This window comes from Vulpes lagopus, chromosome 2 (assembly GCF_018345385.1).
Source record: "Vulpes lagopus strain Blue_001 chromosome 2, ASM1834538v1, whole genome shotgun sequence".
In the NCBI taxonomy this organism is placed as follows: Eukaryota; Metazoa; Chordata; class Mammalia; order Carnivora; family Canidae; genus Vulpes; species Vulpes lagopus.
Window position 1 is genome coordinate 143,804,582 of NC_054825.1, and position 144,179 is coordinate 143,948,760.

The window sequence follows — 144,179 nt, forward strand, 5'->3', positions numbered from 1 at the left end:
TCCACTTTTGGTAATGTGTACTACCCTGTTGACTAAAGAAGTAAATCTTCTATCCCCATGAAGATTTCATTTGTAGATACAGTTTTTCAAAACTTTTTTTTCATGATCTCAGTCTTTCTTGTTAGAGGCTTTCCTCAAATCCTAGAAACATTTGGCTATTATTCTATCTGAAAATGAGACACTAAAATGCAAACTGAGAAATCTTTATACTGAGGTGGAACTTAGTAGCTGGTGACCTGGTCAGTGAGTACCCAATATTTTTCGAGAGAACCCTGAAAGCCAAGATCATCAGGTTTCTGTTTGGTGCTCTGAGTATTTACAAAGAAAAGTCCTCCAATGCTGTATCTGAAGATGTGTGCAGGTAAGGCAGGCATGGCCAGGGGGTCGCGGGGAAGAGCTTCAGCCACATTGCTCATGTTCCAGCAGCTGAGAGAGGTAAGGAACCTGGGGCTCTCATTGGCCCTTTTGTAGACTTTTGCTTCATCTTCTTACTTCCAGTCTGGTGCCTTGTGCCTTCTTTCAGCTGCATTCAGGACTGAGTCCTCTGAGGTTCAACTTTCCAAAAGAATAAACCTCTGGTTTTCTGCCTATGTAGAGTGGAGGAGGAAATTTGACTGCTTGTCTTAAAGACTTTAAACCAATTGTTCATTTGGGTTTCACCCTTCAACCTAACCACTCTTCAGCCTTCAAAAATACCTGGTGCCTCTATACCTAAGCCTGTCTGAGATACAGCCAAGGGAAACAGCCTGTTTCTTGTTGCTTATGCTGCGCTTTCCGGTCACTTTTCTTGAAACAGTCCCCAGGCGGGACTACTGGTTACTACTTATCCATGTAAAGCTTTCAAGATGTTGGCACCTATCATGAATTGCCACCTCCTTCTCCATGCTCTTGTCCTTGTGGGGTATGCCTTTGTCTTGTTTTTATTGTTCCTTTACTGTCATTAGAAAATATTTGAGAGGAACCTGGAAAAATGCATATATTCAATCTTCCATGTTTGATTGGAAGTGCTCTGAATGACCACTCTATAATGTACTTTATGATCTTATTCTGAATATACATCATCACCTCCCATTCCAAAATGTACATCATCACCTCTTAACTTAGAAAAACAGCCTTGAAGGGAGCCATGCCTCCTTGCTTTTTTCTATGTGCTGGAGTCAAATTAGTGACTCTACTGAAGCCAGAATACCCAAATAGAAATAGTTAGTGAATTATCACTGGCTTAGGAGAAAGATATTATACAGTCATCCTTCACAATTATTACAGACATTCTTTAAATGGTATGGATTATACATTAACAATGGAGATAAGACAATAGAGTTGAAGGCAAAATATATATATCTGTCAATGACAAAATAAATCCAAAGTCAAATCCCCTTATGAATAAAAGATAAACCTTTGAGAAACATCTTAGAGTACAGATACTATTGGATTAACCCTTTCCAATTTTATCTTAATTATCCAGAAAATTTTATAGCCAAGTTTGGACAAACCATACACACACGCGCACGCACACACACACAGAAAAAAAAGCAAAAAATACTCTTAATTCCTATAAGCCGAATAAGAAATCTTAAAAAGTGAAATCATTGCCCTAAAAATTCAAATTTTCAGGCAACTGCTATGTGTTACATGGTTTTAATGGTTAAAACAGTTGATAGTAAAGACTAAAGGTAAGCTTCCTTCAGACGTAGAAAGCCTCATCATTATAGTGACTTAGGGATAGCCAAATCTAGTTAATACGCCTTCTTGGTTCTATGGAACATGCTACAATCTGTGCCAAATGCAATTAAAGAATGGTTCAAATGGCAATCTGTAGAGCTTTGAAGATATCCGTGGGAAATAGGCTGCCTGGCTGTTCATTACTGTTGTAATAGATTAGAAGTGACATTGGTTTTAAAAAAAAAAAAAAAAAAAAGGCAACTCATCATTCTGGTCCAATTGACCAATTAGGGCATTCACACTTGTCATACTGCAGTTGCACAATTGTTGGCATTATTTTTCATCGTATGAGGGTTATGGGAAAGATACACGATATTTGATAGACTCTTGTAATATCTCTGCCTCAGACCAAATTTAAGTCTAAATATGTGTATTTATCACATAGGAAAAATGGACCAACCAATGGCCATAAGAAATAAGTGGGTTGATAACTTAAAAAGTGCACATTGAAAAACATAACCAGATGGCAAAAAAAATACAAGATTTTTACGAGCGGCCTCACTCCCCTGTGACATGAATGAGAAGACTTATAACTACAGGAATAGAAAAATTATAGTTACCTCACAGAAGTTTTTCCTTATCATTTCAGATATCCAAGGAAACTTTCTTCCATAATTCATCAAAAAAAGGCATTTATATTGACATAAATATCATAGTATCAGACTATACCTATTGGTTTGCATCACATATCTATTCCAAAATGCTCTTTAAAAATGGAACAGGAAGCATTTTTAATACTTATGTTCCTTATATTATTTACCATGGTTTTATTAGCACTTTAGATGAAGAACAATATAGTCGGGAATCATTTTGTCAGGAAACAGTTAGCTCTTCAAATATCTTTCTGGAATTTAAATCATCTTCCACTTTCCTTCTGTAACTTCAACACTGAAGTTAGAAAGAAGACTGTGTGTAGATGTGCCACAATTTGGACTTAATAAGACCTGGACCAACCTAAATTAAGTCACCCAAATTTGTGTTGTCAACTCTCTCTCTTTCTAAGTAGGAGCTCAAGTAGCTAAATGTGGGTGATGTGTTTAAAGAAATCCGAGTGACAATGGGCGCTAGGCAAGTCTATATTGGTAACATCTAGGCAGAATTATGGATTTCCATGAGGAAGAAAGGTCCCCTTAACTTTTGTTTTGGTTTTATTTCCTCTAGATTATCAGTTATGAATATTGACATGTTATAAATGAAAACAAAAGTTCTCAAAGGACCTCTACCACCACCACTATTTCTTTTTCAACATCCCTGCTATCCCTTCAAATCCTCCTCCCCCTGAATTCCAGGTAGTTAAGGTGGTAGAAATAAGTGCTTTAGACCTGAGGCTGAGACTGGATGGTTGGTGTCAACTGGATGTATTTGTTATGCAACAGCAAGTTAAGGCACAAGGCAATGGAGGGAAAACTAGACAACTTAATTGCTATGAATTACAGCAATTGTTAAGCCAATAATAGAGTAATTCCTAAAGCCTGGGACTCCTTGGGAGTTCTCTTTGTAACAACTCCACCAAAGGTGCTAACACAGCACCTACCTGAATCAGTGCTTTTCAAAGATGACTTGAGGTATAATTTATATCTATTAAAGGAAAAGAGAAATGCTAAAATAAAAATGGCTCATGGACTGGTTGAGGGTGGGGTGTGGTTTTACTTAACGGAAGCTGCTTATAAGTAGTTTGGTCACTTGTTGTAACTGGTTTATAACTCTATTTAGGGACTTAATGCCACTTAACTGTTCTGATACATTGATAGCTAATATCCTGACTCTAAGTATAAGGCTATCGGTCTATAGTACACATATTTAATTTTATTTACATTATTCCTGGCCAGTCAGTTACAACATATGGATGCAAAAAAAAAAAAAAAAAGTTTACTCTCTGACATTTAAATGTCAATTTTTTTATTTATTTGTACAGATATTGTGAAGGGCCATCTTGTGCTTTCCCTATACTAAGTGTGAGTGACCTGGGAGGAAACAAGGTCTGTTCTTCCCAATCTAAGGGAAAGAGATGGGCAAAACTTTGTTTACAGGGCAAGTTTGAATAAGTTCTACATAGAGGCACAAGTAAACATGTGGTTCACAAGGAAGGAGTTGAGAAAACTAGGAAAAATCAAGAAAAACTTTGGAGAAGATGAATTTTGGGCTAAGCTTTGAAGGAGTGGGTTTTCCTGGGAAAGCAAGCAGGAAAGGATACTCTGAGTCCTGAGAAAAATGTAGAAGCCAATGTACAGAGATGTGAGTGGCCTGGTTTGGTAAAGAGGGAGGATCATTGAGAAGTTTAACAGTAGAGGAGGCTAGAAATGTAATTTGAAGATAAATCACACAGGTGCTTGATCACCATGGTAAAACTTTTGTACAATAGAGGAGACCCACCCATTCTTCCCTAAGGCTTAAGAACTGTGGCTTTTAACCAAGGTCAATTTGCCCGAAAGGGACATTTTGCAATGACTGGAGACAATTGTGGTTGTTATAACTGGGGTCGGGGATGCTACTGGTTTTCAGTGGGTAGAGGCCATGGATGTTGCTAAAACCCTTCAAGGACAGGACAGCTCCCCACAACAAAGAGTTATTCAGCCTCAGATGCCAATAGTACCGAGGTTGAGAAACTCTGGTTGCAGAAGATATTTCTATAGTACTGGGGAGGATGGAAGAGGGAAACGTGGCTGAGAGCAGAGGCCTGTAAGAAAATTCTAGTCACAGTGTTGGAGCAAGATGACAAGACTACAGTAAAGCAGCAGCAGAGGGTTTGGTGCATTGCAAGTAATCATAAGTAGCCAACTTTAAGAAACTCAGATGCCAGTGACCAAGAGAAAACATTAGCTGTGTATCTCAGAGAGTCACTCACAGAATCAGCTGTGGTGGTTATTTAAAAATTGAGAAGCTGGAGACCAACCTCACCGACAGATGCAGAATCCATGAATAAGAGACCATCATGCACATTTTTCACTAACTCCTGGGTAATTTTCTGCAGGAGTTTCAAGTCAAATCCTTGATTCCTAAACTTGTTTTCTCATATGTCAAGGATGCTTATAATTATCTCTAGGATTGTCCTGATTTTTTTAATCACTCAAATTAGAAGACTATATGTGCCCCAGCCTGTGAAGTAGGGATGTAAATCAAGCACATTCAAGATGTTGCAAAAACAAAGGTTAGCTATGTCTTCTATAAACAGGAACTGTTTGGAACTATTTATATAAATACTACATTTAGATAAATACCATAAGACACACCTTTGCCACATTTCACATGCACACTTTGTCCCATGCTGGGGCCATGCTAGTCCTGCCCCTCACATGCCTGGTCAGCACATTCTCAGATGAATGGTTAATTCAGTTCTGCATGCTTTCACCAGGTCACTGCATCCCAGGGAGAAATTAGACATTTTTCTTGTAGGCTCCTGGGGTATCCTATACTTTTCTACCAAGAACATATGGCAACATATTACCAGAGTTCTCTCTGAGAGAGAGTCAGGATTTGAGGTGACATGTATTTTTTTCTTGCTGTATAACCATTTTCCCGGAAATCCCTCATTGAATCAGCACAGCTTTTATAAAATGGAAAGAATATACGGAAAGAGTCATAAAAAAGTAATTTGATGAGTTTGCATTTGGGCACTGTCCTTGCAAGAGATCACTGTAAACCACACCCTAAAACAGAAAGACACCCTAGGAAGCCCTTCATTGTCAACTGTGGCAAAGGTTAGAAACCAAAAAGGTATGAACTTCACTATAAATATCTGTCCCTATACTTCTTGAGCTCCCTAAAATATGTTTTCCAATACATCCAGAAAACAAATCCCCAAATGTTGAAAGTCAAGTTCCTTTATTTTTTAAAAGACTTTATTTATTTATTTATTCAAGAGAGAAAGAGTGAGCATAAGCAGAGGGAAGAGCAGAGGGAGAAGCAGACTATCCCACTAGGCAGGGAGCCAAATCAATCTGGGGCTGGATCCCAGGACCCTGAGATCATGACCTGAGCTGAAGGCAGGTGCTTCACCAACTGAGCCACCCAGGCACCACAGTCACATTCCTTTAGATGAGCCCATTCAAATGAAATGATGGGACACCTAAGACTCAAGGATGTCAGAGCTAACACTGTAATTCTAGATGCAAAATAACAGCTAGGATCCTGCCCCTGGTATAAACAGAGTGTATCGGCCTTTCTGTACTTGTCCTTCCAATGAGCATGTTTCCAGAAATGAAAATACTCTTATTTTAGAAGCCAGCCAACTCTGCCTTCCACATGGAGGAGTGTACTTGGAGTGTGACTGGAGTCTGGGGCCAAATAGTTGTCTTTAACCCTGGGTTTGCTAGTTGCTAGTGGTGTGACCTTGAGCAAGTCATATCCGCTCTCTGAATGTCCATGGGGCCCAGGTATATCACATGAGATGCTGCACTTGAGACCTGAATCTGTGACCTCTGAAGAAATAGGTTTTTTGGTGTCTTTTGGCTTATGTTATTTTATTGTTACCTTCTTAGCTGTACTAATAAGAATCACTCAAATCACTTCAAGAGAGCAGAGATTATTGTGAGCCTAGAAATTGACTGAAATTGGACTGGGAAAAAATCAGGAAGCAGGACTTTTCTCTCCATCTCCCTGTCTTCCATAGGCTACCTGGCTTCTCTCTCAGATGCAACATTTCTGCCTCTACCTACACAGGTCCTATAGAGCACTCTGATGATGTATGTGTTTCCCCCTCCAGTTTCTACTTATGCACAGGTGTTGTTGCCTCTTTGGAATTTTCTCTACCTCAAGATATCTCTGAGTTAGTTCTGCCATGGTTCCTTTCCACATTTCTAAGTTCAAATTTCCAAGAAAAGCAATATGACTGATCAGTTTCTCTTTGGGGGCTAATCCATAAGTCAAAGGTAGTAGCTCACCAATCAGTTTTTTGCTCTGGAGTCAGGCACCACCCCTGGGTCCACTGGTCTGTTCAGCTCTGGCCATTGGGGGTGGGCAAGGAGGCAGTATCATAATAGAAATACCCACATATGGACAGAAAGACACTGAGCTCTAGGAAGCACACTGGTTTAAGTACTTCAAGGTAACTCATGGTTTTAGCACTCTTATATATGTATCCTTTTGAAGTTTGTTACTGTTCTATCCTGGTCTGTGGTATAAGAAACATACATGTCTAGGGATGTTATCTTGGGAAATGGTCCATGGTTTATAAGGTGTACAGTCTACAGAGAAGTCACTACTCATTCACAGGAAACACCAGAATCAGGTTTCATTCTCCTTTGCTCTTGGTGCTGTTGTACCAATTGTTGTACCAACAATCACTGGGGATAGTTTCTGTGACCTGCAACCAGGCATCCTTGCTCAGTCACTCAGCAGAATCTTTAAGGGAGAACTTTATAATAATTCAATGTATACCTAAGCGGATCAATAGTATGAAGTGGGAAATGGAGAAGTGGGATTGAGTTTAAAATTAATTTGAAAGAAGGTGATATCTCCCAGAATACTCAGCATTGCTTGCCAAGTTTGAGGTTTGGGGCGTCATTCTGAGAAAGTAAACTACCTGAAAAGCCAATGAAGGGAAAAAAAAAATAGCATTAGTTCCCAAGTCTCCATACCTGTAGTCTTGCTGATGTTCTAATATGCAGGGATAGAAGAAGGGGGGAAAAAGAAAAGAAAAGAAAAAAACAAGTTTGACTTCAGAAACTCATTTCCAACTGCTTCAAACAGCTTTGGTATTTCCTGTTAAGAAATGTTATTTATGTCAGCTTCCCCAGTGTAGCATTTTTCGTTGTCTGGCTTGTGACCCTGTTAGAAATATGGTAGACCTAGCAGTCCAGAGGAATAAGAACTCTTTCTCTTCATGCGTGCCACCAAATCAACCAAAGTCAGGACTGGGTCATGTTAAGACACTAAGTTAATTTGTTTAGCCAGCTGATTCAGGCCAACTGCTTGGTGTGGCCAAGAATGTATCAGATAACAAATCATCATTTCACTCATTGATACAGTCTCTTTCCTCTATTGACTCAGTCTTTTGGCTAAAACAGCAACTTGATACCCCCTCTAACACTGACTTCCTGGAATTTGAAAACTTGGAGATAATTCTATTTGCAAGCCTGCTTTATTTTATTTAAAATAATTCCTTAATTTGAGGGACTAAACAAGGTGCCACAGCAGGCCAGATGCTGCCCCAGCTGCTAAGGAATCAGATGAGAGATATGCCCTCTGCCTTCGAGGTACTTCCAAACTGAACAGGGGGATGGATAAAAAATTTTAGGGAACAGTAGAAAAATTAGGATGAAGGTAGAAGACAGCCTGCTCTGGAGTGAATATTTGCAGTCATGGCTCACATTTCACGTGACAACATCTTTGCTCCTGAAGGGAAGGGATTTGCAGGTGCTAGGTTTGAAGGTCGCTTAAGAGAAACACACAAAACTCTAAAGGCTGTGCTCCAAAGGAAACTGCAGAAAAGCAGAAATGGCCCAAAGTACCATTGTGATGTCGCCTTTTATTAGCCCACTGAGGAGATGTAATTATTCTGCTAAGTCTTTGTTTTGCTATTTGAGAGCAACAAATTAAACCCCACTAATCTACCTTGCTGGATGGTACTTATCAAAACTAAGAGGCTTCAATTATCAACAGCTTAATAAAGTTACTAATCTGCATTAAATGAAATCCTTTGCAAAATCACATTGAAACAATGCTTAAGTCATAATCAGCCTGCCTGGTGTCTACAGCCTGCCGTGGCTGAGCCCCAGAATGCACTGTGTAATCAAATTCCATGTTACTTAAACTCAGAAAAATTCCTAATGTGTGTGTGTGTGCTTTTTTTTTTTAGTCACATCAATTTATAGAGTGCCTTTTTAATCCAAAGAAAATTGATATTTCGGTAGAAGTCAAACAAGAATGTCATTTAAAACTGCTTAAATTTAGTCACCTGTTATACAGAGAAAGCTTAAAAGAGTGTTATATTTTGCATACAGTGAGCTAGCCATGTAGTTGACGTCTTCACATGATACTCAGAGAATCCAGGGCTGTCATCATGTTATCAGTCCAGACTATAGTACCTTGGGAGTAATATGAGATGGGCAGTATGCTTTAGGTTTGCAAAGGGAGAAACTGAGGCAATGGAATGCTTTGTCCCCAGTCATAATCAGAGACACAAGTAGGCTATTATTACATCTCTCTTTCTCTTTGTCTCTCTCTTTCTCTCTCAGGTGACTGTCTTTTTTTCTAAGAAGTCAAGGTAGAAGAGGACTGTAAGAACAGAATCACTAACTGAGTGGTTTAGCATTCATGCAGATATTCACCAAATTACTTGTATTGATGTCTGGCACAAAAGCACAAGTTGATAGTAAGTAACAGTGTCTTAAGGAACTCATCAATTAGGTCTCAAATGTTAAATGATGAGCAGAGTAGGACAGATGCAGGTAGGATTTGTGCATCTAAGAACACAAAGAAAGGGAGCCGTAGAATTAAGCTGAACAAAGGGTTTCAAGATTTTGTCCTCAATCTTACAGACTAATCATTTAAAACTGTCCAGGGCACACAGAACACCACACATAGGTAAGTACCAACTAACATCCAGCCATTTGGGATTCTCTTGGTGTAATTTCATTTTTTTTAACATAGAAAATGCAGAACTTTCTATTTGGATAGAACAGACACTAGCAAGGACCCTCATTTAAAGGGGTCCTTATTACCTAAGAAATAGAAGTTCTAATCTTCTCTGTTACTTTGAATGACACTGACTAAAATTATTTTTCAGATCCTGTACCATCAACCTCTATTTTCTAAGACCTGAAATTTTTTGAGCAAAGGAGTGGTATAACATGATCTAAATTCAGTGGGAAAACATAATTGATGAGCAATTACACTACTTAAGAAACAGCTGAATTTAAATAATGACATCTATTGACACAAAGAAAAGACTTTTTGTACCTTCAAAATAACACATAGCAATCAAAAGCCTTCCTAAGATTTTTTTCCTTGGATTCCAAAATACTGATTTAGAGGTCCAGAGATTCAAGAGTGATAGTATGGACCCACTGGCCTTCAAATGTGCTAATAAGCTATCCTGTGGACCAAAGGAAGGGTGGAGATTTGATATATTTTAATATATTTCTCTCTTTCCAGTGCTTTCCAGCATGCTTTCTGTAACGTAGAATTGGGAAAAGCAGAACTTGGAATGTGTCTACTAAATTCTAACAACATAAAAAAAAAAAAATGTGCTCCTATGTGTGTGTCTTTGTGTGCACATGTGAACTCATGCACAACATGCATGGACATGTGACCCGGTGTAATCATTCAGCCAATTCAGTGACAATGCCTTAAGACTGACAGGTATATTTTGCCCAGTATTTTAAGGTTCAACAGATCCACTGGTGCAGAACGTGTTAGGAAGATAGAAGAGCAAGGTGTTCCATTAATGAATATCTTAAAGCATGCTCCATCCACAGTTGGTTGTTCTTTTTCTTGATAACTGTAAAATATTATCCATTATTTTAACAAATGTTTCTTGAGGGTCTAGTAGGTCCCAGTCACTGGGATTAGGAAAGAGAGTAACAAGGCAAGTAAATATGGCCCCTGCCCTAAATGAGCACAAGGATCTAGAATAACTGCCCACCACTAATAAGGATACACAGCATTAACAGACAGGGAAGGGACAATGTGCTTGGAAGCTCAGGTGAGGACATACTTTCCATTGTGGAAATGGGAAGAAGAGAAGAAAGGAAAATTAAAGCTAAATCTTAAGAAGTAGAAAACCTGAAAACAGATAGTTAAATTAAATTGAAACCACCTCCCTGAAATTATAGAAATACTAAAGGACAAAAGTCAACTAATTGAAAGAAATGTAATAAAAATCATTTAAATGCCTACTCTATGCTGAGAGTACCCCGTCTTCCAGACACAGCTCCAGTTCCTCTCTTGGCCAAAGTGGCCCTTCCTTTCCCTTTCTGAATATCCCTTCTCAGCCGGTCTCTGTATCTGTCACTCACACTATTCCAGGCATCAGCTTTATGCTTCCTAGCTGTGTGACATTGAACAAGAAGCCTGACCCCCTACTGCCTCATTGTCCTTATCTGCAAAATGAGCACAATAATATCTCTTCCTTCACAGGTTTGTTAGGTTCAAGTTAGTTAATATAAGGAAATAATTAGACCACTGTGTGTGTGTGTGTGTGTGTGTGTGTGTGTGTATGCATATTGTAAGGGCATAGAGCTACTACTGCTATGTTACTGTGGCTTTTCTTTTCTTTCTTTTCCCAAAGATTATTTATTTGAGAGAGACTTTGAGATAGTATGAGTGGGGGGAGAGGCAGAGCGAGAGAGAGAGAGAGAGAGAATCTCAAGCGGACTCCCCGCTGAGCGTGGAGCCAACATGGGGCTTAATTTCAGGATCCTTGAGATCATGACCTGAGCCAAAACCAAGAGTCAGATGTTTAACCAACTGAGCCACCTAGGCACCCCTATTTTAGTTTTTCATCCATCTATGGATTTCCCTTCAGAACAGTGCTTTTCCAGCTTCAATGTAAGGAATCACCTGGAGATCTTAATAAACCACAGGTGCACATTCGACAGGTCTGGGGTGAGGCCTAGGAATCTGCATTTATAACAAGCTCCCTGATACTGCCAATGCTGCTGGTTCATTGGCTACACACTGGGTCGGGCTGTACGATCCAGGAACTGGTGCTGGTCCACAACCTGTTTGTGAATGATGAAGTGCAGAAACTGAGAATTAACATTTAGAAATTTCTATAGCAATTTGCCATTGCCACAAAGTCCAAGTGAATCATTTTGTGGCATCTTACAAAACTCTCGGTTTGGAGTGGATTGAACTCTTTTTTTAAAAATAATGATCCTTCACCACAAATCACTTGAGAGGCATTGTTCTAGCAAACAGTATAAACTAAAAAGCAGATACAGAGTCTTTGTAAAGTTTTGTACTTCCTCTGCAACTAAAACAATTTTGCACTTGATTAGTGTTCAACAGATATTCTTGAATGCTGATGATAAATTAATTAAAAAAAATAAGGGAATGCAGTTCTGATTGCCCATTTTTAAATTCTCCATGTAATGGTTAAAGTCAGAGCTCCAGGTAGCATCAACTTTAATGAAGTATAATTAGCAAGTCCACAGCTAAGCTTTTGTTTACATTTTATTCTTAATGGTTATTTAAAGATTTCTGCATTAGAACTGTAAGCATAGAGAAATGCTTTCTCTACCTGGTTCTCTCTTGTGAAATATTGGATTTGTACATTTGTGAAGTGCATGTTCTTTCTCATAATAATTCACTTTCAAATAATTAACCCCAGGATTTGAAGTGGGACAAAATACACACAAACACACACACACACACACACACACACACACGTATATGTGTGCGTGTGTGTGTGTGTGTGTTCATATGTGTCCTATACTTCATTATTATTCTTTATTTACTGTGACCTCAGGTAGAGTTGATATTTAACAGTAATGCACACCTCAGTGTGACATGTGGTACTCAAAATAAAAAGACAAAGGAAAAAGAAATACCTATCTGAACAGAGGTAACAGTATTATTGTGTGTGTGTGTGTGCACGTGCGCAAGTCAACTAGTACTATAGTCTGATATATGCCTTTACCTGAAGTGACAGGTTTTTTTTTAAAGATTGTATTTATTTATTTTAGGGAGACAGCATGAGAGTGAGAAGCAGAGAGAGAGAATTTGAGGCAGACTCCTTGCTGAGTATGGAGCCCAATGCAGGGCTCAATCCCATGACCCTGAGATCATAATCTGAGCCAAAACAAAGTGTCAGACTCTTAACTGACTATACCCATGACATGACAGTTTTGATGAATGGTCACACACACACAGTATTTTAATACAAGGGATAGCATTCTGGAGTCAGGAATTACATATGAGAGTGTGTATGTGTTTTATGACTTTCCTTGCAGTTATGTCCTGAGCTAGAAACAGGGTATCATTCACCAGAAAGAAGTTAATTTTTTTTTTACTAAAAGTTGAAGAAAGGAACCTAAGATCTCTTGCAAATTTAGGATTTGAAGTTTAGGTTGGTAGGTACATCAGGATATTTGGTGTCTGCTCCATGATGTCCCAATGATTAATGACCTGGCTGTACTTCCAACATAGTTATCACACTTATTCCTCATGTGTCAATAGGAATCTTAGAATAGATCACATTATCAAATTACATAAATCTATAGAGAATTGCTACTTATGAAAATTTGCATTTGAAACATCGAATCATCCACAATCCCTTCCACCCAGGTCATGAATATTATCTGTTGATATTTCCTCAAAAAGTAGTATTCAAATTAAAGACTAACTTATATTATGACATTTTTACTCTCATTTATTTGGAGCATTTTTACTCTCATTTATTTGGAGCAGTCACAGGTCTGAAAGAAGGTTAGTGTGGCTGGAGGTAGTGAGCTGGGATGTGAGAACAATGCAAAGCTTGGGACCAGTTGAAGAATTTAGATTTTCTTTTAGTAGTGAGAAGTCACTGGATGATTGTGGGGCCAGGGAGATGAAATGGCACAAGCTAATTCATTGTCTTATTAATTTTATTATTTTTTTTTTTAGCAAGAGAGAGAAAGTACGTGAGGGACAAGGGGGGGGGGCGCAGAGGGAAAGAGAGAAAATCTTAAACAGGCTCCATGCCCAGCACAAAGCCTGATGCGGGGCTCGATATTAGGACTCTGAGATAATGACCTGAGCCAAAATTCAGTTGGATGCTTAGCTGACCGAGCCACCTAGGTGCCCCAACTAATTCATTATTTTAAGAGATAATCACTAAAACAATTCCATATGATGTCACAATGATGGAGTCATAATACTATGCATTTGGCAAAACCCAGAGAACTGTACAACACAAAGGGTGACCCTGACATAAACTGTGGATTCTGGTTAATGAAAATGTATCAATGTCAGTTCATAAATTGGAACAAATGTAGCAAACCAATAAAAGATGTAAATAAGAAGGAAACCATAGGGAAAGTAGAGGGAGGGAATATATGAAAACTCTCTGTACTTCTGTTCAATTTTTCTTCAAACCTAAAACTGCTGTAAGAAATAGTCTCTTAATTAAGAGGGGGAAAAAAGAGATTATTGCTGGATGGGCAGTGAATTGGGAGGATGAATTAGGAAGCCACCACAGTATATTTTTTGAAATAGCTTTATTGGCATAGCTTCTTTCAGAAGAAATTGCTATCAGAAACTGATTTTAGTATCAAACATTCAAAGATTAGAATTCTCTACATTGGAGTAAGATGAAGTGGTAAAAAAAAAAAATAGAGGAGAAAAAAACACTTTGCCATCCTGGGGAGCACAAAGGGGAGATTAAATCTATATTTCTCATTACCTAGTGTAATTTTTTATACCTGCTTCTGAATTTGTGTTCATTTCTGTGGGCATCAAATTTTAATCAATATATTGATACATTTATTGATATATTTAAATCAATATATCAATGTATTAGGAAAAAACTAATATATGTATCTGTGTCTTCCAGGACCTAAAATCTTCCATAGAGATTTTTTTAAAAATTTTAAAGATTTTTATTTATTTATTCATGAGAGACACAGAGAGAGAGAGGCAGACACAAAGACAGAAGGAGAAGCTGGAGCCCGATTCGGGACTCTATCCCAGGACCCCGGATCACAACCACTGTGAGCCAAATGCAGACGCTCAACCACTGAGCCACCCAGGCATCCCGAGATTTTATATTATACTAAGATAAGAATAAATTGAAAGGATAGAGCTTCAGTTGCTAGTAAGTGCATAAGGGAAGACATTGACAGTATTTTGAAACCAGGCCTAACAACCTTGAAGTATCTTAAAACTTTAGTCCAACATAACCAGAGGCTGAATTTATGTGGATGGCTTTATTTTCTACTTAACAACCCAGTAATTTGACAGAGAAAGATGGCTATCAAACAGAAATACATTTACACTGCTTTAACTTAATATCTAATAATTTTTCATTTCCAGAGAGTAATAGGAATAGCTTCACATTTACATTGCTGGACCTGTTTGCTTATAACTTGCTTCTAATGATAAAAATGGGATTGATTTGATCTCAATCTCTCCAGTTAAATAATTCTTGATTGCTAGGTTTAAAAAAAAAAAAGTACAAACCATGGGCTGTCTCTGCATATTCTGACCTGAATGATCACCAAGATTTGATTCATCATCTGGTGGTGGGTGAGGGCAAGAGAACACCAAGTTCTGGTCTTCAAAACTCTCTCAATTGCAGAACTAGAAATGTGAAATTATTAATTGTAATAATGTCTTAATAATACTTGGAGTCTTACTGAAACAGAATTAGAACTTCTCGGGTGTGCCAGATTACTAAACCAGGGGCATTCTTAAGAATGGTTGGCATCTACTGAGAATTCTTTCAGGGATTATTTGTTAATTCAAATCTCCTTATGTACTTTGTCTCGGTAGGCACAAAACTTTGTGCTCTGCTACATTTTTTTTTTTGTTATCAAAAGAATAATGTTTCCATGAATCTGTAAAAATTAAAATTAAAAAAAAAAACCTCATTTTCAAAATGTCTCTACACGTACTCTGTACACACTAATGAGGGCAGAGCTATTGGGTTCTGATTCCCTGAATCCTCAACTCTAAGAACTGGGGATGACCAAAGAGATCACCAAGATTAAGTCATTTGCCCAAGGTCACATGCATAGTTGTCAACAAGCCATGGGTAGGATGTGTATCTCAGGACTCCTGATCAGTCATGCTTACACCAGGCAGTGCCTTACAACAGCTTTGAGTGGATAAAGAAAATCAGGATTTCAGAAATAAAATCCCAGAGCCAGATTTAAGTCTGTCCTTAGTGAGGATAAAGAGTTTGACCCAAGAATTGAAATCACTCATTGATCAAGATAAATCAGGCTCTCAGATAAACCAGAACACTTTAAAGTAGTTAGGACTGATGATGAAGAAACTAAAAATAATTGAAAAATTTATACATGTACAAATATTTAGAAGTATATGTAAATATTATGTTATATTATAAATATGCTTTAATATAATGTTATAAAATATTTTCTAAATAAAATATGTAAAATTAAAACAAATATGAAAATATGAGTATGATATAAAAATAGTAACAGAATATAGAATATATTAGCTATTTATTATCAACATAAGAAAAGAAATATAGAGGGGCACCTGGGTGGCTCAGCAGTTGAGCATCTGCCTTGGCTCAGGTCATAATCCTGGAGTCCTGGGATCGAGTCCCACATCAGGTTCCCCGCTGGGAGCCTGCTTCTGCCTCTGCCTATGTCTGTGCCTCTCTCTCTGTGTCTCTCATGAATAAATAAATAAAGTCTTTTTTAAAAAAGAGTAAAATAGGAATATATATTTGTATATATTTTAAATGTTATATATCTATGTATTCATGTATATATGTATAGAGAGAGTAGATGAGGGAAGGAGAGAGAAAGAAACACTGATTCCCCTAGCAGTGAACCCTGATGGGGGAACTCTACTACAAGTGCAGCTAGGTAACCATCCTCACCCTCTTCTCAACATCTTCCTCCTTCTGGGGTGAGAGAGGTAAACAAAAGAACTTAGCCTCTGAATCTGTGATACAATTGGTCACATAAATTCCACATTACTTCATAACACAGAATGTTTCCATTTCCAGACCAGGCCTCTTTCGCTTCAGCTCCTGACAAAGTCAGAACAGTGCAGGAATGAGTAGTGAACTGTAAACAGAATTAGCATAGAGGTAGACGTCTCCTGGCCCCAGCTCCTCCTCATTTACTTGACAGAAAACAAAGTTGTATTCCCAATGGGGCCTGACTCCATGAGTATGGAAACCACCACTTGCTCCCATCCCATCACTGGTCATGCCCCCATACTATTACACAGATATTTCTAACAAGGGACTCATCATTTCAAACTTCCTGGCTTCTGTGGAGTGTGTCAAACTTCATTCTCATAGTTTTGTTGGTCATAATTTCCTCTTTCATTTTCTCCTTCTCTGGGTGAGGTTTATCTTATCCTTCCTTTTAGAGATGTACACCAGTTGTATAGAGTAGGTACCACTGTAGTTCTGTTTTTTTATCAATGAAAGCAGTAAAGCCTCTAAGAGTATGTTTCATAATCAGCTATTACATTGGAACAAATCATCCATCCGTGACTCTAAGTAGGATACTTTTGAAATAAAGACGTACATCCTCATCAGTGCTTTGATAGTCTGTTAGACTTGATGAAATGTGTATACTTTTATTAAGATTGGGATGATTAAAATGCTCTTATTCTACTATAAGGAAGACAAAGATCTTTCGGCACCCTTAAAATCAGTCACAGAGCATAAAGGAACGTAGGGTTCTCTGTATCCTAATGGAAAGAAGCACAAGGGCTTGGGACCTAGCAGGCTAAGCCTGATGGCTGATGGATAACTTTGGCATGATGTAATAACTTCTATAAGCCCCAGTTTTTTATTTGGGTAATGGAATTTTATAATACCTGCCTTACAGAGCTGCTGTGAATATTTATGAAATGCTATTTGTCGAAACCCTTCTGTGAACTGTAGAATTCTTTATATGATGTGTTATTGCCAAGCAGTGATTAGCTGCTTTATGATGAAGAAACAGTCTTCCAAAGAAACATGGAATATATTTTTAAATGGTTTATGAAAACTCCCTTCGAGATTAATATTCTTATATATATATATATATATATTAATATTACCTCTGCATAAAAAGTCTGAATGTGTTTATAATTTACATGGCATGACCTATTGATAAAAAATGAGTTTGATTTATAATTGTAAAGCATAACTTATTGAATCCTTTCCCAATCTGGTGATAAAATATAATTTGACTTTATGTTCTGGTGTATATGATTTAAGTGTAGAGGCTATAAAGTGAATTTTGGTACAAATAATTTCAGTCCCCAAAGAATTACTCCCCAAAGATGATTTATTACAAATGAGGAATTCAAGGACACCTGGGTGGCTCAGTCAGTTAAGCATCTGCCTTCGGCTCAGGTTGTGATCTCTAGGATACTGGGATCCAGCCGTGTGGGGTGCTCCCTGCCCAGCAGGGAGTTTGCTTCTTCCTCTCCCTCCCATACTTGTGCACTCGCATGCTCTCTAAATAAATACATAAATAAAAAGTAAATAAATCAATATTTTTTAAAAATGAAGACTTCATATTCCCATAGAAGCCAAGTTAACAAACAGAGGGAAGAAGGGACATGTTCTAGGTGATGCAGCACCATAACAGACCCAGCGTACTGAGTATTTATAGTGGAAACTGACAATGCCTGATTATAAATTTTGATATGAAAATGAATAATTATAACCCTGTATGACTTTTCCCCTAATTGAGGTGGAACAGTGGTTGTGATGATTCATTGTGTTTGGCAGTGGCCAGCCAAGCCTCTCAGAGAACACAGTATTTTGTAGAGTCTGGAAGAACGAAGAAGCATTTACTAAGTACAGAAGCTGGAACTTAGCAGTCTAGGCAAATGGGACAGCATCTTCAAAGGCTGAGAAGTCTGGAATAGTCTGGTCTGTTGGGGAACAATCAATAACTTAGTTTACTGAAGCATAATGTGTTCAAAGATTTGGAGGGAAATTGAAAGATTTGAATGAAGATACCTCCAGAGCCAGATCCTAAAGATTTTAAATACTGAGTGGACCTGATGGTGCTGGTGATGAGGAACCATGGAAGGAAACTGACCAAGGGATGGCCTGATCAGTTATTTTAGGAAGAATACGCTGGTGGCAGCATTCTCTGGAGGCCGCTGGCTTTCTGATGTTTCTCTGGCATTGTTTTTTACTTTATAGGTCAACTGCAACTCTGAATATTAGAGGCCACAATATATTTATTTTCAAGCAATAGAATAAGAACAAGGAACATTTAAGAGAGATTGGTCCTGTGTTTCCCAAACATCAGTCACTTCTCTGATACATCATTTTTCTCTTACCCTACAAATGATTTTTACTCAAATTTATTCAATATCTTTTCACAACTCCAAAAGGGAAAATGTATGTCCCAGAGCAATAGCATTTGTTAAATTGCAGGGTTACTGATTGTTTATATATTATGTTTTAACATAAACCCAACTATTAAAAGTGCCCATCAAGATACCACCCTAAAAATGCCCCTTGAGGAGGGACAGGTCCATCTGCTTCTGTCATCTTACAGCTGAGAAACTGATGTGCCAGTGAGTCAGATGATGTGCCTAAGTCCCTATGTATGCCCCTGATATCCCAAACACAGTTCTAGATGCCGGGGCAACAGAAGTCACAACATAAAATCACTGCCCTCAAGAACTCTAATTCTAGGAGGGGATGGAGACAAAAGACAACGACATAAGGACATGGCATACTGCCAGGTAATGTGAAGGGCTGTGAGAAATACAGAGAAAAGTAAGGGAATAGAGAAAGACACAGTGAGCCTTGAGATAGCTGGTCAAGGAAAGCTTCTCAGCAGTCCCTGATGTGTTCAGGGAACAAGATGTGGGATAGCTGAGGCTGGAGCTGTCCAGGTAGAAGGAACAGGATCCTGGCACCTGGGTGAGAACTTGCCCGACATGCTTGAGAAAGAGCCAGGAATTGCAAGGAATGGTGCCATTAAGGCCTGGTTCTTAGAACCACCACTCCCTCCCCTGCAGCCCATCATACAGACCGGCCCCTTTTCTTTTCTTTTTTTTAAATTCTTTTTTAATTTTTATTTTTGTATTTAAATTCAATTAATTAACATACAGTATATTATTAGTTGCGGAGGCAAAGGTCAGTGCTTCCTCAGTTGCGTAGCACACCCAGGGCCCATCTCCCCACTCCCCTCTCTACATACAGTTGCTGAGAAAAAAAAAACCCAAAAGGACTTTTTGGAAGACAACATGGAGTAGCTAATAATTGTGTGTGTGTGTGTTTAATTTTTTTATTGGAGTTCAATTTGCCAACATATAGCATAACACCCAGTGTTCATCCCACCAAGTGCCCCCCTCAGTGCCCATCACCCAGTCACCCCATCCCCCTGCCCACTTCCCCTTCCACTACTCCTTGTTCATTTCCCAGAGTTAGGTGTCTCTCATGTTTTGTCACCCTCCCTGATATTTTCACTCATTTTCTCTCCTTTCCCTTTATTCCCTTTCACTAATTTTTATATTCCCCAAACGAATGAGACCATATAATGTTTGTCCTTCTCCGATTGACTTATTTCACTCAGCATAATACCCTCCAGGTCCCCCCACAACGAAGCAAATGGTGGGTATTTGTCGTTTCTAATGGCTGAGTAATATTCCATTGTATGCATAGACCACAGCTTCTTTATCCATTCTCCCCCTTTTCTTATACCAATGACTGACTAGCACACACCAATCCCAGCCCACAGCCTGTCATGCTGGCTGGTTTGTATGTTGCCTATGGTGCTACAAGAACAGAGTTTCATGGTACAACAGGGATTATGTGGCCCACAAAGAACCTAAATTATTTGCCGTCTGGCCCTTTCGAGAAAATGTTTGCTGACTCCTACTCTCTGTCATGCTTTGTTGCTATTGTCGTCCAATGTGGACATCACAGGGGAAAAAATTGCTTTGGACATCTTTACAACAGTGAAATATGCATTTTTCCATTTTAAAACTTAGTTTCTACTTGTAAAAAAATCTGATTTCCGTTTTTAAAATTGAGTTAGGTACCAGTGGAAAGTTTTTGGTATATTCTATTTGAGTGTGATTTTTTTTTTTCTTTAATGATGAATTAGGAGAATAAGGTACTCCGCCACTACATAAAGAACAACCACAGTTAGCATTACCCTTGTGGTTTCCTCTTGTTAGTATTCAAATTATATTCTTTCTAAACTACATCTGAAACAGGCTGGAAATATACCCTGTCAGGAGTTGCACTGTTGGGTGATGCACAAGATTTTAAAAAGATCCATATGGACAGTGTGGCCCAGAGCTACAAGTCTCTTTGAAACTAATTACCTTCTCAAATCAAAGGGTCCTGAAGATCATCTGTGACCTCATGTGAAAGCATCACTGTCTGACTTTACCTGCAGCTTCCCTTTCTCGTAAACAAAAATGCTCGTGGTTCTGGTGATAATATTTTTGTCTTTGGTAAAAAGTTCGTGGAAGATGTCTCACATTCTTGTCCCTATCAAATATTTCTCTCTAAAAAGGAGAAGTAAGAAAAAAGGAAAAATATATATAAGTAAGACTAGAGAGAATAGAATTAAGAGAAATACAGGAGTGACATTTAAAGGGCTCAGTATGAATGTGAATGAACTCAAGATTTAAAATAAGTCAGATAAAGGGTTGAAGTAGTGTCTGATGAGGAAGAAGGTTGAAGAAAGCTGAATTTTTAAAGTATCTCCTACATCAGAGCGATCATCTGTAACCAATGTATTTAGTCTTATGGAGAGTCTACAGCCTACCAGCTCCATGTCTCTCTCCTGCTTACCTGCCTACCAACTGTCCCCTTCTTCTTCTCATTCCCCCTTTTTCCCCTTCTCTTTCTCCTACTTCTGTTTTTTCTCTTTCTTTTCTCTGTTCCCTTCCCCACTCATTCTTCAACCTCTAGAAGTCTCACCAGTACTTTACAGAAATTTTCTTTTCACATATTCCCCACAGAGCCCTCTCTCTTTTTTTTTAAGTAATCTCTACACCCAATGTGGGGCTCAAACTCATGACCCTGAAATCAAGGGTTGCATGCTTACTGACTGAGCCAGCCAGGCAGTCTCTTTTTTGACTGAATTCTTCTTAAGTCACTTCCTGAACTTCTCCTCCCAGTGACTTCCTGTTATCTGAAACTTAACAGATGAAAAAAAAAAAAATCTGGAAACTTTCTGACCACAAAGAAGATCATTTTAGGACTACAAATATATGGTTATAGGAGGAAAAAAAAACTTTAGAAAATATGGAAAAGCAAAAAAAAAAAAAAAAAAAGAAAATATAGAAAAGCAAAAGGAAGAAAATAAAAATTAGCCACAGTTTCTGCTTCAGAGTATTTCCTACCAATTATGTCTATATGCATTTAAAATTTCTAATTATTCTTCACTTATTATTTTATGCCCACTTTTCTCACATAAGAATATAAAGATATGTATATTTCTCTATGTAATTAGTCTTCTAAAAATTGATTATGATCATCATCAAATGGCATGAACCATAGTTTAATTAGCCTCCCATTGATGGACTTGTGTTTCCAGTTTTTCTGTATTATAAATAAAGCTGCAATGAACATCTTTGTGTGCTCACATCTCCAGTGATGCCCTGAGAATAGAATGTGTGGGAGGGTTCCAGCTGCATGGAAAGAGGGGATGCACATTTTCAAGGCTGTCACTACATACTATTCTGTAGCCAAATTCCTACAGACAAGTGAAGGGACTTCTCCATCATGGTTTTAATGCTAAAGCTCAGTCTGATGTTCCATTTACTTGTTGCTTACCATATCACTTCCTTGGTTGAAGGTCATTAAGTAATTTATTGATTCTTGTGTCTGGGGAAACTCAGTATGTCACAGACCAGAGTTGGAAGATCAATCTTGGAAACAGCAGAAAAACAATGAGAAGGGTAAGGATTCCATCCATGTTTGGCTTAAGTCATCCGGTTCATGCTATGACTCCCCATGTATGTTCACATAACACATACTAGGTATTTTCAGGAAAAACGAAGATCAGATTGGCACTGCCCTCAAAGATTGACAGCCCAGGCTAGCCCAGGCTGTTGACCATAAACACCTCTCTGCTCTGACATCTGCCTGTGTGGAGAGAGAAGTCCTTAGGAGATGCAATGCTTACGTATTTACTTTTTTTAATAAGTATTTTTGCCTTGTTGATATTGGAGCGCTTTTCTCTCCCAATGTGTTCACTTATTTAGGTAATAACTACTGTTATCTGAAAAATTCAGTCTCAGGTGATGTTTGTAAGCCCCTTTTGTGTGAGCCAGAAGTTCCAAGTTGGGCTACCGCAGGTAAAAAACAAACAAACAAACAAAAAACAAAAACCACCATCCTGCTGTCACTGCTTTCAATCTGTATCCATTTGCTGGAATGCTCACTGCTCATCTCTTTTTCAAGGTAAATGGAAAAGTAGAGGTTTCTAATCACACATTTGCAATTGCAAGGGAGGGGCCGAGGATGAGAAGCGCAATCAGGCAAATTTTATCATTTATTGACATTTTAGAAGTTGTGGAAAACCACTGGCAAAGCCCAACTTTATTCTCCTTGGGCTTATGTTCAGGGACCAAGCCATTCTTTTGAAACATGCAGAGTTTTTAGCAGTTCCTCTTTAAAGAAATGCTATCATTCCTTTCTTTGGGGAGGAAGGAACAATGCCCCTTGTGTGTTCGAACCACTCAGAGCGTTAATACACTGTTTCCTTAGAAGGGTTTGCTTTCCCGAGTTGAACTTTTCAGAACTCAGAACACCTTATCACACTTTCAGAAGCCTTCTCTCTGAAAATGGAAAAAGGAAAGGGGGGAGAGCCTGTCAGGACTTGTGCCAGTTAAATCCGATCTCTCCGGGGATTTGTTTTTCTTCTGGCGTCAGATTAGATGTTCAAATCAAGCAGTGTTTGAGGGCTGCAAGGGAATGTCCATGGGATTCTTAGTGAGGCTAATCCCAGAGCGGCACATTCCAAGGGACTAATCTACCCAAGTTCATTGCTTACTTGAAACGTCTCTTGGGGGAAGAGCTGGGCAAGTGGCTTTTTTTCCAGTGGGCGGTCATAAGAGCATTATTAACGGGATGACCAGCCCCAGACACAGCAAAATGAAAGCAACAGGAGCTGCTCGTGGGACTGCCTTTGCCACCACCCAGAGCCAGTGCTCAGGTAAAATGATTTCGGCTCATTTTCTTCTTGTTCAACCTCCCAATAGTGAATTGGGGGGACCTAGAGGAAGACCAAAGGAATACCCAGGTTGATGCCGAAGGAAAGCTACAGTCAAAAATGAACACTGGTATTCAGTCCCTTTGGGTCTGTGGTGTTTTGTTCTGATTAGGACAGAGTGTACGTTTGAAACAGGAGAGTATCAAAATAAGGGCATAGTGAAATTTCACTGGATTTGTTCTATAAAGTTAGGGAATTCTTTTTTTTTTCTTTCTCTCATCTTGTGTTTACTGGTCTGGGTTGTTGTCGTCCTGTTACATTACCCTCTTACAGGGTGATTGCAGTTGTAGTTTCCAAGATTTTCTGGAGACAGATTTAGTACATATTTGATGTATGTACTTGTAAACTATTCCTGCCTAGAGAAGTCCTTGATCTTGTAGCTGGTGGAGAGTTGGGAGTATGAAGTATCGGAGTAATGTGGGGAACTAATGTTTGTAGCAGAAGCTTTGTGAAAAAGAATTGAAACCTGACTAAATGAAATAACTTATTTTTTTCCCTTTGGAAAGCAATATTTACAGCTTCTGTTTGTTTCTATCATTTCTGTCCTTTATTGACTGTACATTTTACTTTCAAAATTAGTACTTTATTCTTTGAGGGTAATCATTATACTTAATTCAAAATGTGAATGTCCTCATTTTTGTTTTCAGTACGATGTCCTTTAATTATTAGCCTTTGAAACCACTTCCCTATTACACATCACACATGACTGATAATGCAGAAAGAAAGAAAATAGCCCATTACAAACTCAGTCATGGTGATGTGACCGTTCTACCTTTAGAAAAGAAAGTACAAAGCGATTTTCTGGGGTCTGATGGAAGCCATCTTTTCTAAGAGTACATGAGACTTTTGAAGCCTATTTAAAAAGAAAAGATTTTAGGGCAAACCTGTCTGTTGAAGTTTTGCATTAGAAGAGAATTAAAGGGTCAGTGAGAAACATGGCATGTCAAAACTATTTCATGCTTTCAAACAACAAGGATAGCCATTCTGAGCTAACTTACTTGGATATTGAAGCCAAGTATGAAGCTCATGCAGAGCAGTTCAAAGCCTTTGGACAAAAGCAAAGGGAATTAGTTTAAGGAACAAGTTAAACCATGATTATACATCAAATTTGCCCGCTCCCAAGAAAATAATTTTAAAAATCTATTATCTACCCACACTGAAGAGCTGAATAAAAGCACAGTACAGCAAAGCCCACAGTAGAGCATAATCAATTATGCACGATATTTTGTAGAATTCCTAATTCATGTGTTATACATGTAGTCTTTCTATTGTGTATTCTGCTTTTCTTTTTCAAAAAAAAAAGAGAGAATTCAATTCAATTATGGATGTTGGAAAGATTTTTATTATATTACATTTGTTCCCCACCCCCTTCCAATTTCCCATGCCTTGGCAAGGGAAATGGTTAATCTGCTAGTAATAAGAGATGGAAATTGATCTTGTTTCCTTTTGGTAACAGTGAAATAGGTTTTTCACCATTAAGAAGGTAACTAAGTTGCTAAACTGACACAAGTCAAGATATTTTATTTTAAAAAATTAGCAAGTTGGCAATCTCTATGTAGTAGTAATTCTCAGTAAAACTCCCAGTGCCTTCCAGGTTGAAACTGGGATCTGTGAGTGAGACAAATGATCAAGGTATCCTTGGGATATCTAATTCATCTGTCATGGTCCCCCGGGTTCTCAAGTTAGGAATCTGTTGGAACTGCATTTCTTTGTTAGAGCCATTATGATTCCCCTCTTCCTTTACTTCTTGCTCCTCTTACGATGTCTTCCTGATGTCACACCCCAGTCCTTTATCCTAAGGAGTGAGATAGAAGACATAGCAGAATATGTTTTACTTCACGTGTGGAGACAGAAGAGGGGAAAGAGGAGGGAAAGATGCGAGTATGAATTGGGTCTAAGGCATGCCTCTAGGAGTCCAACACTGTCCATAAACCAAGGCACTCCCAGGCATGCCCCGATGGCACTGCCCAGATTAAGGGCATTTACTATCAACAATATATAACTTGGAAAGGCAGTTTAGCAGAGTGGGTAAGGGTGTGAACTCTATAGTCAGAATGCATAAGGTCAAACTCTGGCTTTAACACGTACCTGCTGAATCTCTCAGCCTCAGTTTCCTCAATGGTAAAATGGGTGTAACAGAAGTCCTTTCCTCATAAGGTTCTTAGGAGGACCCATGGAGATAATACACATAGGGCACTTTCCAGGCACATGATGAGCCCTTCATAAATGTGAAATATCCTTGGAGCCTATCATCCCCAATGCAAAGAGAAATCAAACCAGGTCAGGTCAGTTATAGTAGATTCATAGTGCTCTTGTCTGAACCTGCATCTGAACTTTTAGTACCAGAACCAACCCAGCACTGGCCCCTTCCCTTGAAGTGAAACATGGTACCCAAATACTAATGATAACAACTTGATGTGTCAGCTATTATTACTGTGCCCATTTTATAGATGAGAAAAACTGAGGACCACAATAATAATGTGGCTTTGTCCATACCATGGAGTTCCACTCATGCCACTTTTTCTACTGGCAAACCTCATGCTCTATCCATGACACTGCCATTCCTTCTTTCTCTCTGGGAGAGTTGATGGGCACTCCCCCAAATTTGCAGATGCTTCCCCAAAAGAACCTTCTGAATTCTAGCCAAAGTAGGCCACAAAGAAGAAAGGAAAGGGCTTTCTCCCTTTTCTGCTCCCCGAGGTGTAGGGAACGTTGGTTTCAGATGTCCAGTGAGGAATATTTTTACCATCTTTCTGCCAAGAGATGTTATCAATGAAGGTATTCAGTGTCTAGGAAAAATCACAGCCTATGAATAGTTTAACTTACAGGCTTTTCACAAAGATAAAGCCTGGTTTATCTACGCTGCTCAGCTCATTTCTGTGGCAAAGATGCAGCCACTAACTTTTCCTATATATTTGAGAAGAAAAATCTTTGTGATTAGACACTGGGGCATTCTTCATGCCCAGCTGACAAACAGAACTCCAAATGTTAACTTTGTGGTTAGAGGGTGCAGAGGTCCACCTGGATCCAGGGATCTGAGGCAGGATATGTGCTCCTCTTCATGTGGACGATGCATAAACACTGAGAAATTATGTGACCCAGTTGTGATCATGACTGAAACGGGATGCAGCTCCTTTGTGCTCCTCAAGCTTCCCTGCCTTGCTACTCTTACAACGTTCTTTATCATATGAGATAACTCTGCCTTCAGTGCTGCATGTTTGCATAGGCTCCATCATGAGAGAGGAGGGAGATGGGAGACTAAGGGTTGAGAGCAAACCAGACCTTCACACAGTTTACATAGATATTTGAGTCCTTGATAGAATCAGAATCAATTATCGCCAACATATGGGGGTTTGTAACAGTTAACACTGGTCACTGAGGCCAACTAAACAGCTAAATTGCACTTTGGCCCTGTATATTTCAAGAGTACGAATTTAGTCCTGATACTGTGTTAGAGAAAAGATAATACCATATGGAAATAAATTGACAGGGTGCTTTAACAACTTCCGTATTAAATGCTTAGAGAAGGGATCTTCTGAGCAGCTTGCAGGATCTCATGGGAGACTCCTCTGCTATTTTAAAAGCTAGTAAAGAAAGAGGTAAAGGGCTACGGGATGGACACTATGCTTTGGAACAAAGATGGTACAGTTTGCTGGAGCTTCCTTTGTCCTTCTGGGAACCTAATCTTAATGGCCGGACTTCCTGGTGGACAATCCCAACAGTGCCTATTCTAAGAAGCTGTGTTTCCTATGCTTAAAGACATGTGGAATTTAAAAAAGAAAAGTGCTATCTTTCTTCCTTCCAAAGGCATCAATTACCTGTGAAGTTCTAAACTGTGATGAAGACATTTATCTTCCTATGCTTCCATTTCCTTTTCTCCTTCTGTGTTTAAGCACTGTTAATTAGGATTTTAGGAAAAGCATTATGATGGATGAGGGCTCTTGAGTTGTATAATTCTCTTACCATTTCTTTCCCTCTTTTTTTTTAAAGAGAGAGAGAGTAGGAGGAGGGGTAAAGGGATAGGGAGAGAGAGAATCTCAAGCAGGCTCCCCAAAGACCATGGAGCCCAAAACAGGGCTCAATCTCAGGACCCTGAGATCATGACCTGAGCCAAAATCAAGAGCTGGATGCTCAACTGACTGAGCCACCCAGGTGCTGCAATTTCTCTTTCTTTCTACAAGGAAAATCAAATGGAAGTGCTAGCCATGAGAACTTCGTATTTATTTACATATATTTCCTCCCACCACTGAATATTTGTTATGTACAGGGCTATAAGCATACTGTTCTGTGTTTTTCATTTCCTCCGTAAATAGTATTGTTTTTCTGACCTTTAAAAATCATTAAGAATTTGTGTATGGTTCCATCACTAACATTTTTTTTAAGGTCATTTTCTTTGACTCAATATTATAATGTTAACCTAATCAACAGGTTCTGGCAGCAATTGATTTTGTTATATGCCGTGTTTATGTGTGAAGTAACTGCAATTTCATTTCAGTTTATGAGATACTAGTCTATTACATGATTATGAAATTTTACTTTCTAGTCAAAAGTACTTGGAGGTTATGTTCACCTTTCTTCTTTTGTTTTGTTTTTTTTTTTTTCCAGGCTCAGAAATCCTGGATAGAAAGAGCATTTTATAAGAGAGAATGTGTTCACATCATACCCAGCACCAAAGACCCCCATAGGTAATCTTGCTGTTTCTATAATGAAGTGAGAACACAGAGTAGCATTTACAGGAACAAAATTACAATAGTAACACTATCCATTGCAAGGGATCCGAAGTCAAAGATCATTTTATTTTATCTTTGCTGGGCATGTCTGAAGCAATCTTAGATGTATACACCACATAATATGCTGTGCCTACAGTTAATTCTCCAAGAGCCTGTACAAAATAACAGATACGCCACTGGGAAGGAATTAATCACTGTCTATAAGTGGGTTATACGTATTTTTAGTATGGTTACTGATTTTTAAGCATTTCATCAAAATGCTTTTTTGTACCAATATTCTCTGCTATAATGAAAAAGAGATTTTTAAATAAAAGACTCCTAATAGATTACTAATTAGACTGACCTTCAGATTCCCATCCAAGCACATTTTTTAGTAACTACTTACCTTATCTTCAATATCCTAGTGACCTCTCTGATTTTGCCTTAAAGGTTAGCAGCATCTGAGATAGGAAGTTTTCAGGTTGCAGTAACATATGAAAGTCTGAAAATGCCTTTATGAAAAGGCAACATAATCAAGCAATTTAAAATACAGCTTATCGAGTCATATAGACTAGCTACATAACCTTGAACAAATTTCCTAACCTTCAAAAATGCAATTTTTTACTCATAAATTGAATGTGACACTGTTAGTATTTAATAACTGATAACTATGTTTTACTATTAATTACTATTACTATTAATAGTTATAATAGTGTCTCAAAGTATGAAGGATATGTATTGCTATTATTACTAATAGTTATAATAGTGGTAGCAGAAAAGTATGAAGGACATTTTCATGATGTGAGGAATGAATTCTGTTTTCAGATATCTTGTGACTAACATTTTCATCATTTCTTCAGGAACACTTAAGCTTTAGGTTTTTATTCTCAGAATTGGCTATTTGACAGTGAATGTCAATTGAGGAAAGACAAGTTAGGTTGTGACTCACATATGAGTGAGAGTCCTTATTTAAATGTGCATGTTAAAATTCTTCCCTCAAAGTTATGCCATGGCTTTCATGCAAGATTTGATAGAGGGGAGGAGTGAGAGGTAGAAAAATCTATAGGGCTTTTGTTCGCAGGTTCTGATCCTGAACCATATGGCAGGTCTGAAAGGGGTGGGTGGAGAAGGCTGGGAGGCATGGTATAGCTTATCCAGCTAAAGGAAAATGAAGAGCGGGGTGCTGTGTGTGTGGGTGGGGGGGGCGGGTAGGGAGGAGGAGGGGGGGGTGGGCAGAAAAGAAAATTTGTGTGTCAGGTAAATCTTGAGTTCACTATTTGCCTAGTATAGCCACATTGTGGGATTTTGCCTGAGGAATGACTGGCTCGCTATGGTCTGTAGATTTCTCTGGCAGCTTGCCTTAGTGGGTGATCCCATAATGGCAGATACAGGAATTCACTTTGACCTTTTCTACTGCAGGTGTTGCTGTGGGCGTCTAATAGGCCAGCATGTGGGCCTCACTCCCAGTATCTCCGTTCTTCAGAATGAGAAAAATGAAAGTCGCCTCTCCCGAAATGACATCCAGTCCGAGAAGTGGTCCATCAGCAAGCACACTCAACTCAGCCCGACGGATGCTTTTGGAACCATTGAATTCCAAGGAGGTGGCCATTCCAACAAAGCTATGGTAATCAGAAAACCATTTAGTTGCTTCCCAAATTCTTTCTCACAGCCTGCAAAGGAGAGGTGAAGAGCTGGAGATTTAGTCTTTGGGCTTTATCCCACCTTTGCCAGATCCAGGCTGGGCAACCGGCTCTGATGACCTGGCCCCTATGCCTCTCTGCTCTCCTTTATAGAATGGGGGAAAGAAAAACTTCCTCCCAGGATTTTTAAATAATTAGTATGATATCAGATGCAGTGACTATTGTTATTATTAATAATAACAAGTAACTTTCTATAGTGATCCTCTTCTATTATGTTACTCTCTGGGTCTCATCTTTATGGCATGTTTTTCTGTCTCCTTTGATTGAAAAAAAAATCTTTAGGTTTCTGTTTTGTTCTATTGGTAACTAGCACTTCTCTCAATTCAAGGTAGAAATGATCATCCCAGACTGTTTCCTTCCCTGTTCTAACAGAGATCTTGCCATCTAAAGTGAGTGCTTTTGCTCCAAGCAGCTGTGTTCAATAATGTTCTCAGTAGAAGAGCTCCATATGAAAAGGGTTTTGTTTGGAACAGTGGCTTTAGGAAATAATACAAATTTTACTTCTAAGAGTTGTTGCTTCTAAATTTCAGCTTTCATCATGAACCTCTCCCTACTTGGCTGACAGATTTTTTTTTCCAGGAGAAAAGTACACCATATGTTTTTGGAAATTCTAGAAATGCTATATTTCAACAAGCTTGCTTCTAACAGAGTTAGTGGAGAGTGGAGCAGTTGGAGATGGTTGCTCTAAGGCACAGCATGAAGTTCTTTGAGTGTGGAGAGGAAATTTTGCTTAGAGAAGCATACTGCAAAATGTAAGGGAAGTCACTTCATACTAGTCACAGGCTAAAAATGTGCAAAAAAGCCACCTCCCTCCCTCTCTTCTCTCTTCCCCTTTCCCTCTATTCCCCCACTCTTATAGGATTTTCTTCACTAAGAATGGCTGACTAAGGTAGTCTCATAGTTTTTTTTCCAAGAAAATCAATTCTGAGCTATGTTTTAGGGTACAAATAGTTTTGAGCAATGTATGGGAAAGAAGAGGAGGCTATGTGCAGCCCCCAGTAAGGCCTGGGGAAAAACATGGTGGGTGGGGGAGAATTAGTTTTGGCCTATACAGAACCAAGGGCAATGGAAATTTGGCAACATCCTCCTCCACCCAAGGGATATATTCACCTACACAAAGTCATTAAGGGTTCCCAACTCAGCACAATTTCCTTTCACAGTATGGGATCCAAACCATATACACTGGGGATCCCCCAGGAAATCATGCATTAATTAAAAGTCATGCAAGTTCACTATACGAAAAGTGCTGCCAAAAAAAAAAAAAAAAAGCAAATGTATGAAAATGGATCCACAGAGAGCCAAGAAGATGAGATGAGATGAGATGAGATGAAATGAGAATATGATAATGTTGCAAGTGAAGTGTACCCCCAAAAAAAGAGAATGTGCCACAGATGAGAAAGTGGCTTGGGATGCAGGAATGGTGCCACCAAGCTTTGTGCCCCATGTTGCATAGCTGATATATGATGTCTGTATACTATGACATTTAATGGCAGAGGACAAACTCAAAGAGGCACACCTGTCACTCTGTTCTGGAAGTGTGAATACATATGACATTGAACTTTGATAGCCTTCCCAAAGCCCCATGTACCTTGATGAAACTCCAAACTACCTGTTGACAGATCAGGTTAGGACAGGTCAGCTACATATTTGTAGATCCCAGTGTAAAATGAAAATCAAGGCCCCCTCCTGGAGCAGGGAAAGCAATCCCCCATTCCTACTGCTGTCGACCCCAACTCACAGTGGACAAATAATAGTCCAAGGAATTGCCATCTCTGTAGTGGGGCATGCACGGTATCCAGTGTGGGTGAGACTTTCCACCCTCTCACCTAAGAACCTCACCATGGCATTACCAGCCAAAAGCAGAGACAGCTACTTCCTTGCTCTGTCCTAAGATGCTACAGGGAATATACCCAGCTTTGCCCCTCCCCTCGCCTGCACTCAGATCCCAGTCAGGCATAGTGGGTAATGATAGAACAAAATCTCTATTGCTGCCTCAGGTGAGAATGGAGTGGGAAGGCTAGACTGACTGAGACACCAGACATGGGAGCAGGTGGCTGGGATCCCCTGTGCCAGGGAGGCAGCAGGAGGTGGGATGTGGGACCTTGGACCACCTGTGAGCTGAGGATCCAAGCCCTCTGCACATACTCTACCATCCCATCACACTTGACTTACAAAACAGATTCAAGGATAAAATTGTTGAGATTTTCAAGACAGCAAGTGTAGAGCATTAAACTGTAAACAGTGCCTTTCTGAGCAGTATGACCATGCTGGTTGTACGCCCGTGAAGCCGGCACTGAGATTAGGTCTTGCATGTCCTAGATGGTCTCGTTGCAAACACTATGAGGAAAAATCTTTCTTTCAGAGTCTAATCAGCCAAATGAGGACCAGTTTTCCTTCTTCTTCTTCTTCTTCTTCTTTTTGTACAACCAAATATTTAGCAAGTAAGCGTCCCTGCTATGCACACACAATGAATGTTTTGTCCACTTTGAATACTTGGCCTTGAATTGTTCTGGTTCTCGTGTCTAGACAAAGGGGTGGAGCTGACAACTGGTCAGATGTCTAGTTTTATCAGGCAGGATGGTGATTTTGTGCCAATCTGTGCCTTCTTTACTTTTTGCCCTCTCCAACAAACTGGCATGCAGTTTGGACAAAGGGAAAAATCATCAATTACTGTCTGTTAAAGAATGTCAGTCTTCAGATGGGGAAGGCATGGTTAAATATTCACCATGACTGAAACAGGTCAACTAACTTAATGTGCCTGATCCCAGGTTATTCTATTCAGCTAGGCTTAAAAAATACTGAATAATCTCGATCTATCTGTTTTATAGACAAGGCAACTGGAGCCCAGAGAAGTTAAATTCTTCTGTGAGAGTTATTGGATTATTTCATGACAAAGAGAATTCTTGAATTCAGGCTCCTCAGGACTCGCTGTCAGCTCTGTTTCTCCTCTGTCATGTATGCTTGGTATAGACTCTAGGAGATGATTTGGGGGGAAGCTAATTACTGTTACATTTCTCGCTCTCTTATAAGGGTTTTGAACACTTTGCAGAAGTATACAGTTACTATTATTTGATGAGGTTAATTAAACTCAAAAGCTCTGAGCAGGAGGAGGCCTTTGTAAAATTACATCCTAGGTTAATAGAACCATTTTCTGAGCCTTTCCCAGCACTTTGTGGTATTCTGTTCTCAATTTCCAGGCCCAACAACCCTGGGAAAGTTCAGCAGCAATAAATCCAACATCTCTCTCACTTTGCAAAGAATCATGACCCAGGAAGGAGACACTCGTAGCTGACAGTGAGTGAGGGATCCTCACTCCCTTCTCTTAACACCAAGCCATGTCCTACCAAACTGCATGCCCCAAATGCCATTCCTGGGCTATTGGAGGACCTGGCAATTCATTCAGGGGCCTTATAAAAGTCAGAACATCAGTACCAAGGAAGAAGATAGTAAGATACCAAGGCTCTGGGTTAGACATTGTCTTAGTAGAGCCAGTTCCAGGCAACTTTTTAAAACTGACATAGAGGACCATAGCAGGCTGGCCCCTCAGCACACATTGGGTCCTCTCTCAAAGGCTCTTCTTTATCTGGGGCTACAGCTGTAAGTTATCTAGAAAAAGTGACAGTGCTGGACTTGATTATACAGAGCCTTATTTGCTACTAATCATCTCTTCCAATTAATGCTGAGCTGACTAGTACACCAGGTAAGTATAACTTAATTAAGGACTTGGATTTAAACCTCTCAAGTCATTCACATGTAATTATCTTCAGGTTTTTCTTTGCTATTCACTGTTTATTAGATCAAGTTGAACCCCTTATTATAGTTTTTATATCATTTAGGTAATTGTTCCTTTGCCTCACTGTCACACTTAAAACCCTAACTATTGAGCCTTCCAGGATTAAAGCCTTATTCTCTGATCATTGCCAGTGGGTCAGGAGAATAGAGGTAGGGGAAGCTCCGGTGGGTGGGGAGGTCTGCTGGCAGCACCACAGCATCGACAGTCTCATACTCTTAAAATGCTTTGGGATTGAATTCGATTTTTTAAAAACTGTCTTTCTTTGAATTAGGCATATTTAATCTGGGAATCATCACCAACTGACACATGCCAAATTTGAAACTAAATGAATCCCCTTTCCCAAAACAAAATAGCTACTCACTAGACTGTGGCTAACGAAGCACCTTTACATAAGCATGGTAAGGTATTTGAGGGGTTTGGTAATTGTTCCATTTCCACTTTCTACCTTTTAATCTTTAGGCCACTGAATCAGCAGTACCCTTGAGAAGCCTTTCTGAAACTGAGAATAAAACTAGAGTTTATCACTTAAACTTCTGGTGCCAATCATAGACCTATAGGAAAGGAAGGAAAGAATCAACCCTCCTCAAAGAAATCCATCTTACCTTTAGGAAATTCCTATTGCTTTGCCTCTAGAAAATTTTATGCTAAACAATTCTGGCAGAAAAATGTAATGAGTCCCCCCTATGACCTATTTATATGCTCAGTGAAGTTTTATATTTCTAACTAAACCTTTAGGTTTGACTTATCAGCCAGCAGTTGTCACCTGAAAGTACCTGGTATCTAATGCTGAGGAATCACAAAAACAATATAGACTAAATTGCAATGGCATTTTCATTTCCAAAGTTTTGTGGGTCATCAAACTAGGAATGCAATAGCCAGTGACACCACACATTTGCTTTCCAAGTATTTTTCTTCTAGGGAACTTTCACGTGCATTAAGCCACCATAAGTATTAAACTCTCACTGCAAAACTAATGACTCCAGGAACTCAGAAAGCTGATATCAGCAAAATTGTGTTAGCAGTTTTATATGACGTGTCCTCCTTGGCCAAAGATTTAATTAAAAGTAGTCATTTAAAAATGTGGCTACAAAGAATTAAAAAAAATGAAATGATGCTTATCACATCTCTCAACAGAGAATAAAATGGGGCAAATTTCCCCCTCCAGCCACAGAAGAAAAGCACTAGAAAAAGTGTTCAAATAGAGTTAGCAATGGTATTTCCCTTATTCCAAACAAGCACTACGTTCAAACTGATAATTTCCCAGAATTAAAAATGGCTTTACAGTATTAGGAAGAGGATTCGTCATTTTACCGTTTCCAGGAGCTTAGCCAGATTTATCATTCTGCAGTTCTTTTACATTTTCATTTAAAATCTGGGCAGAGTTAGGGGGATAAAAATTTAGGGCTAAAGAGGTGACTCATTCATTATCAGAGCCAAATTGTTCCACCAGCTCTCAAATTCAGAATTCCAAAGGAAGATTGTTATTATATTATATTTTAATTAAACAGCCTCAGCCTATTCTAAGTAGTAATGACTATCCCCTCCCCCACACACACACATACACACACACACACGTGTGCACGCGCAGCCATGGCCCACCCTGGGTGTTATTATAAAGGCGGAACAACGCTGTCTGGTCTATGATGCATCTGTGACTTCCCAGTTTAGTACAGAGTGAGGCCATGGTCAAGTCAAGTCCTGTTTTGATAAGTGAATAGTAATATTACTAATGGCAAAGTAGTAAGAATGGCTTTAGAAAAAACTTCAGTGAAGTCATCTGCATCGGCAGAGCAAAAACTCAAGCTTCGGCTACTGAAGCCATGTGCCATTCAAATTAAATAACTTTCTAATTTCTAATTCTAGTTTTCTAATAGAGTTTCACAAAGCTTAATTTAGTGGTTTGTGTTTGGAACTCAAAAATCATGCTGTATGCATTGGCCTCCAAAGCACCTAAGAACAGATCAAATAATATATTTCGACTAGAGTGAACCCCTATTTTATATAGAGCATTCTTGAAGTGCTGTTCTGGGTGTTATTAGCTCTCCACACATTAGCTCTCCCCTGCCAGGCAAAGCCACTAATGATAGAAAGGAAAAGAAGAAGATTATTTAGGCTTGGGCAACTTATTGGAGCTCAGTTTATCTCTAGAAATTATAAATTGAGGAGCTAAAGTCATGTGGGTGAGGGATGGGTTAGGCAACCTGGAGCCAAGGTAGCATTTTCTCTCTTGACAGGTACTTGTATATAGATAAACACCTGCAGCAGTCACTCCCCAGATAACTCAGAGTTGAGAAACAAAGTGCTCCTTTAACATATCTGCTGAAGATTTAAAGGCAAGTTATTCGGATCCTGTTGTACACAGATGTCACTTATAAGGTGTTTGTAACCTTCATTAAATTTACATGTATTGGTTTTTCAGCCATAACAAGTGATTTTCCTCAATTTAATCTTCACAGGGTCATGTGAGGTGGTCAGGATCAGCCTCATTTCACAAGAGAAGGCACTGAAATTGGCCAAATGACTTAACAGCACCAGTGTCCGAGCTAGAGTGTGATGCTGCTGATGATTGAAAAATCTATAAATGGAAGCACATGTCACCACATCAGATTACTGCCCAAGTGACAAAATTTAGTATACCCATCAGGAAGATTTCTTGTTATTTGTAAGGTGATCCCTTAGCAATTAATGAGCTCACAAGTGGATGGTCAAAATTGCTTATCTTGACAACCAAAATAGCTCCTAATTTCAAATCACATTGACCATTTATTAATTGCCCTGGGGTCAGCCATTTATGACTTTAAAGCTGCTGATTCAGCACGTGAGTTAGCTGTTACAATGCAAGCACCTGGAGAGTTCCCTGACTAACCTGCTTTTTATGGATGTAAGAATCTAATTTAAAAATTGACATGTTCAGATAATTGTGTCATTTTATCCCATTGTTTTAATTAGCCTCTTATCTCCCAAATGGTTTACTGAGTTACTAAACCATAACAATGACAAAAACAACTGATTCACATAAATTCTTCTTTTAAAAAAAAATCTTGCCTTTTATTCTCCAAGTATTATTTTTGGAGATAATTTGGGTAGCTGAAAATGGCAGAGTTTTCCTATTCACTATCTCCTGGGTAATTCCTCCAGTATCTCCTCCATTTTTCTTTGTGATTTTCATGTAAAATATTGAGTGTTCTTTCTACCCTTTGGCCCAGTGAGAAACACAAGACAGCACTTAGAAAATTCTCTTTGGTCTGGGAAAGAGTTGTAATCCTTGCCTCTCATGCAGTCTCTGGGGAGCTAGTCAGAAATACAAAACCACAAACCCCACCCCAGACCTCCTGGATTGGAACCCACATTTTTGTCAAGGTTGCCAGGTGAGTTGTGTGCATTAAAGTCTGAGAAGCACAGCTCCACCAGAGAATTTCCCGTGCAGTAGTAGCTTTAGTAATGGACTAGATGAGTGGTTGATTATGAGACAGCTAGCTCTGAGGCCCCAGTCACTCACTTTCCCTGGGGTTTCCCTGTCCTTCTCTGTGAAGCAGAAGAATTGAACTAGATGATTTCTAGTTCCCATGATTGCTAAGATATTTCTAAGTTCTCTTTGATTTCTAAGATTGACTACTTCATAGCCAATATGGAAAGTTTTATCACAAATCACAATCAGGTCAAACATGGTCCCTGTCCTCAAAGATCTTTCAACATGGGCAGATAAAACTGACACATGCAAAAAACAACCAGGGAAAAACCCTTCCAATTGGGTTAGTTTGATTGTTATGTTGCATCGATATGAGCTTGCATTCTCAGTAAAAGCCTTTAAAAGATGAGAATCAGTTCTGTAGACGAGAAAGGGAGGAACTAGGTATTCTAGGACTTAGGGAACAGCATTAGCCAAATGCAGAGAGAAGTGGGAAACACTTCTAGGTGGAGTCAAGCCAAAGTGGAGAGGACCATGACAGGCAGATGGAGAGTTTACATATAATGAAACACTTTGAGATATAGTGTGATCCAAAAGGAATTGGAGAAACAACTGTATCTGTCAGTGTCTTGCTGAGGGCATGGGGTCGAGAAGCCTTTTGGAGACTCTTGCTATAATCCAAATGGACATCTTAGTAAAGAGAATTTATTCCTACAGTGGCAACTGAAGGAATAGAGGGAAAGACCTGGTTGAGAACACTCTTTTCAGAAATGGTTCTAGAAATGGTTCTCTAGAACTTTGAGACTGCTTGTAGGTGAAAGGAAAGGAGAAAGAGAGAGGGGCATTATCACTTTGTGGTGAAGAGGAAGGACTCTGGAGTCTGAAGACCTGGGCTATGGACCCCATCATTACCACTGTCATTTGAACTTGAGAACCTAAAAAAAAAAAAAAAGAAAAAAGAAAAAGAAAAAGAACTTGAGAACCTGATGGATCCTTTCTGTCTGCAAGCTGTGAAATGTGAATGATATCAACCTCCTCCTTACTGAGAGGAGTCATGAAATAATGTATGTGTTGGAGCATAGAATATACACAAAGGTCTTGGTTTGAGATTTGGGGTTTGTTTTGTTTTGTTTTGTTTCTCAATAGAGTTAAGGACCTGAGAGCAGAGAGAAATACATGAAGAGGGCCCACCAGTAATGTAACCTTATACAAATCAGACAACAAGTGCCTCTGTTTCCCTATCTATAAGACAGAAGTGGGGACAAGGTGATCCAAGGTCATTCACTCCCTACAGAGCACTTAGAGTAACAAGAGTTCTGTGATCACAAGCAATATCAGAAAGGGAGACAGAACATAGACTCCTAACTCTGGGAAACGAACTAGGGGTGGTGGAAGGGGAGGAGGGCGGGGGGTGGGGGTGAATGGGTGACAGGCACTGAGGGGGGCACTTGATGGGATGAGCACTGGGTGTTATTCTGTATGTTGGTAAATTGAACACCAATAAAAAATTAATTTATTTAAAAAAAAACAAGCAAGCTTTTCTTAACCAGGAAAAAGATTAGGCCACTTCAAAAGGAATTGTAACACATTCCGTAGATTTTTGAGGGGCACTTTCCTGGGGATCTTTTTTTTTCTTTTTTTGAAGGTATAAGAGGGTAAAGGAGAGAATAGTAACTTAAAAAGCAATTTTTTTCCATCTCCCACACTAAGCATTTTTTATTTGTATAGTTTGGAAGCCTTGGGAGTCCCAGGCCTAATTTATTTCACTAAATATCCCTTTCTGGAATTAGTCAAAATGACATAAATTCACTTCAGCAGAGCCGCCAAATTTTAACTACTCGAGTGGCATAGACACAGTGCGCAGGCACAGAGAACATTTTATTCTTTCGTCTTATAGTGTCTATTATCTAGATATTTTTCTTCAAGTCACTCAGTGAGCCAATAAATACAACGACAGAGAGATAATAACATAGCCTTTATTTAAGAAACACTGTGTTTGTTTCTACCACTGCAATAGCCACTCTTCAGCCCCAAGGCCCCTTGTGTGGCACAGGAACATACATCGTTACTGAAAATTTCTATTCGAAGATATCAGAAAGTTCTTGTCCTTTGCATGAAAGTTTGTGCACGAAATACGCCACATCTCATATTGTAAGCTCTAGTTCAATTCTATTGCTATAATGTACTTAACTAAAATTGCCAACCCTTACCCTTTCCATTCTGGAATTGATTGTTGCTACATAGATTAAATCGTTATAGAACCAGCTTATTAGATTCCAACACCTCTTTGGAATTCTGGTATATGCATGTAGAAAGCTTTAGCTCTTTTTGATATTCTTTGATGAAGCAGTTTAGTTTGTCAAGATGCTTTCAACTTTTTCTTCTTCTTTGCCTCACATTTCAGCTAAATATATTTAAAATGCATTTTAACAAAAGAATTGACATAATTACTGAGGTTTTTGTAACAAGGGGATCCCCTCGGTCCAAAATTATTGCAATCAATTGTCACCTCCTGCATAACCTTATTTATGTATACACCCAAAAGCATTTGTTTGCATGATTACATGCCCCTCTATTCTTTTTGTGGTTATGCTACTTCATCATTAATACTTAACAAATCCCTTAGTTAATCAGTACCTTTCTCTTCTCTCCCACACAACATACAGACTTGAGAATGCTTTAGTGCTGATGACTTCCACCCAATTAAATGCTGTATTGTCCAGTGCTTTAGTTCTATCTCTTCTCACCATAAATTAGATATTATCATTATTTTCTATTCTACAACCAGTGCTTTTCATAGATTTACCATGTATTTGCTAATATCTTTGTCTGCGATTCTTTCTTGTATCCAAAGATCATCCATTTGGGATCATGGACTTTCTCCTTGCTATATATATTTCAAAATTCCTTCAGTGAAGTCTGCTAGAGATAAATTCTCAGTTTTGGTAGTCTGAAAATATCTATAATTTGCTCTCATCTTTGAAAGATATTTTCACTGAATATAGAATTTTACAGTGCCAGATAATTCCTCTTGGCACATTGTAGACTCTGGCTTGCGGCATCCATTTTTGCTGTTGAGGAATAGACCTTCTGTCTTATAATGACTATTTCTTTATAGGCGATTTGTCTTATTTTCTAGCAGCTTTTGAAGGTTTTTTATTTCCCTTCCTTTGGTGTTGTCTGTGAGGTGTCTCTGAGTGCTGTTTGTTTTTATTTACCTTGCCTGGGATTCACTGACATTCCTGGATCTGAGAATCTGTATCTTTCAACATTTTTAAGAAACTCCCAGCCAGCATCTGTTCAAGTATTGCTTCTTCCCCATTATCTCTTTTACTTCCATCTAGAATTCAGATCATCTCCAAGGTTTTCAGTTTTGCTTCTGTTTTCAAGTCCTTTGTCCTCCTAGGATGCATCTGGTTGATTTCCCTGGATCTGTCATCAGCATGGCTAATCTGTAGCTTAATTTTTTTATTGTATTTTTCATTTAAGTTATTACAGTTTTATTTCTAGAAACTGCTTTTGATTCTTTTTCACATGTATTGGTCACTCCTTATAGTCTATTGTTCCTTACTGATATGTTCAATAATCTCATTTGTGTTTTTAACATATTAAATATAGCTATTTATGCATATTCTCTGAGTATTTCAATATCTTTGAGGATCTTATTCTCCTGTTATTTCTTTTGGTTCTTATTCATACTGCTGCATCTCCTGTATTAAAATCACATGTAAAAATACGTGATTTTATTTTTTACATGATTTTTATTTTTACTATGAGATGTTTATTTTCCCATGGAAACTATCTGAGCTCCGGATTGAGGACTCATTCCTCCACAGAGGATTTGCATTTGCTTCTGCTGATTACCTGGAGCCATTCCCCAGCCAGAACCATTTTAAATTAAATACTCTGATGTTTTTCAAGCCACATTGATAGTGTGAATATGGATCAAAGCCTTTGGGAGGGCCCCCTGTTTTATAAATAATCAGAGGAGAATTTTTTTCTGCATCCACTCACAACCAAGGTGGAAGCAGGTAGGCTTCTTTGTTCTCTTCTTCTGTACATCAGACTTACTCACTGTTTTCTTCCTTACACATGAGAGTGGAGCCCTTTGAAGTATCCCAGCTTACATGGGGTCCCCTTTACTGCATAAAGCTGGTAAAACACAGGTGCCAACATCTTCCCAGGTTTAGGAAAAACCCTCAAGTCCAAAGCCTGCTTTGGTCCTTCCTTATCTCCTGAGGTTCCAGCTTCTACTTTGTTTGGGAATCTGGATATTTGCTCTTTTCATGTCTGCTCTGCAATGCATTTCAAAAGGCTTTCAAATATATCTGCCCAGTATTTCAGTTGTTCCAGCTAAAGATGGAAGTCTTTATGTAATTAAACTGAGACCTAAATGAGTATGTATGTGGTTATATACATGTTTATCATTGTATGTATTTATAGCATTCCATTTATATGTACTTAGTATACTTATTTCCAAGTGCATCTGCTAATACCTTGAAATCTGATATACGCTTTAGTTTTTTAGATTATTCTGCAAGAATGATTGGCATGCCTTTTGTCATTTGTCTTCTTTAAAAAGATAAATACTTAGTATGCAGTTATTATAGATTAAATAAATATAGTCGACAGTTACCTCATTTTAAAATTCTTATTACAAAATAAATAAAATTCTTATTACATTAGGTAGAACTGCAGAATTTTCCAAAACCTGTCAAAGTGACAGGGTCACAGAAACAGATATATCTAAGTCCAGTTGGTATACTTGGGAAAAGTTGTAGTTGCACTGCGTTTGAGAACAGCAAACAATTTTAGAGTTTGTAATCCTTCACCATTTCGAGAAAACCTTTAAAAATGGTATGCCTTCATCAAGCAAAGAATCTTTTGGTAAAGAAAGTGATTTGCCTTTTTTTTTTTTTTATAAAATCAGATTTCACATGAAAGCGTTTTCTTCAAGCACTATACACATCATTACAATCAGTAAAGAGATAAGCCCCCACAGCCAGCCCTGCCCTGTCTCCCTAATCAGTCCCATCTTCTTCCAGTATGTGCGAGTATCCTTCGATACAAAACCTGATCTCCTTCTGCATCTGATGACCAAGGAATGGCAGCTGGAGCTTCCCAAGCTTCTCATCTCTGTGCACGGCGGACTGCAAAACTTTGAACTCCAGCCAAAACTCAAGCAAGTCTTTGGGAAGGGTCTCATCAAAGCAGCCATGACAACCGGAGCATGGATATTCACTGGAGGGGTTAACACAGGTAATTTAATAGAAAAAGATGACCTAAGGAAGGCCATGAGAATGTTGTAACTAAGACTATTTTCTCCTAAGGGTAAATATATTTCTGTTCACTCCACCTCATCTCTCACCCACCCCCGTGTGTCCATTATTTGCTGGATCTCCATCCTCTGATTCTTCCTCCCTCCATTACTGACACAATAACCATAGTTAGTTCTCACCAAGAATTACTTACACCTGAAAAGCAGTTTGGGCCTTTTAATATTGATGATACAGAATTTGTAAACGCAACGAATGGAATTTCACAGGGTATATTCAATACCTCAAATTGCCACAAGTATCCGAGAATTTTTTAAAGAATAACTTCTGCTCTAAATCAGAAGCCCTGTGTCTGATCTTTAAGTGATTTTTTAAGCTTGACACAAATAACTTTAATTTTTGTAAAATGCCCATTACATCTGGGACATAAATTGTGACAGCAAAGTCTGGAGGATTGTGTGTATACTATGTAAAATATTTTGTTAAATCAACTCTGCACTAAGAGAAGACATATCACACTCTAAATTCCAAACAATTATTTTTTCTCCTACCAAATGAGTTTCTTTAAATTGTGATACAGATAGACTATCAAATCAATTCTCACAGACCCACTTACAGTTAAGTGCTTGCATGCAGCACATTATTGAATGTGCAGCCGATAAGGGAATGGATGCCTGTAAATGGGTTTGACATATTTCCCCAGCCTGAGTCCAAAGTGCCAACTGGAAGTACTCGAGTAATAACTGCAGTAAGTTCATTTAAACTTGTTTCAAGGGTCTTTTTGAGAAAGATTGCAGTGCTGCGTTGAGGTTGGCTGTGATCACTTAGGATTCCGAATAATTTGATTTGAGGAGAGAAGAGGAGCTTCACCTAACATTGGCAGTTGATACTTGATCCTTCTGGTTTCCTTTATTTGGCAGGGAGAGTTGGTAAAGTGAGTGATAAATGCTGTTTATGAGATAAGCATGGAGGTTTGGAAACTTGGGCACATTTGACCCCTTTTTGAAACCACCCTTTACAGTAAATCAGGGGAGAACAATAGGTTAGAAAAGCAAATTCTCAGGTGTGGCCCTAGAACCATACTTTTAAGAATCAGGACAGGTACCCATTGAAATCTGAGGAATGTGGACAGCACTGAGTATGGGCAAGTCTATGAATATGGGCAAGACAGCACTGAATGAATATGGTCCTTTCACCCATGAAGCCCAAAGATTCCAGAATGCCTATGAGGAGAAAACTTAAGTAAACTAAGATAACTACTTGGCGTTTTCCACCAGTCTCAAGTAAACTGGATTTTCTAACTACATAACTGAATGGAAAACAGAAGCCCCCTCCCCACCCCCGCCGAAAAAAAAAAGAGAAAACAGAAGCCCATGAGATCCTAAATGTCTTATTAAAGATCCAGGCCTGTTTCTAATGTGCTTATGAATTATAATAAAGATGACTGCATATGTACATACACACACACATTCACAGACACACACACACACACACACACATATATATATATATATACACATACTTGTTTCAAGGCTCTAAGACTCTAGACATTTGGAGTTGTGGAAAAGTCCAAACATCACTCAGGGCCAACTACTTTTAAATCAGATGTTATCTCAATACTGTTTATTCATTCGTTTGCAGTTTGGGTAGTATTTGAGCAAGACCTGCACTCAGAATTCTCCTCAATACCTAGAATTTGTGACCCTTCAGTGTGCAAACTTTCCATAGGCGCATTTGAGCAGCGAGCTCTGCAGATTGCCCACGCTCATCATCGTTATGTGAAATCCTGACTCAGCCTGTAAAGTGACATGATCTTAGAATGACCTGCTCAGTCAGCTCTTTGCTGTTTATTTTGTAGTAATCAAATATCTACCGGGCAATTATCTTTCAGTGACTGTTCAGGCTTTAGGCTCCAGCTTCCATTCAGCTTAGCTGGCCTCATTCACGCGTGATTATTCAGTCTTCTGCTTTCCTGGCATAACCTGCACCTCATCTACAGACCCACTCAAAGGTTTCTAAAGGTTAAAAAGAAACTGTTAACCATCTTCCATTTCTGGGAACTCGGAATGTTATTTATTACTTTTTTTCTTTTATAAAATGTACCCAGTATCAAAGGAAGAAGTTACAGCATGAATACTGTAAACCAGAGAGTTCATCTCTGCCTCACCCCAGGCTAGCATTCAATCTAATACCCACAGTGAAGTTCTATTGGTGGCATCTCACATTAGGTAAGAGGTAATAGTAGAATTGTGGCTGATAGAGGGCATACCGTGAAGTTAAACGTCTTGTCCCTGATGAACCTAAAGGAGTTGTACATGTAAATGGGGGAAAGAAGTGAACACTGATATTCACAGCTTAACTCTTATTTATACTTGAGGTTTTTTTTACCAGTACTCTATCTTAGAAGATCCCTAGATAAAGCTACCAGTGAAATTGATATTCTTATTAGTGTTGTCAGTGTGTCTCCATATGGATTAGTGCTATTTACACTACTTTTTAAATCTTTTTTTTAAAGAAAGTCTTTCTGTTTGATCTTCTAAGTATTTCAGAATGGAATGATTCACACACATGTATCTTCTCCCAAGATTAAACTGCCTGGTGCATTTTGTGTGCTTAGCTCAGTGTTAGAGCTTATACTCTGTGCTAGCACCTGAAGCATGCAAAGATGAAGTGAGACCTTGACCTCTCAACCCACCACACAAGGAGATTTACCCTCCTGTGTGATTGTGAATCACAGAAGAATACATTATGTAACATATTGAGCTATTCAAGATATGCAAACTACAGTCTTGCTCAAAGGGAGAAAAAAAATCAAATCCAACTCAGCTTTCATATAGGAAATGGCACTAGGTATGAATTTTTCCTCGAGGAATGGGTGGAATTTTGATACGTGGACACAACTTGTCTTAATGTATTTTATATCTTCTATAAAAATGATTATTTGAGAGGGAGGTTAATACATTAGAAACCACATCTTCTTTAAATACAGTTTGTCTTTATTAAAGTATAATAGGTAGGTTCCCTATCATCTTGTCAACTGAATTTTTTTCACTTTTAACTCTGATGAGGAAGACCACAGTGATGGGGAAGGCTATTATAACAGAGGAGGAAAACAATTAGAATGATGAAGCTAAAAAGCTGTATTTATATATTTTAAACATAAATTCTCTATAGAATATGACAAGGTTTTCTTTACAAGTAGGGTTTCTACATTATGTGTCAATAAATAGGAAGATGAAATCAAGGTTAACAAAATCTGAGCTAAGTACTCTGTTTGAATGACCCTAGCTCATACACAAACCCTGGTGTAGATGTCATATAATATTCCACATGGTGTTTTTTATAGGACATATTCATGGTATTGGTTCTGCCATACTAATATTATTATGCTTATCATACAAGAAAAAAGTTCCCTGAGTTTAAAAAATCATGTTTGTTTTGTTTTTTTACAATACTGGACACTTTTTAATTTTTTTCTTAGGAAAAAAAGAATTTAAAGTCAAATGAGAAATGATTGCTAGAGTTCATATACAAGTCCCACAAATACATCTGACATTAGACCCACAAATTTATATTCTCTTCTGAACACATGTAGTTTGTGTAGAAATGTGTCAAAATTTTATATTCAGTGCATTTAACCTTGTGAGACACATTTATCACAATTTCCTTTAGATCAACAGAGAGTAATTGCTTTAAAGGAAAGAGTAAATACTTCTTTTTCCTCTTAGGTGTTATTCGCCATGTTGGAGATGCCTTAAAGGATCATGCATCTAAGTCTCGAGGGAAGATCTGTACCATAGGCATCGCCCCGTGGGGAATTGTAGAAAACCAAGAGGACCTGATTGGAAGAGATGTAAGTCCTGGAAACTGCCCCTGTCTGTGAATTCTCCTGGAAGTGATACCAAAGGAGTAAAATAAAATTAGAATTTCAAAATACGCATATTATATTACTCTTTTGGTTCCCACTTCCCAAAATGAAATTCATGTGAGGAATAGTTTATTGGAAGACCATGTATTTTCCAAAATATGTCTATATAAACTCCAGTGTCAAGTCTTATGATCAGAAAAGATCCCAGGGGCATCTGGGTGGCTAAGTTGGTGAAGTGTCTGCCTGCAGCTCAGGTCATAATCCCAGGGTCCTGGGATGGAGCCCTGTGTCATGCTCCCTGCTTATGGGGACCCTGCTTCTCCCTCTCCTCCCCACCCATCTCTCTCTCTCTTTCTCTCTCTCCCTTAAGTAAATAAATACAACCTAAAAAAAAAAAAGGAAGAAGAAGAAGAAGAAAAGATCCTAATTAGGGACTTACTAACTATACTCTTGGTTTGAATCAAGCAGTGGTCTTTCCTTACCCATCAAATCTTGTAAGTGCTATTGGCTCAGTATGGTCCAGATTAACACCAGGTAACATATAGCAACATGAGCTCATTAACTCCCACATTAAATGGGGACCTCTCACCCCAGGTCTCCAGCTTATTTATTATTTGTGTGCCCTTCAGCTAGCTCAGGAAAGCTACAGAGGAAGATCCTTTCCATTCAAGCTGTGGCTTCCCCAGTTGGTCTTTCATTTGCTGAATGCTCAGACAAGGGGTGGGCACAGTTTGGATCTTGACTTCCCACTCAGAAACTACTCAGAAGCCCTTGACCAAACTCAGCAAGATGCCGACCTCTCTTTCCTTCTCTCAGGTCCAGAGCCGCACACTGACTGATCAGTCAAATAGTTTTTGCCAGAGAGAACTTACCTTACTTTATCTGAGTCATCATCTTACTTCTCTTTCTCCTAGGGTCTTGTTTCTCTTGTGTTTTGTCTTGTTTACCACAAACAGGTTATCCCCAATTTCCCTTACAGGGTTTTCTTTCCTAATAACCACCAGACTTTTCCCCCTATATAACAATTCTCAAAATTCCAATTGATAGGAATTGTAGTTAAACTATATATAATTACCATACTTTATTCACTGTTATTTTCTCTAATAATCTTAACAATTAATTATTGATCATTGCACCTCTAACCAGATCAATATAGTCTTCCCTTCCCAATCAAGCCCTACCACAGGGTATAACAAATGTTCTAAGTAGTTTTTCCAAGTACCATGAGGTCTGTCTGAGCTAAAAACTCAGAGCTTGAGAATTAACTGGTCCTAAATTGCTTCTTCTATTGTGCAGCAATACAGTGAAACCATCTTATTTTAATACAACATAGCATCTGCAATTTTTAATATAATGCAAAATACTTTTATAAATTTTTTTTTATTTTTATTTATTTATGATAGTCACAGAGAGATAGAGAGAGAGGCAGAGACACAGGCAGAGGGAGAAGCAGGCTCCATGCACCGGGAGCCCGACGTGGGATTCGATCCCGGGTCTCCAGGATCGCACCCTGGGCCAAAGGCAGGCGCCAAACCGCTACGCCACCCAGGGATCCCTTTTTTTCTTATAAATTTTTTTTTATTTTTATTTATTTATGCAAAATACTTTGAATAAAAGAAATCAAACCTCATGAAATGCAATAAAACACTCTAAGTCCTTCAGGACATTTAAGTGCATAAGAAACATCCTTATCAATGCTACACAATCACGTGTAGAAACACTAATTTATCTAGAAAACATGGGGTAAGAAATGAGATATTAATTTTATCAGTGTAACATTTTCTTAACTAAAATTTATTGGCTGTTTTACATCACACACAACCTGATTATCTCAAGCAGCAATTTCCAAAGTGATATGTAGGCAGAACCCCCTGGAAAAACAAGCATTGCTAATTTTTTTTAGAGTATCTAGAACTGGTCTTTGATGAAATATACTTGGGTTAATGCTTGCCTCAGACTCCAAGCTGGCTTTGAAGTTGATGGTAAACTAGAATGAGAATGAGAGTATGCTGAAGTGTCCTAATGCCAAAAGCATTTTTTTAAATTTTTATTTATTTATGATAGTCACACACACAGAGAGAGAGAGGCAGAGACATAGGCAGAGGGAGAAGCAGGCTCCATGCACCGGGAGCCCGACGTGGGATTTCATCCCGGGTCTCCAGGATCAAGCCCTGAGCCAAAGGCAGGCGCTAAACCGCTGCGCCACCCAGGGATCCCGCCAAAAGCATTTAATAGTACATTTTATTAACAAATGACTTAATTATTTTAAACTGTTGTGATGATTTAGAAGTCATTTTTAAATGTTCATTTCTTCAGGATCTCTAGTGTAAAACGGAGTTACTATTCTTTTTTTTTTTTTTTTTTTTTTTTTGGTGAGGGGAAAAGCCGTTTTGGAACTTTCTTATTCAGATGAGCAATGAATAAATGGAAGCTGCTTACTTCTTTATTCAAGATAGAGTAACCCAATAATTACCTCAGTTGCCTAAGCATTTACAGAGAATGGCAACCGACTGCCTTTTTGTGTGTCATTTTGTGTGTCTTGTAAGTTCTATAGGAGTGCAGAGAGACAGTACTTACATTACATTTACTTGCCTTGATGAGTTAGAAGAATAACAAACCCCTGATTCATCTTCCTCCAATTTGAGCTCCTTTCCCCTGATTTCACCTCTTCTTGTGCTCCTTTTTACTCTTACTTTCTTTCTACCCATATTTCTTCCCAGTGTTATGCCAGTAGGAACTCACATATGCCTATGCATTGTCTGACTTCCCAATGAGAAAATAGTCTTGATTCCCCATGCAGAGGGCAGAAGGAGACTCATGTTCAGTAAAATTAGCACATTTATTCTCCATGCCCATAGGGGACTACTGGAGCCAAACCGTGGTTCACAAGGATCCAAGTGAACCTGCAGAGAGACCATCGAGAAAAGGATTGACATTGACAGATTGTAAAAAGTGCAAGAAAAACAGTTGTATTTTACTTTCTTAATAAATCTTTGACCAAAAATCTATTGAATTTTAACCACACTGAAACAACCCTTCCCCACTCCAAACTGGGGAGTTGCAATATGCAAAGGATCTCTCAGGCACTTGGATAACAACGGAATTTGTTTTTCACATTGTATATTATGTGGTTCAAAAGTTCTGTTCTTGGTGTACAGAATTTATGACCTAGTTTGAGGAAATTCTTATATGTGTTTCCTAGTCTAATGTTATAATGAAAAAGGCATGTGGTGCTAGGTTGTCAGAGAAAGAAGTCTCCCTAAAAAATCATTGACATAGAAGTGTCATCTGGTAAACTAACGTAGTTATAAGAATTTTCATAGCTAGCCTAATTTAGGGCCTTGTGTCCTTTCCCTTCGACTTTATATAAATTTATATATATATAAATATATATATAAATTTACATGTAATAAACATCAAGAAAACAAACCTCCTAGCATCAGACATCAGGAAGCAGAAGAAAAGAAAACCTCACACATTATTAAAAATCGTTGCCACTTCAGAATTCTATCAAAAATGCATTCCTTTGAAAGAAATTGTACTTTTGGGCTAGTCTATGTCTGTATTCCAGAATAAGGTTGAAGTGGCCCAAAATCAATGTCAAGGGAAATGTAGGAAATGTACTTGAAGTAAAAATATAGGGATAAAAGAAAGGCTCCATTTCTTATGCCTAATATTTTATTACAGTAGATTTATTTCCAAACTGATAGAAAATAAAGATCCTTTTATTTCTGTGGGGATGGTTCTCAGATGAGCACTTTCAGAAGCTGAACATTCAAGTAGTTCTATAGTTATTTTATTGATATAAGTAGTAGACACAGCAGTTATTATTCACAGTAGCATTGTCTTTTTGAAATGGCACTGTAAAGTCAAAGACTAGTCCTAAACATAAAAAAGAAAAATTAGCTTTCCCTTGGGTCTGCTTCTTGATATTCTGAAGCATCTACCTCCCTTCAAGTCTTATCACTTAGCCAGACTTTAGGTTAGACTCTAAAGATAAAGGGCATGTATCTTAGGATTCACAGAGCTCAACTTAGAGCCTCACATATAGCAGGTGCTCAGTAAATATGGATGAAGATGGATTGGGCATAATGAGATTAAGGCTACAAGGAAAATTAATGTTACAGAAAAAAAATGTAATGATACATCTTACCTAGTTTGCAACTTTACCACAATTTCTTCTCCACACACTTCCCCAAAGTTGATCATACCTTAGTAACTATAATAAAGACATTTTTAAATCAAGGATTTAAATATAAAACTATTTTCTTATATAGCAACTCAAGGTGGGAGGTGGATGGTGAAGCTTCTACATGTTGGATATGTATGGGGGCAAAGAAGAATGGAATGAGAACAGGTCTTTCTGTAATCCCTTTGAGAGAGGCATGATCCACCCAACTGAGAAATGAACTAGACTTGATTCTTTAAATTTAAATATCTTCTACTCTGTTTGCTCAAACCTCCAATTAATAGATCAAAACAACAGAATTTGGTGAGAAATAATGCTATGAATACCGAGATGGTAATAATTTTTGCTCTGCCATTAAATGCGAAAATGACTATTGTTCAGCTGTCAAGTTTTACTACTCCTCTATGATTCCTCCATATGATTCCTACTGCCCTTTCTTTTATTACAACCCATAAACTTCTCTTCCATCAAACTGAGCTCAAGGCTCACTTCCACCAAGATATTTTCCATGATTAACTTCACCCATAATGTCATATCCCTGATTGTAATTCTCCTACAACCATCCTCTTCCCCAATTTAGGTAAAACCTCCTGGAAAACAGAGATTTAATTGTTTTCTTTGTTTCTTGTTAGCCACTAACACTTTGCATGAGCCTGAGGCTTTGACATGTGACCAAAAACTCTGTAAGAGTGGATTCCTTTATCTCTAAGTGGACTATAAAAACATTTGCTCTATCTTTATACAACTTGAATTAGCATAATCATAATAATAGTAATTATAATTTATTGAGCTCCTATTTGAGGAAGCTCTCTGTAATTGCATATATTAACCTTATGAGCTATGTATTATTATGTAAGGAAACTAAATAAGGGTTGGAATCAAGATCCACTGTCTCCAAAGCCCATACACTTAACTAGAGGCATGCCAAGTAATATATAAGAAAATACTTAATGATGTTGTTATTGTTAGTTGAGATACTGGCAAATATCAAAGCCTATAAATTGACCTAAAAAACAGACTATGAGATTGACCAGAACCCTTTTCTTTGTCCCTAGAGAATCTTGATCTGGACAGATGATGACAGTATCCCCATTGTAAAGTCAGGAAAGAACTTCTGTTGAATTAAAATTTTTACATGACTCATAGTGGCCTTAGATTCCCCTACTTTAGAAAACAGTGTGACTAGAATGGTTGCAGGTAATTGAACAGTTTCTGAAACCTTTATAATTTGTCTTTTCCCAAATGTAGATTAACAAAACACATGCCAAATTAGAAATCCAGAAATGATCATAAGAAAAAGCACTTTTCATTTTAACTTTAGGATGAAAATTGTATTTGGGAAGATTTCCAACACATCATCTTATGTGGTTATTAAATTATCATGACATTCAATGATATCTTCTATTTTCCCCTAAACTGCAGGTTTATTCTCAGAATTTTATAACCTTTAAGAGTTCTTATATTTAATTGGAAAGCATTCTTTCAATGCTGTCTTTATATTACAAGACAAGAAAAATCAAGTTTAATAATGCACCTGATTGATAATTCTCATGTAGTTATCAACTCAGTGCATTTGTCACCTATTTCTAAGGCAAGCCAAATATGACTTCCTATTATAAGCTCAGAAAACTTCCCAGTAATGGTTCTTGCATGGACTTTATTGGACTTCCATGACTAGGTTATATAAGATATATCCAGAGGATGATGGCCAGTAGAAACCAACCTTTTAGAAGTTTAGGTGTGATGAAGAGAAGTGATATGAGTAGCTGAAAGGAGCTGTAATTCGAGGGATTTTTCTGCAAGAAGGGAGAGACTTGAGTTTGCTTATATGTTGATGATAGGGGAGAAAATAGAGATAGTGAAAATGGAATTGATGAATAAGCCCTAGAGTGGCCCTGAGGTGATGGGGTCCAGAGCTAAAGGAGAGAGGAACTATCTGTATCCTTATACCTGAAGGAGAAGAGGAAAGAGTATCTATGCAAAGGGTTGGTGGCAGGATATTGATGTGTCAGCCTAGAGGTTTATTATTTATCACTGAAATAATAATAATTATAACAACAACAGTAATTATAATACCAGAAGTTTTGTTGAACTTAATACATTTCAGCACACATCACAGGTGGTCATTTAATTCTCATAATGGCATTCAGAAGTTGTTCTTTTTAGTATCACTGTAATCCTTCCATGTCGCAGATGGTGAAACTAAACACAGTAAGATTAAGTAACTTGCCTGGTAGTTACATGACTGTAAGTCACATAGCTGAGATTTCAACCTAGGCCATCCAGTTCCTGGGACCACATCCTCACCTATGATGCGGCACAACTTCTCCATAATCATAGCAGCGATCATTTATCTGAGATCATATGTGCATCATGCCATGTGCTTTATATCTCACTTAATCTTTACAGTACCCCCAATGTGGTGGTTATTATCATTATTAATCTGCACTGACATATGGAGATGCTGAGACACAGAGGGGAACAACCTGCTTTGGGTTACCCGACTGGCAGATGTGTAGGTGTGGGAATCTGGCCATCTGCCCAGTGAGGAAGGATGGTGTGAGGTGTCAGACAGGAGCAGTAAGAGTGGAGGATGGCAGACATCGCTCCAGCCAGAACAGGAAGCAGAGCAGACTGGAGCCCAGGCAGGATGCAGAGAGGTGCTAGAGGTCACAAAATTATGATGCACCACCTCTCAAGATAGCAATAATAATCCATTGTGTTGTCTACTATCTACTACTGTGTAACAAATATCCCAAAACTTAATGACTTGACATTTATTGTGTCACGATTTCTGTGGGTCAGAAATTAGGAGCTTATCTATGTGGTTTTGGCTTGAGTCTTTCTTAAGGTCACAAACAAGATATCAGTTGGGGCTGCATCATCTAAAGGATCGAATGGAAAAAAATTTTTAAAAAATAATAAAGGATCGAATGGGGATACGGTACCTTCTTCCAAGATGACTCACTCACATGGCTGTTGGTAGGAGTTCCTCATCATGTGGATCTCTCCAGAAGGCTGCCTTATTATGGCAGCTGGCTTCCCCCAGAGTAAGTGATCCAAGAGAGCTAAAAGGAACCCTTTCATGACCTAGTTTTGCAAGTTGTACACCATCACTTCTGTTTTTTTTTTCTATTTCTTAGAAGTGAGTCACTAAAGACTGCAGGCTGGAAGGGAAGATTTTTCAAAGAATTTTTTAAGATATTTTAAAACCACCCCACTGATGCATGGTGATTTCTAAAGCAAGTAACCCCTTTTAGAACCTAAGGGCCTTTCTCTACTATAAGTAGGCCCTTAACCTGGACAGTCCATGGCTTCCCTCAGGACAGGGCAAAGGGAGATGAGTGTGAAATGAGGATGATGTAACCCTCTACAAGCCCACGAGTTGAGGGACACATTTTCAAAATGCTGCAGAAAGACATAATTGTTCCACCCGTAGATATTATTTTTTTTTAATTTTTTTAAAGATTTTATTTATTTATTCATGAGAGACGCATAGAGAGGCAGAGACACAGGCAGAGAGAGAATCAGGCTCCCTGCAGGGAGCCCGATGCAGGACCCAATCCCAGGACTCCAGGATCATGCCCTGGGCCAAAGGGAGGCGCCCAACTGCTGAGCCACCCAGGCGTCCCCCACCCATGGATTTTAGTGTGAATTATGCCCTGAGGTACCTGAGCATTCTTTGGGATGGATCTCTGGATTTGCTGGTTTCATGTTTGGTTTGCTGGGCTGAGACACAGCATCTGGGTTTCATATAACCCTCCTATAGACTTGCAGCTGAGCTGGCTAAATGGGAAATAACCAGCCCAGTACCCCTGCTAGCACCTATTTCTAAGGCCTCGCTAGGATTACGAGGACACACAGTGCCTTTCTTTATTCTGCTTTTATCTCATCCTCTTAGTCCCTGTGTTCCTTTTTCTCAGACACAGAGGGTGCTGCCCACGTCTCAGCAATATCACCTCATCCCTCCCAGAAACTGCATGGCTGATCCTAAGACAACCTTGCCCATCCCTTTTGTCTTCCTTTCTCCAAAGCACGAACTCCCATCTTGCTGCCTGCTGCTGCCTCTCCTAACCTCTGCATACTATACAGTTCTAGATGACTCATCTGGAAATAATCTGATCAGCTGTCACAAGAATTTTAGTGCTCAGCTGAGCCCCTGGCAAAAATGTCCAGCAGCGAAACCAACCATAATATCCTTTATAAATTTAAAATCAGACTGGGTCCTCCATTTTCCCTGTAAATGTCTCCTGGCCTATAAAGGAATTTAAGATCTATCTGCTGTGTAGATTTAGAGGAAAAAGTGTTAGTGGGACACATTTGGCCAAAAGACTTCTCTGAGCATCTATAGCTTTGCCTATAAAATAAGCATGGAATGGATTAATCCATGGGAAAGTGTTTATCATGGTGCCTGGCATATGATGAGTGATCAATAAATCCTAATTTTCTTCCTGCCTAATTTAAAATCGTAGTCCTACTAGGAGGGAAAGAATGATTCAGTGTGCCACCCATGCCCTAGACTGCTACTTGCCGGGGGCATGTTAATATGTACCTCACCAGGTCCTAAGTTCAGGGATTGCCAAAGGCCTGTGACTGATGACTCAAAAACCCAAGGTAGCTCAATTTAGTTCTGTTCAGGAAAGGAGTTGCAGATGAGCAAACTGCCTTTGCATTGTAGAAAGCACTATAAAACAGAGGAAATCCCAGGACATGAATGAACCACATTTTTGTTGTTTTTCTGCACTAACTTGGAAGAAGTGAATGTACTTTTCAACACAGGCTGTCCAGACTCAATCTTAGAAGTAGAAAGCTCTCAGAAACTACAATCAGTTCCTCTACTTTATAGATGAGAAACTACCATCGAAAAGGTTTCTTTTAATACATATAATTTGAACATTTAGTGAAAGGTATTACCTAGGTACAAGATTATATTTCTCCTCAAGCCAGCACAATATTCATCACTTACCTTTCCTCAAGACATTCTTAATGTGTACATAGAGGAAGGAAGAAATGAGTTGAAAGACTTGCCCAAGGTCACAAATTAGTAGCTGGAGGAACTAGAACCCCCCCCAATCTCCAGACTACCCATTAAGTACTCTTGAGTAAGACCAGAACAGGCATGAAAATAGCTAGTAAAACTCAAGCAGGTATCTTAGATCAGCTCCAAAATGATCCACTTAAGCCCATCCATGGGTAAGAAATGTAGCACACTGACACCAGCACATAAAGAATGTTAAGATGTTCCATGATGTCTCTAGATCAATCCCCACCTACAAATACATTACATAAAAGGCCTTCACCCTCATTAATTTCCTTTTACAAAAAGATTTTTATTTAATTATTTTAGAGATAGAGAGAATGGGGGAGGGGCAGAGGGAGTGGGAGAGAAGCAGACTCCCCACTGAGTGAAGAGCCCAACTTGGGGCTTGATCACAGGACCCTGAGATCACAACCTGAGCCAAAACCAAGAGTCAGCTGCTTACCCAACAAAGCCACCCAGGCACCCCCCACCTTCATTAATTTCTTAAACAGCTTCTACTTCATTGCCTTTTTGTTTCAGAGTCAAGATATACAGAGGCCTTGGAGTCAGAATTTTACCAATCAGTGTACAAAGTGCTGTAGATATATTAAAGAGTGCAGAATTCTCCCATCTACCTTTGAGGAATAAGAAAGAGGCAAAATGTCATTACTCAGAGGTATTCTGACCTGTGCTACCTAAAGAGTACAAAGCACCTAAAATCCATTTCTAAGCAAATTTCCCTTCTAAGTATATATAATCCCATATTTACCAATAACGAAAGATCACGTGATATGTAGGCCTTTCAGATGCCATTCAGCCTTTATCAACCCAGATTCCTCTTCTGAAATATGAACATGGAAAATTATTTGAGTGTCTCCCTTCTTAATTCCCTCAAAGATGGTACCATCCTATATTCTTAGGAAAGTTGATCTATTATGTACAGGCATTAGGGCTTGATTCTCTCAAAAACAAAGTGGCTGAGAAGTGGCTAGAGCAATCTAATATGCCTCCAAGTCCTGAACATGTCACAGTTGTTCTTGCTATGTGCTCATGTGCATACACACACGTGCATGCATGCACACACACACACATTTCCAAAAAAGTCCTTTTTTAGGAACTCTTAACAATGAAAGTGGATGCATTACCTCCAAAATTTTATCAGAGGGAAGACATCATTTGTATTCATGTGACACAAAGACATTATTTCTTTTCTTATTTGAGAAACATAGCAGGAAGATCAGCAAGTCTTTTGTAGATATGCAAATTATAACTCAAACAAGAATAGAATGCTGGTATGTTTGTTATGAAGAATATTAAGTGGGTTTTGTAGGCAAGTTGGACTAAAATGCACTCCTCTTGAAGCATTTGGGAAGTTCTTTCCAACTTTTCAGTTAATCCACAAATAATTCCAGAGCATCGCCCTCTTAAATGGCCTGAGAGGAGGCGACCAAGTACTAACACATTGTGTGTTTTGCCAACTGATTGCTGATTTTTCACTTTACTGAAATTGATTGATTCCAATCTCTTGAGTAAAACAAAAGTCAGTGATTTGTCTGTCATTGTGCCATTTTGGTCACTTGCTAGCAATTGGAAAATCAGCTTATAGTTGGTAAAATAGAGCCAAGCTTGAGAAGGAATTCACATTTATAGATTGCCTGCTAGAATCCAGGCAAAGTGCCAAGTGCTTTGCACCTATAATCTCATCTAACCCCCATGAGGTAAGTGGTTTTCTCATTTCCCTTTTACAGATTAAAAATGTGAGCCTCAGATTTACACAGCCACTGGCAGAACTAATAGGATTCAGACAGATTTCCATGGCTCGTATGTTCAGGATTCTCCAGGATTCAGCAAATCTTCCTCTAGTGAGGGTGGGAAAATAAATCAGAGCATTTTACGTATTTTTCAGATGTACATCCCCTATTATGCAGCAGACAAAATCTCTGCCAAAATATGACCACCTTTAACTTATATGATCAAATGAAATGGGGAGCAGTAAGATGAAGAAATTACAATTCATGGATGACACTGTAAACTTGACCCTCTTGCCATGACTGATTCAAAGGAACAGTATTTCCAAAGAGCTGGTGTGCCATGTTTCACACACACAAAAAAAGGTCAGAACTCAGAAGGCTGATGCCCTACTGTCCTTAGAATCATGTGGCAGAGGAAACAGACATATAGAGTATAGTTAGATGATTTAATGATGTTCTGGTATTCTCAGATTGTGATAAGTATGTCAGATGGCCCAGAATTACTTTCACTACCTTATTCATTTGAAAATTTTATGTTCACTGATGGTCTTTCATTAGGTTCTCAGGAATTAGAAAATGTGCTCTTGTGTCTCAGTTGGAACAAGTGTCTGGGATTCACTATAATACATAGATTAACCTCTAGAAAATCCACTGTCCCCTGCCTCTCAAAGAAATAATTTGGGTCTTCTTCCTCCTTGGCGTGGATACTTGGGAACCCGCTGTCAGAAAATAGAGAACAGTAACTGAAGTATTTTCTTTTGTCCAAAAGCACAACGCAGAGGCACTTTAAGGATAGAAGAAAAGTCCTTCTGCTAAGCCTCTTTCAACAAAGCATTAATATTTATTAACTTGTACTTTGCTATAGAATGAATGTTTTATGATCAAAAATGAGTAACAATAAAATGGGAATTTTAACCACAAGTGACCTACTCTTCCAGTGATAAAGAACTCAGGATGGAGTTAGCAAACCATTGTCTCTTTATTTTAGGGGACTCTTATGCACTCATCTAGACAAAGGAGTAATTGAATACTGCTCCATTACTGGAAAAAAATCCCACCCATTACTGGAAACAATAATCAAAAAGTTATGAGCTTCCTTTATCACTAAGAGTCTACTAAAATGAAGCTATGAATTAATGTTATATTAATGCTACATTAACAAATAAGACATATTAAAAGGAATGAAGGATATTTCAAAAGCTCAAAATTACACATTTTAAATTTAGATGAGATCAAATCCCAAACAATTCAGAAAAGAGTAGGTCCCCCCCTTTTTTTTTCAATTCTGAACAAAAGCATGCCTGTCTCAAGTTTTCCTGTTCACTCATTCACTATGTATTGAGTAGATTCTGTCTGCCAGGCACATAGACATGGATTTGGAAATTGGAATCAAGATCTAAAAAATGACTTTTATGAGATCTTTACTATTAAAGACTGCCCTTACTAAACCACTTCGTAATTTCTTTAACAAACTACTCAATCTTACTACAGCTTTTCATGGTGAGTTATTACATACTAAAAATGAATGAGAACATCTCGATTCCATAATTGTGCACAAAGGCACAGAAATAAAAACCCAGTAGTATTTATTTCTGTGCTGTCATTTCTGATGATTCAGTACAGGGATAACTGTTACTGGGCCTGGGTAACAATGAGCTTGTGAAATATTCCTTTTCATAGTCTTGAGTGAATTCTCTATCTAAATATTATAGGAGTAGATTTCCAAAATATCATCTTGTTTCTGTTGTGTCTAAGCAGTGTGGGAAAGAGGAACAAAAGCACAGATTTTGGACTCATACTTGGGTGTCAATTCTGGTTCTGTGTGTAAGAAACTCTTGAAAAACCTATTTTACCTCCAGTTCTGTTTCTCCATCTACAAGATAAGCATAAAAGTATCCACCTTGCAGGATTGTTGCAAGGAATATAGATAATGTCTACAAAGCAACTAGAACTAGCAACTAAAACTCACAATAGGTTTTGCCTTTCTTTTGATATCAAAAATCTAAAAGACTTACTCTGTTTTAGGTAGTATAATTCACCATGAAATTAAAATAACACAACAACAACAAAAAAGGCAGAGATGAATATTTTGATTCATAACCCACCTCAGGAGACATGTATTTGACATTCAACATTTTCACTTAAATAAGGTGTCTAAGAAGAACAGTGTTCACTTTTTATTTTTTTATTTTTTATTTTTTTACTTATTTATTCATGAGAGATACAGAGAGAGAGGCAGAGACTCGGGCAGAGGGAGAAATAGGCTACATTCAGGGAGCCCAACGCGGGACTCAATCCCGGGTCCCCAGAATTGCACCCCAGGCCAAAGTCGGCGCTAAACTGCTGAGCCACCCAGGCTGCCCCCCTTTTAATTAACAGATCTTCAGATGACTGAATGGGCTGGATAGAAACGATCACCCTGGCCCCCACCCCCACCCTCACCCGCCTCCAGAACCATAATTGCTCGGCTCTGCCCATTAGAGTATGGACACCATGGAGAAGAGAAAGAAAAAAACCACATGAGTAAACATGAAAATTACTTGTGGTTCATCAGCAAATGAAAGATCGACTTTAAAATGACACAATCATTCACACGTCAGTTTTTGAGTATGATGAGAGCACAAACTCTAGCTTCTGTATCAGTTCAGCATATAAATAAATACAATAAAATTATTCTTTAACTGTAATCTTGCTGGGACTGGGGAACATTGACCATAAAACTTGCTACCCACAGTGGTATTAGGAAGAGGATATAAACTCCATTTTCTCTGTACTGAAGAATTGATTTATCCTTCTCTCTCTGTTTCTTCTCTGTCTGGTTCTCCTTTTCATATTTTCCTCTTTTTTTCCTCTGATTTCTGCTTCTTCCTTTTAAAATCCTGCAGGTGGTCCGGCCATATCAGACCATGTCCAATCCCATGAGCAAGCTCACTGTTCTCAACAGCATGCATTCCCACTTCATTCTGGCTGACAATGGGACCACCGGGAAATATGGAGCTGAGGTGAAGCTGAGGAGACAACTGGAAAAGCATATTTCTCTCCAGAAGATAAACACAAGTAAGTAGGTGACTGCTCCCGCTGTCTTACCTCATAACAAACATGTGGAAAGTGAGTAACTTCGAGTATACCATGTGGCAATATTATAAAAACTTGAGCAAATTGCAAACACAGACCATGATGTGTCTGCTGGGCCAGTGGTTAGAACCTGAGGAAGTCGTCTGGAGGAGGAGGACTGGACATGATTAGTGGACTAGTGCTCATTTGTCACAGGTGAGAAACCCAATCCCATCTGGGGTGTACGCATACAGACACACTTTTCTTTCCAAAATTTCTCTACATCCTTTACACAGTACTCTATCTAAGGAGGAAAGGCACCCTGGAGAAATTGTTTCTATTTATTAAGCTATTTTTGTTGGCTAAAAATAATATATATATAAATATCCAATATATTTATTAGATATAAAATTTGTATATGTAACTATATAAATTTATTATATATAAATATACAAATATGTTAGATATTTACATATATGTAAGTTTTGATCTTACCATAGATCTGCCTACACGATGGAATTTCAAGGCAACTGAACAAAAGTAAACAAAAAGTATCCTGTGTAACCATCTTCATAAACTTTAATTCTGTATCTTATTTCTATGTATGTATTTATTGTCTTTAAACATAATATATTTAGATATATGTGCATGTGTATGCACACTACGTAATTCATATCTGATGGTGACACTAAAAGTACCTCTTAAATACTCAGGTGTTCTATGCTGTATTGACTGTGCCCACAATGAACTATGAAAAGGTGACATTGTGAAAACAGCAGTGCTTCTCAAATCACTAAGTGGCTTGCATTTAAATATAACAGAGTTAGGAAAATCATCTATCTCTCCTCACAAAATAAACTTCAGTTTGTTTCCACAAAGTTAACACTTGAGGAGGATTCGTGGCAGGCTCCCCATTTAGGGTAGTCGTATGTCCCTTCAGGGAAACTTGGATCTATTTGATCAAACTTTCAAAGCCTATGATTCTAAATAACAAAAGATTCTCCTCTTTGGCTAGATGTGTTTCCAAAAGCTCAGTGTGCTGTGATTCAGCTTGTCCAAATGGCTGTTCTCTATTCTTTTCTCTGTACCTGTCTGGGGTGGGTTTTCCTTGCCAGAGCCACCTTCCTCCCAGAACTGGAATGTTCTCCCTATCAGACCACACCTTCTCTCTTATGCTTTTGTAGCCCCCACTCTTAGGAGCTACTACTGTTTTCTCTTTTTCACAGAGGAGTCTGAAATAGTACATTTTGGTGTAGGCCTAAAATCCAAGTTGTATTAGGAAACCGTCTTCTATCTAAGGATCCCCAATGTTCTTTGGAAAGAGAAAACAGGATTATCCAAAGCTAAACCTCTCTTGGAAGAAAAAAAAAAAAAAAAGAATAGAAAAGACTAGAAAATTGATCCAGAAACCTGCAGAGATCAAATGTAACGAAGCACTATAACCAATGGGTGGTAGATTTTGTAAAAACTAAAATGGAGTTGTATTACAATAGTTGCTAGAAAAGGCAAATGTTAGGTAACTAGTGCTATCTACTTAGATTTCGACAGGCTGAAACATTACTTTGTATATATTATCAGGTTAAGAATAAGAATCTAAATGAGAGTGACCTAAAAGATGCAGGATGGGAGCAGGATAGACAAAGAACAAATTCAGGGTCAGATTGAGTGCAAAGAATGTCATTGTGCCAGACCCAGTGGCAGCCGGGCTAGTTAGTAGTTAGGAAGAGAGCTAGGCATGTGGTGGTGGAAGTATACACCCAGCTCAGGGGTGCTAGGGGGAGTTAAACCCAGCCAGGGCTCTGTGTGCCAAGCTCAGTGCCTCACAGGCTACCCAAGGAAAGGATGCTGTAGTTCTAACTGGTTGTCCTAGAGGGAACATCTTTTTGTAATTTAAGTACCTAGAGGGTCACCTCTCTCAAAAGCTGCCAGAGGTGCTAAATGTGTGGATGGCCTGCAGCAGAGCCCTGGAGAGGCTCCTGTATGGTGGCCTGGCCACAATAAGGAGCAGAACCCAGAAGCATGGAGTCAATGGCAGGCCAAGGCTAGTAAGGGTGTCAAAGATGCTGGAGGAGCCAACACCCTTGCACACACACACCTCATGCCATTCATAGGGACAGTGGACCCTTGGTAGATGACCAAGGCAGGGAGAAGCACACAGAAACATTGACAAGTGGGGACCCAGTCAAGGGTCTAGGGTAAAGAACCATGCACCCAGGTACAAAGCTGAGGCAGAAGGTCAGAGAAGCAGGCCAGAGATTCTTGAACTGCTCCAAGTCCACAAACAGGCTTAAGTCTGGGGTAAGGGATGAGCCCCCAGCTTGGGTTAAGTGACAGTCGCTGGAATTAGGTGGGGGCAGGGGTAGCCAGATGGCCGTTGGAATGATCATATTTTATAAACATAATTGTTCTCTCTGCTTTGAGATCTGTATTTGAAGATTTGTAGAAAGCCACAGGCTCCCACTGAGTAAAAAATAAATGGGAAGAGGAGGTTAAAGAGACCCAGAGGAGATTTCTGAGGTCACAGGAAGTAAAAAGGCTCAGGGTGAGCAGTTTGCCCACAAGTTGTAGTGAAAGACACCATGAGTTAGCTTTTACACCAGCTCTGTCCCTAAACTTAAGAGGGTGATCAACTTGTCTCAAGTGCCCGTCACTGTCTCCAATTTATTATTGATTTATCTTCCCTCAGTCCCAGGCAAACCCAGATGATGGATCCACCCTCCAAGTGAGCAACTCATAAGTCAGTTGGTCTCCTCTTTTTACTGCATTCACCCCAAAAAGTAGGGAAGGAGCAGCAAGGTGCTCAGATCTTAAGGAGTGACCCAGGCTCCCCAAAGTAGAGCAGGACCTTGAGACCTCAATCTAGTTAGCAGCAACCCCTCCTCCCCCGGAGAACACAGAAGCCTCCAGAAGAGGACTAATGAGGGGGAAAGTTGACCTGGTTATAATAGGAGACAGAAGTACGAATGCAAACCTTTAAGGCAATCAATCTCCAATCAATACCTTTGAACAGCAACTCTGCTTTCTAATGTGGACACTATTTCTTTTCATTATATCATAATCAGTAGCAATGTAGTTCTTCCAATCAAAAATAAAACTTTCTTTTGTAAGCTGATTCTAAAAACTTCATTTGCTTTTATAGCTCCCTCCAACAGTTAAAGAAATCTAAAACACAGTGGTGGGACTCCATTTGAGGCCCCAGTTTGGTCTCTTGAAAATCAGCCGCCGTACCACAATAGCACTCCTCATCACCCCCACACCTCGGATGACACCAGGGATGTCTGGATGCACTGTGCGTTTTTCTCATCAGAGTGCCACTCCTCCTCATCACTTAGGGGTGACCTGCCTACCACAGTAGCCTTTCAACAAATCTGTTTCTTACTTACATGCAATAATCTTCTGAAGGATATTTTCCTTAAATAATAAGTGAATCCTGCTTGGGAGAACTTTGAACCCTTTCTCATCAAAACGCTAAGTATTAATGATAATATATTAGGAGCACCAGTGCCTTAGATGTGTCTATGCACTCTGGCATCCATTATCTCGTCCCTCTCCACACACCCCCATCACTGCTGTCAGCAGTCCCTTCTGAAGTATTGTCACTGGTTCCTGAAAGACTATGTAAACGGGAGCCCTTTTGGATATGAACAGTGACCTGCTTTGGAACACTCTCCCATCTGCAATTTACTAAACTTCAAATTCAATGAGCACAGCCTCCGACAGTTCCAAGCATGACTTCTTAAGATACAGATACTTCTTGAAGTCCTGTTATAGGCCAGCCATGGCTGAGGTCTGGGAAAGCAGCTGTTGACAATTCATTGAGCTGAACTCCAGAGGGGCAGAGTAATAGGGAAATAAGTTGATAAATAAATATATGATATCTGATAGTAAAAAGAACTATTAAGAAAAATAGAGAGGATCCCTGGGTGGCTCAGTGGTTTGGCGCCTACCTTTGGCCCAGGGCGTAATCCTAGAGTCCCAGGATTGAGTCCCACGTCAGGCTCCCTGCATGGAGCCTGCTTCTCCCTCTGCCTGTGTCTCTGCCTTTCTCTCTGTGTCTCTCATGAATAAATAAATAAAATCTTTATTTAAAAAAAGAAAAAAATAGAGCAGCAGGAGGTGATGACTGAACCTGCGTGCACCTGTTTGCGTGCATGGGCACCTGCACATTGAGAGGATGGTGTAGAAGCAGGTGGTCAGGGAGGGTCTCTGTGAGAAGGTGACGTGGAAGCAGAGACCTGAATGAAGTCAGGGAGCCCACGGTGGGGAGAACATTCTGAGGAGAGTGAAAGTAGAGACAAAAGCCCCAGGTATTCAATAAAGAGCAAGACATTTGGGAAAAGTTGGAATTTATTCTAAGAGAATTTTGATCTGGCAAATTGCAGGATCTACTTTAGGGTTTAAAATATTACTCTGCTGCTGTGTGCAGAGATCAGACTGAGGTAGGGACAGGATTTCAAGCAGAGAGACATTTTGGTAGGCCATTGAAATAATGCAGGAGGCATTGCGTGTAGTTGGAAATAGAATGGCAGCAAAAGAGGTAGTAAAACGTGATTGGACTCAAATATATGCATAGATATTTTCTTAACTGATCTTTGTTGAATATATAAAACATGCATAGCATAAAATTTGTCATTTGAACCAATTTTTAAGTACACAGTTCAGTGTCTTTAAGTCCATATACCTTGTGTATGACCATTACCATTGTCTATCCCCAGAACATTCTCATCATTCCAAACTGAAGTTCTGTAACCGTTAAACACTAACTCCCCCTTCCTGCGTCCCTTCAGCCCCTGGCAACTATTATTCTACTTTATATCCTTATAAATTCACCTATTCTAGGTGCCTCAGATAAATCATATAATATTGGTCCTAAGATGTATTGTTAAGGTATAACTCATGAGGACCTGCAAATAAATTGGGCATCCAGGGTAAGAAAGAGACACGTCAATGAAGCTGCAAGGCCATTCTTAGCAAACACTGGTATATTCTTAAAACAGGGGGGCTAGTGAGAACTCTGAAGAAGTAAACTTTTGAAGAAAAAAAAAGGGACTTTGGGCAAAGTCCTTGAGAGAAGGAGGTGATGAGATTCAGTGCACAAATAAAGAGTTCAGCCTTTGGACAGGGACAGCTTCATCCTGCATAGCAGGAAGGAAGGCAGAGCATATGGACACAGACGTGGGTAGGATGAAATATTTTCTGCTGGGATTATCAGGTACTTCTCTGTAGACAGTTTCTGTATAAAGAAAAGAATATGGGAGGTCATCAGCAAAGAATGTGGAAGGGGAGGAAGTAGAGGAGATTAAGGGAAAGAACTACAATTCATGTAGAGACAAGGAGAGTAACCTGGCCAGGGGAATGTTGCATTGCCCCATTGCACCCTGGCCCCACTTGGCATTTGTGGTTGCGAATTTCAAGAGGCACAGACCCCCAGGATTGTGTGTTTTCTTTGAAGACATGGTCAGCTCCAGGGACAGAACAGTCATAAAATTGAGTTAAGCACCTGCTGGAGTTTTGCCTGGCAAATAAGAGGGAGAGAGAGACAAGGAAGTGAGGCTGCATGTACTCTAGAATCCCATATACCTGTAGCCCAGGAGCATCCTCAGTGTCTGTGAATGAAAGCAATGCTGTGGCTGACGTTCACAAGAACATAAAATCATTCATCTCAAAGATCAGACTGAGGCACAGAGAAGTGATGAAGAGAATTATCAAAGGTAATTAATTACCTTTCATTAATATTGCCAAACATCACATATGAAGTTTGAACTATTTCAATAAACAAAGGTACATAATCAAAAATGCTTCATGCTTATTTTATTGTTGTTCACATATTCCCATAAATTGAGGCAACCTAGCACGTTGCTGGGAACATAGTACCTGCTCAGGAAATATGTATTAGCTACAAGACTACCAAGGGGCTGCTCCAGGAAGTAGCATATAAGTAGCCCCATAGGACTTTAAAATCCCAAGCGTATCTTCTGCAAAATTTTTATTGTTAAAATTGTCACATACAAAAAAATTGGAGAATATTTTAATAACCCACTGTGACTGTCACCCAGCCCCTACATTTATCAGTCCATGGCCAAGCTTAGAATCTCTCTGTATATACCCACCTACATCCTCCTCTGGATACTTTTGAAGGAAATCCAGACAGCATAATCAAGACAGCAATATCCATGAATATTCCAATATCAAGGTATTTCTCTTAGACTCTGTTTCTGGGTCTGTGAACTCTGGTTAAATGAGTTAGCACATGAGTCAAGATATGAAAGAATTCTGGCATCTGGCCATCCAGAAACACTGGTTCCCGTCCTGCCTTTGTGGTGGTACAGTGCTCCTCAGGCAGGACCCGAGGACATTACGTAGCCTGGCTGCCATGGATTCCAACCTGAGACCAGACCCTCTCATTTGAAGCCTATCAGAGTCAAGGGTATTCATCACTATATATATATATATATACACATATATATTAATATATATTAATAATATACATATTATTAATATGTAATATAATATAATATACATATATATTAATATATTTAATATATATTAATTTTTACCACAGATCAGACCTGGCTTTGCTTGTTAAGGGGAGCCATGTACCTCTGTAGTTACTGAAAAAGTCCAAAAAGAAAAAAATGAGGCTCAAAATTATATTCTGGAACATATCCTCAAGCCTCCGTTAACACGACTTGTTGAAGAGTAATTGATTTAAAATCTTAACTGTTGCAGCAATAACCAGGAAACTCTTTTGCCTTTTTCTCTATTGTCGAAAATATATTCTACACTGTAGTTCTTCCGCCTGTCTGAATAAACAAAGCATAATGGAGGAAATGTAGTCTTTCTTTAGAGATTCAAGTTATTCCAGTGTCTTGGAGCAATCATGGTGACTGTCAGGATTGTCGACTACTGTGTTTGGAGGTGTTAGAACTTGGGCTAAATGTGAATCAGCCCAGAATATATCTTACACTTGAAATTTTCTTCTTGTAAGTTACCATTTTACTCAAAAAGTGGATTGAAGGAAGAAGACAGAAATCTCGTTATCTCTGAGCTCTATTTGATTAAAATGTTTCCCCTTTGTTGTCTGAATTTTATTTTAGGTTTGCCCGAATGCAAAGTTTTATTCAGATTGCATACCTAATTATATTGCGAACATCAGTTTAGGTTGTAGGAAATTTCATTACGAAGCTAGAAATTTCTGACTTTGTCATCTCCATACTATAAAGTGAAATCCCTGTCAGACTAAATCCAGTCTGAGGGATTATGTCCCGATGGCAGTCATTATAGAGACATTTATTTTGCGATATTAATTGATGGGGGTGTCTGGGTAGGTTTAGATGTCCACAACCAGTACTTTTGCTACTGTCGGGGTTTGCTGGAAAGAAAATTTGATTCTCTGCCTTTTCTTTGCCCCAGAGTAATGACTGACATTTGAGCATAGCCTCATCTGATGAAGACATGAAGAATACTTTTTCTAAAGCAGGAGCTTAAAGCAGGCTTGGTATTTCTGAGTAAACAAGGGGCAGAAATGACGGCAGATTTCATAAGCATAATCACATTTGGTATTTGAGGATATTGCTATCTAGAATTCTCTAGGAAAAATATGCTTTATTATGCAGTCCCTAAGCCAACACACCTATTTATATATGATTGTATGCTTACTCACCCAAACTAACAAAAATAATGAGAATAATGACTTCCAACAGTACAGGATGTCATCCCTAATAAATTAGGCCTTATTGTGGAAGCAAATATACCCCCTTGCCACTGAGTTACATGATACATGAGCCACATGAACATTCTAATGCACAGATTGAGTCAATGCTGGTAAAATCCAATTGGCTCCAAGCGATTTTATTTTAAAAAGTTCATCTCTATGACATCACATCAATTTAAAGCATTTTGTTTCCATGAAATTTCCATCAACAGAAGTAAGTACTCATGACTGCATCTTTCATATCCCGCTCCCTTTACCAGCATTTTGGGTGATAATGCTTAAACATGGCTCTAGTGGTTTACCACTAGGGTGGCACTGCCTCCCCTAGGTAGCATTTAAATATATCAGGGGGTATCGGAGTTGACACAATTTCTAGTGCTCCCGAATGGCGTGAGAGAAGAGGCTGGAATGTTAATTTTCTACCTTGTGCAGAACAGTTTCACATGAATACCTGCCTGGCCCAAAGGCCTATCACATCCCTCAGGAAACACTTGCTACTGTAAGCAAGTTCCCTTGAGTTTTCTTTTTGTTTATTTTTTTCAAATCTTTCCAATAGCCCATATCTGATTTGTCAAGGCCGCACCCACAATATTCTAGTCTAAAGACATATAGAAGAAGCAGCAATAGCAAGCCGGCAGAGAGATTTAAAATCTTTAACAACTGGTGAAGACACTGGTTTCCTAAACCAACAGCATCAGCTGGCTATCAGCCCTGGCATGCCCTTCAGATCTCAACCTCACTTGCCATTGGGAAGTTCTTCCTTCTATCTGACTTCATTTGCTCCAAGTCTATTCTCTCCTGGGTGAGGACTAAAGTCACTGTCTAAGTCTGAGCTCTTGGTGTAGTTGAAAACTGCAAATGGACTTGAGTTGACCTTTCTGTCATCATGGCTGTAAGGAAGCTGTTTTTCATTTGAAGAGACACACCGATTTGCTTAATGGGCAGAAGTGACTCATGAGGTAAATCAGATCAGTAGTCCCAATTCAGCAGCGCCCGCTCTGAGCACCACGGCTTTATATGTTTCAGGCTCAGTGACTCTAGAAATGTGCTCGATGCTGGGAGCTCTCCTGTCAGAGTCCTTGATACTCAGAGAAATCCTACTGTCCACTGTTGTTAGCTCATGTGGGGGCAGAGGCAGAGATGGGGTTGCTTTACCCATATGCCCCTGGAAAGCCTACTTGGTAGAATGCATTGCCCAGGGAATGTTTTAATAAATCAAGTTTCTAGTAGAATAAAGAATTCAAAATTGAATATAAAGAGGACTCTAATTTTTAATCTATAAATGACTGAGAATTTGGGGAGAAGTAAGGGAGCAGGGCAGTAATATAAATCTTGAGTGAATGAATAAATGCATGATATAAAACTCCACGAAGCAGGGCTTTTTGAAAATTCACATTTCATTCCTGGTGTATCCTTCTCATTTCCCTGGACTATAGTAGACCCTTTATATGTATTATTTTTATATTGTTAAATCATGAAAGCATCTTACCCAGAAAATTTAACATAGATTGTCTGAAGAGTACCACTGACATCCTTGATTGATTACCAACCTCTCTGACACTCAAACTAACAATGCTGTGCATAGTAAGTGCCCAATAAGGAGTTGCTGGTTTGACATGAAAGAAGTTTAAGTGATTTGATCGAGTCCTATTATCATAAGAAATGTGTAAATTTCAACTTCAAAAAAAATCCAAAAATATTTTAGTAATAGCAGCATCATTGAAATAAGCATATAGTTTTCCGGGGGGGGGGTTATTTTAAAGGATTGTAGTCATTTATATATAATAAATAGTATATCCTAAATACTATACATATTCCTTATTTTATTCTTACTATGATTGTGAAGTCAGTCTCATTTCTTTGTGTTTATACCAAATACAGAAAGGCTAAGCCTGAGGTGGTTAACTATAGCAGAGAGGGAGACTGGCATATGTGTGTGTGTGTATATATATATATATATATATATATATATATATATACATGTATATATATATATAGTCAAGGAAAGCTGTAACGTGTGAGTGCCATGAAAGGTGTTTTTGAGAGTTTTCCATTTTGGAGTAGGTTAACTATCCATACAGTAAGAGGTTAGAATTTTCAGGAAACCATCAAGTCCCTTGCCCATAGCAGGCATTGCAAACCTAGCGTGACTTTTCCATTGAGCCTTGACTCAGCTCAGAACAATTTTGCACTCATTAGGACATGGGTTCTGTTGCTGTAACAATGACTTAAAACAATGGATGCCTAAATGAGACAGGAGTTTATTCCTTATGTATCTGTTATTCTGAACAGGAGTCTAGATTTAATGTAGAGGTCTCCCAGTATTGAGGACTCAGATTCCTTCTTTCATTCGCCCTTCCCATCCCTGTCGTCCTGGTCCATGGGAGCTTGCCATCACATCTACTTTCTAGCCGGAAAGAATCAGGAAAAAGGAGCAAGGGAAAGTCATGCCCTTCTGCCCTTTGAAGTCACAATAAGAAAGTCATACACACCATTTGGCTTCTGTCGCACATGCCAATATTTGGTCACATGTTCACACCTAGCTAAAAGGGGATTTGAAAATGTAGTCTTAATCCTGGGCGCATACATCAGGAGCTAAAATCCTTTCACACCTATGAAGAAAGGGAAAAATTAATTATCAGGGTACAGCTAGCAGTTTTTGCCATATCTTTTCAGCTTAGCTTTTCAGATTGTTGTTAAGGAATGGCTGATTTGTCACATGAGGTAAAACGTATCTGCCATTCATAAATAAGACATGCCTGTCATGGTTCCAATATGTTCACTGGGGAGCCTAGTCTACAAACAACTCCTATAGTGCATGCTTCATACCATGTTCTTTCACTCTCTACCTGGAAGTCCTTTTGGGATCGGTAGTTGGAGAAGTCTTGCACTGGCTCTGGAAATTGCAATTTCCACTTGAAACTGGATTGAGACAAGATGCCTAAAATTATAGAGATTATTTTAGATCATTCTGGTTTAGTTAACTTCTTAAGTTAGCTAACTCAAACAGATCCCATAGGCCTCCAAGTAATTGCATACACTGTGCTAATGCATAATGCATGTGCATTCCATAATGGATCCTTAGTGGAGTCACTTATTTTTTGCACATCATTTGGTAACATTTTAAATCCCAAAATATTAAAAATATATAGGAAAGATTCCATGTTTCCATGACACTGTACTCTTGATACAAATGTTTCAAAGATAAATCCTGGAAAATAATTCTTATATGACCTACACATGATTGTAATCTTGGTAATAGGCAGGAGGATGGAGATTGGTCAGCCTCTCAAACCGTAAGTCACAAAAGGACTTCAGCCCTGTTGAGAGAAAAGGACTAAGGAGCTGTCTTAGGGATTAAGAACATCCCCCCCACACTCTGTTGAGGAAACACTTGAGGAGACCTAATGAACAGATGAGTTTCTCAAGGATTGAAATCCTTCTTATGCCAATTATCCAATATGACATTTTTACATTTTAATAACCCTGAAGTAATGACTAATAATTTGGCAAGATACAGCTGAAGGGCTCTTAAAATGTTTCGAATGTCAGTAAATATAGAATTGAGAGTATTTGCTGATACTGAAAGTTATAAAAAAAATTCATGAAGCTTCTTGTAATAAATGGTGAATTGGGTCTTCTTTGGACTGAGATACCCATGTCCTTGTTTATCCAACCCTAGTTAGTTTTTCGTTTGATTTTAGCTCGTATTATTCAATAAAATCCCAAAGGCAGAGCTGTAGACAGTTGGAATTTACTTTCTATCTTGCTAAATGAATAGAGGTAGGAGGATCTAATGCCTTACAGATTTAGTGAAACCATAGGCAAGTGCTTTGAAAACAAACCTCACCTTTCCTCTCTGAATACTACATATGTGGAACTGCTATGTTTCTGCCAGGCCTAGTATCTTTTCCCTTCTTCTTTTAATAATACCAAACTCAGAGCTACAGTGACATTCACACAAACTGAGTTGCTGTAGGAAACAAATTCAAAGCTTAGAAACCCCATTAGCAAATACTGACTCAAAAAACAAATGATAAAATAAAGCAAATAATTGCAATCATTATAGAGGGCTAATTTCCATAGTAAAGAATATCCACAAATCCAAAAGAAAAATTCTGTAACAAAATGGGCAAAATACATCAAGAGGAAGATCACAGAGAAGAAAGTACAAATTTCCTTATTCAAAATTAAGGAAATGAAAATTAAGACAGTGAAATGTTTTCAGCCTATCAGTTGGCAAAAAACAAAGTTTACGGATATCACTGTCAATAAATATATATAAAAATATGCATTATTTTGTGTGCAAATATGGGCAACCTTATTTGGAAGACAATTTGGCTACCCCTATTAAATTTTATTATTTTTTCACCCCTATTAAATTTTAAATGTGCACACTCTTTGGCCATATATTTTTACATCTAAGAATTTATGCTATTCATATTTACTACAGTAATGTTTACAAAGATTCATGAGTAAGTGACTGACTAAATTATATGTAAACATATAGTGAAATACTCTGAAGTTATTATGAATAATGCATTAGATTGGTTTGGGCTCATATGGAAAGATATCTAAGGGTATTTTTTTCCTAAGTTAAAAAGATTGTTGTAAGCCAGTACAGCTGTGTGTTTATGATTAAATTTATGTTTATAAAAATTTGAAAAAATATACATATATGCTTATAAAATATCTGAAAGGACACACATGAATAATTAATAGTCACAGCTTATAGGGAATGAAACCTGAGGTAGAGGAGGTATGATGAGAGCTGATGTGTTCCACTTCTACCTTTTAAATACTTCTTAATGTTGGTGTTTTAGTAGTGGAAGGGAGGAAAGAAGGAAGGGAAGGGAAGGGAAGGGAAGGGAAGGGAAGGGAAGGGAAGGGAAGGGAAGGGAAGGGAAGGGAAGGAGAGGGAAAGGAAGAGAAGAGAGGAGAAAGAGGGGAGGGGAAGGGTGGGGGAAGGGAAGGAGAGAAGGAGGAGTTGAGGAAAGGAAGCAAGAAAGGATAAAAGGACAGGGGGAGAGAAAGAGGGAGGAAGACAACCTTTGGCAATAGCCTATCCATGTAATGTATGAGTTTAGAACTTTCCTCCCTCAAGTGTGTGCATATCATTCTTGACCTTGGGTAAGGAGCCAGTACCGCCATGTGTTCCCTTGCTCACTCAACCTGCTGGGGATCCTCTGTTTCATCTAAGACAAGAGGAAAGAGTTCAGTCAGGAAACCTAAGGGAAGAGGCTGATTAAAGACACAACATAGAAAATAATATTGTCCAATCACACATAAAGGATGTGTATAAAAATTATGAGACTGGAGCACCTGGCTGGCTTAGTCAATTAAGCATCTGCCTTTGGCTCAGGTCATGATCCCCACATTGGGCTCCCTTTTCAGGAGGGAGTCTACTTCTCTCTCTCCCTCTGCCTCTCTCTCTCTCTCTCTCCTCTCTCTCTCTCTCTCTCTCTCGTTGTCTAATAAATCTTTTAAAAAATATATGAGACTAATGTAACAGATCTGATGCTTACACTTGATAGTAGTTGAAACCAGAAGCAAAATTATCTTCCCTATTGGGACTTAGTGAATGACAAACAGCCCAAGTTTATTCCCAATCCTTAACCATAACCAGACATCCTGGTATAATGGGGCTCTTGAAAATTTCCTGATTTTATGTATTTACTGTGAGTACAGTTCAGTAGAGCTGTAATTGTTCATTTCCCCTTCATTATGCTCCTGGCCACCCCAAAGTCCAGCTCCCCTCTCCCAGAGTCCTCCTCCCTGAGATGGGGCTGGGTCACACAATAGCTCATTCAACAGCTGATTCATGTTGGATATTGTCTGTGGTGCTAACTGTGGAAAAGTGGCTCCCACTGCATTTTTTATTCCATTCTCCCTTTAAGATGCTTCATATGGAGCCAAAACACAGGCTTAAAGTTCTTCAGTTTTTCAAAATGTAGCAAAATGAGAATTCCAAATATCTGTCACTTACAATAAATAATGATTGCTCTGTCTGTTATATTTCCCCTTGACAGTATTTCTATGGCTCTACCAGTATTGGCTTGTGTGCCTATAGTATACAAAGCACTGCAGGGTTTGCAAGATAAATAAAGCATAGTTGTGTGCTCAGAGAACTTAGAGTTTTACAAATAAGTTAACAACAACTAGTGTTTAATTGAGTGCTATTCTAAACACTTTGCAAGAAATCATGATTTACTCCTTCTGACAACCCTATGAAGTGAGTACTGTTTATTATCCCCACCAACAAAAAAGAAAACTGAGGTCAAGTGATGGCCCCAACGTCAGCCTGGTAATAAGAGGCTGACCCGAAAAGTCTGCCTGCGTCAGAGCCCCCACCACTGGGCTGTTTCAGCTCAGGATACAAAGAGCAGCATTATACTAAGCAGCAAGTGTTAAGTGCCCTTTAATGACATAAAATACAAGAGAAATTCATACAAAGAGTATTCCTGGGTGGAATGGTCAAGGGGCTATGTGGCAGAGGTATTTTAGGTAAGATTTTGATGCGTGGAATGTGAGCAATGGATCGCGAGCCCTGTAGATAAAAGCTTTCAACATCTAGAAACAGTGCATAGCGTGCAGTCTAACTGAATTTGCTTTACTTTCATTAAATTTTATATCCTATCTAGTTGCATTATTTTAGCTGCAAATATAAATAAGGTCTATGTGTGAACTGGGGTTAGATTTTTAGGAAACACAAACATCAGAATCATAAGGAAAAGATAATATATGTTTCATTGTCTCCTTTTTCTAGACACTCCTTGACAGGGATATGAAGGTAAACTATAGAATAATATATGAGAGCTGGGGCACTATTCTATAGAAAGAGATGTACAGATGGGGCAGGTGCAAAGCTACTCATGCTCATGGGATTCTGTATAACCATATATACATACTATTATCATATATATAAGTATATATATTTTTTCACCTAGTTCATTGCCTTCACTTTCCAGATAAGAAAACCCCCTTAGAGAAAGTCACATGCCCTACCTCTTTCATACTCTGCATTAGGGCACGGATCTTAGCTGAGCTCAAAACACCACACTCCCAGTCTGCTGCTCAGCATAGTCGCTGCGTTAGTTCGAGAGGTACTTTTCTTACTCTATTTAACACAACACCAGAAGAATTCAAATAAAGAAAGGTTCTCCATGTACCTCAACAAGGAATGAAAGCAGAGTACTTAGGGCATTAGCCTCATTGGATGCAAAATCATTGGCCCTTTATTTCCCCATTGTCCCCCTCAAGACCACTTTTTTCCACTGTTCCCAGAAGGGTAATCAAAGAAATAATGAGACATTTGGGGTCACAGTTGACAGACGCCAGAGGTCTAGACATTTCTGTTGTCAACCATGCATATATCTTCAACAAATCTAGTTAATCTTCACTAAAATGTCATCTCAACTTTTATTCATTAGGGTTTGGTAACTAGAAGGAAAAGAGAAACAAACTGAAAATACCAGTGTGCCATTCGCTCTGCAGGGAAGGCACAGCTAAGCCAGTTTTGTGCTTGGTTCAATAAACAAATGCTTGTGCTAAATTTCCAGGAGGGTTTGTGTTGTTGTCTATTTGGAGCTTTGTTCATAGTATTTAGCAAGCAGTCTAATTGTTGTACATGGTGGTAGAGAGGCCTGGGGAGGTGTATGCTCCCAAGCTGAATTTATGTTCTCAGGAATATGCTAATTGGTAACTTTCTGGAAAATACACAGTAGTTACTCTTGGCTTATTATTTTACAAACTATTAAGAATCCAGAGGAACTCTTACATTTTGTGCTTCGAGGGATATTGCTTTGTGCTTTCCCTAGGGAGAACATTCTTATGACAAGGCAGCTTTGCCAGGCTGTGGGCACTGAGGAATCACCAAGTAATATTCCATAAGAGTGGATAAGCCCCTACCATGTCTCTCACCGACCAGCCACTCCCTGCCCTACCACCGCCCCCAGTTGAGGCTGTTCTAGAAGTCTGGTTTGAGGATCTGGAGGCGCCTGTAAATGTTATTTCTAGGAAAGGAACCAAGAGAGGCAGAAGCAGAACCGTTTGTGGGATTCTCTCCTGAGGCCTAGACTTGAAATAAGATACTGAATCATCTCAACCCAAGCTAGCTTCTTTGGTAAATTACAAATCCAGAGTCATAAAATTACAATTAAATTTACTTCACAGTTTGGGATAGTATAGCCAAATTAGTAAGAAAACCTATGATAATGAAATAGATTTGGTGGCTTTTTCTGTAGTTAAATAGATACATACATATATACGTAGAAGGAAGGAAGGGGTAGATCTATGATATGGATAGATTATATATATATATATATATATATATATATATATATATATATATATATAGCTATATCTGCCTAATTAGTCATTTTCTTGGCAATGAGAGAAAGAAGAGAGGGTAATGAGGGAATCTTTTCAGTAAATAATATGCATGTTGAATGACACGTTGGCATTGATTTCAATTCCTCTATAAAGAGAAAAGAAATTAAATACATTAGCCAAGGGGATAAAAAAAAATAATCCTTTTAGGTCAAAAGTAAGCCAATCACCTGAGAACAGGACACATATCTCAAAAAAACAGAAAAGTGTTTTTAAAAGGAGAGAGGAGACAATCTAGTTCTTGCTCAGTCTTGGAAAACACAGAATCAAATTCATAATTATTGTTGCAATCACTATAACAACAGCTAGTATTTCTTGAGGATTTACTAAGGGCTCAGCGTCTTGACAAGTCCTCAACGTGGACTGCCTCATTTAACCCTTTGACCACCAGAGCAGTTACCTAGGCTAAGATAGAATAATGAGGGAATGCTTCCTCCAGCAAAGGGGATGCTGATTTGAAGGACCCAAACAAGTGAAGGAGCAATGCAACCAGGCATGGCTGGTACAGAAGGCTGTTTGATGCTTTGCTAAAGTCTGAATGTGCAACTTAAATTACCATCACAAGTACAAATTTATAAATTGGGTGAGTCCGTCTGCTTTAATAAAATGTATATTCAACCATTGGGTTGTAGAAATTTCAAAGATTTTATTTTTTGACAGGATGCCTGCCGTTTTTCTCTCTTGACTCCCGCTTGTTTTATTCATTTTGGGGTAGTTGCCAATTAGACCCAATTGGTAAGTATAATTAATAGACAACATGAATCTCCTCTTAAACCCCAACCAAGAAAATTAACCACAAAACCATTCATTTCCTTTAAAAATTGCTAACGCTATCTCTCCCTGTGACTGCTGTTTATCTCTTTCTAAGACTTCCAACCACATCTGAGATTAGTTACTCCCTATTTTTATCATCCTAAAGTCCCACATAAGACAAGGAGGAGGGAGATAAGCATTTCTTGAGGCCCTGGTATGTCCAGGCACTATGCTAGGCATTCATATGTACTATCTCTTTTAAAACTCACAGAAACACTTCAAGGTAGGGATTATTATCTTCCTTTTTTTTTCTATAGTTGAGGAAACAGTGTTTCAGAGTAATTAAGCCCTTGTTCTAAATCCAGTTAGTGGCACAGCATGGCTGAAACCAGGCTGACGTGATTCCAAAACCCTTGCTCTTTTCATCCCACATAAGGAAGCATTATTTCATTCAAAAAGGCACTCCCCTAAAATCTTGTTAAACCCAAATTGGAGAGTCTGGGCATCATTACTTTATTCAACAACTATTTGAACACAAATTCCATGTCACACATGGGCTGAACATTGGTTCAATTGAAACTCACCAGCTGCAGAACTTTGGGCAGAAGACAGTGGTTAGTGGCAAGATGGTGGAGGAATTCACAGGAGCAACCATGAGGAAGAAATAGGGCAGAGTGATGGTCCAGGGTGTGGTGGGTGAAGATAAACAGAGAAGCTCCTGATCATGTACCCATGGCTACAGTCTTTCTTCATGTGACTTGTGGACTTCCCTTTGTCATCCTATGCCTGAGAATATATGAAGGAGGCTGGGAAGGCAAAGGGACGTTCAATTGTCATCACTGGCATCTTTTTTGATCATTGAATCATCTTCAAATGCATTGGGGTAACCATGACATGAAAATTTCATCATTGAGCCCATAACTGTTCCATGAGATCAATAACAGTGCCGAGTTAAGGATCATAGCAGAACTTCATCCAGGGAGACCTGGAAGTATGAATTTATACTCCCACAGACTGACAGCCCTAGGTTCAAACCACATGACTTGAAAAGGATGTTTAACTTCCTCTGGGCAGGTTGTATGTGTATCAGGGACATTTCATTGCTTTCGGTGGATGCTCTCACCTGTTCCCCCCAATCATTCAGACTTTTTACTACCTGTAGACTGAACCAATCAAGTAAAAGACTATCCAAAATACAAATACAAATACATGATCAGTTAACTTTGGGACTCTGATGCCCTGCCATTTTTTAGATGCTCTCAGTGGAACATGTTATTTGAAGTTTTCTCTGCCTTTTAAAGAATTTTCCCCCTGAAAGAATAGGTTGTGTGAAGAAGACAATGCAGTGTAAACATCTGCCCTCTCTTCATCTTTTGAAATGGTCTGATGCAAGTTGGCTGTTACCAAAATGTTTGTCATGCTTGGCACTAAAAAGTCACTTTGTCAAGCAAGACAATAATGGAGACAAAAGAATAATGTTGGGGGAGTAGAACTAATGTTAGTGAAACCTGTTTCTGGGTATCTTCCTATCTTGTCTATCTGAGTCATTTTCCTTTTCAAGTTAGGAGTGCTTTCCTAAAAGAGAAATGCCTTAGAAATGCATTATGTATTAGAATGACTTATTTGGGGACAGGGACAGTACTTGTAAACAAATGAGTTAACCTGGGGAGCTGTCCACCGTTCTGATAAGATTTCTTAGGTTCTCTTACATTCAAGGAAGAATGCTAAAATCTCTTTTCAGATTAGAAAGACTGAGGTTCCAAACATTTGGCCTTTTGGTCTCAATGTCAGCAAAATCTGCTGGTTTTGGTCAGATCTGATATATTACTCTCATGATAACATAGACCTTCTTAATGCAACCCAACCTCTTCCTACTTTCACTGCTAAAAGCAAAGTCTTTCCATATCTTTTCATCTGTTGTTTTTCTATTTTCTCCTTCTTCCATAATGTATGCGGACCTTATGTTCCTCCCATTCCAAGCTACTTGCAATTTCCCATCAATGATATAATGACATACTTTGTCAGATGTGTTTTCCTCCTGTTTTGACATTTGCTGAAATTCCAACCTCTTTCAACTCTATTTATTGACAGAAACCTACATTCTGAGCCTCAGCTTGAAAATCTTCTCTCCTGTGAAATCTTATCATGATACACACACACACACACACACACACACACACACACACACACACAGTGATTCTTGTAGGCTCAATTATTCACCACGTAACTCGTATTGCCACTGCGCCCTGTGTAAGCCTCTGTCGCAGCGCTGCCCCTTTGGGCAGACTGGTTATCTGTCCACCTGCCTGCCCCTCCGTCACCTGTAGATTGTGAGCTCCTTGTGAGCAGATCCTGAGTTTTACTTATTTTTGTCATCCGGCAAACGTAGCACAGTGCCTGGTACATGCAGGTAGGTGCTCAATAAATATTAATTGTAAACATCGATACATGTTTTTCTGGCCTTATTTTTAACTCTGGTATCCAGTCTGACATAAAAATTTAATAGAGGAGCTTAGATGTTAAAAGCTACAAAGGAAGGACACATAATAAAGCAATAACACATAGACTTAGGGAAGATAAATGAATAGGAACGAGTACAGGCAAAGACCATCACGAATACTTCCGACTGTCATGGGCGTGAAAACATTTATTCTGGAAATTTGACTGTGCTCCTGTGGCATCGTGATTCTTGTTAAATCATTTCCACCTTATGAACTTAGAGGGTCTAGGGATGTGTATTTTTTTGCAGCAGTCAATGTCATCGTGGCTTCGTTATTTCCATTTACACAGAAAAAGAAATAAGTATTGATTTTCCCCCACTTATTTAAAGTGATAATTGCCCATGGATGTTTTTCAGTCTAGATTAGGATCAACCATTCAGTAGAAGTGCATAGCTAACTTTAGAAAGTTAGGCAAACATAAAATAAATGGCAGGACGTGTGCTTTCTGCATATTTTCTGCTATAATCAACAATTTTACAGTGTGATATATTTAAAGAGGATAAGGTATCTCATTCTCTAGGGGTCTAATAGAAAAGTGGGCTGAGATTTTAATTTGCCTGTTAGGCCAGGGAATTTGTCATAGGACACTTTGCACCCCCTCCTAGAATTTAAAATAATATGCCTATCCCTTCAAATACTATTTGGATCCTTTCAAATACTATTTGAAACTGATCGCTATGAGAGTGAAGTGTATTTCATATAGGCTTGAAAAGTGACCAGAAATAGTGCCCCCAAGGCATCAGTAATAAAATTGTCATAGATTTTAACAGAATACAAATCTTTTAACCTTGAACCTTCAGCTAAAGATACTAACCCCTAAGCAGAAAAAAAAGAAAAGAAAAAAGAGGGAAATAGAGATGTTATGCCCTGATAACAGCCAAATAGGCAAACGGTTGATTTTTTTTTCTTTTTTGGGCATCTGGAGCTGAAACAAACAAGCAGCTCTTCCCCTCACTGAACAGGCTGTCCCTGTTCCATGAGGAGGCCAGATTCTAAAAGCTGCATGGAGTTCCACAGGCCACAGCCCCATAGGCAAACACTGAAGTCTTAAATCTCAAGAAGAGGAGGAATCAACAGTTCTTGTTGGCTAATGAGCCTTGGCGTCTTGGCGTCCACATAGGGTTCTGTGGGCAATTCCTGCTGGAGCAAGGGAGGAGGAAAAAATAAAAACAACAGGTGCGCCTTTGCTAAAACAGGAGAATGAGGACTGGAGAGTCAGCTTTTCTGGTCATCAAACAAATCTGAGCTGAACCTTTCCTCATTAACAGCATTGCTTCCACCCAGAGGGAGAACGCAGGAAGTGAGAACCGACACGGGTGCACATCAGAATTTATTAGGAAATCATGGGGGAGATTCTGAAAGAGACAATTAAGCATAGTGTGCCCACATCAGGAGTTTGGGGAGAGGTAGAAATTTCTCACCCTTTCTGTTCCTAGATTTGGTTTGCATGGCATGCATGGAACAGGATTTATTTTGTTCTGTGGACTTGTTTCCATTATTCAAGTAATAAGGACTGTCGTAGTGGATATGAATTATGGCTCATAAACTTAAGTATGTAAGAAATGTTACATAATAAAAAAATTTCCTTGGGGCGCCTGGGTGGCTCAGTGGTTGAGCATCTGCCTTTGGCTCTGGTCATGATCCTGGAGTCCTGGGAGCGAGTCCCACATCAGGCTCCCTGCATGGAGCCTGCTTCTCCCTCTGCCTGTGTCTCTGCCTCTCTCTCTGTCTCTCGTGAATAAATAAATAAAATCTTTAAAAATAAAACAAATAGATCCAATTCCAAGCCCCCGTTCCATCTAGTTTTGGGAAATTCAGTCTCAGTCTTTATTAGGTCTCTCTTCCCTCCCTCTGTTCCCCTTCTCATCCCTCCCCTTCTCCCTGCTCCATTCCTGTCTTCTCCTTCTCTCCCTTCCTGCCTGTTCTCGCTCTCTCTCAACCTTGTAGCATCCCTGGGAAATTAGGAAGGGGCCTCTTCCCCTCAGCCAAGGTTGCCATTGCTGCCATAACTGCCCAAGCCTGCACATTCCCTCCCAGCCCAGGCAGAAGGCTCTGGAACTCCAATGCTGAGCAGAGCCCCAGGGTGCACTTCAGGGCAGTCCCTCTCAGGCCAGATGTCCATGCTCATCCCACTCTCCTGGAGTTTTCATTTGGGTGGAAGGAAACAGGAAAAAAATAAGTAAAATATGTAGTGTACTGCATAGTGATAAATGTTAGGGAGAGAAGTAAGGCAGAGAAGCCAAAAAGGCAGGGAGGGGGGCAGTGTGCAGTGCAAGGAAGGCGCTATAATTTTAAACAGAGTGGTGGAGAAGGCCTCATTGAAAGGAAGCATTTGAGTGATGAAACAAGTTAGGGAACACCTTGGGGAAGACTTTCTGGCACAGCCGTGAAAAGGCACTGAGGCAGGAATGTGGGTGACATGACTGGAGAACATCAGGAGGCCTGTGTGGCCATGTGGAAGGAACAGGGAGGAGAGTTGCAAGAAAGGAGTCCAGGGAAGGATCAAGGGCCAGATCCAGTGAGGAGGGTAAGAACTTCGACTTCTGCATTCACCCTGGATGAAATAGTAGCTTGCAGTTTTGAGCAAAGGAGTGTTTCTTGTATGTTTCAACAGAATCACCTTACCTCCTGCGTTGAGTTGCCCACACAAGGAGCAGGTGTGAAAGCAGAAATACCAGTCAAGAGACCATGGCAATAATCCAGGCAAAACCTGGTGGTGCTTTGACAAGGGGTGGTAGCAGTTGGGGAGGTGAGAAGTCTATCATATAGGCTATAATTTGAAGGCAGAGCAGGCAAGATTTACCTTTAAATTAGACACAAGTTGTGAAAGGGAAAAGGTGAGGCCAGGATGACTCCAATTTTGGGGGTGCTGCCCAGCTAGAAAACTGTATTGCCATTTATTTGGATGAGGAAGAACCTTGGGATGGGAGTGGCAGATAGGAGACAGTATCAGGAGCTGACTCTGGGCATGGCCAATCCGAGGTATCTCAAAGTGCATGTAGCAATGTCAAGAGGAGTACAATTGTGCCAGACTAAAGTTCAGTGGAGATATTCAGTCTGGAGATGTAACTATGGAAATTGTCTGTGGGTAACCAGTGTATGAAACCATGGGAGTGGGTGAGGTCATTGAGGGAGTGTGTGAGAGAGGAGAAAAGGGGACAGCAAAGGACCAAGAATGATTCTTAAGACAGTTCTTCTACCAGAGGTCAGGGAGATGAGAAAGGATCAGCAAACACGAAGAAGGAACAGCTAGCGAGCTAAGGAGAGAGAGCTATCTGGAAGCCAAATGAAGAACATATTTTCCAAGAGGAAGGAATGGCCAACTGCATCAAATGCTGTTGACAGGTCCAGTAAGAAGAAACCTAGGGGGATGCCTGGGTGGCTCAGCAGTTGAGTGACTCCCTTTGGTCCAGGGCATGATCCTGGGGTCCCAGAATCGAGTCCCACATTGGGCTTTCTGCATGGAGCCTGCTTCTCTCTCTGCCTCTCTCTCTCTCTCTGTGTCTCTCATGAATAAATAAATAAAATGTTTTTTAAAAAAAGAAGGAGAAGAAGAAGAAACCTAGGAACTGACCAACAGGGATATTGTGAGTCCCTTCTCCCTGTGTCATCTGCTCCTACTCCTCCCCATCAGAGACACTTGCCTTCACCACCTTCTCTTCAAGACACTAGTGAGCTTAGGTTTTTAACAAAAGCTGTTCAGTGAGTTCATCCTCAGGCCAGCAACACAAATTTTTCCAGAGAAACGACAGCTCAGTGGGTCTTTTTGGAGAAAAAAAACAAATGGAAAACAAATATGAATTAATTAGTAACTCAAAAATGATACTGCTGCACAGAAAAGATATTACTTACTTCTAGGCAAAGTACCGAGTAGAGAATACATTAAATATAGGTAAATAATATTCAGTGGTACAGTGAAACCCTGCTGAAATAGGATGAAGTGGGAAGCCATGCATTTTGAAATAGTTGGTTCTTGGGGCTGAATTGCAAGAAAAGCATGTATCTTCCAGTAAGGACAATGGTTTGTTTTTTTTTTTTTTCTTAAGATTGTATTTCTTTATTCATGAGAGACAGAGAGAGAGAGAGAGAGGCAGAGACACAGGCAGAGGGAGAAGCAGGCTCTATGTGGGAAGCCTGACCTGGGACTCGATCCTGGGCCTCCAGGATCACACCCTGGGCTGCAGGCGGCACTAAATTGCTGTGCCGCCGGGGCTGCCCGACAATGTTTTATCAACCATGTACAACTAAACTGATGTCACTGCTTGGCTTACACAATCAGCTTTCCAGCTTGGTTAGTTTCTCATTGATCTGAGACATACTCAGGCTTGGCAAACTAGCAGATGTTGCCTCATGGGAATCATTTTTATCACATTGGTTAGACCCAAAGGTTGGCAAACTACAGGCCATGGGTCAAATCCAGCATGCCATCTGTCTTTGTAAATAAAGCTTTATTGGAACATGGCTATGTCCATGCTCATTCTTTGGTGCACTGTCTATGGCTGCCTTCATGCCATGGGGGCAGAGGGGAGGACTTACAACAGAGGCTGTCTGGCCTGTAGAGTGGAAAATACTTACTATCTGACCTTTTGCAGAAAAAGTTTGCTGACTCCTGGTTTAGACTTTAGAATAGACTACTGAAAATCTAACATGAGTGTCTCAGTCCTACTCCATGGGCTCTTATCTTAAGTTACTACAAGGGACACACCTTAGATTTCACTTCTTTTCATAGTTGGAAGTCTCCTTTACTTATAACTTAATGCTGGGGCAATGGTTCTCATAGTGTAGTCTGTGGACCAGCAGCAAATAGCATTACTTGGGAACCTGTTAGAAACGCACATTTTCAAGTCTCATTTTAGATCTACTTATTAAGAAGCTCAGGGTGGGGGGACGGGAGCTGAGGGTGTGCTTTAACTGCTCCCTAGGTGATTCTGATGCATGCTATGCTAAAAAGCCAGGCGCTAGAGCAGAAACTGATCAAGGAGAGCTAAGAACTTGAAATGGGCATTTCTACACACCTCCTCCTGGTGATAATTTTCAAGGCACAAACTAGTTCTTTGTACATTAGAATTAGTCCTTAGAGTGCCATTTTCTTGTATATAACATTAGGGTAGTGCCCTTTCTAGAATGATGGTATTAACACTTATTACTGCAAACGACTCTTGGTGGCAGAGTAGGAATAAGCCGAGTGGATCTTTCACACAAACATGACAGAGTAGGATAATGAGTGAGTGATTAAGGACCCAAAGACCATTGGATGCCCCTGGGCCATGACTGTCTGCTGACTCTTCATCATGGCATCCCAATGTGTTTAAGTGATAGAATGTAATGAGGCATTTATTTATAAGAGAGAAAAGTAGACGGGATTTATTTTCAGCACCATCAAGGATATGCTAGAATGAGAAAAACTTTAAATCGATATTTTCCCCCTACGGGATTTATGCAGGTGCTGCTGGATTGTAGATGCTATTTTCTTTTGCTTAATGATCTAATCCTTCCCTGGAGTTTCATCCCTCTGAGAACCTAACAGGAAGGAATATCTCTAATAATGAATAGCTGTGTTTTAGATGGAACTGGAAACCTGATCACAGAGAATCAGAGAGGGGCAACAGTGGGTCTTGGCCTTATTAAGCAAGGAGGAGATGCAATAAAGGAACAGCAAGCAAACTCAGGCCCCTTTCTAAATATTGAGGCTGGTGTCCATGTTTAAAATCTTCCAGAAATAAGTTTGAGACGCTAAGACATGAGAAAGGTAGAGTGATCATATGTACTGGTTTGTCCAAGACCAGATAGTTCTGGCTTATACCTGTCAACCCTGAAAAACCTTGATGACCCCTTCACTTGGAAAAGCATCCTAGTGTTTGTATGATAAATAGCATGGTCACTCCAAGTGGGAGACAACCCAGTGGAGTCCAGTAGAGTACAGTGTGCAGACTCTGCTTTTCCTAGCAGGCCCCTGTTTTAAACCCAATTCAGATATGCAATTAACTCTCTATGCCTCAGTTTACTTAACCATAAAATGGGGATAATGATATCTCTATCATAGGGTTGTTGAACAGACTGAGTAAACAAGTACGATCCGCCTGACTGCTGCCCAGTACCTCGTAGGTGCTCAACAACTGCTGTTTCCCATAAGAGAAAAAGAAACTGCCTTCAGCCAGTTGGCTGAGTGGGCTTCACTACATGAGATCACTTGGAGCAATCCAGAAATTCATAAGTGACCTTGTTTGGGCTGCATTTGTCACTAGGGTTTTTAACAGATTGTCACTGTTGTTTCCTTTTTCCTTTTGAGGAGCTGTAAAAAACATAAATACAAAACTGTCTTTCAGAGAAGGCCATATTTGTACTTGGGAAATAATTTCACATTCACAAGTTTGAACCAGAGGCTTGAGTTTGTTAGATGCTCTGCTGCAAAGTGAATGCCAGAAAGTGAAATACGAGTATTATAATTCATGTTTTGGAGCTCAAGAAAGCCCAGTAAATTATACTTCACCCTTGATGGGACGAGACTGGAAGTGACAGAGAGTGTTGGGCCCCAGAGTCAGGCAGATGGAGATCAAAATATCATTTTTATTAATGGTGAAGTTGTTGGAAATAAAGACTTAGTGTGAGGGCCAAATGGGTTGGCCTACTCACTCCAGCCTCCAGACAGCCAACCAGAGAAGAAATTTGTATCTACAAAAGACATCTTTACTAACAGCCACTGACTGGCACTGATCCAAAGAAAGAAAGAAGCTAAGTTCTCTTCAGTGGAAGTCTTTGAGTAGATTTACTCTATCTAACCAAGAAATATGGACAGACATTAGCGATCACTGATCACATTGCTCAGTTTTATATGTGGCGAAGAGTAAGGGAAGGGCAAGAGGCTAGATGTGCTCTACTAACAGACCTCCATCCACACAGAAACTTGAAACAGGGGAAAGAAGGCTCCTCGTGATGTTGTCATTCATTTCTAACTGAGCCTTTAGTCACAGTAAAGATTTGATTAGACTTGACACACTGTCTTTTAGAAAAGATGCCAGATAATCAAATAAAAATGTATCATTTCTCCCAATTACTGGTCAGAAATTGGACTAAATACTATTACTAGATCCCAAATAGTCAGAACATTTGTCTCATATATGATAGGGCAGTCAGTTATTTTAAAAACCCTGGTGGTGAATGAAGGTCACTCCTAGCCCACAGCACCTTAGCTGCTGAATCATATCAAACATGTCGGAGGGAATTAGGCTTCCATTTCAGTCATGCAGTTCTCTACCCATTTCATCTGGAGGAAATAATAGCTTTCATGGCTATTGTTCCAGCAAAGGGAAGAATGTAAACCTTTGTTTACATCTTTGCCCGTCGATGGCCAGGACATGTTGTCACTCCAGCTGGGTCCAATTCTGAGAAACAATGAGGCCTCAATTTAAAAGTACAAGACAGCTGAACCGAAATTGGCTCTTTGAGTCACTAAGAATCTGGACTCATCCAGACCTAATCCAAATGGACAAGTGAAATATGAGCACCAACCTGGGTGACTCAGCATCTTCTTCTCTAGGTCTCTGATTACTGCTGAGACCCATTGGTGAAGGCCTATGAAAGGCCAGCATGGAGCCACTTTTAAGCCATTTATGGCTATCATCTCTACTGTCAGCAGGACACATCACTAATATTGAGAGATGGCACTCAGTCCCTTAATGACCACCAATTTATTCCCGTCCCTGCCCAAGGTCTAGACCCCAGACTCTATACATTTTAATTTTTGTTTTACTTCACAAGTATTTAAACTACCTTCTATGTTTGAGGCACTTTGGAAACCAGGATATTGCCTAAGGGAGGAAGAGGGGTTCTATTCCAAGAATTTTAAAATTTAGTGGATGAAACTTTCATGAAAGCAAGACAGAATAAAATACCTGCCAAAAATTATGTAAAAGAAAAACAAATCCACAATGGACTGCAAAGGAATAAATGATTAATACTACCTAAGGGAGCTAGGAAGTGCCTCAGGAAGTAGTAATGTTTGAACTGGAATTTGGAGATTGAGTTGGGGTCTCTGAGGGGCCACAATATTAGCATCTGTCTTCCTCATCCAAACTCTGAACAATTGGAGAAATTAAAAAAAAAAAGTACTCAATGGGACTCAAAATATCACTTTTTTTGTTGGGCAAGTTAGCAGGTATGGCTTTAAGTCTCTTGGTCAAATGGGCTTGATGGCTCCCCCAAAGAAGGCAGCATTCCACAAGGAGCCTTCACCCCACCCCCACCCCCACCCCCACCACACATGGCTTTAGGCTCAGGGCCCCTGGAGAAGCTGAGAGACCTCATTCTTCCTCATGAAACCTGGAGTGGGGAGAGATACTCCCTTCTGAAAATTAGGATGGCTAAGAATCCTAGATGGTGGATCACAATAGTCTGATGAGACCAGAGTTAGGGTGAACAGCGGGTTCTTGCGGGAGACAAAGCTGCAGATGAAGGCTGGGGCCAGAACATGGGGAACCCTGCCTGTCACATGAAAGGTGTGGGCTTTTGTCTCTAAGCAACAGGAACCCACTAAAGAAGGCTACAGAAAAGACTGTATTTATGATGATAACTAGCTGGTGATGACTATCGTGGAGGCTGGGAAATTAGTCAGGAAGTACTTCTAGTAGTCCACAGGAATGAGCCTACCAATGAGCATAGAAACTGGGCATTTAGAATAACTTAATGAGGATTTGAATCAGATCTCAGTGCCCTGGAGCTCAGGCCAGTTGATTGAGGGAAATTGCTTGTGTCACAAAACATCTAAAACTTTCTGGGGAAATTAATTACATTATCATTTAACCTATAAGAAATAAGGAGATAACCTGATGGTAATTCAGTGTCCTCCCTTTCCTGCCTGCCTTCTATGCCTCAAGTTTTAGTGAGCAACTACTACATGTACAGCACTGTATGGCATGCAGGGAATATGAAGACAAACCTACCTAAATAGAGAAAAGAGGTGCTCAAAACATGTAATCAATGAGACAAAACTTCAAGAGAGAGGAAAGGTACTATGAGAATGGTTTTATTTATAACAAAGTAATTGATGGACACATTTATAAAGACATATTCATTGACTTGGGCTTTTAGAAAAAGCAAATGCTATGAGGAATCACAAGTGAGGATGGTTACTTCTGCCTGGTGGGGTAAGAGGGGAAGGGGCTCAGGAAGATTTGTCATTGAGCCTGGGAATTGCAGATGAGTGTGAGTTCCTCACACAGAGTCAGAAAGACCATTCCTTAAAGAGAGAAAGACCTTTTCACATTTTCACATTTGGGGCAGGAAGAAGTAATTGCAGGCTGTCTCAACTATACAAAGAGGTTTTTGGAGGAAGGGCAAATTAACATACATGCTGCCATTTTGCCATTACCTGCAACCTTTCTCTTTCCTACCATCTACCTCTCCCCCCTCTATCCTCCCTCCACTGTGGGCTAGATCTTTCCATGTTTTGTTCAATCCACAATTCCCTGGGCTGCTCTGCTGCCTGCTAATTCCATCAAGAAGCCAAAGGAACTTGTTTGGGCTGTGGACCTAGATCCTGGCACATTTATAGGGGAGGATAGACAAAGTATTATAAAGTAAAATGAGTTAGGACCACTCTGATTACCTTCTATTTGAGAAGGCAAGGGGTGCTTTTTGATGTGGTTTTTGAACAGACGAGAAACCAAGAAGCCTGTAGCTTTGTTTGGGCGAGTTTTCTTGTAGACTTAGATCAATTACATTAAAACATTCAGCCGGCAAACAATGCCCCTCAAAGAAAATGCTGGCTCTTTCCTTTTATGAAAGTAATACTTGCACCACAGCCCATGGGATTGGCTATTCCCTTTCTATTGAAATGATTCACATAGAATGTTCCTTGAATGTCTTGGTAATAGGCAAACACTAATAGCAGGATATTTCAATCAGAACTGGCTGGCCATAAGGGAATAACTGTTTCTCATTGACTAAGTCAAAAGCCAAGTTACTTTATTAGCATATAATATACTTGGAGTCAGTTTATGGGTTTTGTTATTTGGCATTTGCATCTTTGTCCAACCCACAGAACTCAAAAAGCCCTTCCAAGCTGGTTGAAGTACTAAGGAGAGGCTCATGGTAGAAGGCATTTGGGGAGTGATAGAAAAAGTCACCTAGTAACTTCCCTTCCCTTCACCTACCCCAAAAAAGAAAGTTTTAGCCTTTTGGATACAAGGAAAAAAAATTGTCTTCCTAAGCATATTATTGGGCTGTATGAGACAACATTCAAACTTTGGAAAAATATGTTTCAAATTATTTGTCAGAGCCTCTTTTGGTTTAAACATATGAAATGCATTTATTTTTCTTTCATCCTCATGAATATTTATGTGTATTTAAAGTAGAAATCTTTTATAAGCTTAATAAATATAAATAAGCATCTTTATATTTGTTTTTGTTTAACCATATGGTTCTTAAGTGCCAGACTCCTCTTTTCTAAGTGTTTTAAAAATAATGACTAATTGTAAATAATCTCTCTCTCTCTCTCTCAATCTCTGTCTCTCTCTCCTGCACACACACACACACACACACACACACATACACAGGCCTCTCCCTCCCTCTCAGGCCACATGATCTCTTCTCTGTGGTACCCTCTGCCCCTTCCTTTCTTCCTGCATCCAGTCTTCTTTACTTTTTTAATCACCCTTCATGATCCCACCAGAGCCATGGCTCATAGAGGCTTCACTCCCCACCAATCCACTCTCCAGTTACTCACTTCAGGCTTGAGGGTTTCCACTCCAATTCCAGGAAGCCCGATGTGGCCCACTGCAAGTCTGGAATCCACCTCTAGTCCAGTAAGCTTTGAAAGAAGCCAAGTAAGGCCAACCTTCTGTGGACAGGTCAATTCTCCAATAGGGAAGCGTAACATGGAGGACATGACAGGTGTTTCCAGGACACATACTACAGTCACCTCTTTGGATGGCCTACAGGTACCTCATTTAATCCACTTATCCACCCTCGCAGTCTGTCCTTTGCCTTCTGATTGCCAGATAGAAAATCAAAACAAGACAATCTCCAAATTGAAAGCCAGTCGGTGGGAGCTAGTACAGCGTTCCTATGAAAACACTGGTAGCATTGATAATGCACAAAATAGATTAGCTCAACAGTATTGAAAACAAGCTGGACAAAAAGAGATTTTCCATATTAGTTTGATAGATTTTACATTCTCTGTCCCCAGGAAAGGAAATGCTATATCATCAACTTTAAATCACTTATCACTAAGAAAGGCATTCATATTATTTCAAACTCTGTATCTTTAATGTCTTACAACCATCTATCTCTAGCCAAATTTGCTGAGATTTTAAATAGCAAGATAAAATACACATGTGTGTTGATTCTGGCATATTGGCATTAGCTATAAATGGGAAGGACTGTATATGGAGGGGACCCATTAAGTTAAATATCAGTAAAGGAGTTGCCATAGGAATTGGTGATAACAGGAAAAGACATTTAAGAAATTCACATTATTTTCACCTAAAGCAGGGGGAAAGTCCTAAAGGGAATTGGAAATTTATACTTTGGGAAGTCCCAACCATAGGGAAAGACCCCAACCATCTTTCCAAGAACTTCCTTCCCACTTGAGAACCATAAGTATCCAGAAGTGAAGCATCTTGTTGCATGTGGCTTTATTTTCACTGCCTAATAGTTTGTCTGGTACTTTATACTCCAAATGCTTCCCTAAGCATCAATTTAGGTGCAGAATTATAGTGACAGACATTATAGTAATTTATAATGACACAAAGGAGTGGTCTGCAGTGGGTTTGGCATTCACCAATTGGTTATATCACTTGGATTCACTAAAAGATAATTGGGTTTATTACCCATTTCCAAGTAAGGCCATTCTATTGTCTTGAATAGATAGTATATTCTACCTCTAAAACATGAAGGTCATATCTAAAACATCTGCTTCCACAGAAAACTGAAAGATCATCTTTTCAGAAGAAGAAAAAATGTTTGCTCATGTCATAACCTTAGATATTTTTTTCTTATGTTGTTCCCTAGATATTTTCTTAGGCTCACTCTATTCTTTGATAGCTTGAAGATTTCCAATTGAGTTTCCTTTTGCAAAGTACAGCATACTAAAGTATTCTGTCTCTGGACAATAATATTCTATAGCTGTATCTGCATATTCATGTGCTATGAATCTTTCTAATTATAAGAAGCACCTTGAACTTAATAAACAAGAATAGTTTTGAGTGTCATCAGTTGCGCACCGTCATTACCAGATTTATGTACTTTCCATAAATCTATCCACAATTTCTCTGATCATAGAAGAGACGTACTAAATAGATAAGAGGGGGAATCCCTGGATGGCTCAATGGTTGAGCGCCTGCCTTCCATCCAGGGCATGATCCTGGAGTCCCAGGATTGATTCCCCCATCGGGCTTCCTGCATGGAGCCTGCTTCTCCCTCTGCCTGTGTCTCTGCATTTCTGTCTCTCTCTCTCTCTCTCTCTCTCTCTGTGTCTCTCATGAATAAATAAATAAAATCTTTTTAAAAAATAGGTAAGAATATCAAGAATGTCATTCTGAAACTATTGGTTGAAAGTTGTGTATTATGCAAACTTCAGCCATTACTTCTCAAGTGGGTAGCAAACTGGTGTCCATTAAAATGAGGCAAACAACTTACTACTTCTCTTCCCATCACTATAGTAATTGCTAATGCCTCCCCATGTCCGTGCAAGGTTCTGTTTGAAAAATGCAAAATCTTGGGTAGTTGTTGAGTTTTTATGGCCTTGTTATATAGTCCAAATGCAGGAAATAGTGACCAGTATTCCCTTGGTAGAGTCGACCATTGAACCAAAGACTGGGCTATTCAAGTGAGAAGCTGGATGAAGGGAACATGTTCAATGCTTTATAACTTTATGCAAATTTTAATTATGCAACTTTAAAGTCATGAAACATATACTGGTAAAGTCTTACCATATTCGTAACTTCAAAGCATATGAATTCTCCACACAAACTAGCAAATCATCAAGAATCACATAATCCCAGTGCTGCAAAGCCAATGTATTAACTGTGTTCATGTTGTTGCCACACAACTTTGGGGGCTTGACAGAAATGCCCACCCACCATTGACAGTCTCAGTCTTGAATGCATTCTTTAGGAAATCATCTCTCACAGAAAGTTTGAATTTCCTTTCTAAATGGCCTCTACTGTAATAATCACATGATCTGAGGCCTAGGTCATTATGGCCTACCTATATAATCAAGCCTCTATGCTCCATCTTCATGTAAATGTGAACCATTTCCCAACAGCAAATATATTACTCCTTAGGCTCATAGGCATTTTAGATCATATATAGTGATGTTGACATAAAACTAAAGTGTTAATTTACTTGGATCAAAATTATCATGTTATCCAGGCATTTTACTACAATAGACCGAATATTTTTACAAGTGCCTGAACTGATCATAGATTATGATCTTATGTCAGCAGAAATAAAGAGAGAAAGAAAGAGGAGAAGCCTTTTGGAATTTTAAGACATTCTTCTATTCCTGCCACCTCCCTTCCCCACAACACCCAACTCAGTTTTTACTTAAGCCAATTTTGACACTTTCTGCCTTTTGAGAGCCCAGGTTAAAGTACATAGCAGTCAGAACAAAAATGTGACAAGAGTCTAAGAGGTTATCTTCTGCAAAGAACAATTAATTGGGGTTCGACTTGCAATTTGAAAGCCCTATGTCAACCTGGAACCTTGTAGAATGTTGCTGTTAAATCCATTATCCCAGCCCACAGTTTTGAAGGCTATGCTTCCAGTTCCAACATTGCAAAAGCTCAAGAGTGTGGCAAACATCTTGCCTCTTCCTGCTTAAGCAACTCTACATTACTGTAAAATTAAATTCTAATGGAAATCTCTGAGAACTACTGAAAGCCATTGGTTATGGTAGAAAACGAAAAATTATAACTAAGGAATTAACCTATTTTTCCCCAAAAGCACAGGAAATATATTCACACACACCACAAAAGTCCCTGGAGGGCACTAGATAAAATGAAAAAAGTTTCCTGAATAATAGAGATATTTTTTTAAGACTGTAAATATGAACAACTATTTTTTTTTGTTGTGAATGGCTAGTAGGTTTAGCTGAACATGGTATAAATTTGCAATTATCTTCAAAAGGATTTACATTTATTTTGTTTGGGGCATGAAGAAAATACTATTGGGCCGTGTGAATCAAGCTAATATGTAGTAGAGTCCAGAAAGAAAAATGTTTTATGTCATTAATAGAAAATATACTGTTCTTGATATTTTAAAAAGCTTTTTCTTTACTAATGAAGTCATAGGCCACAGATTCTATTTTTATATTTGTGACTTTCTCTAGGGCATCTTTGATATCCTGTGTCCAAAACATAACTTAGAAACTAACGTGTGAACAGAAGAAATAAAGAAAAATAAGAGAGAAACCGAAGGGAAGAGTGATATCCTACAGATAGTATTTATTCTGGAAGTTTAGCCAGTCAGTGGACAGCAATAGTATGATATAGTTCCCTTGGGCATAGAGTTTCTTTTGAAAACCCATTCTAGAACTTCTTTCACAGGCCTCAGTGAGCTTCATAAAACAGCACAAACTGATGCTCTATGCAGCTATAACAATATGCTTAACTTAGGGTAAAATTTTGTAAAGGGTCCATTTGCAGGTTTTACATGAATCACTTTCAAAGATCCATAAAGTCTTGAAATGGAATATAAACATTTTTGTGACTATCCACATATGTGTTTATTTTTCTGGAGAAAAGGTCACTAGCTTTCATCAGATTTACAAATGTATTCAGAGATCCTTGTCTCCAAAAAATAGGCCATGAACCACTGCTTTCATTCATTACTATTTGATATCATTTCTTTGCTCAGAAACAAAGGCTGTGTGTGTGTGTGTATGTGTGTGTGTGTGTGTCTCCTGACAGAAAGACTTAATATTAACATATTGTGGCAGGTTTAGTTACATAGAGCATGAGATTTTTATTTTTTTTTTTGTTTTTTTTTGAGCATGAGATTTTTAGATATAGCCTCATGCTCTACCTCCCATAACTAAGAAATTCAAAAGTACTTTTTATTTTAGACTATAAGGGCTTTTATTATCTATGGAACAAATTTCCATGTATTATCACTGTAGGAAATGGGAGAGAATTTGGAAGCCAGATATATTCAGTATTTTTGAAAAGGGAGATGATATCTTGATAGTTCTTTCAATTTTTACCACTAGATCTTTTTTTTTTAATTTTTTATTTATTTATGATAGTCACACACAGAGAGAGAGAGAGAGAGACAGAGACAGAGACACAGGCTCCATGCACCGGGAACCCGACGTGGGATTCGATCCTGGGAATCCAGGATCGTGCCCTGGGCCAAAGGCAGGCGCCAAACCGCTGCGCCACCCAGGGATCCCCACCACTAGATCTTAATAATAATATAAATTAATGTAGTTGTTTTCATCCTTTAAGTGATAATGGCTTCATTCCAAATATAGGAAATTTGATAATCTAAAATGTCTCTGTGTTTCTAGGGGTTACAACAATTTGGTGCATTAATAAATACATTGATATGAAATGATTAGACAGTTTATTGCTCTCAACTCATCCTATGAAACTTGATCCTTTGCACCTCTGTATCCTTTCAAAGGGAAGAGAGGCTTCCAGCCATCTTGCTTATTGTCTGATAGATTGCAGATCACTGGAAATTCAGGAAGGCCCATTCTAGGACTTCTCCATGAGAACATTGAGTGGATCACAGTTGGTCTGTGAGTTGGAGTAAAGATCCCACTGACAGAATCAGTGCTCAAGACCAGAATTTGGCAAAGGGCTCTCTTGGAAGAACCTAGAAATAAGTCTCAACATACCATTTGGTATAAAACAGCAAGTACAGTGCAATGTTCCTTGATATGCAACAATACGACAGCACGCACTCAAGCAAGGAAAAGGGGAAAATTAGATGGCATAGTTCTTTGGGGAATACCTCATAAAAGAATTTGAAACATTGGAGTAGAGACTCTTTTTCAAGGCATATTAAAATAGTGATCCACATAGGGGTGGGTATGTCATATGTCAGCAAGTTGTCTTCCAGAAGAAGTGTGTTGTATTAACATTTCAAGTTAGCCCTTAGTTTTCAAAGAGCCTTTCAACAGGAATTTCTTTAATCCTCATAATCAGCAGTGGGGAAAATATTTCCTTCATAGAAACGTAGAATTTTAAAGTGACATTTTGCCTGAATCAGTAAGGGTTTTGGGGCCAAAGAGGAGCTGCTTTGACCTTTCACTTCCCTCTCCTTGGACTTGAAGGGGTAATTCTCAAAACTTCTCCATCCACAGAAACATTGGATGGCATCACAGGTCATCCATCCCTCTCCTCTGATTCCTTCTGCAGTACAAAAAAGAAATCTTGGGACCCCCAATCGTCATTTTCTTACATTTTTAAAACATTGATTTTTGTGTAACTGACATTTTGGATCATTCCTTTAAGATGAAATGAAACCATGAAAAACATTGACTTAGGAAATAAAAGGCCCCAGAATACCGATACACTGTAGAAGTGTAACAGGTCACCCAAGTCAAATACAATCTCTTATTAATGGAACAAGAAAGCAAACCTCCAACTATTATTTATCACAGGACAGCAGTTTCTGGATGAAAGAAAAAAAAAACACAGCAGGAGGGGAAAGGGGAAAAACTGGGATGGCTAAAGGCCTTTTTTGTTTTTTTTTTTAGTTCATATTTACAGAAGTGGTACAGAATCTTGATTATTTGTTTTTTAAGTTAACTGCTCAGTAAAAAGCCATCTCATTTTTATGGTACTGGTCAATTCCTTAATTGTTCTGGGAAGGTGAAGAGTGAGAAAATGCAGTGTGATACCAAAATAAGGAAGAGAAGTGACTCAATGAACTATGATGACACTTGAGAGGTTGCTCGAAAATGCGCTTCATTTCTTTTTCATCACATCTCTCAGGGGCGAGAGACATTAATATTCCTCTTTAATATGTTAGGTCAAACCATGTGTGAGTGCTGGCGTTAGGGGAACTTTTACATCTTCTAGCTCACCATTAATAGCTTAAATTCTTTAGAAAAGGTCTGTGACACCCCCTGAATTCAACAACTGTTTCCGGACCACCCCTTATGTGCTTGGTGGCACCTTGCTCAGTGGTAAATGACACAGTAATGGCAACTAGCAGGTGGCAGATGGCAGGTGCCACATCTACTGTGTTCTTTATCATGACTGTTAAGCTGTTAAGAACCAATAATCAAGCTGATCATTTATGGTCACTTATAGATAGACCCTAATGCAGCCAATAGTTGACTTGACAAGTGCAAACCTGCCCCCAGTTGTCTCGAATAGCCTTTGATAAAGAGAACCATTCAGGTGTTTTCTCAGCACTGTGATGATGTCAAGGATCCAGCCCATTTTAAATTCCCATTTTTTGTATAAGAAACTGAACCACTGGGTTCATGTGAGACTTGGTTAAAGTCTTTTGGCTGCTGGCTCAGGGCTTCATCTACTAACCAATTCCTTTCTCTCCCTCCTCACCCTATGCACCCCCTATCCCTGTAAACTATGGCAGTGGATGCCATCCTTGGCCCCAGCACTGTGGGAGCTCTGGGGAGAGGGCAAAATCACATAGACTCTCTGGTGGGAAGATTCTGCTAGAGGATGTTGTATAAAATTTTTGCTCCATATTTTATCCCTTCATATGTTGTTATCTCCCCCTTGCTCAGTAATTTTAGTTTGTGCTTTTTGTTCCCCTTTTTGTTTCTTTGGTTTGCTGGCTTTGTGTTCTTTTCTCTTTTTTTTCCTTTTCTTTTCCTTTTTTCATGCAGGAATCGGTCAAGGCGTTCCGGTGGTGGCGCTCATTGTGGAAGGAGGACCCAATGTGATCTCAATTGTCTTGGAGTACCTTCGAGACACCCCTCCCGTGCCAGTTGTTGTCTGTGATGGGAGTGGACGGGCATCGGACATCCTGGCTTTTGGGCATAAATATTCAGAAGAAGGCGGGTAGGTAATTTGTCAGGCCCTGTAAGAGACCTTTGAGTACAAAGCCTGTGTGCCAAGCTTGGGAAGATGATATCAGTTGATTGGGATGTTTGGTATGGGAAGGTGCTGGGGAAGAGCAGGGGAACATATTATAAATGTCTAAATGTCCTAAATGAGAAATTCCATGAAAGCTCCAGTAGACCAGTCTTATAAAGACAAAAGGAAAGGAGGAGGTTATAGGACTTGGTGTCCTTTCTCTTCATTTCTTCTCTTTTTTGCTCCTCCCACTAAGGAGAAGCAGGGACTGAGTTTTAACACATAAAGCAAAGCTAACCTGGATCATATAGTTCAGGTTAGTACCTTGGGAGAGGCTGGGATATATAGCTTCACTGAACTGCTGCAGGTTTACAAAGGCCAAACATTTACAAGACCTTTTGGTGGCCCATGTTGCCAAATCCCCCTAGATTCGCTTAGAAAGCAGAGCCACTAACCCCTCTGGTCCTCTGTACACCCTTCCTGGACTCCTCGCCCTTCCCATGCACTTTCCTTGGTCTATATATTCCCCATTGCTACTTTCAACAATCCAAAGTCCCAGCCCCAAGGAGGACTTCCCTTCCCATACTTCCCTGCCAGTCTGAGTTCTCTCCTGATGAATAGTAAAATCCAAGCACTCCTGCATATTATTAGATCAAAGTAAGTCATCCCAAGGCATGAATGTGTGAGGAGAAAAACTCAGGAGGAGTCATTGAATTTTTTTTAAATGTTGTAAAAAGTTTTATTTAAAAAAAAATGTTTAAGAAAGTTTTTTATCTCTATACCCAACATGGGGCTCAAACTCACAACCCTGAGATTAAGAGTCACATGCTCTTCTGACTGAGCCAGGCAGGCATCCCAAGTCATTGAATTTTTAAATAAGGAACTTCCTGACCTAATCAATTCTCCTAACACATGAAACTGGTGGGAGAAAGGAGCCCCGAAGGAAATGGGACCTTTTATTCATCCCTTTTACAAACATACACAAAGTGGCTCCTGGGTGCCATGCACTGAGATGGGAAAAAGCATAACAACTATTCCTACCCTCAAAGAGCTCATAGAAAGTCTGTGAGTAGGCCAGTATGTAATGATAATAGAGAGTGATCAGTGAGCCTGCCGACTGCAGGACATGCCCTCCTCCACCTGTCTGCCAGACAGCCCAGCAGCGCTCCAGGTGCGCGGTTAACACAGACCCTTCTCTGGTAAGTGTGTGAACCTAAAGTGGCAAAGGGGGCGTAGGAAAGTCACCAGCCCTCCAGGTAACATTGCAAACAGTTAAAGTGATTTCAGGCCTGTGAAAGTTATTGATATGAAAACAAAAAAAAAAACAAAAAATAAATAAATTTTTAAAAAAAAACAATATTGCTAAGCATGAAATTGGAGTTTGCTTCCTGGCAAATATAAATTACTTTTATCTTTTCCTTTCATTGTAAATATTGGTTTGTTCTATAGCTAGAAAACTGAAAAGAACATTTGCCCAAAGCCTTCATGTCGTTTACCAACCAGAGTTCAGGATCCTCAGTTGTTCTTTGCTTTTATTAAAAATTTAGCCATAGTTCTCATCGATTCAAATATAGCAACGTGTTCCTTTTTCAAAAATAACTAAAGTACTTATACTGTTTTTAGCTTTGGCTTACTTTTTTTGCCTCCCAGTGCTTGTAATTATTTTATTGTATTTCCGAAAAGTAGAGACAAGGTTGCATTCAGAATGCACATTTCCTTTTCAGAAAATTCATGAAAAGTGAGCATCACATTATTTCAGGTTTCCTAGGTCTGTACACAATGAAGGTCTGAACCCAGGGCCTACTTTTTGTCCTTATTGGGGGTTGTATACTTTGAAAATGTTACAATTTTCCAATTCTTCCTGCTTCTGTTTTTTATACAGGGGAAATGTTACACGTTTTAGAGCTTGGGTGGGGTGGGAGGGTGTGTCTGTATTATTTAAGCTAGGGGACAGATACACAGGGCAGTTATGTGCTTCCCCAAGGCCACATGGCCCAGGATCTTGTGCCAGGATTCTTTCTGGTCTATTATAAAAATTCACTGAAATGGATTTTGTGGTATGTGCCTTTGTGTTTCTTATGTAGTACTTCAATGATACTGTCTTTTAATACAAGTGCACTTAAGTTTCCTTCAGCTTCCCCTTTGCACTATAATTTCTAAATTTTTTGTATTATTCCATGTATTCTCAAAAGATAAAATCAATGCATTCCTGGTGGTAAACCAATGTCCAAGCTGACCAAAGTGGGTTCCTTTCCCCAACCCTTTTTTTTTAAGATTTTTTTTAAAGTTCTTATTTAAATTCCAGTTAGTTAACACATAGTGTAATATTAGTTTCAGGCATCATGTGGATTCTTTTTCTTCCCCTGACACAGATACAAATTAAGAGTCAGAAGTATGCCCTTTTAACTTTAATCAGCGATTTTACTTTTAAAATGAAAGTTTAGTTTTAGTTATGGTTATTTTATGACTAAAATACACAAAATCTCTCTTTTTTTTTTTTTTTTTTTTAAGATTTTATTTATTTAGTCAGGAGAGAGGCAGAGACAAAGGCAGAAGGAGAAGTAGGCTCCCTGGATCACTCCCTGAGCTAAAGGCAGCCACTCAATCACTGAGCCACCCAGGTGCCCTGCAAAAGCATAATCTATATAGGATCTTTGCAAACACACAAACCATAGTTGATTTTCAAAGAACCCAAAGGCATGCAGATAACTAGCATGATGATAAAGAGTTGAGTTATAATTTCTTATGTTGGGAATTATTAAAATTAAAACTTTAAAAATTTTAAGAAATATTTAGAAACAGTTAGGAAAATTGAAACTCCAAGAGAAGCCTTGTATTGAGAAGCTTTGTATTTGTCAATCCAAATATATAAATCTATATTTATTTATTTTATATGGTATTATAATAAAACTATGCTCTTGCTCCATGAGAGGAATTATAAATTTATCATGATCAAATGAATCCATGGCGTTTCTCTGGATCATCTGAATAACTGCCAGAATTAATCATGTTTATTTAGCTTGAGTAAGAATTTGTCTGGCCACACATGTGCAGCCAATTTAAAAAAGCATTTCCAAAGAATATTATTTTGCAGGAGTGTGTTTTCTCTATGCTGAAAAAAACAAAAACAAACAAAAATGAGCCTATTTTAGACTTTCTTCACCAAGATTTTCTTCTTCAAGTTCTAAAAAATCCAACAAAGTTGGGATATGTTTCACTAAAAATAAATATCAATGTATAACTATATGTTCACATAAACAAATCTATATAAATAAATGAGTGTAGTTGTACATATAAAATCGATGATAGAAAACACATACACCTTTTTTACGAAACCTGAATCAGAGTTTGTAATCATTGATTTTTACTTTTCAGTTATTTTACTAATTTAAATATCTTTTAAAATGTTTTAAACTCATTTACAGATTGTTAAATAAATAATACAGGTCCAAGAACTGTAAATGTGTGTATTCAGCTATAAAGTTTTTCATTTTATGAAGGAGTGAATGAAATTTATACACCTTGCATTTTAACTTTTGTGAACTTGATAATTTTGCCTTTAAACTCCCTGTTATTAACCATCTTCCAAGAATATAAATTTGAAAGGGCATCACTATGGAAGCAAATTATAATTGTCAAAACTAATTAACTTTTGTAGATGAGATTATTTGAGGTAGAGGAAGACAGGCCATATCTATCCCAACACAAATGGGTTTGGATAAACTAGGAGGCATTTGCAATTAAATTCTTACTCTTGCCTTCTCTGTCTCTGCTCCATGGTACATGCTACCCAAAAGAAATGGCCAAACTTTCTTATTCCTTTATTGCTGTACTTGATTTTCTATTTCTCACCTGTCATAGTTTAGAATGAGTCACAAGTCACTTTCCCTAACTCATTTCTTTCCTTAAAAATATTATCAAAAATTTTTTCTAAACCATGAATGACAAAACACTGAAAACAGAAACAGATTAATACTACCAAAGGGGTATTAGATTTGATTACCTAAGTTTTCAGGTAAAAGATTCCACTTTTTGCTGTTGACCGAGCTGACCAACATCACCCATAGTCAGGAACACCTTTCAGGCTATAGGAACCTGCAAAGTCAGAGATGGCTTGAAAATTAATAAAGTAAGTCTTAAATTGCAGAGAAACGTGGTCTTGCTCCTCATTTATCAGTGAGAAAGTACTGCACAGATGAAAAATGTCAGCGTGGAAAAGGCATCTGAATGAATGTTCATTCTGAAATGATGCTCCTTGTTTATCTGGATTTTACTGCTGATCCTTACATTTATTTTAGTGTCTTTTTCCTTGAAAATAATTATCTGGATTTACCCTTTTTAGAGAGCCTAGGATAAGAAGCAAAACCTGTAGTAGCAGAAAGCCTTAAAGATCTTAAGGTAGTCTATTGATAACTTTTGGGAAATTATCCATTGAGCAGACATCAATAGATTTTCACATTCTTTTTTTTTTTTTTAAGATTTTATTTATTCATGAAAGACGCACACAGAGAGAGGCAGAGACATTGGCAGAGGGAGAAGCAGGCTCCCTGCAGGGAGTCCTATGTGCCCCGACTTTCACATTCTTATGTGTCAGATTTGTGGAGAAACACTGAGGAATGGCCTGCTCTTGAGGCCAGGAATAGATAATATATTTCAAATAAAAAATCTGATTATCAGGGCGCCTCGGTGGCTCGGTGGTTGAGCATCTATCTGCCTTTGGCTCAGGTTGTGATCCCAGAGTCCCAGGATCAAGTCCCATATCGGGCTCCCTGCGGGGAGCCTGCTTCTCCCTCTGCCTATGTCTCTGCCTCTCTCTCTCTCTCTCTCTGTGTCTCTTATGAATAAATAAAATATTTTTTAATCTGATTATCATCCTTGTTTAAAGGGAGCTTAATAAAGGTCCCTACATTTTCAATTAGCTGAGGCAAAGGCATAAATGGAAGACAAAGTAGAGATGAACAAGGAAAAATATGTTGCGGGGCTTCAAATTATATCACTATATCACAGATGTAACAAAAGTTTGATTCTCTCCAAGTACACCTCAAAATGACCAAAATCAGGAGAGAGTCACCAGAAAACTAGCCATTTTAGAAATCCAGGCGTAGTCTCTTTTCCGTAGGGCCTATCACTCTGTGCCATGGTTACTAATGCTTTCTTCTGCTGCTTAAGATTTCCATCTAAGGCTGAAGGATGTCACAGCCCTATCATTTGTCTCTATGAGATCTGCTGAAAGAAAGTAATTGATCTCAGTGGTTTGTATCCCAGTATGATTTAGGCATAATTGGAATGTCAAGAGAGAAAGAAGGAAACAAATATCAAGCATACTGACTCCAAGTGTCCATTTCAGTTTTCATTAATTTTATCTTACCTTGTCTCTTTTCCAGAATTTTCTATAAGAGGGCATGTCAAAACTTGATTCTGTTTTGTAACTTCCTCAGAAGGGAAGGAAAGACAGTTGGAAACACGTTGTACAGACAAAGGATACTGGGGGCTTTATTTACAAAAAGTGTTGTTTTTGTCAACTGTTTTCTAAGTTAACATTTATTGAGTGCCTATGCTCTGCATGGAACTTTTAGAGAATGAGCAAGACTTGCCCCTAGCAGAGATTCTATGAGGAAATTAAAACATAGGCATGAATACAGATAACTAGAAGGTCAGGTGTGCTGTGATAAGTGTTTCAAGAGCCCAGAGGACAAAGTATCTGAGTGTGGTATTCCTCCTAAGAATCTATTCAATGGAACAACTATGTTAATTACCCACAAAATGGTAATATAGTGACTCTGTTGCTCCTTTTTCCTTTTCCATCAAAAACTGGATCCAAACTGAGGGTCAGCCTGAATGACCAAGAAAAAGCTAATATTTGGCCCTTTTATGTAACTCAACACAGAAAAAAAAAGAATCAGTCTGCAGAGTATTGAAGGAAGTTAATAAAAGAGATAATTTTATCAGATAGTGTGTATGTGTGTATACATATTATTATGTTGAATTTATATATACCCAAATTTATATATATTTTAATATATTATATTAATATATAAAATTATAATTAATATATCAATATAATATAAATGCATTATAGATAAGTTAGTATATATTTTATGTATTAATATTATATCAATTATATATTATACATTAATATATTTTTATATTATATATTTCTATATTGAATTTAAATATTTCAGTTTAATAAAATCAATTTAAATGGCAAATTAATGAAATTATATATGATTATATATATATATACACTAATGCCTATAATTACTAAATTGCAATTTTTATATTGCAATTTTTCCCGTTGTAGAATATATTAAACATATTGCTATGTAGATACCTGTGTCATTGTCTCCCAAGTCTCACAAGGCTAGAGTAGCTTCATTTATTTAGGAAACTTCATAATAATATACTGATGTCTTCCAGTTTGCTACTTGATCCCTCCATGTTGTGTCAGCATGGAGAGAATGAAGCACTGATTTTAAAACAATTACCTAGCATTCATGGAAGAAAGTATGAGTGAGAGGAAAAGTTTTATTGATCTCAATTGGTTAGTCAGGTCTCCACATTGATTAAATTTGCTTTAGAATTGCTCAGCTCCAAGTTGGGAAAGTGTGGCCTTGAATATAAACAGCAAACATCAGAAAAATACACAGAGCCGCATAATCCATTATGACAAAGAAATCGTTTTTCGGAGAACCACTGCCCACGACTTTTAGACAGCCCATCAATGCCAAGTGAAGATTTCAAAGGATGGATTAACTATGTTCTCTGAGATTTGCTTAGCTAACTTCCTGGCCACTTGTTACACAGAAAACATTCAAAATAGGCGTGTGGTTATCACACTGCAGCATGCCTGAGAATGTTAGGAGACAGCCTCCCCCGAATATTCTTATTCAGTGTACCTGGGATAGGGTGCAGAAACTGCTTGAAACCAAAACCATAGGGATTCCGGGGCCTCTGGCAGGCTCAGTCAATTAAGCATCAGACTCGATTTGGGCTCTGTCATGACCTCAGGATTTTGAGGTCAAGCCCTGCATAAGGCTCCATACTCAGCAGGGAGTTGCTTGAGATTCTCTCTCCCTCTTTCTCTGCCCCTCCACCTGCTTGCTGGCTCTCTCGCTTTCTCTCTAAAAAGGTAGTAAATCTTTAAAAAGGAGTCCCGGTGATTCCAACCAGAGTAGTCCATGGTCCATGCCTTCAGAAACTCTAAATGTATATGAATGAACTGTCTTCATACTTCTCTGATGTTTTCAGAAAGAGCTTCCTCACTTTCTGTGCCTCATGTATATGCTCAGCAGACCAGCCCTTGCATTGTTACCACAAGCACTTTGTACCTTCTGCCAAGTTTTGTCTCTGGAACCCAGTTGACTTGAAAAGTTTATTTAGCACTAATCATCTCATTTATTTCTTGATCACAGCTGTTCTTGGTTCCAAACATCTGTTAGACTTGAAAATCCCTCCCTTGAAGGGAAGGAAAGCCACACCACAAAAATACTCATTTTGAAAGGACTGGTAGATTTCTCTGTTCATATTTTTATTTACATGGATTTCTTAAGGGCATTCAGTTCACTTCCTTATTTCTTTTGAAAATGATTTTCTGACTAGTTCAAAATGTATGACCAATTTCAAAAGAGAAAAGAAAAAGAGAATGAGAAATGTAAAAGTGTTTAAAACCAAAATGGTGCTAGTTGTGAATGATGGCTCTCTCTGCTGTTGGAGATACCACTGACAATCATCAAGGCCACTAACTTCCCCATTAGAAATTTTCGGCTCATTTTCCTTTGATTTCATAATTCCAGGGGACAACCATTTAAGATTCCTAATGTCCCACTTACCTGGTAGCATTAATTTCACTTTCTTAGAGCTCTTGGGTCCCTTCCCATATGAAACCTCAGAAGTACAATATATAAAAGACAAAATACATGTTTGCTCTGGTGAAGCCAGGGTGGAAGGCCTAGACCAGTGGTTCTTAAGTATTTGTCTTGAATCAAAATCACCTGGAGGGCTTATTAAAAATCAAAGAGCTGGGCTTCATATCAGTTTTTCTAATTCAGTCTGATTGGCCAGGTGATTTGCATTTCCAAGGAGTTCCCAGAAGATGCTGATGCTGTTGATCCAGGGACCATAACTTGAGAACCACTGGGCTAGAGCCCTCCTCTCTCTGCCTGGCTCTCACCCACTAAGGCAGCTCTGAGCAGCTTTGGAGCACCTCTTCAAATTCTAGGGGCTTCCTTGTGGAACCCAGTTGAAGACCATTAATCCACAGGTCAAGTCCATATTCCTTTGCTTGGTTAGACTCAAGACCTTTTCCATTCTGGCCCCAGCCTCTCTCTAAGACCATCTCAATGAACCTTCCATTCACCAGACAACCAAGCTAAATTGTCCTCCCCACTGCTGCCATATGCCTCTCTGCCTTAGCATGAAATGTACATGTACATTTCCTTCACTGCTTCTACAAGGTAGCTTTCTTTCATGAAAAGAAGCAGCGAGGGCTTTAAAATCCACAAATACATTTTTTTTCACAAATACATTTAAAATGTATCTGAGGGAGCCACAGATAATAAAATGCCCTGGTATTTAATCCCTCTACCTTAGAGGAGATGAATTTTGAATCATCCTGGCTGACATGAGAACCTGCAGCTTCTAGAAATAGAGTGGATTAACATCTCACCCAGGAGTATCATTAATAATAGATAATGTTTGCAGTGTTCTTAATGGACTTCCATTAGAGTCCCCATGCAATTCTCATTGTTGATTACGGACCACAGGATTCATAAAAACTAAATACAACAGTGGCCACCTGCTATAAAAGCTTCTTCCACCAGAGACACACTAAAGATGCATTAAAGTAGCATTCCAAGGTTAACTCACGTCTTTATTACTGTTGTCAAGAAAAGTCTCCCTCAACTTCAATAAAGCTTCTTCTTTAATTGTCCTAATTGCTGGACAATTGTCCTGGAGTTGGTCCACCTATTTGTTGCATTTTCTGGGTATATTCAACGCAAATTAAATATCCATACATAAGCAGTGACCCCTAAAGTAAGTAGTAAAAGATCGATTCCTTAAAATTCATGGAAGTCATAGTTCAGTGTCTTGGAGACAAACCTAGAATTTGGAGTTCTTTAGCCCTATGATATCCTTGGTATTCACCATTTAATAGTATGTTTGAGATCTCATTATCTCTAGCGCAGGGATGACAAATAGATTTCATCTTGAGTGTCAACAACAATCAACTAGTCCTGGCATCCTAGAATATTGTGTTGAGAATGAGTCTGAGGGCACATTTGGGCTCAGGGGCAAGATTGCTGTGATGGATTAACAATGATGCAAAGAAGGAAATGTACAGTCAACATGCCATGTATGTCTACTTTTATTCTCGACGTAAGACAAAATGTTATAGATAACCCCATATATCACTATCCGGCAATCATCAAATAACACATTGAATTATGAAGCCAAAGGAAAAATAAGAAATTTATCTGCCTAAGAGATGTCTGGTAAATAATATTTCATCAACACTGTGAAGTACATCGGTCTAAACTGTCTGACAAATATGAGTCTCCCTACAGGCATAATATACAGTATATCAAAAACAAGAGGGTCTTTTTGGGGGATACTGTTTGAGGCTGGACTGTGGGACAGATTAACTGAGCAGTTGTCTATGGATACTTTATAAGAAAGAATAATTTTAAAACAGCAAGGAATTAATCCATCACTAATCCATCTAAAAATAAAATAAAATTATACTTGTTCCAACATCTCATAGAGTAGGATATGGACTTAGAAGGAATCTTTGACAAATTACTTTGGCAGAGAATTGAGATTTACCCCACCCTCTCCCTCAGCCCACCCCCTACCCTGCACCTCTGACCCTCTTCCTAAAAGCATACTTGAAAAATTGAAATTAATATTTTTTAAAGCTTATGCATGCAAGAACCTAACCTAAACACTATATGTCATAAGCTCTATAGGGTAGCTGTGATAATTGGCCACATCTAATAGATAAGGAAATTGAGGACAGAGAGATTAAGAAGTTTGCTCAACATCTCACTACTAGGGAATGGTCTGTCCAGGCACATTGGGGTTGGAAGCTAACTAAGCTTCTAGCAGCTACACTGCTGCAATGCCTCTAGGAACTTGAGACTCAATAACTGCAGGAGATTTGCTTGCCCCAGGGCTGAGTTACTCTTAACAACAGCTTTCAGCTTTCTCCCTTCTCTCACATGCCGGTTAACTTCTCTGAATAAATGTTGGACCAACCTTTAAGACATGTCAGTTAAAGAGGTGCCTGTGTTTTTACCTGCCCAAGAAGCTCATACATCTAAGTCCAGCTCTGATTTTCTCTTTTTTTTTTTTTTTTTTTTGCAATTAGCAAGAGGGTTTATTGGACGGGCTCTCTGCCTCCGAAGAGGAAGAGAGCCCTGATTAGCAATTACAGGTATCTTTTAAAGGCAAAAGGGGAAAAAAAACCGCTTAAAGACAAAAGAACCTCGGGAGTTGCATAGCATTCAGGTTATTGATTTCACAGAGGGTCAACATGAACCTATTCAGGGACATTCCAATCAGGGTGTGGGGGGAAATGGTTTTCTTATTGTAAACAGAATGCTTTTAGTTGCTAAAATTTCAGGAAGACGCCTGGATGGGCTGCCTCTGGATTAGGGCTGGCCCTACTTACAAGGGGGGAGGTTTCTTCATTCCCTCCTCTTGTTTGGGCTGATTTTAACCTTAAAATCTTAGGGAACATTTATTTCTTCAGTTTGGAGGGCCCGACATTGCTGAGTTAATACCAGAGCTTGGGTAATAAACAATCTTTCTCGGATTAACTGGAGCGGCCAGTTGAGGACTCAGGGGCCGAAAGTTAGCAGCAGGAGCAGGATAACTAGAGGGCCCATAATGGTAGAGATTAGGGTGGTCATCCAGGGAGACTGGTTAAACCAGCTTTCAAACCAGCCCTGCTGGGCCTCCCGGTCCCTTTGTCTTTTATTTAACCTTTCCCTGAGTTTGGCCATGGAGTCCCTGATGACTCCAGAATCGTCTGCATAGAAACAGCATTCCTCTCCCAGGGCCGCACACAGGCCTCCCTCTTTCAGGAATAGTAAATCCAAGCCTCTCCTGTTTTGAAGTGCTACTTCTGAAAGTGAGGTGAGGGACTGTTCTAACTTAGAAACGGACTGCTCTAGTGTCCGTAGATCCTCATCTACAGCTGCTTGGAGTTCTATATAACGTCGTGAGCCCTGGATCAGAGCAGCTGCGCCAGTACCCACCCCAGTAGCGACCCCTAGTCCCAACATAACGGCTAGGGTTAGGGAGACAGGTTCGCGCCAAAAACGGGTGGGATGTTCATTATACTGATTTTCTAGAGTTTCAGCAGGGTGATAGAACACCCTGGGTATGATCTGCACCATGACACAGAAGTCGTTTGAGCTATTTAGAACCTTAGCTGACACACAGGGGGTGAGGCCTTTGTTGCATGCCCACCAAGTTCCCGGCTGGGGCTCCAGGTAAGAGTCAGTCCCTAAAATCGGGGCAGTAGTATTGCAGAGTCCCTGGTAACCCCGGGTGAGTATAGTTAGCCTTGACAGTGATGTAATCCCAGGAGGAGGAGGGCCTCTCATCCTGTGTCTCCCTAGTCTCGCACCCCCAATTTTTACAATAGAAGTATTCCCCTCCTCCACAGGTGGGATTTAGCCTGCGATCTCTGTGGTACCCGGGACAGACATAAAAGGGAAGAGTGCTTAGCATGGCCCTTCTGTCAGGCGGGCCACATCCTCCCCATGGGTCTAATCCCAGTCGCCCTGGAGGGCTTTCTCGGTTTGGCTCTCTTCCTCTTCGGAGGCGGAAAGCCCGTTTGCGCAAACGTCCAATAAACCCTCTTGCTAATTGCATCTGCCTGTCTGGGGTCTGAGTCTCTGGGGCGTCCACCGGGACACGTTGGCACCCGTGAGCCAGGGTCCAACATTTGGGGGCTCGTCCGGGATCCGAGACGCCCCAGGCTCAATCCTAAAACCGGTAGGAGGTAAGACCGAGCTCGCTAAATGTCATATCTGTCTCGTCTGATTTTCTCTTTAATTGAGGGCCCAAAACAATAAAAATCCAACTATTTCTCTTGCCTGTGTACATGCAATAGTCGTTGATGGGATTTCACTTGGAATGAGCACAGAAGATGTGTTTTTCCCTTTAATTTTGGCAGCAGAGAAGCTACCTAACCATGTGGTAGTCCCTGTATTCATTGGCAACACATAACAATTTTTACTCTTGGGCATATTCATAATCAAGAGAAGGAAGGGAGAGAAATTAGAGACACAGCCAACACTGCTGAGGATTTTTCACCTAAATGTCCTGCTAGTTTCTGCCCAAAGAGCTTGGCAACCCTGTTTACCTCAAGATCATTGCTATCCAGTAGAACTTTCCATGATGATGGAAATGTTCTCTATGTGTCCAGTCAGATAGCCACTGAGCACTTGAACTATGGCCAGTATGACTGAGGATTTGAATTTTAAATGTACTTAGCTATAATTAATTTAAATCAAATTGCCACATGTGGCTAACAGCTACCATATTGGATAACATAGCTGTAGTATTTCTGTAACTAAGCTCCACCAAATGGGGGGACCCCTTGAGAGTCTGACAGATTTTCAATGTTATTTGACATTGTTCTCTTCGTTTTTTAATTACATTCTTTCATCCAACTAACATTACGTGTTCAGCCATTCAACAAGTCTTTTTTTAAAGATTTATTTATTTAGTTTGGAGAGAGAGCACATGAGGTGGGGGAGGAGCAGAGGGGGAGAGAATCTCAAGCAGATTCCCCACTAAGCATGGAGCCCGATATGGGGCTCAATCTCACAACCCTGAGTTCATGAACTGAGCCAAAATCAAGAGTCAAATGCTTAACTGACTGACCCACCCAGGTGCTTCTCAACAAATATTTTTTAGAAGCCTACTATGTTCTAGGCACTGTTCTAGGTACTGGCAAAAACACACCTATCAACAAAATAGACAAAAATGTTTGTGATTACAGAACTTACATTATTTTAGCAGGGTTAGAGAGTAAATAGTAATTTAACTTAATAAACACCTTGTATAATGCTTTAGAAAGTGATATGCTATGGGAAAAAAGAAGGGTAAGGGGAATCAAGGTAAGGGTGTAATGGAAAAGCTTCTGTCTTCAGCACCTTGATGAAGACTGAGAAAAGAGAATACTTAAGTAAACTGTGTTGTCCATGCATCCGAGGAGTTAGTCTAGTTAGGATTTTCTTAGGTTAATCTGTCCTTATGAAATGTCACACATAAAATGCCTCGCACAAATCCTGTCTTATGATACTAAGTGCCTCTCTTACAACTCTCAATCTCACTGCACCACCCTCCTCCTGATTCCTTTTGTATGTGTATTAGGATCTTCTGTTTTACCATATCTAGCTCAAGATTCTAGAGTGGATTTTAAAAATTGAAAAAAAAAATAAAGAGAAAGTGAACCAATATGATAAATGCTCCCCATAAGGATGCATCCTTCCCAGTTACAGGCAGCTTCTCCAAGATCATTTTCATTACCTCCCATTGCTAGATAGAACCCTCAGGAAAAGTCCAGGTGAACCACTTTTCTAGGCTACATATTCGGATGAGATGAGAGATATTATTTTCACAGCTCTTAGCTGACAGAAGCCATTTGTATCTGGAGTTTATCCTCAGTAAAAAGTCATGCAAAGTAAGTCCCTATCCATTGCATTCCTTCTGTTGGTCACTTTCCCGTGTCTCATTCACATCTTCCCCAATTTTCTTTTTTTTTTTTTAAGATTTTATTTATTCATTTGAGACAAAGACAGCATGAGTGAGGGGAAGACGCAGAGGGAGAGGAAGAAGTAGACTCCTCCCTGAGCCAGGAACCCAACATGGGGCTGGATCCCAGGATCCAGCAATCCTGAGCCCAGCTGAAGGCAGATGCTTAACCAACTGAGCCACCCAGGTGCCCCATTTTTTTAAAAGATTTCATTTATTTTTTGACAGAGATAGAGAAAACAAGCATGGGAAGTGACAGGGAGAGGGAGAAGCAGACTCCCCACTGAGCAGGGAGCCTGACGTGGGGCTCAATCCCAGGACCCTGGGATCATGACCCAAGCTGAAAACAGATACGTAGCCAACTGAGCCACCCCAGCACCCCCTTCTCCAACTTTCTATCCAACTAGTGCTTTCTACAAACCATCAGCATCAGTCAGTTCATTACATGTGAGTTTAAAATGAAACATCACTCAACCTAAGAGTTGTTCTAAGGGCTTCTAATTGTCAAACGAAACATTTGTTTGGCTTTTAATTAATTAAAAGGAATATTGGGCATCTGAGAATCTGGGGAGTCACTCTGGGGAAATAGTGGATCCTTGAAATTACATTAGTCTCGGGCTTCTCACACATAAGATACAGAACATCCTGTCTCCAGGATACGACAGAGAAGTCTCCACTTGTATCCAGTCACTAAACAACAAATCACTAACTTCACATAACCACAGTAAGTTGAGGTTAGTATAGTTCATTATCAAAGATTCTTCCTTCCTGATTGTCTTGTCCTCTAAGTTTGGCTCTGGCGCTTTCAGGTAAATAATCGTTAGCAAGTTAGTTTCCCTCTGCAGGCTCCAGACTCTTCATCTGCAAAACGGTTGCTCCTAAACTGTGTCATTATGTTATTCCCAAAGCTCCAATCCCTCAGCTGAATTTTCAGATTAGCAGTGTACAGACTCCAGAAATATCAAAAGTTGAGTTGTCATCTTACTGGTGAGGAGAAGCTATTGCAGGGTTTTAAGAGGTAAAAGAATCCTATTTACTTTGTAGAAAGACCATTCAATCAACTGTGTGGAATGGATTAGAGGGGGGATAGAGACAAACCCAATTAGTAGTCTGTTGGTACCATCTGAGTAAGATACTAAAAGGGCCCAAACAAAGGTAGATCAAGAATGATATAAACTGGGGGCATCTGGGTGGCTCCATCTGTTAAGCATCCAACTCTTGATTCTGGCTCAGGTTATGATCTCGGGGTCATGAGATCAAGCCCCTCATCAAGCTCATTGCTGGACTTGGAGCCTGCTTAAGATTCTCTCTATCCTTCTCCCTCTGCTCCTCCCCCCTTTCTCTCTCTCTCTCTCTCTCTCTCTCTCTCTCTCTCAAAAAAAAAAAAAAAAAGAATAACATAAACTGGAACAATACTTTAGTAAGTCAAAATTTCCTCTCTGGTTTTTGGCAGTTGCTTTGTGACTTTTCTTCTTCAAACAGACTTCAAAGTGTGGTGAGGGCATCAAGAAAATGCCCCCATTGCTCTTGGTGGTGACTCAAAGTGGGCATTAAGGTTGGCCCAAGCATGCACACATTTTAATGAAGATGTCCTTTGCATACTGCATTTAACAAGGAAAAGTACGATGATGGCATCCATGGAAAAAAGGCTTCGGCCAGGTGCCCAAGGCCAAAAAGAAATACCTGGTACATAGTACACACTAAATAAATGTAGACAGGCTGCTGATTCGAGAATATTTGAATCAGAAAATATTTACAGGTACAACACTTCAGATCAGCGATAACATTTTGAAAATACTTCTGAGTGTTTAGACTATCACTTTTAAAGAAAATGGTGATTCTCATCATCAGCTATTAAAAGAAAAAATGCTGAGTAAGACAGCTGAGGCAGTTTAATTAAACTGTGGAAAAGATCGGTGCTTTATCACATCTCATCTGAACAGAACCACGTGATGAATTTGCTGGTCTCCAAGATGACCACAATCAATATATTCCCTCTCTGCAATTTCCTACTTTCCTTCCACCAAGAGCTGGAGTCTGTTCCCTCCCTCCTCTTGAATCTGGGCTGCTCTTAGTGACTTGTTGGGTTCATTGAATGTAAGGAAATGACATTCTGGGACTTCTGAGGTTAAATCAGAAGTCTTGAAGTTTTTGCCTGGGCCTCTTCAAACTCTCTCTTCGAGTCTTCAATTTGAGAGAAGCCAGCTGCCGTGTAAGAAGTCCATCCACTGTGCAACTAGTATTGTTTGTTGAATAAGTAAATAAATAGGTGTGCGGATGTTTGCAAAGCTCCAGCAATAATTAAGCCTCCTAAATTTGCTATGTTCTCTACTTCCCAAATGTAAGAAAGAACTGGTGATCTCCGATCTCTCTGAAGAGACAGAGTTCTTTCTCCAGCTTGGATTGGGAGTGGCCTTATACTGTTGGGCTCACCAAGGATGCAGAGCACTGTTGGTCTCAGAAGAGAGCTCTGTATTGCACACAAAGGCCCCAGCCATTGGACGTGCTACTTAACAAGTAGAAATATCAGTGAGCAAAGAACAGTGTGGGACTATGTTTTAATAACACAAATACTTGCATAGGTATTGGGCCCTATACAAAGATTAACTCATTAAATATTCAAAAGTCTATGAGATAGGCACTCCTATAATTCTCATTTTACATATATGAAAAACATGACACGGAAAAACTAAACAACTTGCACAAGATCATATAGCTAGTAAGTGATAGCTTCACTCTAGACAGCCTAACCTGGTGACTGTGATGCTTATTTATTCACTGTATTGTCCTACCTCTCTGGGAAGAACTGTGACTCCAGAGTCATGGCATTTGGGAGGAAGGGGTAACTTTTACTAACCAAAAATAAGGAGGAAGAGAAGGAGGAGAGGAAGGAAATGGAGGAGGTGGGGAGGGGAAGGCAGAGAAAAGAGAGGAGGAGGTGAAGAAAAGAAAAACCCCATTGTTTGTGACAATAGGCAAGATATTTAATCTTTCTGTGTCCTAAGGTTACATGTAGTAATTTGCTTTGGCATGAAGCAAATGACAAAATTTCGTTTTTCTTTAGAGCATTAGAGGTTCTCTGGGAAATGATGTCTTTTAAGTACCAAATTGCAGTATTATTAATGATCTTTATATAAGTAAAATTCTCTCATACTGTATCTGAATAAATTAACTGAGAGCGTCTGTGGAGGGCAGGAAAAGGGCTTCACTCCTTGATGAAAGCCATTAACCTAAGTCTAGCTCTTGGCGTCCCATTGAATTCTAAATACATTTTCTAATTTTTAGATCTAGGAACAAAACTCTGCTATTGCAGGTAATTAAAGTCATTCTGAGAAAAGTGTGCACACATGTATTGTATTGCCAGCCTTTGAACAGAATGTGAATAGCCAAGTATGGGAAGTTCCGTTGGTTACTCCAATCACTGGATGAACATTGACCCATTTCAGATACTTCTGTGACTCATCCAAAAAGCTCCAGATCACAAGTTCAGCATTTAAATGGAAACACAAATGCCATAGTATGGAGATTTTCCTCACTTCAATGACTACCCTTCCTAAATCAAGAAACATTCTAATTTGAGGCATACCAAAAATAGCACTGGTACATATGGAGTCTCAAAATTAACAGTTACTATAAATAAGCACCACTTTGTCAAAGACCCAATTCTAAGACTAAAATTTTATATAATACCATGACCATGTTTTGATGTCAAGAAATTTTCAATCACTGTTCTAGTGCCATAAAAAGAAATCTAAAATGGGCTGATTCTATTTTTTGCTGATGATTAAATATCACGGTCATCCCAGTGTTGTGCAGGAAAAAAAAGTGGGAAGAGCTAGGGAAGCCATAATATCAAGAGAGCAGGCTTCCCGATATCCTACAGAATATGGCCACAAAGAAAAGGTCTTTAGAGAAGACAGAGGAAGTCTTTGTGCCAAATAGAAAACATCTCATTCAGCATAGCAAGCACTTGTGAGAAATCAGATGCAGATAAAATCTTCAACACACTAAGTGCACTTTGCCATTGTCCTCATTTTTCCCCTATCTTCTCCAAACTCGTCTGATTTCCTTCAGATGGTCTATCAAAAAAGGAAAAGCAATTTCCCAAAACAAATATACTTAAATTTCTACTTCCAATGCAGATGATTAGGAAACTAAAAAAACATATTTATAGGTTTCAAACAGGAAAAGCAGCCCTACAGATGGAAGGCTGAATTCAGCAGACTCAGCTCAAGCCTAAGATCATCAACCTATGTGACTTTGTACAAATCATTTGGTCTTGTTGGGCTACAGTCTCCTCCTCTGCAAAATGGAGCTAATACCTGCTTCCCTCTCAGATTGTTATGAAAACCAATTTATATGGTCTCTGTAACCCGTTGTGTGTCCTAAACCATGACGTGCTCTGAACACATCAAATGTTATACAGGATCTTCTGTTAAAAGTTATTGAACTTTCTGCAAAAAGCATGGGACCTAATAACTGTTATTTCTTTGCCAAAAGGGGGAGATTTGCAAGTGCTTGTGAGCCTTTTAAAGCCAAAGAAGCATCAAAAATGTGACTTTCCTCTTGATGCAGTCAAGATGGAAAAAGAACTAAATGCAGAAAAACAGTTATTTAATGTTTAATGAGTATAACTTAATGCTTTGGAAAGACCAAATCATCTTTGTGCCACGTAAAACCATTTTGCTCCATCAGTGATGGGCACCTCACACTTTGCAAAACACCAGTCTAGAGAATCCTTGTACTTCTAGACATAGAATTCCAGGTTCATTCTGCTAAATGACTTAACCAAAGGCACAGCTTCATTCAGTTGCAAAATTGAGCTAAAAATATAAGATCTTTAGTGTCTTTCAGTGCTCCTCACCAACAAAGCTCACAATCAACTAAGTTGTGCATGATTTCTCAATTTTTACAAAGTGATAGACTACATACAAATAACAAATCCCTCAGTTAATGACCTCAGGGAACTGGGATTTCACTGCAGATGGTTAGCAATGGAAAACAAATTTTGAGTTGTTATCAAAATTAAACACCTGCAGATGAGTGATTGGATCAACCAAGTGGCTAATCAGGAGAATCTCTTCTTGTGTTGTTAATCATGTACAACATTTATGTATTGAATATACATTTATGTATACTCAATATTGCAGAACTCTCTAGATCCATCCACATGGGTTGCCTGTCAAATAGATATGTGCCCAGGTATGAGTGCTCATGTATTAACCCTTTAAGAAATTTGGCAACGCAGACATGATCATGTCACTCTCCAGTGGCTTCATTACCTGTGGGATAAAATCCAGAATCTCTAACACTATCTTAAAAGTCCCCTCCCCATGGTCTTATCCTCATCCCTTTTGCCGCACCATTGTGTTCCAATATTTCTTTTGCTCTTCATGTTCTAGCCATACTGACCTTTTATTTTCTCAAAACTAGGCTTATTCATGCTGTTTCACCTGCCAAGAAGGCTCTTAGTTAGCCCCACCATCTCCCTGATCATGCTAATGCTCATTTATTCTTCAAGTCTCAGATTAAACAGCACATCCTCAAAGGAGTCTTCCCTGTACCCCCAAATTAGATTATATTCAACTGTCACAAATTCTCTATTTCTTTACTACTGTCAATCACAGTTGAATTGCTGGTTCCTGTCTTTCTACTCCAGTGTGTAAGCTCATTGAAGGTTGGGAGTGTATGTCTCTCATCTATCCCTCTAGCTCTGGCATGTACAACAGAGTCTGATACTAAATAGACATCACTAGGCAATTGTTGAATGAATGAATACATGAATGGTTTCAGATTGGTCTACACCTAAGGCAACAGAGTCCTCCAGAATAATTTAGTAATCTTGAGAAGATCTAGTAGTATTTTTCAGCTTCATCTAGACCATTCTCTTTTTCTAAATGTTCATGATATAAAGGTTCCGGGGCAGGGGGTGGGGTGGAGAAAGTGTAAGCCAATCCTCCATAGAGCTGAGTGACATGCCAGGATCCTTGGTATAATTCTGTCATGAGGAATGCACCCTCCTCAAAGTTTAAGGCACCATAATGTTCAGCCTAGTGGGCTCAGATGATCCTCACACAATCTTGGGGAAAAGATGGACTGATAAGAAGATATCCTCAAGCCTTCCATCTGGCTTTTTTTTTTTAAGCAACAAAAATTAGTCTACTTTCACATTAAAGCAAATGTTATTTTTTTAAGATTTTACTTATTTACTCATTCATGAGGGACACAGAGAGAGGCAGAGACATATGCAGAGGGAGAAGCAGGCTCCATGCAGGGAGCCCGATGTGGGACTCAATCCTAGGATCGCAGGATCACGACCTGAGATGAAGGTAGAAACTCAACCACTAAGCCACCCAAGTTGCCCCTGAAGCAAACATTATAATTTGCTTCTCAAGTAGCCACAATGATGAAGAGAGGCCATGCTATAGGGTTCTTGGTGTAATAAGAGGCAGTGGTGCAGTGGAAAGAGTATTGGACAAGGAATCAGAAGACATAGATTCTGGTTCTGGCTCTGCCACTTATTTGCTGAGGACCTTAAGCATCCATCTCTTTTCAGCTAAAATACCCTTCCCTTTTAAATTCTATGGACCTTTGGCCTTCAGGGTTCCCATGAGCACCAAATGAGATAATTATATTTTACTATTGTATATAAGAGTTTCTAGTTCTTCAATTACAGAAAAAAAATTATAAAACTGTAAAATGCTAGGCAAAGTATGATAATTTTGTCACTGGTCCTTGGAAGCAGTTTCATCTTCCTGATTTTGGACAGAATCTATAACAGTAAAGTGATTTTTCATTCCCTGCCATCTGATGGCTGGTAAAGATAGCCCTGTTCACACCAGGCTAGTTAGGGAGGGCAGAGTTAGAAGTTACAGCTGGTTCATCTTCGAGAGGCATCAGGGCAGTGATTGGGTATAACGTACCTCCCTTGCTTTTCCTTATTCTTCTATAGCATGAAAACTGTCTTTAAATGAAGCAGTCCATTATTAAGAGTCTGTGGGTCATACTCTTGTTGGCTGTAACACAGCAAATGCTTGACATAAATGATAACCTGAATCATAGGTCAGAGAAGCTCCACCTACAGGAAATGGTTTTAAAAGAAACATAAGTCCTATCTCTCCTCATTCATGCTCAAATTACTGAGATGGAGGCTTTTTCCATACAATTAGAGCTGAAGTTGAAATTTAAAGCTTCATATAAGTAATACAGTAAATTTTTACTAAGATGCTAATAAGCAAGGCTTTTTAAAGCGGCACTTGAGGAAAAAGGTATTAGATACTGTCATTATAAAAGAAAAAAAGAGAGACAAAAAAAAAAGAACCAAATTAATCTTCTGACTTTACTCTTTCAGGTTATGAGACATTAAAATGGATTTATTTTTAAGTGCGCTGTTGTTTTTTTGGATTATCACAGTCAAAATAACTGTGGTGAGAAACATACAGGAAGAAATAACTCCTGTCCAAAGCTGATCCTCACAATGCTTTCTTGAGTTCTAGAGTATTTCTCAGAAACCTGTACTGAAGAAGAACTGGGTTGACCCATTGTTGACATTGTTCCTAATTGCAGACTTATCAACGAATCCCTGAGGGACCAGCTGCTGGTGACCATCCAGAAGACTTTCACGTACACTAGGACCCAAGCCCAGCATCTGTTCATCATCCTCATGGAGTGCATGAAGAAGAAGGAACTGGTATGTAAACAGCGTTCCCCACGAGTGGCAGAGGCCTCTCCATATTCCTTTAGTCCATCGAAACATTTTCTTGAATCACACACCAACTGTTCTTTATTTCCAGCCAAGCTCACAACGTTCCCCAGGCTCTATTGGCTCCTGTAGCCTCCTCCCCTCAGTAGCAAAGACACTACTTTTTCTGCCCAGATTTAATGAAGTGTGTGTAGCTGGGTTTCAGCATCCTAGTGAAGCTCACCCCGAATGCTTCCGATTGCCTCCACAAAGGAGTGGAGGAGAGAAAATAGGTTTCCTCCTGGAAAATGCTTCCCTTGGTGCTTCCCTTTGCTTGGTAGTAGGGAATCACTGATGGGCTTATTGTCAAATATCTTAGTGACACAGGGGCTGGGCTAATGTGCTAATCCATGCAGGTAGAAAAGGGAGTGACATGCCCACGGAATGCTGGAAACTTCTGTAGCTTCCAAAGTGTCCTCCAATAACTGCTGAAACATTCCTTACATCTGGTGCAAGTGTCTTGCAAATGTGGTATCATCCCAGAGACCTTCTGTTAGAGAGAACAGAAATAACACGAGCTAACATTTAACGAGTACTTGCTATGTGCCAGGCAGCATGAGAAATCTTTACATGCATTAACTTCTGTGATCTTTACAACTGTCCCAATGAGAGAGGTGCCATTATTATCCTCACCTTACAGATGAGGAGATGCAAACAGACTTGATTAGTAAATGAGGGAGCAGGATTCAATACCGTGGCATTTAATCTCTGCGGGAAATGCTTTTATCAGAAATTGTCTCATTGAATCAAATGTTGTACATCGCCCACTCTGAGCAGATTCCCTGCAGGCCTCAGCAAGCAAAGACTATCCTCAGAGGTCATTGGAGCCTGCCTGCTGACAGGGGAAGTTAAAAGAGCAGCTTAAACCTGAACAGAAGCCTCCCTCAGGTTTTGAATCACCCTAAGTCTGCGTGGGCATTATGGAATGATTATCTTTGGGGATGTAAGGGGGGCACTCTTCTCCAGAGGGACACCAGGGCCAGACTCTGAAAGGTTCAACCACAGGGAGGCAGATAGGGTAAGGAGGGGCTGGAGTGAGCCGCTTTCAGCCAGTTCCCCCACTAAGCATGGCCTAGAGCGGTCTTGCTCAGGATGGTGTCCTGATGCCCAGGACAGCTGCTGACACCCACAGGGGCTCACTGTGACTGCCAGGAGGGAGGAGAGCAAGGAAAGGAGGCAACTTCTGAGTTTGAGAAGCCAAACATTTAGGAAAACAGGACTTGACTCAAGTAAGCAAGACCTACGTCCAGCAAGTATCCTCCATGACCTTTGTGAGAACCTTCAGCCCTTTCTGGGTTTTGCACCTCTAATCCTTGAGTGTCCATAGACCCAGGTAGTCTGTCCACTTTGTACAGAGAAGCCAGCACACTGATGAGGTTCACAGCCACGACTGCTGGTGCCTGCAAGGAGACTCAAGTCAACACTCCCTCCAGCCCCAGAGGGGGGCATAAACCCCTCAGCATGCCACACATAGGATGGATTTCCTACTGACTTCATGCTAACAGTCAGTTTCCCAATGCCAACTGTGAAAACTTACCAGAACTATCCATTTCAGGGGTCCTGTAAATTTCCTAGAAAGGCAGTTAGGATTAAAATTCAAGGAACCACTTAGAAGTCATAGAACCAAACGAAGGTGAGTGGTCTCCCCAGGTGAAGTATTCCGCAGGACTATTCCCTGGAACTCTACCTAATAATCATTATGTTGCTTCTCCATAGCCCCTGCTGTAAAGGTCAACTGTATCTTAGTGACAGATATTTACTGCAAGATACGTGAGATATCCCTAGCTGTGGGCTAAGGCAATGCAATCTTAACAGGAAATAAGTTATCCTCTTCTCAGAACTGGGCAGAAATTAAGATTTTTTTTTAAATCACAAGAATTTTCATTTTGGAGGGACTGTTCATGTGCACAGAAAGCACCAGATGCTTTATAAATGATACGGACATGAGGCAGATATTGTTTCTCCCCTATGGAGGGGAGTCAAGGAGCAAAGTGAGGTGAAGGGAGAGTGGAGATGTGCACACCTCCAGGAGGAGCCCGCCGGGAGGGGGTGTCCTGCCGCAGAGCCCAGGTGGCTTCTACTCCCCATGCTGCCTACCTTACCACATCTCACGGCCAGGAAACAGCCACATGAACTTGGTGAGAACCTTAGCCCCTCCCAGGTTTGGGGTGAAAGTTTCCACTTCTCAGAAGTTCACATGGAGCTCTTTCTCACTTCTGTAGCCTCCCAGTTGCATTTATTCCCTTCACAGATGAAGTGGGATAGACCATTCTGAGGTCAGTCTAACTCTGGCTAAGTTCAGTGAAGGGATCTGGTGCCAGAGCTGGGCTGACGTCTTTCTCACCCCCGCATCCTTGTAACTTCTGTAAGAAAGAATTTGACCAGGAATGTGTAATTCGCTTGTGAAATGCAGGTGCCTGGGCCACGTGGCCTCATGGAAAATACCCCTCGATGTGCCTTTTGGGCTGGTACTTTCTATTCATTCCATATTGTCCTTGGAGCAATTTACTTCTCCTCTTGGGCCCAAACAACATCTCAGAATCTGTCACCTTTTGAGAAGATACAACCCCCTAGAAAGCAGCCTCTGAACTATGTTCCATCAGAGTTACCAAAAGAGAAAGATTAAGTCTGTTCTCAGCAGCATATCAACTTGGAGGCACCTAGTGTACTGTCACCCCCTTCCTCCTCAAGAGGAGTCTAGTCAGGAAGAGCTCGGGACCAGGAAGAGGACCCCAAGTGGCAAAGCACAGTGTGAGGCTGATTGTATGTGTAGAAACCAAAGTCTTCTAGTTCCAAAGTGCAGGGCCATCTCCTCGCCCCTGCTCTGCCTCCCCGACATCCTTTGCGCCCCTTCCAACCCTCCAGCCCCACTGCTTTAGCACATTTCCCTTCCACTCTGTAGTGAAGGAGGACCTCGCTCAGCCATGTAAGCCCCCCATGGTATGTGGGGCCCAGACTGCGTCCCAGTGGAGGAGGCCACTAGTCCAGAGACTAGTTCACCACCTTTGTGTCCACACTGATGGTTCCTCCCACCTGCTGTCCTTTCTCAGCTGCTGGACCTCGCACGGGCCACCTTGCCACCACCTGTCAATCACACCCGGGAGTCAGGTCCACACTCAGTGCGGACTCTGCTCCCAAAATCAGGACTTTAAAATCCACTCCCAGCTCCAAGCACAACTGCCCTCCCTCCTCCACTTGCCACCATCACTCATTCATCTCAAACTTGAACACCAAGCTTCTCTGTGACTCGCTAGTCAGAGCTCAAACTTCTGAGATGATTTTCACAGAAGCGGAGTGGAATTGAGTGCAGTGTTCTCTGCCCTGTGCCTCGCAGAGAGCGCAGACTGTTTCCACTCTTCGCTGGCCTGGGTCCTTTCACTTACCCACCCCTCTGCCCCTGGGCCTGCTGCTTCTCAGTACCACTCCCAAAGCAGGGTCATTTGGTTCTTACTTGGGCCTCTAGTGATGCCAGTCGCCTCTCCTGCTCCCTACAATTGTGGAAACCTTGATAGTCTGACTGCCACTTGGGGACCTTTGCAATACCTATCACTGCCTTTATGGTATGGGGACACCAGCCTCTTGCTTCCTTCCCTACAGTGAGTTCTGTGCCGTAGTGATTCTAAAGCCCAGAAGTGATCTTTGCAACTAGTCTATTAAGTATGCTTATCCAGTCCATCAATTCAGGATGTACATGAGGAAAAATAAATTGATTTGTCCTTAAACGTCTTCAGTCAAGAAGCTTCTCGGGATGCCACAGAAATACAGTGGAGAGGTAGCTTGGGTACAATCAGAGGGGACCTGGGATCGAGATGTATTTGGAAGATGATGGACACACAGCCTGCAAGGTGAAACTGTTCCTTCCTAGCAGCCAAAGCTGTGGCATCTCAATGTCATCACATTCTCACCAGGGGAGGGGAGGGGGGACACCTTCAGGCAAGGAATAGCCAAGGGCTACTCTAAAATCTAACAGCCATTCTCCACTGACTGGCCATCGAAAATCAGGCCACGGGTCAAATCTAACACACAAGCTGTGGTCTGCTGGCCCCTTTACACAGTAATGCCAGTTGCTTCCAACTGAAGCACAGAATAAATGACATCACTCATTGGAATGTAAATGTTTCGCTTATATTTCCAGTCTTAAATTCCATCGCTTTTTTATGGACCTTTCATGCTAAGGAAACCAATCTTCTTGCAGTTATTTTTTTTTTTTATTATTGCCTGCTTCCCTGCATTTTTTCAAACTTAGGGCTCTCTCAATTAGCCATAACCAATTGCCAAACACACATATGCCTATGAATGCACGAGTGCGCATGCCACATTCACACACATGCATACACACACACACCTAGAATACACTGCACTCCTTTATTTGCAGCTCTCTTGTGGTACTTATCATTTATACCTTAAGTCATTTATATATCTTTGACTTCTCATGTAAGCTGTTAAGAGCAGAATCTGTGTCTAATTCATTATTCTGTTTTCCCTTCACTCACTTATCCCTTATCCCTTAGCAGCAGAGCATATACATAGCAGACACTCAATAAATCTTTATTTAATGGGTGAATAAATGAACGAATTCAGATGAATATACATTAGTGGGGACAGATACGTATTTAATATCCATAAATTGCCTTAAAATCTCCACTAACGCAGTGTTACATCTCCTTAGGGAGTCATAGATTTGGTTTATGGACTTAGGTTTGATTCAGGGCCATCTGCTTAAGTTGTGGGAGGTATTCTAATGTGGTGGTTATGAGGAGCAAGCTCTAGGAGCAGACAAACCTGCATTCCAGTTCTGGCTTTATCATGCAGGTGACTTAACTCCATGAAGCCCCAGGACTGACCACTTTAATAATACTCATGTGTTCTAGATCCACCACACTTCCTCCTAGTGGTAAGATTATACTTTGATTCTTTAAAAAAAAGACACAGTGAGACAAAAATCATCATAGACCAAAAGATCAAGACTGGCCCAAGGGTTTCCCATGCCCTATATCCATGCCCTATATCCATGCCCTGCCAAGTACAAGGCCAGGCAGTCCCCAGATGTCACTCACACGGCTTCCTGTTCTTGGTTGACAGGCTATAGAGCTGGCGAATCTCCCCTAGACACTAGGGAAGGCCACAGAGAAGTGTGGTCCATGTCTTTCCGATGAGTCCCTGGAGGCCAATGTCCTCTACCTTCCAATTCAGGAAGATCTGTTTCTTTACAAGGATGTATTTAAAGTGTATGCTGATATCACATCACAACTTCAGCTGCATTTGGAAAAATGAGAGGCAATTCTCTCTACCTATCTTCATAGATTCATAAAAACTAAGCAAACATGACTTCTAAACAAAGAGGTTTCTTCTCTTTTTGTCAACAAGCCCCTTCTATCCAGGAAAGGACCACAAAGTCTGAGATGTTCCTTGCTTAGAAAATCAGACTCTTGATACCAAGGGCAGGCAGCTGAGTGTTACTTGACAAGTTAGGGTCTCAGCATCATGTAGGAGATGCTCCTGAAGACCCAGGTTACCCTGAGTTACTAAGAATGCAGCATTTTAGCACGTGTAAAGAACACTGGCACAGTATGAGGCTCTGAGGAAGCCCTGGATGACTTTCACTATAATTACATTTATTCTATGAGTAACTATAGATACTAATTCGAGTGTAAGCACAGATGTCTACACTTGCCCTTGTATTTCCATAGTCCTAGCTAAAATTGTCAGTTAGGCACAATTTGACCTCGGAGATCTATCATCCCACCTTCACATTCCAGCTTCCCTCTTTGCTCATCTCAATGGACAGAAAGTACAGGCAAAAGGAAACATATACGTAACCTGCCACTGTCAACCCTGTTTAACACCAACAGCCAAACAAGCACAGTAGACTCCTATGATCATGAGGGGAGAAAACAAAGCTGCAAAGGAAGGAGCTTTTTAAGCCAAATGACTGAGAGTCATAGAGTCATGTATCAAGTTAAAAAAACAGTCCTTTCCAACACAGGGTTTGGAGAGAAATAGAAATGCTCTTTGAGATAGATGCTGAATTGTACCTTACTTCTTTTAAGTTCATTTAAATGTCATCATCACATAATTTAAATCTCAATATTTTAAATGAGATAGTGGGAAAAGAATGCAGAAGAAGTATTGCTCCCTTAAAAATGTTCTCCATATTACATTCTCAACACACAGTGGGTGATTGCAGGTTGATTTTTGAAGGTTCTGAAACTCTTAGATTAGAATATCATTTTCTAGGAATAAGGATGATGCAGGTTTTAGACTCCATTTGCTTGGCTTCAAATCCCAGATTTGCATTTAATGCATGACACTCGGCAAACTATTTAATCTCTAGATACCTTTGTTTTTTTCTTCCAGAGAATTATGTCTATTTTTCAGCTAACCAGAAAAATGAAACAAATTGGAGGAGTCCATAGAAGTGTACAGAAAAATCCCATTTGATTTCCATCCTCACTATCAAGGTCTCAGACTCTCTCAGAACCAACAGAAACACCCCTGACCTTTCCTAGCCATAGTCAGCAAAAATTATCAGTGGATTAGAGGCAATAGGAAAACAGAAAATGCTCTCTTTTACTGAGAAAAATAAAATATTATGATAAATGAAATATAAATACGCAAGAAACAAACATATTATTGCATTCCTACTTTAAGAGCTGACTTATTAAATATTATACCTAACAATTGTTTTGAGTTTCAGATCTAAGACAGACTTTCTAGAGACTGGGTTTCAGAGACTCCACATTTCACCTCTACTCTGTGTTCCACTCTGCCCTCAAGGCCAGGGTCTCACCATGTTTGCCTTGACCAATGGTTCCTGCTTGGCCAGTCCCTCCGTTCCAACTGACACTCAGCTGCGGAACACCTCTTAAAGAACAGCTCTCCTAACCGTAACCTCCCACCCAATCAGAAACCCCCATTGTCCTTAGCAGTGTTTGCCAAAGTGAGGAATGCTGTTTGCATAAGAGATTGTTTCAGGAGGAAGACAAATCAATATTTTTATTTTAAGAGGCATGTTTTAATTTGCATTATATTACAAATAATGACAACAAAACACAAAACCATGACTAGTAAGCCTAAATAAACACAAAGTTTAAAGGGGAATCAATTCAAAGATCTGATTATAGTGTTGGTATATAGATATGGCGAAACAATGAAGACTATACAAGCTAGACTGTTAGCTTGGAATTAAGTTTCAGTTCCTTAATATAGTATTAAGGCCTTTTCTGGTCTGGATCTGGTCTACCTTTCCAGCCACAACTACTAATACTACTAATTTTATCCCTTATACTTTAATCTAACCAAGTCCAATTTTCATTGAGGTAAAAGACCGTGCCTTATACATCTTTCTGTATTTTGTGAAAGCTCTTGAATCCTCTCTTCAAATGTTAAATGTAGTAGTTTCTAGAAGTACTGAAATGGATTCCCTACCTCTACCCTACAGCCGATTCCCAGCTAGGAATATTACTATCCAAAAAGGAAGACAGGGACCAGTGTTTTTTCTGAATTCAATAGAGTAAAAATTCTTAGCCTTGTGTCTAAGAACAGCCATAAGTCTTCAGTAAGTTCAGTGAGTCCCCTGAAAATATATGCAAATTTTTGTAAGCATAAGCATATTATGGGAAGAATACCTTGAATTCTCAGATTTCCCCGGGATGAATCACTCCAAAGAGTTAAGAACCACTGTAGTAGATGCCCTCCCATAGCAATAACTACATTTGGACCACAGGACCCATAAACACTGCCTTTCGTTCCTTCTAGTCCCTCAGAGATACCCTCTGAATGAACATTTAACCTCCAAGGAATTTCTAACTGTGTGCACCTCCACGTCTCTCATTAACAGTTCCTGTACATGTAAGCTCTTCCATGCTAAACAGTCAATCATGCATTTCAGGAAGCCCACAGCTTGTAATTGGGCTATGATCCAAAGATCTACTTACAGCTCAGAACCCAGTGTCTCATAAAGCAATGTAAATAATAGAGCAAAATTCTGGTTTGCAATAAAGAGACTAAGAACAGGAAACCAAGAAGTGTACTTCCAAAGAAGAAAAAGATTGTCATCCCCTTCTCTGGGACAGGATGACCCTAGTCACAAAATTGTTCATGTATTCGCATTTTAGAACCTGTTCCCTCTTCCTCCCTCTTCCACCGCACCCCAGAAGCCTCGGATTCACATCATTTCCAGACTCTGCTTCCTCCAGCATCTCCTTCACAGCTAAATGCAAGGAGAAAAAGCGTTAACAGACGCTGGTTTAACCTTTCTCTCTTTTTAATTTATCTTGAGTTTTCTAACCCTTCCCAGTGACACTTCCTTTGACCAAAGGCTGTAGAACTCAAGTTTGAAAATTACATCTCAAAGGGGCACAGGTGGTTCCCAAAGTATTTATTTCTTCCCACCGCTTGGATCCCATGGAATGCCCTCGAACCTGTATGCTTTAGTGTGGTTGGAAACCGTAGTGTTTGCAGAAGGGTGGAGGGGAAATTAAATGGGAAGAAGCAAAAGAGGCTGGAGAACGCAGGTTATTTGTAAACCGGGTGTCGAAAAGCAGGATGCTTTCTGTTCTCCCTTCCTTGCTAATCAATGTGTATACAGTACCTCCTGTCATGTGAACTCATTCACCCACATTTCCATCTATATTAGTATTTATGCTTCTTCTTATTAGGTGTGATGCCCAGTAAATGAATACATTCATCAAATCCCAAGGTTTCGGCCTGGGGCCATTAGCCTGAGGCGGATCACGTGTCACCCAATAGACCATTCTCCCAATTTATTATCTGCCTTCACCAAGCCCCAGCCTTGACCGGATAAAATTATCCTGATTGAGGAGGACAAACATACACCGCATAAAGATGATCACTGCCGCTATCATCTCTATCATTTATCTTTGATTTTTATCTGCTCTACTTGGCTATTTTCTCCCTCAGAGACAATCTAAATGTCGTGCCTGCCAATCTCCTCTTTTATTTCAGAACTGATTTGCGTTGTTTTTTCTCCTTCTCATCTGGTCTTTTTCTCTCTTGTGTTTTCTTTATGCTCCCGCCCAGTTCCATGGTTTATGATCAGCTGCAGCCAGGGCTCAGGCTCACTCTGGAGCTGATCTGCCTTCTTTATTTCCCTAATGACATGGCTAACATATCCCTGATCCCCATCCTTGTGGACCACAGCACCGGCCTCTGGTGGCCACACAACTGTAGTTTCCTCCCTCTTGTACTCCTCCTCCTTCCTTTTTTTTAATTTATGGAAACATAGGCACATAACCCACAGAAACATAGAGGTTCGAGGTGTTGGGAAAACACAGGGCAGACAGAGGCTCCAACATCGGCCACATGTTGGAATCACTTGGGGAGCTTTAAAAACAACAAGCCTGGATCCTACCCCTGGCGGCTCTCATGTCATTGGCCTGGGATGTGGCCTGAGTCTGAAAGATGGTAAAAGCTTTCTCACAGAAGAGAATGCTTGCTTCTGCACCATTACTACTTACAGTTCTATGTCTTTCTATGCCTTTGAGCCTAGATAATTCTGGTATAATTTGTCACAAGGAGATGGGGTTAATTTTTTTGGAAAACAAAATTTCACCTATATGAAACTCCTCATTTTCCAAAGATGCCACCAAGTAAAGTGTCATGATATATTAAGAACAGGCCTGGTGGGAGGCTGGAATAGAGAAAAAGCATAATTCAGTGAAATTGGCCACAGTCAACTTGATTTTAAATACATATCTTCCTCAGCTTGCAGCGGGGTTACACCCTGATAAACCCATCATAAAATGAAAATATTATTAAGCCAAAAATGCATTTAATTCAGCTAACCTGCTGAACATCACAGCTTAGCAGAGCCTATCATGTGCGTGCTCAGAACACAATAGCCTACAGTTGGACAAAGTCATCAAACACAAAGCCTACTTCATAGTAAAGTGTTGAATGTCTCATGTAATTTCTGGAATAGTGTACTGAATGTGAAAAACAGAATGTATGGATTCAGAATGGTTGTCAGCAAACTGGTTGTTGACCTCGTAACTGCAGGGCTGACCAGGAGCTGGGGCTGCATCACAAGAAATTGTCCTAACATGTATCACCAGCCCAGAATGATCCATATTCAAAATTCAAAATCCAGTTTCCACTGAATACAAATCACTTCCACACCAGAATAAAGCCGAAAAATCATAAATTAAAGCTGGGAACTGTCTATACTGGGATCCCATTCTCCAAGTGCTTGGCCATGACTTCTAACAAGTGTTCAGAAGTTGGGGGACTTCATTTTTCATACTCAGCTTGAACACCCCCTCCTCCAGGAAGCCTTCCCTGACCACCCTATGTAAAGCTCTTCCCCCTTTCCCTCTGTTGTTTGTTTTGTGATGGCGCTTGCCACCCTGTGCACTTCTCCCATTTATTTGTGTTCGCATGTGTTTGTGTCTGCACTTTTAGACTCCCTGAAGACATGTCTCGTCCAGCATGTCACACATAGCTAGATAGAAAGTAGATGCTTGATTTAAATGCCTGCTGAATAAATTAATACACAAAGCCCAGGTCTGCCATATTTGATACTGTATTTTTTCTCCCCCTGCCCTTTTATTTTTTTTCCAACTACTATTTAGGGAGGACTCTATTTCAGACCCTCTGCTAGGCACGTTGCACATATATTTCATTTGAAACTCAAAATAACACTATGTGATAGGTGTTATTTCTCCAATTTCACAGATTAAGAAACTAAGGCTTAAGACATTAGGTTTCTTGCCTAAGCCAGCATCATAATTGAAACAGCCAGGCTTCAAGCACAGATGTGTCTAATTCCAAAGCTTTTGCTTTTCTCACCCTCTGGCACTGTCTCTATGGGGTGGGGTTGGGGCAGGCAGCAAAAAAAGACATAGTATCAGGGAGGATGAGTAACCTTTCCAAAGACTGGAACAACAATGCGTCTCATTTATCTTTCTTCCTCCCCTTGTAGTTGTTCATCTCTTCCCCCACGCCACCATCTCACATTGCCAAAAACATGCACATTCACTGGCAGGAAACACAGAAATGATCCCTGTCAGAGATACTGCTTTCTGGAAGCCTTGAAGTCAGGAAGTCACTTTGAACAGCAAGCTCCTTTTCCAGGGCTTTCTGGAAATCTCTCTATATTTCTAGTCCCTCCATACACCATCCTCAGCACCTGCACCTGCAGAGAGCTGCCCCTACAGTGGCGGAATGCTCTGGAAAGGGCCACTGTGCCCGGATAACACACCCACCGGCATCCCAAACTCAGGACTCACAGGGGCCGACTGCGAGTTCCATTGTGGACAAAAATGGGGGCATGATGATGAAGGAGAGGACCCCACCCTGACTCCAGCAGAGCCTGAGATTGCCAGGACCGGTCACTGGCCTTTGTGTGGCTTTAAATGCCACTGTTCCAACTCTGCCTAAGACAAAATGTTTCTCGACAACCCGATTTCCAACCAGACCTCAACCATCTGCCATCCAGGAGCCGTAATCCCTGTCTTCCTCTTTCATTGGTCCTCAGAAGATCTCCGTCCCCACTGCAGCTGTTTTATCTCCTTGTGTGGGTTGATTTTGTCACTCTGCCAGCTTAGCGGTGCTTGGTAGCACTCTCAGCCCCAAAAGGGTAAGCCAGAGGGCTCAGAGCGCAGAATTTTCCAAACCTCCTTATAATACGCCGGCAAACTCCCAGATGCCCTGTGGGCACGGGCACACAAAGGGGCGGGAAGCAGAGCAGATGCCAAGCACAGCACACATTGTACACAAATAAACATGGGCATATGCAGAAAGCTCACTGCGGGAAAATCCAAGCAGGAAATGCATCTTTTTTTAAAGCCAAATCATCACACATGCCAATGAATTTTGAGCATTGAACAGAAGTCCAGAAGGTATGCAGGAAATGCTAGTGGCATCCATGGGGTGGGCAGGTTGGAACCTTCTAAATCACACAGAGCAAGCTAAAGTCTGTTACCTGCAATACTCTTCTGTTCAACAAACTATTTTTGCAGTTTTTCATTCATTTCTTGAGTGCCTGCCACATACCCCGCAGTATTCAAAGGGCCCAGATTACAGCAGTACCAATCCTCATACAGCGTGCATGCCAGTGGGGAAGGGATAGTAAAGAAATAAATAATATACGGAATGGAAGAGGCAATGATCTTGTGCTAATATATCAAGTACCACCAGGATTAAAGATTTGCCACCAGATTTAGCAGGATGGATTTTGTTGGTGACCTTGAGAAGTACAGTTTCAGTGGTGGTATAGAAGAAAATCCTGAATGCAGCACATCCAAGAGAGAATGAGACTTGCAAGGAGTAGAAACATGTGAGACTAAAAACTGCTTTGGAGGAATTTTACAACTTAAAAAAAAAAAAACTGGGGAGGCTGGAGAACCAAGGCTGGAGATACCATCAAGGGATGGTATCACAATAACTCTTGTCCATAAAAAAATTCTGTGACCTTAAATGTTTACCCTCTTCAGTATTGGAAGAGGCAGGGCGGAGATTTTGGTAATTATCTTCATTCTCTTTTAAACCCGAGAGAAATGACATTGAAATACTTTTGGCCTAGAGGCCACTGAGAAATCAGAGATTGAAATAATAATATTTAAAAGAAGGCATTTACTGGGTGCTTATGAGATACTAGTAAATTATAAATATTCCCTCTCTTTCATTTAAATCTAAAAACCACCTTAACAACTAGGTATTATTGTCCTCTCTCCTCTTTAAAGCTGAGAGAGGGTAAGTGATTTGCCCAAGAGAACAGGGAAGGTTAAGTAGCAGCCTCAAGATTTGAATCCAGACTTGACTGAGTAAACGTTTTGAGTACTTTCCACTTCTCTCTATGGACTGGCTTTTAACTCTCCAGCCTAAAAATCTCACCTCCAATGACTTGATCACATGGAATACACAATCTAAATGACCTCTGGGTCTAAATGACCTCTGGGTCTCAGCCAGCACTGCTTTTCTTGGGTTCCATGATTCATTTACAGGGTCAGAGTCTTCTTCCCTATTTGAATTACTTTCACATCTCTCGGTGAATAACCGTCTTGAACTTGAGTATGAACATAGCTTTGAACCAATTCATTTTTTCCATTGTAAAAGCAATACATGGTGATTAAAAGTAAATTTTTTATTGATTTAGAGACTACCACAAAATAAAAGGAGGGACAATATTACCCACAGCCCCACAAGCCACCAAAGACTTTTGTTAAATTTCCTTCTAAGGCAGTTTTTTCCCTATATGTAAGTTTCCAGATTTGTTTGAAACACCATAGTAACTATATTTATATTTCTATATATATAGAGAGAGAAATATATATATATATATTTGGACAATGAGGTTTTTTGTTTAGCATTAAAACACTTGCATTGTTTTATATAATTCATAAACATACAGTTTTTAAGGTTAAAATCATTCATTATTTCACAGTGGGATTCCCCTACCAAAAACATTAGGTTAAATTTTAAAGTCAGGAAAAAACATAAAGCGTGCACCTAAGCCCTCCTACCCATACTTTTAGAAGAGAGTAGATGTCTGGTTATAAGGATAACAGAGACAGTGCTACCAGTAGCTTCTTTCCTTTCCACCATGACTCTCAAACTCATTTTCTGTAAGATATCTGTCTGGGCAAGAATTCACTTTGTGGTCATCCTATTATCAATGTTACAAATTATCAATGTTATGACCCTATTGAAATACTTGAAAAACCTTTGGATTTAGTAGCATGCCAACACCACGTCTACCTTAACAAAGCCTTCCTCACCATTAAAATTGCACATGAATACAGTTTATGAGCACCTACTGAAAACTGCCCAATATTCTAGCATTTGAACAAAGGATGATTGTTAAATATGATAATGCAGAAATGGCCTTATTATTGGACCTTTTCAGTCATGAAGTTTATATAATTAATTTTAATTCATGTAATGTCAAAACATTTTGTTGGGCAACTTGCCGAGTTGGGCATTGTCATGTTAGACATGGTGGGATTTGACCTTAGTCAAAACCTACTAGAGAACCTTTATCCCCTGCATATGCAGTCCATGTGAAGGAGCCATAGGATAAGAAGAAATCATGAACAAAAAGAAATATGAAGACCCAGCCAACACTTGACATCGGTGAGGAATGCAGCCTATCACTAATGTATTCCTGCCAGTCTTAGCTTGATTGAATTTGCATTCTCCATGAACGTGGCTCTGACACTCGCCCTGGAGAAAGTCCCATTGTAAGTCTCCTGTTTGCTGAGTATAATTCAACCAGCAAGGTTATCTCCATACCAGCTGTTGACCAACAAAACAATGACCTATTATTGAAAAGTCAATAGTTATTGAATAGTTCATCTTTATTCTTAACATGCAATTAAGACTATGTCAGGAACAGAGGTAGAAACCAACTAGAATCACCAGAGAATCCCCCTTTACTCCTCCTCTCACATATGCTCTAGTTCTCTTTTTGTCTTTATTTTCCTTTTGAATGGTTTTGCAAGTGGTGTTACCAATAAATCTATGTCTGATCAGAAGTGGTTCATTTGGTAAAACATCACTGAAATCGAACTATTGATGAACAGTATTTTTTTTTTTCTTTTCTGGACAATTCTCTAAAGCAAATAAGAAAACAAAAAACATCCATATCTTCTTAACAGCTTTGTCTCTCACCGGTATTTTTCTAAATTACTTTTCCTATGCATGTGGGAGGAAGAAATAGAACCCTTAAAGTTTGGAGGAGCTAAAATACTGGAAAATATGGGAAAAAATTATTTTTCAGGAGAGGACATACTCACTAGCTCAAAGCCTAATTTTAAGTAGTTTACAGCCCCCATGACTATCATTTATTCTGACTTGAGAAAGAGTAACTACTTGGGGAATGAAGGATTTACAGTAGCAGTTGTTGGAACAACTGGCCCTCAGCCTGGCCAAACATTCTCCAGAATTTATAACATAAAATTGCCGTGTCAGAATGAGCCTCCAGGGAGCTAAAACAACCAACTGACAAGCTGTTCTGCTGCCTGTTAAGGCGGAGCGGGGGTCTCTCTCCTTCTGGATCCCAAAGCATTCAAAGTTAGACCAAGTATTTAAGCCCCCAGGGGAAATTATCTGATCATCTCATCATTCTAGCATTATTTAAAAAAAAACAAAAAAACAAAAAACAAAAAAACAAGCACAGACACAGGACAGTTATTCCTAGCTACCGTGGCCCACTTATCTAGGATTATGAGTTACTCCATAGGGAATTAAAGGACACCACAGCAAGAAAAAGAAACTGTAGGGATCATTGAGATTAAATCAACTCATTCAGTGTACTACAGGGGAAATCAGGGCTTTAAATAAAAACAATAATAGCAACAGCATTTACCGAACACTTTTCTAGGTGGCTGGGTTTTTGGAGCCCATTATCAAGCTAGTTCAGTTTCTCCAAGATTTTGTCATGATCTTTCTGACTGTGCTATGCATATTAATTCACTTTTCTCACAACAACCTATGAAAGCAATCTTTTTTTAAAAAAAAATTTAAATCCAATTTAATTAACATATAATGTATTATTAGTTTCAGAGGTAAAATTTAGTGATTCATAATCTTGTCAGTGTCATCATCTGTAAAACAGATGACATGCTCAAGGCCACAGAGCCCATTAAGTGGCACAAAATATTGTATGGTCACCTATTATTATATTATCTGTAACACGTTATTTCATGATAAAATACAATGTTATAACAAATTTATGTTATATAATAGTATTCTATGTTGAAACTTATAAAAATTTATTTCTCTAGAAGGTTCTATGCATCAAATATTTTATTCAAGAGTGTTGCAATCCATCCAGCATGCATTGCTGAGGCCAGTCAGGAAAAAATAATATGCCATATCTCACATAATAAAAGTCCTCTAATTTCAGTAAATAAGAAATAAATGAATTGAAGCATAAACCTTGCATCTGGAGAAGGTGTTCAGAAAATATCTACTAAATCAAAATCTGAATTTTACTCTTAGAATCAACACAGTGGATCATATGGGTCCAGAAATCATAGTTTCAACACTAAGATCTAGACTAAATGGCTTTGGATGTGAACTACCAACTGGATGGAATCTTTGAAATAGGAACGATTCTGGAAAATTCCATGTGTGTAGTTAGCATATTGCTTAATGTGTATATATAATGTGTGTATTAGATGTGTGTCAGTGTAAAATGTGGAATGCTATTTTTAACTTCTTTGGATTGACATCTAGTCAAATATTTCTAAAAGTTAAAAACCTGACCATTTAAAAAGCTGTAGGTAAAACCCAACAAAAAACTGAGCTGGAGTGAAAGCAGGAGCATCCAAAATTCTTTCACAAGTCAGCTTAAGTAAGTTACTAGTGATAAAGATGAAGTCTTCCCCCTGGATTCTATCCCAGTTCCAGAAATACCTCCTTTCCTCTTGCATATCAGAAAGTATGGGATCGATCACTTTGAAAAGGTACATTTAGAATGCTTGTTTCAGAAAGTGGCAAAAATATCCTTCTGCTTTAAGGGACTTTCAAGTTCTTTCCCAGCCTTTGCCACGTTGGCCTGGGTGGTTCTGTCACTGCTTAGTGTGTTCAATGAAGCAGGGCTTGAAAGCAATCGAAACCCTTAGTTGATTAGACCTCTACCAGTAGCCAGTCTACTTGAAATTACAAGCTGGACTCCTTGAAATGAAACCTGTCATACCGAGCAAAGCTGTTGACTGCCTGTCACATCTGGAAATTCTTAGAGAAATTGAACTACCCTGACAGAAGGACTCAAAAAAACCAAACAACCAGGAAAATATTCACGAGCCTCCTCTTTTTTAAGCAGCATCAGGGATGCTAGTGGCTGTGGGCTGTCTTCCTCGTTCATTCTTAGAGGCATGATGGTCATGCTTTAGTTGTCTTACTTACTTATTTATTTTTTGTAGGCTCCACACCCTAGGTGGAGCCCCACACAGGGCCTGAACTCATGACCCTGAGATCAAGAGTTGGATGCTTAACCAACTGAGCCTTAGTGGCCTTTTTTAAAAGTTGATGAGTGATACTTGATAAGATAGTGTCTTGAGTAAGTAAAGGATTTGTCACTCACATGATATTTCTTCTTTTGGAAAAAAAAAAAAAAATTCTTCCCATTGCCTGACTTATTCTAGGGACTGCCTCACTTCTACCAGGTCTTAGGCTCATGGAGTTATAGTGTCCATGGACTTGGCATTACCTACTGTTTCAGATTAACGGTATAATTAGGAAGAGACACTAATGGTGTCATGCTCTGAAATAGGCTCTACTACCTAATAAAACCTAGATTTTTCTTTTCTAAGCGGTAAATAAAAATAAAACCCGGTTCCCTTTCAAGGAACTAGAATTGTCCATTGTACCTAATATAAACCCACTAATTTTCATTTTGTTCAAAATTTCAGGGACCCACTAATTTTACATTTTTTCCCCATGGCTAAATTAAGCTTCACTTAGCTGCCCAAATATTCTTTTGTTTCTTGCTATGGACCACTATGGCCAGAAAAAAGAATATATCTCAGGCACATTCTTCTTATCTTGTGAAACTGTATTTATTCTTTTAACTAGGAAAATGGCAGTTTTTATTTTTTAAAGATAGATTTATTTGTTTGTTTGTTTGTTTGTTTACAAAAGACCCATAAAGCAAGGCAGAGACATAGGCAGAGGGAGAAGCAGGCCGGGAGTCCCATGAGGCACTCTACCCCAGGGCCCGGGGATCATGACCTGAGCCAAAGGCAGATGCTCAACCACCGAGCCATCCAGGTGCCCCTAAAATGGTAGTTTTTAATCTTTGAACTGAGCTTTACCCTAAGTTATAGTTCCAATTCCATAGAAACAAATATCTATGTAGAACCACAGTGTCACTAAACTTTAGTCTAAAGTGTGAATTAAATTGTATGTTCTCAGTTATCCAAAACAGGAGATAAAGAGAAAGTGATCCTAAAGACAGGCACAGTACATGAACGTATACAGATGTAGATAATATAGATATATTCCTAGGCATGTGTAGGTATGCATGAATATAGTATATACAATACCTGTGTGTGTATATCTGCTACATATTGACTAGTAGCCTTTAAGTGGGTCATGGTGCAAGCAACTGTGCAGTGACACTTTAAAGATCCCTAGTTAATATTTTACCTAAAGACTCCTAGTAAATATGTGTGTATATATATGCACATATTAATTATTGATGATCAGTTATTGTACTATTATATATTTATATAGACTATTAAATATCATCAAATTTGGTAGTATGTATGCATGCACATGTTAACTAGGAGTTTTTAAATATATATATATTTACACATATATACACAGTGTATATGTGTATATACTGCCTGTCACATCTGGAAATTCTTAGAGAAATTGAACTAGCCTGACAGAAGGACTCAAAAAAACCAAACAACCGGGAAAATATTCACGAGCCTCCTCTTTTTTTCGCAGCATCTTGCAGGATGCCTTAATATTTCTGGGAGGAAGGAATAAAGGAGAAAAATATAACTGAAAGAAATTCAGGGTTTGTACGAGAAAGGGACTCAGCATTACAATGTTCCTTGAATGTTTCCATGCATCTACAAGTACATCATTTAAGCTATGTAGTGTTTCATGGCAATGGGCCGATAAGGAAGAGGTTAAAAGACAGAGAAGCGTCTCTCACTGATGTCCAGAAGTGAACGGCAGAGCAGCCGACTCAAAGACAGGTGCTGGACAGGAAATAGTGACATTCTACTTTGCACCACTGTCGCCTCAATTAAATGCAGTAGCTTTATAATTGCTAGCTAAAAATACACACCTCTGCATGCCATGCTCCCATGCCTATTTTTGGGAATTTGACTTTCTTTAGCAGCTTGCTTTATTCCATGCCCATTCTTCTGTTGGGCACCGAAGGGAATTCTCTGTTCAAAAAGCAAAGTCCAAAAGAGCTGCTGATCAGTGATAGATAGCACCTGTCTGGGATGATCTAGCCAACCAGTGGGTGCTCTTGCCAAAACCATAGAGAGGAAGTTCAAGGCTGAGTGGAAACCGTGTCTTTCTGTGGAATCGGGTACTTCTTCCCCTCTCCTCTGAGTTGGTGGTTTTCCAGGGAATAAGAGATGAATTGCGACCTTTAGAGAACCCTAGGGAGATGGGCCAGCCACCATGATTCTTTCTTTCTTCCAAGCTTTTCTTTTCCTTCCAGCTCACTGAGTAGGCAACTGCCCCCCCCAACAAGGGGAGATGAGGTTCCCGTGATAGTGTAGCTGGTCAGGGGGCCTGGGAGCCATCGGGCTGTAGGGCTCTGCAGCACCAGCCCTTCTTCCAGCAGATCTGCGTGGCCATGGGCATCAACTGTGGAACACTACCTCGACCTCAGTGTGGCTGCCAGTAGTTCTTCTGCCCCCCCCCCCATAGAATCCAGGCCATTCTAATGAGCCATCTGGCAGAATGAGTGGGGACGCCTTTAGGCTGGGTTGTGTCTGAGAGCACGGCATGGGAATGCCAGCTCTGTGACTTTGAGTTGAGTTACTTGACTTTCTCAAGCCTCAGGTATCTCTACTGGAAAACAGGAATGAGGACACTAAGGGTAATGGGGAAGATTCCATGAGACTCATACGTATATCGTGTTTAGAGGCGTGCCTGCACCCCACAGCTGCCGTTATTATGAAGGGCTCACTTCTATTCCCACTTTAGGCAGATGTGCTGATTTCACTTAGCAGCTGCTCTCCTTAAGAGTCTAGAAATGTTAAATTCCTTATTCCCTAAGCAGGGAGGAACAGGAGGAGCTGAAATAAAATTAATTAGAAAATGTGCCTGCCAAAAAAAAAACCATGACAATACCTAATTTATCTAAAGATCTCTTATACAGAAATTTCAACTGCTCTGAACTGGGAAATAAGAAATGGAAACAAACAAACAAAAAAAGACTTATCTGAATGTCAGCATTGGTATCAAACAATCTGTGCACTAAATCCCACATGGTCATGGGCACTAAATGCCACGGAAAGCCGCACTCTTCTGCTCCAGCGTAGCCTGGTTTTCCTGCCCTTTGCAGCCAGAAAGCAGGAAGGCATAATGAATGAGCATTGTCAGAAGAGTTGGACGGAGTGTCCAAAATCTATAAATAGCAGATACAGGATCTCTAAACATGAGAAGGCTGAGCCATTTAGATAGGGCCAAATAGGCCTACCTTCCCTGTCAATGAGAACATCGCTAAATCATGCCAGACGAAAAAAAAATGAATTTTCATTTTACTTAATGTAGTCTAAGAAGACAAATGTGTCCATTCCATTTTAGACAAGTTTCTACCCAAGAGAATTAACGTGTTTTTACTTGGCTTTAAGGGATAATCCGTACTTAACTAGAAAATTTGCTTCGGTGGAACACTCCATTCTTTATATCTCTAAACAGGATAGACACCATTGTCTAAGTGGGTGATCAATGTAGCGGGGGGTGGGTGAAAAAATGCTGGCAGTTGATTGATGAGATAAATACAAAGTCGAACATTTTTCTTTGTGGAAAAGGCAATGCCAGTTAAAAAGTCCATTCTGTCACCCAAGAGAATCACACTCCGATTGGTACAGAGTTGCCTTCTGGGACGACGGTTGGCATATTTAACATTGCCTAGTCACATGACTCATAAAACCACTGTGTGTGTGTGTGTGTGTGTGTGCATGTGCATGTGCACACCTAGCTTCCTTTTGCCACGATAGGCAAGCGGATGTGCGCAAAAACTCCCTACAGTTTTGCAGAGCAAAAGAGAGCCATTTGATGAGAGATTCTGTTTCCTTGGGGTTCTCCACATACACACACTTTGCCCCCGCAGCAACTCTACCCTTAAACGCTCTTGGCAGCCTCTCGGGTTTGCCAAATTCTTCCCTGTCCCCACTCTTCAGAACCTCCGCAGGGTGTGGGAGAGCTCCAGTGAGAGGCCTGGACAAGCACGTCATTCTTTCTGGTCGCCAGTGCAAAGGTTTGCAGTGCCTGTGGGCAGCAGAGACTCTAAGAGTTTTGGTTTCACTGGAGGGCAGAGCACTGTCCCCAGCCGCCCCTGCCTGGCAGGGGCTGTCCTTCTCCTCCACTCAGCTTGGGAGTCAGAAAGGATAGAAGTTATAGATAAACTCACCATCTTCCCCCAAATCATCCTGGCTTCTGTTCCTGTTAAGAGCAGCCCCATGCTGTCAGCGCCGAGGCTGAAAAACGAAGAGTCATCTTTGCTTCCTCCCTGATTCTTGACCCCTGAATGTCAACCCACTTTGCGATTCCAGCAGCCCCCTCGTCCCCATCACACAGCCATCCCTGGTTATCCATCTCAAGTCTGCTGCAAAGGCTCTGATGTTGGACCCCAACTCTAATCCCCAGCCTGAGATTAATTTGCATCTGATAGCATTTGATTTCAGCAAGACAGCCTAGAGCGGCTGGGGCACAGCCTTTAGAGCCGCATAGACCTGAGATCTCATCTTGACTGTCATGTTCCCCTAAACGCTCTTGGGTGATTAATTTAATCTCTGAGCCTCGTAGGGTTGACTTGAGGATTAACAATGTAACATGTATAAAGTGCTTGGCACCAGGCCTAGGTATACTGAATTCTGTCCAGATCCCTTAAACCCAAAGATCGTTCACAGCTTGGCCTCAACCTTCCTTTCTAGGCTGCTTCATGAGTCACCTTCCCTTCACCCAGTGCTCTGGTGAAACTGAATATTTGTACGTGATGGTTTCCATGCTTACTTTTTTCTTCTTGTCTTTTACCATGCTCTGCTTCGTGCCCCTCCCACCACCCCACTGCTCTATTGAAATGCGAACTACCCCACAATATTCAGACCAAATCCTGGTCTCCTTAACGTTTTCTTGGGTCACACCAGTCAGAAATGACCTTTGTCTCTTTAGTCCTTATTAGCCTAGTTAGAACTTTCTCATGGCCTCCATCACAGCTTCCTGATTTTGATCACGTTTGCATCTCTATTTCTCCCCCTAATGTTTTCACATCTGACATATATGCCTATGACCTGGAGCACATGACCTGAGGCAGAAAAACAACTCTAAGGGAGAGGGGAGAAAGAATTGCTGCATGTGGGATGAAAGCCATCTCTCCCCAACAGACATGCTCCAGTAAGTCAATAGTCCTGACATCCTGGCCTGCAATTTTTTATGCTAAGAGTTTTGACCCTGGGATGGTTAGCAGCTAGGGCTTGCGCAATGAGCATCAAGGAGAATAAACAACCATTCAATGAAAGGATACAGGGCTGTGTGTGTTCATATTGGCCCAAGGAGGAGAAAGGGGGATTACTTCAGTTTAGAGGAATCAATGGAGATGATACACTGAATTGTGCTTTCCTCGAATCAATCCCATCAGAGTTTGAAAGAAGAAAAACTCTTCCAAACTGGATTCACTGCAGGGTAGTATATAATATGACAGTAGATGGGCCCTGGACTAACATTCCCTTTTACCATTGGACCAATGTCATGTCCTGCCATTGTCGGGCCAGAAAATGCAGTTTCAGGGAAGCACTTCCATTCTCCCACCAGCTTTATTATGAATTTGTCAAGCTGGTTTAAGGGGAAAAGCTTCTGGGGCTGCCTTATGTTTCCCTTTGTATTTTCATTCTTGTCCAATGACAAAGGAAGCTCTTGCTTCTTATTCTTCTCCAGTGGCCCTAGGATAAAAGCTGTAGAGAAAGCACAAATTGAAATCAAGAACTGCAAAAAAAGAAGAGAAAAAAAGGCAGTGTCTCCAGGCCAGGCATTGTGTACATAAACAAGGGATTTTCTCTGCCCCATGGATTGTCCACCGGGCACACAAGAACAAGAAGAGGAAAGTAGCCCCAGGCAGGCAAGCAAACTGAAAAGCAGAGGAGGGTCTGGGGAACATCTGACTCTCAGCAAAGGATCTTTGTGTTTTTCTCTCTTAATTACCACTGTTTAAGACATTAATCACCATTCTGAAATATCTAAAAATCTTCCTGTATCCCCCCACTTGCAAATGCTTTCAAATACAGGCAGTCAAACAAATACATAAAATTCAGGATTGTCTTGCATCAGATACATTCTCCAGGACATCCCAGCATTGGCCCAACATGCCCTTCTGATGTGGGTTTGTGTACTCAACCACAGTGCAACCCGGAAGGCTTTCTTTCTTGAGCATCTCACTTAGGCTAGGAATTTATTTTAATATTGGTTCTTATGACCACATGGGGATATCCTTGACCAAATAGCAGGATCAGTTTTACTTGCTGATTAGCCTGCAAGGGTGCATGTGAAATGAATCCTAATCCTCAAGGATCTGAGTACCCTTGGAATATAGCACTGAGCTTGTCTTGTCTTTACTGGTGAGGCTGGGGATGAATATTAGGTGGAAACCTGATGGGTCTCTGAATGACAGACAATGCAGAGATACATGGACACCTAAACCCAGACACTGAGCATCTAAGACCCCAGCCCCGCCTTTCTAGAATCCAATTAGGACAGTTCAGTCTCAGATATGGTAAAAAAAATAAAAATAAAAATAATTAAAAAAAAAAATATATATATATATCCTGACACTGTTAAAGACTGTAAGGAAGCCTTTATCCAAGGAACTATGCATGGGCTTTTGCAGCAAGAGAGAGAGATTGGGCTCAACTCTGAATAAAAAAAAGAAAAGTGGGAACTTATAGTCAAGGAGTAGAGGGAGGGGGTCAGTGGATGGGAAGTGACTAAGAAGGTAGGAGGATTCTTATGAAACAGACCTAACAAAATCCTTGCCAAATGCAGGTCAGAGGGATCAGATATCACTGGGGGAGGGTGGAAGATAAGGAATTTGGCCAAATATGGAGAGTGATTGGATTCTGAGGTGGGGGATGCTTCCTAAAACAGAGTAATGCAGAGATGAACATGGAAGCCTGAAAGTTGGAGCCTGGTAGAGGAGAGGGTTCAGAAAAGCTAGGCAAGCTTTTTTTTTTTTTTTTTTTTTTTTTAAGATTTTATTTATTTATCCATGAGAGATACAGAGAGAGAGAGAGAGAGAGAGAGAGAGAGAGGCAGAGACACAGGCAGAGGGAGAAGCAGGCTCCATGCAGGGACCCTGACGCAAGACTCGATCCTGGGTCTCCAGGATCACGCCCTGGGCTGAAGGCGACGCTAAACTGCTAAGCCACCCGGGCTGCCCAACCTAGGCAAGCTTTGATCAAAGAGAGAGTGTTCGTCATACACAGGCCCCATCTGAAAACCACAGGCCAGATTTGAACTGGGAATGAAGGATTCATGCCACATTTACCAGGCACCCACAATATGCCAAGCACACTGCTGGGTAACAGGAATGTAGAGATGGAAGGATCCTTGCCTTCCAAGAAATCAGAAACGGTTGTTGAAAGAGGGAAACAAGCCAACAGGAGACCATGCCCTCAAACCAGGCTGCCTGGCTTTGAATGCACCCCAGCTTTTCCTGACTGCATGGCTTCCAAATGGTATCTAACCTCCCTGGCCTCCAGCTCATCAGCTGGGAAATGGGAATAATTGCAGAAACAAGATGATAGAGGTTTGTGGGGCCAGCCAAAGTCCCAAAGTCTGTGTGTGAACTGTGTGCAGTGTTTGGCATAGCAAACAATCTTAGTAATCTTACTGTCACAGATGGTGGCAGGGTGCATAGCAAAATGTCAGCGCTGTGACACAGGTAGAAGTACAGAGGCAGACTCCAACCCCAGTGAAAGCTACTCTGATTCCAGATGGACTCACAAAAGATGATACCTGAATTGTGCCTGAGAGGACCAGGGGGGCAGATAGTCTGGCAAAGGTTGAGGGAACAGACACATCCTCAGAGGGAAGAGACAGGACAAAGCCAGTGCAGTGGGAGAGGGAACAGACCCAAGGAACATGCCCAGCTTAGCAAATGGGAAGGGAATTAACAATTCTTAAGCCCATACAAGATCCTAGATACTGTGCTATATGATTTTAGAAGATGATCCCACAGAAAGCTTTGCAGTAATCCGGAGACAAGGAGCTATCCCTCTCTTTCGCACAGAAAGAAACTGAAGCTCAGAGACTTACAAGAGCCCTAAGCAGTAACCTAA

The 144,179-nt window shown here is 39.7% G+C and overlaps 1 protein-coding gene across 1 annotated transcript; it reads left to right on the forward strand.

Moving 5' to 3' along the window:
* Positions 1-29,746: 29,746 nt before the first annotated feature.
* On the forward strand, positions 29,747-97,659 carry LOC121482350 (transient receptor potential cation channel subfamily M member 3-like). The gene is made up of 6 exons (XM_041740255.1): positions 29,747-29,879; positions 42,203-42,416; positions 46,162-46,286; positions 60,147-60,318; positions 77,078-77,152; positions 97,481-97,659. Exons 1-6 carry the CDS (start codon positions 29,877-29,879, stop codon positions 97,657-97,659), a joined length of 768 nt encoding a protein of 255 aa, XP_041596189.1. The 5' UTR covers positions 29,747-29,876.
* Positions 97,660-144,179: the final 46,520 nt, after the last annotated feature.

Coding starts and splice junctions, on each gene's coding strand:
- LOC121482350 (XM_041740255.1), top strand. Junction 42,417..46,161: donor CACTGGAGGGGTTAACACAG/GTAATTTAATAG, acceptor TTTTCCTCTTAG/GTGTTATTCGCCATGTTGGA. Junction 46,287..60,146: donor AGGACCTGATTGGAAGAGAT/GTAAGTCCTGGA, acceptor AAAATCCTGCAG/GTGGTCCGGCCATATCAGAC.